The 112,443-nt window shown below is 39.8% G+C and overlaps 5 protein-coding genes and 1 long non-coding RNA gene across 11 annotated transcripts; 3 read left to right on the forward strand and 3 right to left on the reverse strand.

Moving 5' to 3' along the window:
* Positions 1-722: 722 nt before the first annotated feature.
* On the forward strand, positions 723-6,203 carry erlec1 (endoplasmic reticulum lectin 1). 2 transcript variants are annotated; one of them, XM_058651705.1, is made up of 14 exons: positions 723-1,065; positions 1,188-1,292; positions 2,157-2,237; positions 2,373-2,450; positions 2,556-2,619; positions 3,006-3,052; positions 3,146-3,369; positions 3,559-3,700; positions 4,005-4,166; positions 4,250-4,309; positions 4,538-4,662; positions 4,758-4,835; positions 4,948-5,023; positions 5,369-6,203. In XM_058651705.1, the coding sequence occupies exons 1-14, from the start codon at positions 925-927 to the stop codon at positions 5,438-5,440; spliced, it is 1,455 nt and encodes a 484-aa protein (XP_058507688.1). In that variant the 5' UTR covers positions 723-924; the 3' UTR covers positions 5,441-6,203. The 2 variants fall into 2 exon arrangements, with proteins under 2 accessions (XP_058507688.1, XP_058507689.1); XM_058651706.1 differs by having other exon boundaries at positions 2,559-2,619.
* A 649-nt stretch (positions 6,204-6,852) lies between these two features.
* On the reverse strand, positions 6,853-9,753 carry gpr75 (G protein-coupled receptor 75). 2 transcript variants are annotated; one of them, XM_058651804.1, is made up of 2 exons: positions 9,656-9,753; positions 6,853-9,194 (listed from the first exon to the last, which is right to left on the reverse strand). In XM_058651804.1, the coding sequence occupies exon 2, from the start codon at positions 9,078-9,080 to the stop codon at positions 7,437-7,439; it is 1,644 nt and encodes a 547-aa protein (XP_058507787.1). In that variant the 5' UTR covers positions 9,081-9,194; positions 9,656-9,753; the 3' UTR covers positions 6,853-7,436. The 2 variants fall into 2 exon arrangements, with proteins under 2 accessions (XP_058507787.1, XP_058507786.1); XM_058651803.1 differs by having other exon boundaries at positions 9,474-9,753.
* A 1,254-nt stretch (positions 9,754-11,007) lies between these two features.
* On the reverse strand, positions 11,008-34,846 carry psme4a (proteasome activator subunit 4a). Of its 2 annotated transcripts, XM_058651158.1 has the most exons (47): positions 34,240-34,846; positions 32,770-32,910; positions 32,502-32,618; positions 31,521-31,577; positions 29,556-29,600; positions 28,078-28,227; positions 27,309-27,372; positions 27,145-27,219; positions 26,633-26,755; positions 26,452-26,544; positions 24,295-24,560; positions 23,960-24,146; positions 23,764-23,853; positions 23,607-23,671; positions 22,947-23,097; positions 22,738-22,836; positions 22,576-22,645; positions 22,360-22,427; positions 22,052-22,267; positions 21,093-21,250; positions 20,839-20,934; positions 20,506-20,561; positions 20,333-20,389; positions 20,192-20,247; positions 19,533-19,631; positions 19,373-19,435; positions 19,198-19,293; positions 18,939-19,070; positions 18,614-18,823; positions 17,896-18,032; positions 17,603-17,656; positions 17,387-17,516; positions 17,197-17,278; positions 16,925-17,078; positions 16,765-16,834; positions 16,531-16,656; positions 16,296-16,448; positions 16,057-16,161; positions 15,887-15,978; positions 15,674-15,805; positions 15,386-15,594; positions 15,119-15,204; positions 14,868-14,996; positions 13,763-13,918; positions 12,655-12,817; positions 12,026-12,159; positions 11,008-11,904 (listed from the first exon to the last, which is right to left on the reverse strand). In XM_058651158.1, the coding sequence occupies exons 1-47, from the start codon at positions 34,434-34,436 to the stop codon at positions 11,770-11,772; spliced, it is 5,544 nt and encodes a 1,847-aa protein (XP_058507141.1). In that variant the 5' UTR covers positions 34,437-34,846; the 3' UTR covers positions 11,008-11,769. The 2 variants fall into 2 exon arrangements, with proteins under 2 accessions (XP_058507141.1, XP_058507142.1); XM_058651159.1 differs by lacking the exon at positions 31,521-31,577.
* A 136-nt stretch (positions 34,847-34,982) lies between these two features.
* wdr27 (WD repeat domain 27) lies at positions 34,983-68,229 on the forward strand. Of its 2 annotated transcripts, none has more exons than XM_058651161.1 (24): positions 34,983-35,212; positions 38,030-38,171; positions 38,495-38,619; positions 38,753-38,866; positions 38,947-38,998; positions 39,121-39,191; positions 39,337-39,451; positions 39,569-39,671; positions 41,448-41,539; positions 41,967-42,031; positions 42,949-43,061; positions 43,942-44,015; positions 48,049-48,118; positions 48,986-49,054; positions 49,135-49,238; positions 49,914-50,003; positions 50,368-50,489; positions 52,376-52,509; positions 52,621-52,718; positions 53,280-53,401; positions 55,207-55,304; positions 59,199-59,301; positions 61,236-61,334; positions 67,070-68,229. In XM_058651161.1, exons 2-24 carry the CDS (start codon positions 38,069-38,071, stop codon positions 67,121-67,123), a joined length of 2,190 nt encoding a protein of 729 aa, XP_058507144.1. In that variant the 5' UTR covers positions 34,983-35,212; positions 38,030-38,068; the 3' UTR covers positions 67,124-68,229. The 2 variants fall into 2 exon arrangements, with proteins under 2 accessions (XP_058507144.1, XP_058507143.1); XM_058651160.1 differs by lacking the exon at positions 34,983-35,212 and adding an exon at positions 36,733-36,918.
* Positions 68,230-83,419: 15,190 nt separating this feature from the next.
* On the forward strand, positions 83,420-101,240 carry thbs2a (thrombospondin 2a). 2 transcript variants are annotated; one of them, XM_058651829.1, is made up of 23 exons: positions 83,420-83,796; positions 84,048-84,116; positions 84,698-85,251; positions 85,593-85,677; positions 88,102-88,301; positions 90,085-90,225; positions 90,314-90,407; positions 90,724-90,894; positions 91,812-91,988; positions 92,328-92,501; positions 93,130-93,257; positions 93,362-93,514; positions 94,651-94,869; positions 94,956-95,063; positions 95,153-95,312; positions 95,405-95,523; positions 95,613-95,847; positions 96,829-97,056; positions 97,155-97,426; positions 97,801-97,898; positions 98,104-98,243; positions 99,341-99,371; positions 99,676-101,240. In XM_058651829.1, the coding sequence occupies exons 1-23, from the start codon at positions 83,763-83,765 to the stop codon at positions 99,677-99,679; spliced, it is 3,594 nt and encodes a 1,197-aa protein (XP_058507812.1). In that variant the 5' UTR covers positions 83,420-83,762; the 3' UTR covers positions 99,680-101,240. The 2 variants fall into 2 exon arrangements, with proteins under 2 accessions (XP_058507812.1, XP_058507813.1); XM_058651830.1 differs by lacking the exon at positions 99,341-99,371 and having other exon boundaries at positions 83,421-83,796.
* A 443-nt stretch (positions 101,241-101,683) lies between these two features.
* LOC131474093 (uncharacterized) lies at positions 101,684-108,211 on the reverse strand. Its single transcript, XR_009242264.1, has 4 exons — positions 108,167-108,211; positions 107,663-107,751; positions 104,288-104,371; positions 101,684-102,184 (listed from the first exon to the last, which is right to left on the reverse strand). It is a non-coding gene; the product is annotated as an uncharacterized LOC131474093 (long non-coding RNA).
* Between the last annotated feature and the right edge of the window lie 4,232 nt (positions 108,212-112,443).

A 112,443-nucleotide genomic window follows, 5' to 3' on the forward strand; every position in this document is an offset into this window, starting at 1 on the left:
TGAGTCCACTTGACTATATTTCTGAAATTGCATGTCTTTCAACACATGCATGTGGTTGTTACAGCTGGGCTCCATGTCATGTTTGAAATGTTTAGCTTCATAACAAAGTTCTCACTCTCAAATTACGCAATTCTCCATCCACATAAATAACAATTTAAGAATTACAATGTACAAACTAAAACCGAGTGCAAATACTGAAATGTAAATTAAATGAAAGCCCTGAATGTTGATTGGCTGACACTGGATACTTATACACATAATGTCACAATATTGATATATGCTATACTAGGTCAGAAAAGAAAGAAAAAGTAAAACACCATGGGTTTGTTTTATTTCTTATCAGTATTTCCTAAACTCTATCGTACATATTTTACAGCAATTTAAAACGTAATTACAAAACTGAAAATCAAAAACATATTTATACTAAAACATAATACTATACCACAGCTAGAAACAAAAAACATTGTTCGGGGGCTGAAAGGAGTAGGAAAGAGGTGTTGACCTATTAAACCTTACACCGTCTGTGGTAGAGAATGGATGAATGAATGAATTGTATACTTTTAAATACTGAATAGTAATAATCTATACAACTTTCAGAATTTAACTTGAACTTTTCCGCCATTTGTTGCCATAAAACGTTCAGTACTTCATATCGACGTAGGGGGGCGCTGTTGATGTTTCAGCCCAATGCGAAAGCGGATGTGCGGAACATGACGTGGCAAGTAAACAGATCACTTCCTGTGCTGTATGCGGTGTTGTTGACATCCGCCTTGCACTGTCTTTCATTAGATCTGTCAAACACGACCTCCTCGGATTTTGCTGCGACTTTACATTCATCGCTCAGGCCGGTGCTGGTGTGAGTTGAGGGGGGCTGTTACATGAGGAACTGGCTGTGCTAAGGAGCTCCGCAGCCGCACAGGAGACATGACGGCTGGGTTGCTCTTGGTGATTGTGTGCGGGCTGCTGGAGGTCTGCGGCGGCGTCTCCGCTAACAGAGGGGGCTATCCCTCTTTTACAGACGAGGTCCCGTTCAAAATCACCTGGCCTGACGCTGAGTTTACGCTGGTATGTCTCCTTGTCGTTTTTTATTTTCATGGAACAATAATGAGCGTAAGGGACATGCAGTTCTCGTGTACTCAGAGTCCTCTCTTATATTAAAACAAGTTTGGTTTGTCTGTGTGTTTCAGCCACATGCAGGTGCACTTTACAGCGACGATGACTTTGTTATCATGACAACAACGGAGAAGGAGAAGTACAAATGTCTGCTGCCCTCCCTGACAGCTGGAGATGAGGTAAGCAGGTTTTTACCCTTTATCAAACTGTTTTATCCAATGGATTAATGCCACATGGCACACTCGATTTCCCTTAGGTGCACGCATTTGCCTCTTTGTTCTTTACCTGGAATAATGTCATAATGTGGTTCAAAGACATATTGAGGCCACACATGGCAAAATTCCTTTTACTGTATTTGAGAAAACATCATTAAAGATACAATTAGTTACAGGTGCCAAGTTGACACAATAACAGAAAAAGGGCCTCTGGAGCCATCCATGTACGACCATTGGCTTTTTAGTGGCTTATTTTATGGTATTTAAAGGATGCTTGCTTCCATGGCTGATGTGGCTGTACTGTATGGTGAATTGATTGTTAATTCATTAACAAAATGTATCAATAACTATTTTAATAATAGATTCATTAGTTTGAGTAGAGCTTTATATGATATAGTTAAAAACTTACTTTAGAGTTTGGCCTCTTAAATGTCTATATTAATTTCCCTATAACTGTAAACTGGATAAATGTGGTTACTGAAAGAACCACAATATTTGTGGACATCTTCATTTTGAGGGTTTTACAACAACTTAATCGACATTTCTATTGCCAAAACAACATAAAGAGTAAATAATAACATCATTTACACTGTCTTGACAGTAACCCAGTATGCACCCTGAAACGGAGGAAGCTAAATGGTACTGCGATAATAACATATAGAAGCCAAAGCAAATACAGCAAATGTTTTTTTTGGGGTGTTTTCCCAGTCATTTCAACAGGTTTAACACATTAATGGTTTGATTGTGTCATCCTAGCCAAACAAGTGAAACAGAATTCATAAAAACAATTGTCACTTAAGCCTCTGCTTGGTGTGTGTTTTGTCTTAGGACGGTGATAAGGCATATGGTGGGCTCAGTCCGGGTGAACTGCTGGAGCCACTGTTCAAACGCAGCAGCTGCTCGTATCGGGTAAGACCACACACGTCTCTGGTCTTCTTTCATCTAATTTCCCTATTTCTCTCAGCAGAGAGACTGAAACTATTTTTCGATGCAGTGCTATGCTATGTTAGTAGAGCATAACAAATAAGCTTGTCAACTTTGCAGATAGAGTCTTACTGGACATACGAAGTGTGCCATGGGAAGCATGTACGACAGTATCACGAAGAGAAGGAGACTGGGCAGGTCAGTGTTTTCTCTCTGTAGAATAACTTTAAAATGTAACAAATTAGAAGCCGTGAACTTACTTAGTGGAACATGTGCAAAGGTTGACTGTGTGTGCTTCCACAGAAGATAAGTGTTCAAGAATACTTTCTGGGGAATATGGCACAGAAGAGCCAGTCTTCAGAGACAGGTGAGTCTCTTTGTAAATGTCAACGTTTAGAATATATTTAGTTTGAATTATTTTTAATAATTTAGTTTAGTTGACAGGGAACATGTACAGAACCTAAATAGCTAATTTGCATCTGTGGTCCCTGGGCAGGGAATACAAAATTAAGTTTGTATTGTGATTTATTGCTTGGCTGTTTCTTGTATCCATTTTTATGTATTTTAATTTATTTTATTTTATGTATTATAATGTATTTTATTGTGTGAGCTTTTATGCTTTATATTTATTCTGTCTTATTTATTATTCTGTACAGTACTTTGGTCCACTGTGGTTGTTTTAAAGTGCTTCACAAATAAAGTTGGATTGGTTTTGAATACTTTATCTTACTAACTGCAAATTATTTTTTTCAGATAAAGTTGAAGAGGCAGAAAATGTCAAATCGACAGCTGAAACAGAAGTACGTATAAAACCAAAACAAACATTCAGACATGCTGATACTTCACACATTTATCACGTCTTTCCTTTCTTCTTTCACTCCGCTGGTGTCCAGGTGCCCACTAAGAACATAGAAGGTCAACTCACTCCCTACTTCTCATTGGAAATGGGAAATGGGACTCCTTGTGTGCTGAAACAGGACGAGCCTCGCGCCACATCTGTACTGTACGTGTGTCACCCAGAGGCCAAGCATGAGATCCTGTCTGTCGCTGAAGTCACAACGTGTGAATATGAAGTGGTGGTGTTAACTCCGCTACTTTGTGCTCACCCAAAATACAGGTACAGCACACAAAAGGACTCCTTTTAAATATTCTAGGACTGTGACTTGCCATCAGATACATGTTGAATTTTCTAGTGTGGAAATCCTGAAATGCAGGTTTTTGAGATTAGTCATCCCTACTGATGTCTGTCAGGTTCGATCCCTCCGTGTATCTTGCTGTTTTCAAACTCAACATGTCTTCCCGCCAGGTTTAAGTCATCACCAGTGAACACCATCTTTTGCCAAGCTCTGGCAGGCTCCCCGCTGCGACCTCAACGGCTCACCCAGTTGGACAAGGAACAAGAGCAGCAGCTCAAACCGCCTTTCAGTGCTACATCTGAGACCAGAGAGGTGGGACATTAAAGCTAGTTAGTCTCTGAAGCAGTCATTTTCTGCCATTGCTACAGCATCTGAAAAGACCTGTATACAGAGCAGGTGTAGTGGAACAGCAAATGGGAGCAATCTGTCCTGTCACACTGCAGATTATTTGAAAGGCTGTAAACAAGATGGGAGGTGCAGAAGTGTGGTTCTCTCTCAGATCACTTGATTCCCAATTTGTGAAAGATTACTACAGTTCATTTAACTGAAAGATCACAAGATGACAAACATGGACAGTGCATGCAGTGACAACTCTTGTATCTTTGACATGTTGCAGGAGGAGGTGCCACCGGTGAGAGAGGAAGCCTTCACCTCCACTCACAAACCGATCACAGTTGGAGGGCAGGCCCAGGTCACTGTGGGCACCACCCACATCTCCCGTTTGACAGATGACCAGCTCATCAAGGAGTTCCTCAGTGGCTCATACTGTCTGCATGGGGTGAGACAGGTTCATCGATAACACCCAAGTGATTTTTGATTCAACTATTCAGTGACATGTAATAGTCTGAATGTGTGTTCCAGGGAGTAGGCTGGTGGAAATATGAGTTCTGCTATGGAAGGCATGTTCATCAGTACCATGAGGTAAGGGTCTCTCCATGCTAAGCCGGGTTTCCACCTAGTGGAAAGGTTCGGTTCAGTACAGTACAGTATCAACTTGTCTAACTATCAAGTATTTACACAATCAATCTGCTTATAATTGTCTTGATTTAACATGTGGCTGCTTATTTTGTGACTTAAACATTTCCTCAATTTGTCAAAAGTAGCTGAAATTATTTTAATTTAAAGATAATTCATCAAAATGTTCTCCAGGACAAAGAGCAAGGAAAAAACATTGTGGTGGTGGGGAACTGGAACAATGAGGAGCACATTGATTGGGCCAAGAAGAACGTAGCCAGATCCTACCAGCTCAAAGATGACGGAGTGCAGAAAGTCAAGTATGTTACTCACACAACTGGACCGGAACCTTGGATGCGGATAGATATTGTTGATTTTTTCTCACCCTCCATTATTGTTCTCTTATGTGCAACAGGTTGGTTTCCCACTTTTATGGCCACGGGGATGTTTGTGATTTGACAGGGAAGCCCAGACAGGTCATTGTCAAGCTCAAGTGAGTAGAGTCATTGGACGAAGGAAGAGAGGGCGTGTGTGTGTGTGCGCGCGCGATTAAAGCAGCAGTACAGTGGCCCTACAACCTAATGATTCATTCTTCTCTATGTCAGATGCAAGGAGTCTGAGTCTCCCCATGCGGTCACTGTCTATATGCTGGAGCCTCAGACTTGTCAGTACATCCTTGGGGTAAGTTCACTATCAACAAGTGAGTCGCTCACTAACTCTCTCTCTCTCTGTCTCTCTCTCTCACACACACAGGTTTGTGCAGCTATTCATTTTAGAACACTGCATTGACTTCCATTCATTTGGACGGTTTAAACATAGCGTTATCGTGAATCTTGACCATAACCAGTTAATGCTTAACCTTAACCAATTCACATCTTAGCCCGAAACTTGCTTAAACTTAAGCAATTGCTATGGGTATAGCAATAATTTAAATAAATTGTTTTGTGAAAGAAGGAAGAGCAGAAATTATATTTTCTAGCTGTAGGTCACATTCAACCTGACTGACATATCTTTCTTTCCCTCTAGGTCGAGTCTCCAGTCATATGCAGGATTCTTGACACTGCTGATGAACATGGACTTCTGTCACTTAACAGCTAAACTCGTCAAGGTCATGTGGCGGCAACCGTGCATGAAGGACAAAGAGAGGTCACACGTACGAGCAGAGGGGGATTTACTTGAAGAGACTTATTGACACTATGACAACACAGAAGCCTACGTTGCAGAGGAAGAGAGATAGATACTGCCCATGATACTGCACTAAAAAGCCAACATTCATTTCAACAGAGGTTAAACGTGATCCTGAAGCTGGACTTCCTGTAGCACAGCGCCACCACATGGCCTGACCTGTGCACTGCCACATCACAAACTACTCCAGCAGGTGAGCACAGACTCTGTGAGAACACAAGGAAACGGGCTGATGCCGCACTCCACTCGGCCATGAATTTATTGCCTGTCCTCGGTGTCTATGCTTCTCTCTGTGTTGATTTATTGCAAGTAAATAAGGGGTGAATTTGGGGATTGATGATCATCAGGGGAATCAAACAATATTCATGGTGGTTTTATTGTCTTTAAAGTGTGTGTGTGTGTGTGTGAGATATAAGTGATAATATGAGTGAGATGAGAGTTTGACTGTGGATTTTTTTTGTATGTGTAGATATGAGTAGCAGCAGTAGTATGAATATATGCTGTTTTCATTTCCAGGTGGAGTGGTTGAGTAAAATCTCATATGTGAAATGTGTGTGCGTGTGTGTGTGTATGAGCAAATGTAAAAATGCAATCTGGGATCCTGATCACTGCTGTATCACAGAGATAAAAAAAAGTGCGTTCTGAGAAGAGAATAAAGCTAAAATATAAAACCTTATTGACGTTGTTCTGTTATTGTCTCACAGATAAAAATGAGGTTTAAAAAAACTGGGTTTACTTAATATTATTATTGGGGGGAGAATGTCACTTGAATGGGCTTTAACAATAGAATTTCATTAGTTTTTCATCCTTGAAGGACAAACATTGTACTGTTTAAATTGCCAAGGTAAATGAAAGCCACCAGAGGGCGCTGACACCAAGTGTGTAGTGTAATCATTACTGTATATGAACCCCCCCCCCCCCATTTGTTGTAAGAAAACAAAAGGAGTTGATACAGGAATAATAATATTAATTGCAGTTTTGCAGTAATTGTAACAATGAGCCACTGCAGCAAGAAGCATTTGCAGTCTCAGCAATTTTTAGTTTGGAAAACTCCTCTGCAATGGTTCATCTGCAGCTGGGTCAACACAATTAAAATGATATTCTCTACAGATTGATGCATCAAAAGTTGTCACATGAAAATTCAAATAACATCATAGCATTAGTTGTGAGTGACAAAATATCGGAACTATTTAAATGTCATGTTATCATTTCAAATCTAAAGCCAGAGAAAAAACGGTGACAATGAAAATAAGAAGTATTCAATAATATTATTGAATAGTTTCCAACTGATCTTCTTTTTAAGGACATAACAGTGAAAGCACAGATCCATTACACTTGCCAAACATTTATTCTTTTCAAAAAGTGTATATGGGGTCAACGTATACATTTTTTTTCAGAAGCAACAAAAAGTCCTTCAAAGTGCAACCAACATACCATCAACATCCATGTGCGGCTCAACACCACAGCAGCTGATGTCAGTAATCACTCAGCAGCGTCAGCCCCTCAGAGTTGGCGGCGGTGAAAGCAGCAACTGCAGTCGCTTTGCTGCAATGAAAATCTACAGTCTCAGGTTATAATGGCACATGCGTGTGCAACAGAGAGGCAGATTCATGTGAAAGTTCAGTATTTTGTAAAAAGAAAGAAATCGGTAACAGAGAAGAACTTTTTCAAACAGACACTTCAATTACAAACCTCTTGCATGTTTTTAGTTTCCATGGAAAAGCTTATGACTGGTTCTGTAAATTGTTTCGTTCAAGAAAACTTGACTTGTATTGTATTATGTCCACTGTGAAAGAGAACAAGAGAGTGATACGGATTCCAACTACATAACACACACACAATGTCCTTGTTCCTGTTTCAATTCCCATTTTGGAATTGTTCAAAGCTTTGTGTTTTGGCAGCTCTTTGATTAGACCGAGGGAATGGGAATCTGGTGTACTGACGTGCTCTCAAAGTCTTGTAGTGTGTCTTGGTGAGTGTGGTAGTGCATGGCTACATATGACTTGGCAAAGGCAAATGTCTGAGAGCTGACAGGCTGCAGGCTGGTGGGGGAGCTGGGCCCCGCCGAGGGACTGCTGTTGTAGATGCTGTAGTAGGGCTCAATGCGTGTGTTGATAGGTGTGGAGGTACTCGGCGGTCGAGGTTTGCGCACACCTGTTGCTCTTGGACTACCGACACAATCCCTGGAGTGACTAGGCCCACAGGCCTGGTCCACCAGCCTCCTCTGGGGTTTGGGTGACAGTACATAGGCCGAATTGGTCTCATGATGGGAGGATTTATTGCGATTGACTTCCAGGCTGCCCTTGCCCATCGCATGCAGACGAGTCTTTTGCTTGCAACAGAGAAAGCCCACCGCCGCCCACTGGAAGCAGCACAGCACACGGCGGCGGAGGCCTGCGCTGTTGCGCGAGTACACAAACGGGTTGATGCCCGACTTGAGGAAAATGAGCACAAAGCCGCACAGTTCAAACTGATAATGTGTGAAGGTACTTTCTGGTGTCAAAACGTCCTGTGCCAGTGAGACTCCCATTGGCAAGCAGCAGAGCAGCACAGAGAACACGATAACAACACAGGTGAAAACCGCCTTAGAGTCTTTGGCTGTGGCCAAGTTGACTGTAGACACCAACTGGCAGCAGGTGGCTCCTTGGGCAGCACCTGGAACCAAAGGGAGACCGGTCCTGTTGGCGTACGGGTGTGTCTGAACATTCTGCAGTTTGTTGTATGTTTGGTTACGGTACAGAGGGGGGCCTTGCACAGAACACTGCATGCTTTCAAAGCCTGCTGCAATGAGAGGTGGTGGGGGTGGAGGGCATGTGGCATCTACTGTGATGATGGGACACTTCCTCACCTGTGCATTCTTTCTCAGTGTTTGAGCAATCATCAGATAGGACACAGACACCACAGCTACACAGAAGGCAAAGTCCGCCAAGTAGACATATAATACAACCCTGGCCTGTCCACCTCCCAGGCCAAAATGGGGCAAGCAAGGCCCATCTCGACGTGGATATGCTCGCATGGTGAGCAGGGCAGCCATGGTGAAGCTCGACGTCCACAACAGCGCAGTGAGGACCAGCGTGCGTGGGAAGGAAGCGGTGCGGTTGGGCTGCTGCCCCAAAACCATTCGCAGTCTGTGCAACGCAATGACAGCTACCGTCTCCAGAGACATGATGATGAACCCTGAGCTGGTCAGGTGGAAGGCAAAGCAGAAACTCTTGGACACGCCGTCCCCTCCGCCTGCATCCAGGAAGAGCACAAGCGCGAACATGGGAGCAGTCACGCAGCAAATGAACAGGTCACAGAAGGACAGGTTGAGGATCATGAAGTCAAAGTTGGTGCGAAACTTGCGGAACGCCGGGTCAAAGAAGGACAGGAACACCACAAGATTTCCGTAAGAGCCCAGGCAGAAGATGAAGATGAGGAGCAGAGAGCAAAAGGTCAGTGTAGCGGTGTGGATCGCGGCCCAACCGGATGAGGTCTGGGTGCCCAGGGTGCCATTGAAGGTCTGATGTCTTGGCACGTCCACCAGGTCTGAGGGCATAACAGTGGTGTTCATTGTATTCCTATACGATTTATAAGAATCCCACGGTCGTCCAGTTCAACGGTATTCCTCTGTGTGGCAGGAGGACACGATGATCCCAGTGTCTGCTGCTTCCGTCATTACTGCCACCTTGGTAGAGGATAAAAAAAATCATTTCAGTCGCTGTATTAGCTGTTCACTGACACATTCACTGTTGATAATAGCAGGTACATGTTTAGTATGAAGCGTCAGTAGATGATATGCACCACTGCATTTGGCCAATTATACCTTGCATCTCCCCCCCCCCCCCCAACCCCCACCCCTCACACAGTGTTTGCTGAAATCTACAGGAAATATTCCCATGTACAGTTCACACATCAACATTTGTCGAATAATCTGCACTCAGAATGATAAAAAAATAGAACCCACCTCCTGAAATCAATCGTGTGTCCATCATCATATTCAAGCTTTATCATCGCAAGGGAAAGCGCAGCTGCAGCAGCAGCAGCTCCTCCACAGCAGAGCAGCTCATTAACAAACGCGGGTATGAAACAATAATAATAATGATGTTATTAATAATAATAATGATAATAAAGAAAAAGGTTCCTTACACGTCCGTGTTTTTGAAGCGCAAAGCCAGATGACAGTGTTTTCTTGGCGCCTCATGATCCATTCTCGTTGAGGAGCGACGGCCACAGCGGATCCTGCACTGAGGATATGTATGATGAAGTCACTGCCTACGTATGAGAGCACGAGCACGACCACTGCATTAAAGTAGTCCTTCTGAGAGAAAGCTGCCCAGTAAAACACCGTCACTTACCGCAGACAACGATTTCTTGTTCACCATGTACAACGTATTTAAAATAATAATAATAAAAAAAAAAAATTACGAACAATATATTTATTCTGGACTAGCCTAAATCATATGCGACGTTACTGTGGTGATATTTAAAGCAACCGTCTCAGACGAATTCCAATACAAACGCATTGTTTGCCTCATTAAGCTTAAAAATAAAGCTGGAAAACCAGCATATTCTGGTCTATGCTGGTTTGTGCTGGTGGTGGACCAGCATAGACCAGCATAAGGATGGTGGTGGACCAGTATGGACCAGCTTTTGTTATGCTTTTGGTGCTGGTCACTACTTTATGTGCACTGCATTGTCCTGAAACTTCTTCTAATACATAAAATACGATAAAAAAAAATAAAAAATATTATAGCTACTAAATGGGTAGAATAAAACATAAAATCCACTGACAAAAAAAATTATACTCTCGGTCGAATCGAAAGAAACGGGCGAGGCCCAGTATTTTGTATTAACTAGTTTAATTAACTAGGACTGTGGAGAACCTTCTTTACCATCTGTCCTATGCAATAAAATATTTATTACATTCCCCCTTAAAAACCCCCACAGAAAAATACAGATATGGAGTTGCTCTTTTTACTTTGGGGTTGCAACTATTGAAGGACAACTCAATCAATTGTCTAACTAATTGGATATCAGTTAATAGGTTTGAGGTTTGTTTTTCTGCTATGAATATTTCCTAATTTATTTGCTCTTCTATAACTCAGACACCAGAAGAATGCATTTTAAAGTTCCAGGATCCACATTTTTCACTACTTTATGACATTTTTGGACCAAACAATGATTGATTGATAGGATATTCTCAAGGTGACATTTTTTTAAGTGTTGGGGTATTTTAAATAAAAAAAATTTTCCAGCACTACATTGCCTCGAAGACCAGACAATTAGACAAAACTCAGTCAAATCTTCAATACATACATAAATAAAGTCATTAAACGCAGTTTTTGTTAAAAACAATTTATTTTCATCTCAATCAATAAGCAAACAGTACATCTAAAAAAACCAAAATCACTGCAGTTTTGGCACTACACTATACATAGGTGAGGTACTAAATGCTTCAACACTTTGACTGGTCTCAAGCCATCAGCACTTCAAAAAAAATAAATCAAATTAATAAATAAATAAATATGTTTGTGTACATTTGCTATAGTTTGACATATGCACACGTGGTGCATACAATCACATATAGATCAAACAGCCACACAAACACTGCGTGTCGCAGGTTCAAGTCTAACCAAAGGAGACCATTCTTCTTTGTGGCTTGTAGCAAACACTTCACTACTGGAAGATAGTAAATAGAATGTCCTACACTGGACATGGTGTTGGCTCAGAGCTGATTCTTGCAATATAATCCTGAGAAATGTGTAGGACACCAGTCCATGTCTTCAAGCATCCCATGAATGCGCGCCACACTCATACATTTGTGCACATGCACACAAACCAAAAGAACCAAAACAAGAATGAAAACCAAAAACACTGTACAGTCACTGTACAGTAATGATACAAACAGCAGGTCAGTCATCCCTGCTATGATTGATCCTTAAATATTAAGTATAGTAGAAATGTAAATGAGCTAAATACATAAATACACAACTTTTCAATCATTCTGTGCCATTCTTAAAAGCTTGGTGATACCGTCTTTATCAGTCAAATGTCTGTACAGTGCGGCAGTGTCCCAAAGTAAAACAAGTGACACACGAGCAAACGTACGTGTAAAAAAAGTAGCTCGAGGAATTCTCTCCCTTCACAGAGATCCCTTCTGCAGCTTCATTAACACCTCTGGGTGGTTCCTGTGAACACATTCAGTTAAATGTTCATGTTTGAAGAGCAGTGTCGAGTTACGTGATATGATTTACCAGCTTTTAGGCATAATAACACGGGGAGACCAGTAAGTCAGTCAGGACGAGTAGCTGGTCGTCTGTGAACTGCTGCTTATGTTGCTGCCAGTTGTCGTGGTGGGTTCGTCGGAAGTTCGACAGAGTTTTCTTCACAGTCATCTGTTAGACCACAAGCACAAATGATGATTATCACATTGCAAAGTGCTAAGCAACTGGACAAAAAACAGGCTCGTCAGGACTCACTGCAAAAAAATATATATAATAAGGAGTTTACACATACTTCAATTGGTTGTGTGTCATTGAGGTGATTACTGAGGTCCATCAAGAGCTGTGGCATCCAGGTGGGAACATCATACGGACTGGAGAGAATGCAAGCGCTTAACCCGAGAACACCAGCGTGACGACGCACCAGGTCTATAAAAATATACGAAGGCATTCCATTAAAATAAGAAAAAAACTAAATTTTTGCCTTATCACATTACATCATACATTACATTACATACGATATGCGATACATGGTCCATGATGCCATTGATATCATGATACGATCCTGTGATAAACAATACATTGCAACAGTCATACAGCAATACATTACGATATCTGTCTAACTGAAGAAAACAAAACGTCCGCGAAAAGTTAAAAGTGCAGGATTTCTCTATTAATTCACAACATAGAGAACAAAGTGTGTAGAGTCTATGTATTAAACATGGACGGAGCATCTCTTAATGTAGCTTTCTCCACCATTGTCACGCTGTAAACATCTTCTTTGTCCGCCAGGTAACTTCTGCCCGAGTTTACTTTAGAGCGCCGGTGTATCAATTATCGCATTGCACGAGAAAGGACAATGATATATCACCAACCCGACCCAAAACATTTGCACAATACTGTACTTGTTACTTTCAAAATTACCAGCAGAGGGTATGGTGTCCACTATAACTCCAAGTTCTCTTTTTCTCTTTTTAGGTAAAGAAGTCTTGCAGAGGGCCTCAAAATATGCCTGCATTGGGGTGTCCATGGAGAGGAAGTTGCACTGAAGGAAGCCACTGAGTGTCGTAGCGGCCATTTCTCTCACCTTCAAAACAAAGGCAGAAAGACTGAATTGGGGAAGCTGAAAAATCAGAGTGCTGCAATAAAGTATCAATGACATATCTGGCACAGATTGAAAAGCTGATTATGTGGCATGGCTTGATGTAACGAGCGGAGCATCTCTTGTCTAGTCTGTGTTGTGAACTTATGAACACAAAAGCAGCAAAAACTTACTGACAATCTGAAGCAACAGTGACACATACAGAAAAACTGTAGAACAGTAAGAGGAGCTTTTCTATTACTTGAGCTACAATCGTTATTATTATTATCATTAAATGGTTTATTTAAAGTAAAATAAAAACATATTTTTTTCTTTATAATGCAGATATTTGAGCAGCATTCTCTGGAGGGAAGACTTTTTTACATCAAATAGAGGCTACGGCAAACATTACTACTTTCCCTATGGTGCAAATTACAATTTCTTTACATTTGGTGGATTTCAGAATAAAGGTGATTCTGGAGAAAATGTGCCAAACAGCTAATGTCTTCAAATCAGGCTTAAGTTCCTTTAAAAGGCTAAAAACAAATGGCTACTTCCATCCATCCCCCACTCCTCCTTTGTCTCCACTCCATCCCCTCTCCCTCTCATCCTCTTTCAATCTGAACGTTATCTCCATGGCAACAGATTACTGCAGCCTGTGGTAGGCATAGCAACAGCTAGAAAACCAGAGGGGTGGGATATATGTGTGTGTGTGCGTTGGGGGGTATAGAGCCAGGAGGAGAGTGCTGAATCACTACAGTGAAGCTGAAAGACAGTGAAAATGCCTGCTAGCATAAACAAGTATGCACTGGCCAATTGATTATTATATAATCAGACCACCATCTGTTCATTTTCCAGCTCCCTCCACTTACTGTTTGTAGCACACTGCTGACATTTTTCAGGTTTTTAGTGTTAACACGTGAACTACTGTGAATGAGTGCTTGATTCTACCTCCAGCTGCTCGTCCTCCAGCAGCCGTACGACCAGTGCCCGCACGTCATCCACAGCTTTCTGGTCACTCATGAAGGTGAACAGGTTGTAAAAAACCATAATCTGGAGGTATGTGAGCACCGTGTAGCGAGCGTGCCAGGAGCTGCTGCCGGCAATCTGCAACACACGACGACAGAGACGTTGCACATCAATTACATGCTCAGAGAATGTGTTTCATAAAAGGAATAGAACATGTCCAGGATTTAACTGAGCTCTGTTCTAATGGGTGTTCCCATTGTCAAACTGGTTATAACAGTTTGATCAGAATTTGTAAACACAAAGGTCAGTTACTCCTGCTTGTACATGTTACATCAATCAATCAGGATCACATTTAAGTCATCATCTGTTCCTAACAAGTTGGTTCCTCTGCCTTCTTCACCTGCTCCAGATTAGCAGTCAGGTCGCTTCAGCAGGTTTTTTTCTACCTTTATTTTTTACACTGGATGTCCTTCCTGATTCAACCCTTTTAATTTATTCTGGCTTGAGAGAGGCGTGTGGCTTAATATATTAAGAAATTTGGGGTTAGATGACTTGCCCAGGCAGGGACACATTGGCATGTAGAGTAGAGTAGCAGGGGATCAAACATCCAACTTTGTTGGAGGACAACCCATTTTACCATCGGCTTACAGCAGAGGTCGCAAACTTATTTTCTATTTATTTTTTTCTGTTTAAAGCTTCATTTTGCATTCCAAATATGAACTATTAATCACTCAACACTTTCTTGAAAATCCCGTTAAATATTATCACATATCGTTATTGCAGTATCGCGATTGAATACATCTAATTAACAGGCGCTTTTTCCTAAAATGTTGGGAATTTTTTCTTGATTTCTAAGTTAAAGTTGTTATTATTATTTTTTTTACTATTTTGTTATCCTTAAGAAAGCTCTTTTTTTCCACATTACAATCACATTGTATGATACAAGATACGGTGCAAGTAGAGCCATTTAAGAATGACCGGTCAGTCAAATTGAACCAGTCATCCTTCTTCCCATTAATCTTATTGTTTATACGCTGTCTCTAAAATGCCCAGTCTGACGCAGTTAAGAAATGACCAGAAGACTCACCTCCTGCAGAGAAATGAGTACCATAGGAATCTGCTCTGTGTAGAGGAGTCCCTGAGACATCAGAGACAGGCAGGTCTTAGCATCCCTCTTCAGCTCATCGTAGCTGTCGTCATTTTCAACTGGAGCAATCTGGAACATAGAAAGAATCTATCTTTGTAGGTAGACTGCTGCTGTTTTATCTTTACTAATGGTGTAAACAAAGGGAGGACGCTTGATAATGACAAAATTAGTTGAATGAGAGGGTGTTTTACCTTGAAAAGCAGGGGAAGCAACTTTAGCTGTTCCGGTACAGCAGTGGTGAAGGAGCGACCTGCACTTGAAATCAGCCACTTGAGCACTGCAGAAGGTTGAACACAGAACACTATTTATGTCTAAAGAATAAAACGGTGCTTTAGTTAAATATTACATTCTCTGACTGATTAAAATGAATTCCCAATTTCTGCAAGAATTCCTACAATAATATGGATTCACTGCAACAGCTGAGCGCAGCATTAGCAGCTAGCAGACCCCCCTCCTACCTGTCTTGAGTAGCTTGATAGCTTGTGTCCTCTCATCCTGCACCCCCACCTCATTCTCCTCAATCACATGGTTCTGGATCTCCTCATCGCCCTCGGTTAAAGGCTTTAGCTGCAACAAAATCCTCTCAGTGAAGTCTGAGATGCGTGGAGAGGTGGTTGGCTGGGTGTATGGCAGGTTCACATCAATCATGAAGATGTAAGTGAGCACACTGGAAGGAAACAAAACCAGAGAGGAGTTAAGCAAACAACAAAATTATATTCACATTTGTGTACAGGAAAATCACTCACCTGCCGATTCGCTCCCGCACATTCTTATAGACCTGTGTGAGTTTAGGTTCTAGGTATTGTAGCAACCTATTGAGGAGCTCTGGCACGCGCCACTCCTGCTGAGCTAGGCCGCCCTGCAGCACGTACAGACGGCTGGAAAGGAGAAAAAATAGGCAAAATTATAAAAGTCATGTCACCTCAAAATCTCCATCAGTCAGCATGCCTTCAACTCACCAAGCATCCACAAAGGAGCCTCCCTCTCCATTGACTGGAGACTCCATTAGCATTTCAAACAGCCAGTAGAGTTTGCGTGGGTCTCTGCTCTCCTGTAAAAGCCACAAAAGTCATATGAACAACAGAAGAAGACAAAGACATGATGAATATGGGAGAGGACAGGGGCTTACACAGGCAGTGGCAATGCAGGTGCCCCAGTCTGCATACGTTTCGACCGTGATGTTTGACAGGGCTGTGCGGAGCAGTGGACACAATACCTCCCAAAGACCCTCGATCTGTAAGCAGGACAAAGATTTTACGAATGAAGGGCTGGACCGACCCATGCAAATATCAAAAACCTCATTCAGGAGCAAGAATGATAAAAGTTGTAATTAGCCAGACTTAATACAGTAAAGATTCAAATCCATACCTTGGAGTAACTCCAGTGCTTGCAGCCCCTGATCAACCCTGACATAATCTCCGCAACACAACGCTGCTTGCTCTCGTGGGAGTCTGCCACTAGGCGCTTCATGTGTGGTTGCAGCACAGGAAGAAACACATCGCCGAAATTGCGGAACAATCCCTAGAAGAGCAAGATATATTTGTTTTAACTGGCTGACTTAACTTGACTGGTGAGATGTTATAGTGTTATCAGGAACACTAACCTTGAACAAACAGAATCTGCGAGGGCTAAACTTGTCTTTGCCCTTTCGGTCCTCAAGTGACAGAAACTCAATGAACTGGTTGATGAATACTGGGTCTGAGAAATGGTCAAAGATGATCTGCTCCCACTGTGAGAAAATACATGAAAATGAATTTGACTAGATAGAATTTGCATTACTTTCCAATACTGCACACAATTTCGCTTGCAGGTGTTTGCAAAATGAGTGTGCACATACCTCTGTCATTTCATCTCTGACTAGGTTCAGTTTGGGTTGCTCCTCCAGCGGTGCATACATCATCAGCTCTCTAGAGAACGATAATGAAATGAAGGCATTAAAGAAGAGTTAAGTAAACAAAATGAGAGCCACGGAATGCAGGCATTATTAAAATGAGAACCTTGGCCAGCAATAGTATCCCCAGTGAGTCTTTTCCACAAACACACAGTGATCCCAGTCCTGCTGTGTGCGTGGGAGCCTGCTGCTGTTGTACTGGAGCCACTCATTATCTGGACGGTCCCCTGATACTTTTCCACTCAAATCCTTCACGCCACCTAACCAATGTAGAAGATTTTTGAGATGAGATTCAGGAAGTACAATTAAAATGGAAATTGGAGATAAAAAAAAAAAAGTCATGCTGATACACACAAAAAACAAACAAATGATGCTTACAAAGCTCAGAGGGGCTGATGGGGACTTTCTTGTGTGGTCTCTTTATTTGTTTCAGGATCCCTGCTACAGCTGATATTGCCACCTAATGGGGAAAATGAGACATTTCAAGAAAAATGTCCACAGGAATGTCTGAAATGCAGTAGCTCATAGCTCTATTACTACTACATGACTCATAAATCAAAAACCACACCTTTCGGACATAGAGAGAGTCATGGTTGAGGCTTTTGACAAAGAACGTAACAGCAGGAGGTGGAAGTTGGTGGTCGTCTCTCAGCAGCAATGACAAGAAGCCAATTGCTATGTGTTCAAACTTCCATGGCCTGAAAAATAACCAGCCAGCGTTATACGTTATAATAAATGCAAACATAAACGTGATTTTAATAGCATGAATAATGAATTAACTTACATGTTCCTGTTGTTGATGCAACGCAGCAGATCACCAATGAGTTGTTTGTACTTTCTAAAACAAATGACATAATTATTTAAAACTTATACTAACCAAAATTTAATTAAATCATGCTTTATGGACACAAAAGTATCAAAGGAACTCAGTATGTTTGTTCAACGCCAATGTGATGATGTGTGCTATGCTGTGTTATTTCAGGTTAAACCAAAATAGTTGAGGAGGAAATCAACACAAATCATCAAGTGTTGATTTGGTCTTTAGTGTGGTGATGACTGCTGTTGATGTAAACTTACTCAACAGACTCGGAGTTCTTGAGCTCTTGCTTCTTTAGACCATTTGCCATTTCTTCCGCTGAAGGGACAGGGTCTTTAGGAATCGGATTTCCAGCAATCATAAGTCGATTAGCCAACATGCAGCACTCACTGGGGATCTAAAAAGATGAAATGCATTATATTAGAAGTAAGTGCAGGAGTCACTTTGCAAATTCATTCTGTTTTCAAGTAACAAAGGAGAAGGCAACCGTTATGTTACATGCTTCATGAACAGATACTGACACTTCATTGCACAACAATGTTGGAGTGAAGGCTCAGGCTAAAAGCCAAAAGGGATTTTTTTTTTAAGTATTTGGTGGATATCATAGTTCAAAAGAAATATTTGTAGTGTCAGTGTCACTCATAATGTTCCCACAGTACTTATACAAATATCCTGGTGGTTCTTTTACAGCAGCGGGAGGGAGGGAGGGAGGGGGAGACACACACAGAGAGTGTCAAGTTATGTTGATTGTTCAATGAAAACCCCTGTGATTAATTTCTGCCAATAATCTGATAACAAAATAATAACTTTGTGGGGGTTGGATTTTTCCTTAAAAACCCTGGTGCAAATAAAGTCCTGATGTCAAGCTAACACCTAATGTCAATATGTGGTGTTGGTGTTATTCTGCTCAGCAGCTAGATATCATTGTGGCTTTTGACCTCATGATCTATTTGTGTAGGTGTATATTGTTTTTCTTACAGAGAAGTCCAAGCCAATGGTCTCATATTGCCGATGGATTTTGTCTGCAAGGTCATCAAACAGCCGCACAATGGAGGGCTTCTCCAGAGACATGGCTGAGCTGAGGCCAGAGCGTACAACGGCAGGCCAAGTTAGAGCTATGCACTCCCAGTCATGCAGATTGGCCAAGCACACTCCACTGTGATTCCCCAGAAGACAGTACAAGGCACCCTGGGAACATACGAAGGGGAGCACATGAGAAAATCAGAAATATAAAAAGACGAATATGAAAATTTAAATAACTGTTTGAGGGGTTTTATGTTTCAGAGCAAGGAGACTGTCATACTTTGAACTGTTGCTGTGTTACTTTGCTATTGTTCGGGTTGAGGAACTCTAGGACATGGGGGATTAGATCTCTGCAGCAGAAATTGTAGGTTCCCAGTGCAGTGAACAACACACTTTGAGCTCTGCTGCGGACCTGGAAGGCAAAAAATCTCAGTTTAGGTGTTGTTGTTTTTTACAAATGTGATTGGAACCCTTCAGACCTTCAAGGTTAAAAAAGAAAAAAAGAAGCATAAAATAATGCATCATAGTAAGATACTCACTTGACTATAGGTGCTCGTAGAAAGTCTCAAGAGATCTCTCATCAGCTCCTGGTGAATGCTCCTGTACTGACACCCTTCCACTGTCAGCTTCCGTAGCTGATGAAACACATACACTCAGTTAAAAGAGTAATACACAATAATAATGAAAAACAGAAATTCTCTATAAATGTCTTACTTCATGCTGGAGCATGACTCTGTCTATTAGAAGAGCTCTGATGTGCTGCTTTCTGCCGTGAAGCTGCAAACACAGTGACACAGGGGGTAGCATCAGTCTTGTATACAATTTGAGCCAGAACAGAGGTAACAAAAGTAAACTCAAATGACAGATGTCTCACTCTGTTCTCCATTGATTTCTTCACAAGGTTGAAGCTCTTCCAGCGGGAGTCAAACTCGTGTTTGTGGCAACCTTTGAAGTGCAACAGGTCACTGATAATCTAAAAAGATACCAAAAACAAAAAATATTGAATAACGTAAGGTGACTTTTGGCAATAGTCTGTGTTAAGGACTTTGAATTGATTAAAGGAAGTGAATTTCCAAAGGATATAATTTAATCAGAGGCGATTGCTCTATGACAGCAAGGGAAGCTCTGCTTCCTCTAATGGAATGTACTGTTGCATTTACATTTCATGAGTAAAAGCTCGCTATAACTCGATCAACTATATGACTAGTTCGTACAGAATCAGCTGTTTATCACAGATGGTCTGATGTGATGTTCTTTACATAATCAGCTCGCATTAAAACCTGTAGAAGCTCAGCTTCTAGTTTTTTTCACTGTGGTGCGCGAGACGGCCACTGCATTTAAGTGTATGTTTATTATTATTAATCATTGTACCCAGTGACTTTTCTAGACACCAGACAAATACATGAGTAGAAAGTACTGGTGAGAACAGGGACATTTTGCTGGACCCTGATATTACATCGCACTTTATTCAACACAAAAATATCAAAAGAGCTTTAAGTACACATGCTACTAGATTACTGCCTAGGTGCCCACCTTGATGATGGAGAAAAGAGACTTGGTGTCATCTTCAGAGTGCTCCAGTATGTAATCTGATAAAGGACAGAAGGTCAGACAGAAGGTCACAGATCATTGTAAGATTGAACTAAATCAGTGTACGACTGAATGAACACTTACGCAGCAGCTGTCTCATAACATTGCAGATAGCATCTCTGTAGTTCTCTCTGGACTCGTCTGCCAGCACAAACCACATTACAGTGAAAGATTATACACCAACAAACCCTATCATTTACATCTTTTGTGAGCAAAACATTTATCATCCCACATCTATTGAAAAGTGACTCACATACCATAGCACATTCCTGTGTAGAGGATGGTCTCATCTAGATTCACCATGCTGTGGACCCTGGAAGAAAAAAGCAAATTTCAAAACTTAACAGCTACATTTTTAAATTGATGTCCAAATTCAAAGTTAGTGGAAATACAATATGTCCAAAAATCCACAGGGAATTTGTTCCACATAGATTTGTCTACTGAATTTCATTTTGTTAAGTGAAATTCAAAAAATTCTTTCAAATACTTGTTTTGCTTTTAATATGGAGCTAAAACATAGGCCAGGAAGAAAACCATTTTTGTGGGTATCAATAAAGTCTTAGTCAGATCATTTAAATGCAGCAGCTCACAGTTCAGCAATGGGCTCTCCTTTCAGTGGAGGCATCAGACTCCCAGCACCAAGAAGGCAGTGCTGAATAATGGTCAGGCTTTGTAACACATCATCTCTGCAAATACACAAAAGAAACACCTGTCATGTACACAGCATAAATCCACAGAGAACTTAAGTGAGCTAAACACAGTCTGCAGTGTGTGACATTGGCAGACACACAAATCTGATTTTTAAATAAGCAAAGACGGGCACGCAAGACTTGTTCCTCTTTACCTGCTCATGTCCTGTTCTCCCTGAGCAAATCTCTGAAGGCGCTGAAGCTCTGGCTGGAGGATCAGGTCCAATAAATAAAAAGCGAAAGATGTTTCCTCAACACTGGGCACATGCCACTGAATATCTAAATTCCACAGGTCTCCAGGCCGACCCCAGTCCTGCATGGGATGAAACCAGTTAACAATAGCTATTTGCACTTAATTTGTTTACTCTTTAATAAAAAGTAAAAAACATGAAAATGATACAAATTAACCAATGTTTTTGTGGCACAAATCTACTGTGTAATTACAAAGGAAATATAGGCTCATTATTTTCCCATCTAGTGTAGCTCATTTTTGTATGTGGAAGCACTTGCGATGACTATTTGCCAACACTGACTTGATAGTTGGAGAGTCAAGCTCCTTAAGAAAGCCTGTGGGTATTACCAGCACTTAAGACAAAACAAATCTATATCTTTTAGCTTAGTTGACTCAAAACAGAATGTCTTATGACACGCAACTAAGTGTTAAGTGGCTTAAAGGAAAGTCTAACAAGGTTAGGGATGCACGATGTGACTGCATTGAAGAGATAGATACATATTATGGTAAAACGTTCACCCTGGCCTGCACTACTGCTTGTACCAGTGGAAATCACATTAAAGAACCTGTGTGTGTGGGGGAGAGACAGTTATCCTGCCAAGTGATCTCCTGCACATCTCTACCAAGAAGGAGACTATGTGTGATCAAAGAAAGATTGTCTTAACTGACAACCTACCTAAATTTAAATCAGATCATAGTAAGTGCCATTTATATTTACTTAACTCATTGGGTATAAGGACAAATATCTATAATTACAAACGACCCAAAACACAATCTCGCCAGGGGTAAACATTTGGTCAACAAGTTTGTAAGCACAAATGTGCCTGAAAGTAAGGGCAACATCATAACTAGAAAACATGTAGAGTTTGTTGTTACTGGTACCTTAATGGGGAGGTAGTCACTGACTGGTTGGTGGAAGCCCCCTGGCACACTACAGTACTCTGTCGGGTAGAGGAGGACAGAAGAACGGAGAATGTGGTGAAGCAGGTTGCATGCTAGTGTGTAGCCCTGCTTGCCCTTGAGGTGGAGCGTCAACTCCAAAATCTGGACCAGGTCAGTGCGATAGAGCAGGATCTTGTCACCGTCCACCCGAGTAACCTAGAGCGCACATGGCGAGAAAATATTTCAGTACAGAACTATAGACTGGAGGTGTTGATTAACAGAGACTTGTCGCGAGTCATCAAAATCACCTCGGACAGTAACTGGAGATTCCACAACAACTCCTTGTCAAGCTCTTCCTCATTCAACACTTCCTCATCTGTGATAAAAAAAAAATACATATATATCAAGGAAATAAAAAGCCACATGGAGGAAAACACAAAACACATGATGAATGTGAAAAATATTCTAATCTATTAAAACTATTAAACTAACTATTAAAATCTTCTTGTGTGGTGAGCACTTACTGACAGCAATGTGGTTAATGGCATTGCAGCAGTGTGGCACAAACATTTTGAGAGACTCTGCAGGGTGACACTGCAGATACAAAACAGGGATGAAGATAGTTAACAAATAATCTACAAGGCATTAATGGGCCTACATGAAGACTATGAGTGGATAAAACCGACCTTTGAAGCAGCTCTGCACATGTCAGCCACCATCCTCCCTGCTACACGTGTCTCAAAGATGTTGGTGGTTGCAAAGTTGAAGACTTTTACCAGAGCCACCTGTTGATGATGATGTATGATGTATTGAATGCATTTTCATTTGTACAAAGACACGTGGATAAAGAAGTAAAAAAAAATATGAAACGGGTGTGCGAATGCTATGTCTTGACCTTGAAGATGTCCAAGGAACACTGTGTGAGGATGGTGCTAAACGTGGAGGACAAGCCGAGCTCTACCAGACTCTCCAAGTGAGTCATTTTCTCTGTCTCTGTTTCCTCTCGAGTTTGTTCCAGAGTGCTGCTGTCTATCAGGGCAAAACATCTGCGCAGATACATACAAAATTAAAGTTAAAAGGTTATTTAAATACTGAACGGACAAAATACAGCAGGGCACAGGGCTGGATAAACACAATGCTGAAACATCAAGGTGTAAAAAGCTAATACGGATGTAAAATTATTCTTAGCTCGCCTAAACACACCATCAATTACACTGAAAGTACAGTCTAAATGCTACCAATTTCTGTGAAAGGTGTAAAACTCTAGCAAACATGGTAAGAAAGAAGTCAGATCCAACATGTTCAAATGAATCAAGCTTCACAGGGCAATAGTTTGTCATTTCTAGTCATAATATTGTCAATCATCCACTCTTCCCATTAACTAATAGTAACAATATATTATTTGGTTGTCACATAGTAGATATCTGGGGTGATTTGTCACCTTGGACAGCAGATAAAAGTTAGAAATAGTAGGAACCATCTGGATTGGTCATTGGTATTCAAATTGAAACTGAAAGCAACTTGTGCTGTTGTGCAATATTTTGACTCCACATACCTGTCCATGAACTGCAGCACAAAGTCTTCAAACTCAGCTGAGGCTGAGCACATCTCTCTTTCCACCTGAAAGTCATGAGAAAGATTTGAAAAACCTATATGCAAGAATGAAAGACATTTATTTTGTGTTAATTATGAAAAGGGCAACAGCTATTCACCTCTGACAAGTCAGTTCTTTCATGTAGGACAGATGAACAGTCCACCAAAGGCACAAGAGTCACAAATGTAGCAATAAACTGGAACGTGATCTGTAAGGACAGGAGTTGTGTTTGTTTTCAAAAGGATGCACATAGTCTTAACTAAATAAAGCCTCCAAAAAAACAAAAACAGCAAGATTGTAGAACTGGAACACACCATGCACTTGCTGAAATCATTTGGGTCGACGCCTGGCAGAGCTCTCATAAGCAGGGGCAGCATGTGAGTGGGCCCCTCAGGAAAGCGCTGCCCACCTGACACTAGACTCCGTGCCACACCAATCATGCAGCTCAGAGTAGCCGTCAGCTGATGGGGCTCTGTTAGTGTCTCCAGAGCAGGGAAGGTTCTTTAGCAGAGAGGGAGAACAATCAGTCTTTTGTGGTCATTTCAAAATATGGCCTTATCCCTTTTAAAAACAGAAAGCTTTCAACAGAGCTCCATATTCTTAAGAAGCAGAATGGTGCTTGAGATTCTACTGTTTAGTGCAAACTTACCTCTCCAGCACAGGGGGAATGACCAGCTCAGGCCTCATTAGAGCCAGGTTTTGCAGGGCCTGGGCTGCATCGAGACTGCCGGTCTTGCTGAACATGGCCAGCAGAACCGGCTGCATCATGCTCTCCACGAAGTTTGTGATATCCTCCTCTGTGAGTTTGTGGCTGTCTGGGATCGGTGTTAACCACGTGGGCTTTCTGTAGCGCTCTCTGTGCAGCCGCCGCACCACACTGGCCGGGAGACGTTGGAGAAGCTTCATTAGCTTCATCTGGACATGAGGACAGAGAGACAGATACATGACAAAGGGGTGACAAAGAGATGGATAGTGTGTTACCATGTAGTCTGGACAAAACAAAAGGTAGAGGGTGTTGTATGGAGCATATGGTGACAAAAGATGACGTGACGGACATAAAAACACAAACCAATTCCCTGTGAATAGGGCTTTGTCTTCTCGTTTTGCGAGTACATGTACGTGCAAACTGGGATCACTTACGTAGTCCAATCAGATTTTTCATTTATTAATTTTGGGACATTGATTATGTATTACATGTATTATTTAAACGTTTCTCTTTGCAAGCAGCTAAGCTGAGACTTTGAAAAGACACAAGCCTTCGTTATTATTCATGACATATTATGACCCGTCTTGTGGCGAGGCAGGTAACCGCACAAACGTGCGAATAATTCAGGGATACATTTTAGCATATATATTATATATATTAACTATATATTTGCTCGTAGGGTGGCAGCAGTAAGCCAACACATTTCAGAAAGGACCAGGAAAAAAATCGCATCATGGGAAGAGTCATGGTGATGAGCTAATGCTAAGTTATTTAACAGAAAAAAAGACAAAAACAAAAAACTGCTTAAGGGCAAACTGAAGGATGACATTGCACATTTGCTAATTTAAATATTCAATTTCAAGCATTCTAATTGGCTAAATGGGTACCACTTGAAACAAAACCTTTGTTGCCGCTGCGAAACCTCACACTGACTTGATACAGGTTTAGCATGCAAATAAACTGTACGAAAAAAGGGTGTGAAGGCCTTTAGTCAGTTGCAAAATAGTGTTTACATGTAATAAATCTACAGCCAAGAGGAAGAACATCTCACGTGTTTTAAGCAACACACAAACTCATCCCCTGCCAAAAATAAAGGTTTGGGTATGAGGACAGGTTGTTGTCTGTGGTGCTACGCTATCTAGTACAGGAGGTCCTCAAAACAGAAAGGCATGTGGCCCAGCTCCCAGTGACCTTTAACAGCACTGCAGCCCCCTCAATCACATGCCGCTTCTGAACTAGACACCCAACTGTCAGGAAGATTCAGGAAGCTTCCTGGAAAAATGGTGACGAGTGACTATGTCCTTTGTCATTGTTGACGTTCGTCATCTGCCCAGTAAAGCCATGTTAACATGATGCTGGAATTATAGTCAGGACAAGCTGGATGAATGATGTACCTAAAATTATTGGAAGTCGTCAAACCATGAAAAAGGAGGTTTACTTATAACTGTAATGCATAACTTTTAAACATAAATATGCCTGTTATATTCAAATAATTGTCAAATAAGCTCACACAACGATTAAGTCTATCAGCTCCACACAACTCTCTCTGTGTTTGTTAATAGTGCTTAGATCTTGTGTCACCCAGCGACAGCTCCTGCACCGCAAATAGGAAGTTATTTGTTTTACGTGGAAACAGATGGAGCAACACTGTGCAAGTAAAGCAAGACGGGTGCAGACAGGTTAGAGTATGACTGAAAACACAAAGAAGTGCCCATGAAAAGTTTTCAGTGAAAAAAAACCCAATTGTTCAGCAGCTTGATGGAATAAATGCCTCTTGCCCCCACCCACCCACCCACCCCTGCACTGCTGCTGCTGCATACTCATACTCATACAAATTCTCCCTCAGTCAGGTCTGATAGTATTGACCAAACAATGGCAGAATATAAACCATAAGTTTTATATTACAGTTTGTAGTCAATTCTCATGCTGCTCAGACATACACTCAAGTTTAAATTTCACAGCAAGTCATTACTTTAAAATGTAAAAACTATTTATTTAGTAAAGAAAATGCAATGTCCAGCCTACTGATTCTCCCGAGGTAAATTCATAAACAGACAGCTTGATGAAATAGTCTACACTGTTTATCAAGTTTTGACTCACCAACCAGCGTCCATGGTTTGATGGGTGAAAGAAGGACGTAATACTGTTGAAAAGGCCACCGAGTTGAGCTTGAGTTTGCTTGCTGGGTCCTCCCTGAAAAAGACATAACAGACTTTACTGAAACAACATTAATGTATAATAAGTTTTCCTGTAATGTAAATGTAACTAACAACAAACTAACCAGGAGGGATGAGACCCAAAGCACCACATGACCAATGTCATAGGCATTGGTGAGATGTCGTGCCACCATCATCTGACCCGTCCCCACAGGGAGATTCAAACTCCTCAAAATTCTTGTAAAAATCTGAAATGAGAAAAACAATTATAGTTCATGTATTAAAAGACTATAATTTTTTTTTTAATGCAGAGTTGTTTGTCAGTTAGGTTTCACAGGTCAGAGGAGCATGTTTGTTTATTTGTAACATATACCGGTGTTGCCACAAAGCAAGGACCTAAATAGTCACTCTTTTGAAGCACAAACATGATGCAATTCACTTCCCTATGTGACTGAGAGCAAGATCAACAGGGAAACTTGATAGCTTGTTCCTCTGACAAGCTGCAATGGCTTTGAAATGACCACCATAGCCAAAATCACTAAGGTTAAGCCAAGCATCACAGCATGTGCCAAAAACCTACAAAACAGTTGGTGTAGTGTTTTGTTTTTTGTTTTTTTTACAAAAGATGGTAACAAACCTTAGGGATATAGGGGTCCCAATCAATGTAGCCAATGTTATCATTAGCCAAGCGAGCGAAGAGGCTGACCAGGTGCTGCACAGATGTAGGACAACATGTTACACAGTAAAAACATAAATACTCCCGACAGTGCAAATATTTTTTTAACTAATTAATCTACTCACCACTTCCCAGCTTGGGAGATTTTGCACAGACATCCATAAACCGATCATTTCATCAAACCACAACCTGTCAACATATTCTATGGTTAGAAAAGGCTTTATAAAGTCATCGTATTCTACTGAAAGTAACATCATGGATAGTGGAAGAGAGGGACTTGTGACTTCAGTTACTACAAGGTCACTTTTGTCACCAACACTCTTACCCAACTACTTTAATCGATATACTTGCATAAGTATAATAATAATAATAATAATAATAAAGCACAAGTAAGATTGTGCTTTTTTTTCCAGGCACATCAAACCAATAATTTTGCAATAAAATAAAGAGATGTGTAATTTGGTGTTAATTATAAGGGAAAATATGGATATAATGCAGTGTCAATAGAGTATAGAATAACATTTGATTGGTAGAGATACAGATAATTAATATCAATTGATTGCACATTGGTGCTATTTTTCTAAATCAATAAACTATGTCAGACAAAAATTATATAATATGCAAGTTCAACATTTATACATTTTATAAATAATGACGATATTTTTAGATAGGAAATGAAGCAGTTCAAGTAATTCAAGAGAAAATGACTGTATGAACATATGAAAAATAGTCAATTCTCTTTGTGACAGACCTTTTAATCCTCAGTACAAATCTTATTTCACTTTTTTTCTATCTACAAATCTCAGGCCTAACTAGCTAAGCTATCTCCAGATTGAAGAACTACTGCAGCTTTGATCCTGACAAGATAATTATGAGGATGAGAGGTTTCCTTACTTGAACCCTTTGTGATGCAGCTCAGGAGGCAAAGTTGTGGGGAGAAAGAGCTCAAAGTAGCTGATTCCCCTTTGCATGGTGACATCAAACGGGCAGAAGAGTGGTCTCCACTCATCCAGCATCTCCTGAGTCGAAGACTCTGAAAAGTATCTACATAAAATAGGGGGGGGGGGGGGGGGGTTGCACCCATTAGATTTCGTTTTCGTAAAATCAAGCCAATTGTAGGTGATGAAGATGGTTATTACTATTATAAATGGTTTGCATTTATATAGCACTTTTCTAGTCTGCTGCTTTACACATTTTGCCATTCACACCCATTCACTCACACTTTCATACAGATCATCTATGTGCAGCCCATTTTCTATCACTCATCTTTCATACCCATTCACACACTGCGTCTTTCCCTAGGACACATTGGCATGTAGACTAGCGGAGGCTGGATTGTGATGTTCATCAGTTTCTAAATGGACATAAACGGTCTTGAGGCATCTCAACTAGCAGAGCAGCTTACACAAAAATAAAAAGATGGACAAGCCTCTTAGGATCCTTACAAATGACTTCACACCTCTGAAATTACTTAGATGATAAGAGTCTAACAACAAAAGTTGCTGTGAGACTTAAACAACACATGTGATAGCTTGAGAGCAACAGCATATATCTGTGAAGCATCTAGTATTAATGTTTCCATTCAACAAGACCATCTGGATGTATGTGTTATGTTCACATTACAGACTAAAGACTGAGATACATATAAACCAGCTACTGAAGATTCAATGATAGGAGCTCAATATTTCATAAACAGGACATTATAAGTAATACACCAGGCACATTTTAAGCTGTTTGGGTAAATCCTGTGGTTCCAGTGGGCTTGTGGTCCCACAGGGGGGTTTTAATGCGTCACTATGTGTGTGGGTATACTATGCAGGTTACTTCAGGTCACCTCGCCTCCTCACCAAATCCACATCCAAGGGATGCCTTGATAAAATTCTTACTTCCTACAGAGGCAACTTCTTCGACCTCAATGCTGAGCCACAGTGTCTCAGCAACTGACACAAATCACTCTCCTCTCGTGCCGTAACAGGAAACTCTCACACAAGACAAAATTAGATGAGATAATAGGATTATCTTCCTTAGTGCAAACTGCGGGACAAGTCAGAGTGCAAGCCCAAGATATTTGCATGCACCTCCAGTGTGAACACAATCAGGGAATTGCCATGACAGCAAAGCTTAGGGAGGACAAAGTGTTGTTGTGGGGTCCAACACTGGGCATCTATAACAACCATGACATATAACATTTTAACAGAGGGTTTTTATGTCATACTAGTTCAGTTTTACACAACTGTAATTTTAGATGCACACGCCCTGTTATTAAATATTCTCCCAAATTAGCAAAGGGAATATTTATTTATTAAATAAATGAAAGACTACTAGCGCCTAAATACAAAAACATATGAACAGCGGAATTAAGATGTACTTACGGTCTGCAGCTTTTCACAAGTGTTTTCAACACACTTTCCACAGAGCTGCAATAAGAAAATAAACAAAGTCACACATATGTACAAACAGTGAAAAAGGGATGTTAGAATAACAGTAAAACCCCACACCAATGCAACTTGACTTGCATGCAGACAATAAGTTCTTTAAGCAACTGACTGGTAGAGACAGTGAGAGAGAAAACCCGAGGGGTTGACAAGTAGTGAGGAGATTGCAATGAATCCGTGTTGAAACATAAAATATGGCTCAGAAAAAATAAATATACTTGTCAATGGTAGCTGCTCCTTTTAACTGCAATACAGGTTTACAAAATATTTTTACTTACTGATCATGTATAATTGTGTCATTTATACATGATTTTTCTGATTTGTCCTTTTTACTGCGCTCACTTAGCTCCTGTTCCCTCTGCTCCATTACTCTCCCCCTCCCCCCACTAGTTCTCTGACAATATCAATATGGCAGCGTGCGCGGAAAACAGCGAGAGTGCCGTCACAGGATGAGACATCCGACACAAGGATCAAGCCGAACAGTGCCGAACTGTAAATCAGTTAAAAAGACTTTGGGACAGCACCGCTGATCGCCACTGCTGATCACCAGCGGCGAGCAGCGAGCTGCATAAACTGCCGCTGTATGTGACTGTATCAGACTGAGTCAGTGCTCCGGAGAACACAAGGATGTGCTCCGGAGACACAAGAATCAAGCTGAACACTGCTGAACTGTAAATCAGTAATCAATAAGACTTAACAATCCTAAAAACGTGGGTTAAATATAATAATTATTTTGTATTTAGTAGTTATAATAAAAATCGATTAACATCGAAAATCGGATCTGGTATAAAAAAATCGGGGATTTTATTTTTTGGCCATATCGCCCAGCCCTAATCTCATGTGATTTAGAGGTGGTTTGCTATTTACTTACAGTACAAAATCTTACACTTCACAAACTCCTGACATGATTATTTTCACATATAGACTACAAACACAAGGCTATGGTCACTTAAAGCCTGGGACCAATATAACCACCGCTTTTGAGCTCCTGGCCCACTATCACACCTTTCTGCTCACATGCAAGCTCAAGCCATGCCTTGTTGGAAATGCCCTACCAATCCCACTCAACAACTGGTTATTTATCTCCATCATTCAAGCAGCTGACACGATCCAAATTTAATACTCAATACCTAAATCATGGGTGACACAATGCAAGTCCAATTGCACATATCTAAATGCATTGGTTTAGTCCACTGTTTAACACTGTAAGCCCACAACACACAGGCCACAAACCAGGGTCAAACCCATGCACTGCAAATCTCTAAACAATGACAATGACTAGTCAGACTGAGTGTCTCATTACAAACTGCTCAGGCACTCAGGGAAAAAGAACCCCAGACACTTTATGACCTTTGTATCTGAGTTGAACTGAACCCTCACACACACCTCAACGCATTCCAGAAGAGGAGGAAAACGTGACAAGATTCTGCGCTCCTCCATGACTTCTGAAAATGCTGTTAAGTGGTGCAGGGATGTTTAATAAAAATGGAGCTAAGGGGAGGGATGTGTAACAGGAAACACTCCTCTGAAGGAGAGCCAAATATAGACAACAGTTCAGAGAGCATAAATTGAAATACTACTGTCACATAATCCACTATGGCTGAAAGATGGGAGAAATACAAAATATCTGAAACCCCTAAAAACCATTAAATTATCAATTATTACACCATTATTGAATACTGAAAGTATGGGGGGATAGGAGAAGATTACAAACGGTTAGCTGCAGTGCGACAGTCTCCGATATGAGTGAAATGTTAACATTGCTTATGTCGTGATTTTCCTTTTTTCATAAGCTGCATATAGTCTGACCATTTTTGGTTTTTCCATGCAGTGTAAATAAAAAAAGTAAGTGCCTCAGTCAATGACTCCAAAGTAAAAAACACAAAGAAGTATTGTCCTTACCACCTCTGAACCAATTTTAGCATTATGTGTTTAGAGGATGAACGAGGCCGTGGAGAACTGAATGTGAAAGGAGACAAAGGCATAAAGAACACATTCAGCATGTGACAAAATGCCAATCACTCAAATGAACATATTGTGCACGAATACATATATTATGTTATCAGAGCATCAGCTTTTGTGTGTATTAGTATAGTTTTATCAGGAATTAGGCAGCAATCAGCCAAAGCAGCTTACTTTCATCAGCTTCAAATGTGCTAGCAATGCATGTATGTGATGATAAACATACAATGTTTACATAGCACCATAAAAGAGCACCTCGCACTGCTTGCCAAGACCCTCAATAAGTTTAATGGTCAAAGTGGATATGGTTCCTTTTAAACAACACAGTTCTCAAGAGTATGTGGCATAAATAAGGTTCAACTTGCTCTCCCAACAATTATGCCAAGGCAATCAGAAGCTATTCAGTCATAAGAAACACATCTAAGAGTAGCATACAATCATCTTGTTTTACCATAACGGACAAATATGATTAAAATATTATCATTGCAAATCATTCATCATCAAGGAAAGTTGAGTATATTATATTAATATTTAAGTGAACGGCTTTGTAATGTGAATTAAAAGGCAGTGAAAAAATACATGCTGAGAAATGTTTTGATCAATAGTGTAAGCTCAAAAGAAAAATAAAATCAAAAAATTAACCCCAGTTTAAGCCCAGAAGTGAATGACTGTCCATGCTGTGACAACTCATTTTGATTTTAACCTTTTCTTTAACCATCTATAGTATTTCCCTCTATTGTTAATTTAACTATCATGGAAGTCAAAGAAATAGAATTTGCAGTAGAAATACGATATAATAAGTCAAAATATGCTTGTCCAAGCTTTGTGACTACTGAAAGGTGTCAAACAAAAAGAGTGAATATAGGAACTTTAAAAAACGTATGTATCGTCATTCAGCAACAAAATCAAACAAAGGCATACTTGGGAAACCAGTTGAGTCCCAGATGCTCTGTTTTTGAGAACAGAATCCTGTCATGCAGCTCGTACAGTGGTCTCCATGGCAGCTCAAGGTCCTCCCTTGATAGCAGTTCCCTTTTCCTATTTGTGGAATCAGACACAAATAGACAAGTATTGACATAAGGAGCTTAGAGTATATAGCTTAACACTAGAAATATCCAGACAATATCACAATCATGTTTACAATGGATATTTGGAAACATGTTTTTAAGTGAAACAGGTCAATTCTTACTTGAGAAGGTTGATCAGCAGCCGAGCAAGTCCCTGCATCATGCTGATCTCCAGCCTGTGGATTGTCACTAGCTCGTAAAGCAACTTGATGAAGAGCACATGGTCTTCTTTGCTGAATTTTCGACCATACAGTCTCATGTACCTGTGTAAAAGGGACAGATTTAGGGGTCATTGGTCGAGTTTAAACATTGATAACAAAGTGATCAGGGCCCCTTGACCACTACCAGTGAAATGGTAAAAGGTATTTGTGTTCCCTCGTGCATAGAGGAATGATTTTAACAAATGTAGGCATCCAGAAATTTAAAGAAAGGGATCATCGACTATATAAGGCCTGACAGCTTTGATATTGACCATTAGAAAATGCCTGTATTGCTATTAAAATGCCAAATAACAAGTGCACAGAATCTAGGTCAACCCCACAGTAAACTTTCCATCTCTCTGAGCCGGCAGTGACTCACTATTGGACAGGCACAATGCAATGGCATTGGAGACTGAAACGGATTACAGCAGAGCCCAGCAACCAAGTACAACAAAATTAAACAGCACAGTGTAATCTACTCTCATAATACTGACAATAGTTTCACTCATGTAATGTGACATATTACAAAATTACTGAACTAGTAAAGTAAATGGAGTGAAACAAATCAACTCAGGTTTTAAACAGGAGCTTCAACAGCTAACAGTTACTCAGTTTACTATGTGAAACTCTGCATATCAAAAGCTGGAGGTAGATGTTTATTGGTGTAAAACATGAATGAGAGATATAAGAGTATATACGATTTTGGAGATGTAGAGTGGGTTAGAGCAGGTGTGTGTTATATATTATATATATACACACACACAGACATATACACACATATATATATATATATACACTCATTTGCATCCTGCACTGACTGTTCCATTTTAATATTTGAATTAAAAAGAAATGTATTAACTGATTGGCTACCATTGACTGCTATAGACGTCAAATCAGCCATTTAACAAATATGCTTTAATATCTAGAAAGCGCAGAAATTGCCACCTGAGGCAACACCACAAAATAAGGTGAGCAATAATGCCAATGACCTTCAGCTGTGCTGCAATGCTTGTGTAAAGATGTTTACGACACGCCATTGCCCCCGATTATGAAACTAAACAGCCCCTTATCAAATTTACTGAGGAGTTTGAAGTTTTTAGAGCATAAACTGTTTCCTTAAGTTTAAATAAACCATATGAAAACAATACATCATTAGAGACTATGAAAAAACACATCAGACTGGGTTTCTGAGCCATCCAGTGAGCAAAGTATGTTTATTTACAACAAGAACGAGCTGTCATCATTACACCACCTTCAGTATTGCCTAACATGAAATGAAAAGTAAACAAATAGATATTTAGGACCGCTTTGTGTTCATAACGTTACAGTAAAATGAAAGTGTAAACGGAAGTTTTGTAAGTGGTCGGTATATCAAAGATTAATATTACTTACGTGGAAAGTTTCCTTGTCCAGAAAAGCACCCCGGGCCATATCTCTCTGAGCTGAACAGCTCGACTCAAGTTTCCTTTAATTCTACTCAAAATATCATTGGATTCGTCATCGAGCCTGTCCGCGTACGGCAGAAGTTTGTTGTATACTATGTCTTTCTGAGGAACAAAACCGAGTGTGTCTGACTGTGACTTTTTCATGTTACAAAAGCCAACAGACTAGCTCCACTGTGCTAGCAAAATATCCTACCGGGTTTGACTTCGCCCGGCTTCCTAGTGCACGCTGTTATGCTACTGCTACGGCCTTCAGGCTAACTGACTTCTCCGTTAGCTACAGTCTCTGGTGATTACTCAGGCTGTTGTGGCCCACGCACACGAGCCAAGTTGAGAGATTTATAAGTTGTAACACGCTAGCTAGCAACCTAGCCTGAGTTGTGTCAGCTTGCTTTACCGGACAATGCTAACATCACCGGTGTCGGCATATACAAATGTTAAGGCTGGCAAGAAACTATAGAGAAAGCGTTGGCACCACCCGCTCCTTCGGCTAACGGTATCCTAATTTCCGTACAATCCGCTAACGGGCTAGCTAAAGTTAGCTCCCTACTACGAAAGCACTGGCATATCCCAAGGACTGTCGACGTCGACTGATCTGACCAACGACAGCAAAGCAGGCTGAAGACGACACCCAGCTACCAGCGCCACAACAAGCGCGTCACATCCGCTAGAAAACAACATGTCCCAGCATTCTTCTCTCCATTCATGCTTTTTTAGATGTTTATCCTTTGGCCACTCAACTGGGAAGACTTGGAATCTATCCATCATCTTTTAACCTTGTTTTGAAAAGTGCTATGTAAATAGTTATGATTAATATTGCGTCCATTGAATCAGTAACACCTGGACGTGTAGATGTCTTGAAGATTTTTCATCTCTCATCCAAGAGGCTTCATCAGTTCTGAGGAAATCTTCAGAGTCATTAAGTCAGTGACAAATAATTCAATTATGTCCTGTAAGAATGAATCTTAGAAAGTCTGTGATATCTGTTGCTGTAACACGGATGATGGAAGTTGAAGTTCAAATGCAGTTGAGATATTGGATTAAAGTCAGGGTCTATAACTCTCACACTATCACATCATCAAAGCTGAACCCCCAAAGCACTGAAAATTGTTTTCTGTAATGGAACTAAAAATGTTGGCTGCACTTTCTCCATCACTGTCTCCCCTTCATCCTCTCTGGCTTGTTGTGAAGACTCAGGGTGCCTGCAGGTTGGTTACTGGCTGACTGGTAGCCAGCAAATCATTCAGTGTCGTCCAAATAAGAAGATCTTTATTACAATATTGCATGGGGTACAGACATCTGTATTTACTAACCCTTTCAGATGGCTGTATTTACTGATAGCTATAGGATAGGATTTTCAACAAATGAGATAAAAGAAGGCAATCCAAGCACTTTAGACATGTAAGGAACAAATTCAGGCCTTTATTATGAAAAAAATCCCACTCCCTAGGTCAGAGGTCTGCAACCTTGAGAATCAGAACAGCCATTTTTGACCCCTCTCCACCCAAATATAATTAAACTGGAGCCGCAAAATCTATTTAACTCATAAAATGAAGATGACATCATGTAATTAGTTTTATATATAGCTATATAGAGAGATAAGAAAGAACTGGAGTTTGTTGCATTCATGAAATTTAAGAACTACAAAAAGAAACCTGCTGGTTTACACTGGCATGTTTAGGCCTACTTTTGAAATAAACCACAGAGCGTTGTAGATCTATTTGAGACCTTCCATTATTTGTGACGTAGGCATAGGATGTGACACATATTTTTGTAGCTCAAATAGTAAAACCCTTTTTTCTCACCTTGATCTCTAAATAAGAGGGTTTTTTTAAAGTTATTTTCAGACAGGATAGAAAATAACTGAGGACTCAGGGTTAGTAACTAATACAAATGATGGTAAGCGACATGTCACTGTCTTCCAAGTCAACAACAGGGACCATTCGCCATCTTGTGGTTAAACACGCAATGACAAGAAGAGAGAACGAGAACGAGGTCTCACTCGTACCGTATTTCCAAGCACCACTGCGACCAAATCAAATGCACCGTAGTCCTCTGCAAATAAGGCTCAGCGTACCGCGTGCTTCAGAGAGATATTGACATATCTTCAAAATAACACAATTGAGTTAGTGTATGAAAGTCAGTGTTTGGCAGGCAGCGTATATATGTATCTGAGCACGGCTTTGTTTTGCTTGAGCGTGAGACACGTTCCTGTCATAGACGATCTAGGAAATTGACTTGGTGTCCTAGCAACCAGTAGCATTAGTTCTACCGGACGTTTTTCGTACCACCTGCTCCGCATCCCACAGGTTTTCTACTATTTCTACGTTTTAAAAAAATGTTACTTTCCGAACATTGTCTCCTCACAGGATATGAATATAGATCGCAGATCAAAGACAGTTAAAGTAGACCGCGGACGGATCAAAGGCGGCAAATGCACACATCCTATAGTTTAATTTAAAAAAAGCAACTGAGCAGCAGCGAGGAGCTAATGATGATAGAGAAGCTAAGTTTGACGTGTGGCAGCAGACTGCGGTCACTCTGTCTGCTCGCTTGTTGTCCCGCTTATTGTGGAATACCACTGCATGGAAAGGAAATACTGGTTTACAACAATCTAGACACAGAGCAGGTTTGTCTCTTATAATTCTCTTCTTGTTTACTTATTACTTCTTTTAATTTGTTTGGGTGAAATGTTGCACTATTAGTTGAGAGGGATCTGAGGATTTGTTTCTGTGGGTGTTTCTTGAGCAGGAGGCGTGCCGTGAGTGGGCTACAGACTGCAGCTGGATAGATAAATAGATGGATTAGTTTACTTATTGACTCTCTTCTGTAAAACTATTTGTTTTGTTTTGCATTTTAATAGGCGTACAATTATGTATATGTCATAATACAACATATATTAGATAGATAGGGAGGTGTAGGTAGGTGGAAAGGTTTATAAACTAAAAAAGTATAGGAAATGAAATACACAACCTATGAATTTTCATAACAAAACATACAGTAGAAAAATAAATTTTTCTTTCCTTCTTTACTCCAAAATGAGGGATAAAATATTAGAATGCATCACAAAATTATAAAACAGAAAATAAGAAGCATACACCACAGTTATATACAAAACTAAGGAGGGTGCATGAGCAGTGGTGTGCACAGGGGAAGGGCAGGGGCAAAAAAAAGATATTGCTCTTAAAGGAGTGCCTTTCTAATGGAGAAAAGTGATGCAGTGCTATAAGATGCCCTTGCAACTTTGTTTCCTATGGGTGTCCTTACAGTCAAAAAAGATGAAGTTCCCTACTGTCTCTACATGACAACAGTGTCCCAAAGAGTGTCCTTAGAGGAAATGACATGCAGTGCTGTGTAGAAAATATCCAACTGTGATAGAAAGTGATGCTGTGCTGTAAAGGATGTCCCTGTAAAGATATTTGTGTGAGAAAGTGGGAAATGCCCCTGCCCTTCCAAATGTCTCTGCATGCCACTGTGCATAAGTACAGGAATGTGTGTGTTAGGTGGAGAGGGTAGTCTGTTATGTATGATATGTAACACTTTACTTTCATCCAACAATGTAAGATAATTTATACTGAGTGTTTAAGGTGGGGAGAGATTGCAGTGCTGCATGTGTTTAACCAAACCCTTTTTGTTATCCACCTCTGTTAGTCAATAATAGCGGAGTCCAAGAGCCACAGGCAGCATTCATTAATTATAATATATGGCATATTTAATGGAGTCCAAATGTTTATCCACAGCCCCTGCCGCTAACTGGGCACCATGGCGAGATAGGCGCCATGACTTTTGGAAAAGGAGGCCGACCTGTTCTCCTGTGCTCTGCTTCTGCCGATTATATCATTGTTTGGGATATTGAACGCTGCCAGAAGAGAGTGAAGGATGGTGAGGAAAATGTTTGTGTCTCAAGGAGTTGCTCTTCTTTTATCTGTCAGCAGAATTATCAGTGGTATTTACATTCTTAATGCTAAACCGTTCAGGATTCCCTGGCTGTTGTATAATTAAAAGGCCTAAATCAACATTCTGCCATAATCCTTATTATAATCCCCTACTGGTTTAGATATTGAGCAATGAGTATGATTATTTTCCTGTGTGAAAATATGGACAAGTCTGCCCTCTAGTGAAATATTCACAGACATGTCTTATGTGTATACTTTTTTGCCGTAAAGTGCTTCTGCTTTGAATGTTTAAAATGCACTTGTTTGCAGGTAAAGTTGCAGCTGGAGTAGTTATCGGGACTTCACTGGGGGAAGTCGTTCATCTTTCATTCTGTTTCTCTGATGAACGAGTGGCCGCGTGTTCAGGAGCTTCTGTATACATTCTGAGTTCAAAGGTATAAGATGGTGCACACTTGTACAGTTTCTCTGGGTTAATGCAATACTGTATTTTAACGCTTGCAAGAATGACACTTACTTTTTTTTGTCAATGGCCTTTACATGTTACACTCTATTCTGTGTTTACATCAGAGACAGGAAGTTATTTCTACCTTAACTGGACATGTGGGACCTGTAGCATCTGCAGAGTTTTGTCCCTGGAATGAAAATATTCTCATCACCACATCGGAGGACCGCACTTTTAAGGTACAGATTATACACAACAAAGACCAAATATTAAATACACTGTAATTGAGTTTAATTAAAAATACTTTGCCTTTGTTTAGGTGTGGGATTTAACAACTGGAGCAGTTTGCTACCAATCTTTTGTGCTTTCAGGTATGCTATTGCACTTTTTTATGACGTATTTGAGATTAGAATTACAAGGTTTAATGGTTTAATATTTTGAAATTTGGATATGTACCCGAATAAGAGTGTGAAGGCATATCTTTGTTGTTTAGCCTCTCCACTACTCAACGCATTCTTCTTGGAGGAGACCAGGCACCTGATCACTGGTTCAGCTGATGGACAGGTTAGTGACAGTGCCTTGAGATAATGTATGTTGTGATTTGGTGATATACATATAATTCTTCTTAGGACACTGCATTGACTTCCCTTAATGTGGACATCTTAAACAAAGTTACAGTGAGTAACAAACGTGTATCTGTTGGATTTAGGTGTGGTGCTTTTCCCTTCAAGATGACCACAAGTGTCAACTGGTGACCAAAATGGACCTTGAAAAGATGGAGAAAAGACATCAAATGCACCAAGAGTCTGTGAGCCACCAAGCAGGTGATGTTACAAACTACAAACAATGACAGAGTGTAGTAAAGGTCATTTATAAAGAAAACTTCCTCTTTTCAGCTACTGAGAAATGTTGACACTCCTTTATGGATATTTGTTTTGTAGGGAGTGTGGAACAATCGACTGTGGGTGAAGTGGAGACTGCTAAACCAGTCCTCAGAATGGCTTTATGTAGCTCATTTACTGGCACAAATAATGAGCAGGAAAAGTAAGTTAACACTGAATATGAAATCTTACATACCTGATTTAAAACATTTTCTTACTGTGGAATCTTGATCTGTGCATGAAAAAGATTTTGTGAACTCAGTTACCGCAGGAGATTCCTACCTACAGCAAACATTCACCTTAAATTCTATGAAGCCATATAGCTAAGCCAACTTCTTATCCAGGTCCACACCAAAGTTGAATGGGTTGGTAATTCCTAGTACTCACTCCCCCCCACTAAAGGTTTGTGAAAATCTATTCAAATCCTGTTAACAAACAAAACAAAGCAACAAACAAACTTTGGATTTTATGGGCTAAGGAATATTAATGTTAATACAAGACATGACAGTGTCAGTGTCAGTGCAGTGATCACTCTAATGGCCTTACGATCGGTTCTTTATTTCCACAAGGCAAAGATTGTATGCGATTCAGGAAAATATGACAAAAGCGTATCAAACACAGATGTCATGAAAAAAAAACTCCAACAAAAGCTGCACATTTCTTCCATTAATGCCACAAACGCTCACAAAAAGGCTAGAAAAAAAAAAAACAGGAATTAAACGCTTCATTGTTATGGCTAATTGCTCCATGTGTCAGAGGAATTCACACATCACAGGAAACTTTGCAAGCTTGTGCATAAATAGTTTCAGGCTGTTAAAACACTCTCTGTTATGACAGCACCGATATAACTATGTGTATCTTGTGAACCGTTCCTTCCGTTTTGCTGTGAGCGCAGCAGTGTCTGTCACCATCCTACCCAGGGATGGGCAGTATTTCTGATACATGTATTTAAAATATGCAATTAAAATAGGGTGTATTGCTATGCCACTACATGGTGTCACTACATGGTGTCATTTTGTTTCATGCATTTGTACCTTAATGTCATTCACCACTGTGTGCTGCAACAGCAACACCACATACTCCACAATTCAGAGCAGTCCTGGCACATATTATTGCTACTATACTGGCTACTGTATTTCACAGTTTATGTTTATTTATGAGTTAGGTATTTAGTATTTTATTTCAAAATGCATTTTAATGTATTTTTGCCCATGCGCGACCCTACTTGTGTTTAAACTTGACTTTTGTTTAAAATCTAAATTCCTCAACTGAATGATCTCTGGTTGCAGCCACTGCTTAGGTGCATTATGGAATTAACATGAAGCAAAGATGATGCTTTTTGGCTTCTTAAACCATGCACAGATGTAGCCCTTTTTACTGTACACATTTATATTTAATTATTTGCAGATGCTTTTATACAAAGCGACTGGCAACTACACACCAAGTTTACAAATGTTCCGGTGTGTCATAATCATCAACAACGGGACACATTTTATCTAAACTCAGATTTTTGTGGCCCCCAATGGAAGAGTAAATAAAGATACCTTGGGAAGGAACAGTGTTAATGTTTCTACAAACAAACATTAATGTACATGAGGTCATGTTCGGCATGGAAATAATTGCAACACTATAATGTAAAACATGTATTTGAACATATTCATTATATTCTCCATGACCTCCGCATGTACAGTAGCTCACTGTAGAAACTGGATAAAAAACATCCACCGCACTCTGTGGTCGTAGTTTCCATCTTGCCTGGTGTACATAGTTTAGACTACATGAAGTCAAAGGAAACTTGAATAAAACCCCATTCTCCTTTGTTGCATATGCTTTGCAAATTGGTGACATTGTATTTCTCCATATGAAGGTGGAAAAAAAAGTCTTTAGGGGAAATCCTGTAACAGTGCTTTTCCATATGTTTCTGTGTGGGCCCCTGCAGGGACAGCAGCTGGTTATGTATTGGAAGCTCTGATGGTCTGTATGTGGTGGATCTGGCTTCTTCAGAGCTCGTAACAGCACTGCTTTTCAAAGGTAGGCTACAGGTCATGTGATCTCTCTGGTTACTACTGCACTGTTGTAAAACAATTTTGTATTTATTCAATATTGGCCGTCATCTACTCATAATTGGCTGAATGATTTCAGTTTGTTAAATGATAATCATGATATAAATCTTCCAGTTGCAAATGAACTATTTTTAAATAAAATAGTTTTACCATGTTGCTCCTCTGTTGACCAATAAAGTTATGTATCGCAAGAAAAACATTTATTTGGTTCGCAAATGAATCAACAGATGGCAGCATAAACAAAAGCTTCTCAATGATAGCATACACAGTGTACTGTACATTTATATATTGTAATTATAATGAATGACAGCACAAGTTCAATGTCAGTTCGTTGTTAAGTGCAGATATGAAGTGGAAATTGAATACAGCCAAATCAATGATGGATGTTTTTCCAGATTTCCCCAACCTGAGCGTCACAGTGGCTGGATCATGGTCAATCTCTCCAGGACTGGATAACTCTGTGAGTAATACTGATGACTACGTAGTATAAAACAGTCCAAACATAGTCAAAGTATTCACAGACTGCTGTCTTCTTTTAACAAAGAGCATTCCATGCGTCATTTACTACCATGGTTGCCTTGGTAACCCACAGGTGAGGGAAGTGTCTGTCTCCATTCATTTCTATGTGTGAGACACGGCCGGAGCATGCCGTTTTTATCCAAGCAATGTCAACGTAGGCACGGCTCACACTGGTGCCCTTTGTAAGTCACCTGCCAAGTTTGAAGCCTGTCAAGTGAACCGTTGGACAGTACAATGCTATTAAGAGACGGACATGCAGGCAGACGTTTCCTTGAATAAACAGTGAGATATCTTGATAAATAAAAGGAAGATTCTGTACTGATTTGGATTATTTCATTCATTTTCTACTGCTCCATCCTCCATTTTCACTCTCACACCTGTATTGCAATACTTGATGAAGATCGTGCATGTTTATCATTCTTATAGTGAATCTTGTCAGCTTATGATAAAAGTAAATCCAAAATAACCACTGAAATTATGCTTTATTTACTAACTGGATCTGTGGAGGTTTTCATTGTGTTTCCTGTATTAATTTTGACTGTCTTAAGGAGCTCCTGTGCTTATTAATCTTTGGTACTTTTATAATGCTACAGTTAATGTTTTATATTCCTCACAATCCACTTAAAGACATTTTTACAAGTTTTGACTGTGGATTGCATCCTGAAGAGAAATTATTTCTTTTCCCCCCCTTTCTTGCACAGTGGAGTAATAACGTGTTATAGTGCATTGTAAAAGCATAACACTGACTTATTGTCGTCCTTATTCTTACATTTATGTTTAAAACTAATGTGAATACTAACTGATACAATTGTTTTAATGTTTTTACATGAATCAACTGTTGAATTCCTTGCCTCACAGATGGTGTTTGTAGTCTCCTCTTTGTTTGATCAAACTGTGGCGCTGCTGGAGTTGGATCTTTGTGACCTCGGGAGGAGTTGGGCTTGTGGAGAAGGCTTTTCAGTGTTCCCCAGGTAAACCTGAAGAAACCCGATGAATATCTAGTGATGGTAAAGTGATAACGTAACAGCTGAGCTCCATTAGTAAAACGTCAGCGTATCCTTGGGCTTCGTCTTGTTTGTAAAGTAGGATAAATATGAAAACCAGGTTTTTCTGTTTAATGGCTCCCTCCTAAATAATAATTTGTTGTTCCTTTATTTGCTTGTTTGGTGGCAGTTGTCCACATATAATGAGCCCGTCTACAAAACACACAAGTCAGAGAAAACAACTGTTTCTATTCAGTTCACATAATCATTTGTTTCCTGTCTGGAACTGCTGTGTTCACTGAATGACTTCACTCCAAGAACATTTTTTAACATGTCAAAGCTTTTAAATCCAGATGACTTTTAATAAAGTTGTCTGCACTGAATGTTCTCCTAAGACCAACAATTAATACGTACTCTCACAATAACATTGTTATATAAATGCCAAAAGATTGTATTACCTTTTTTTTTTCTGCAAAAATCCAGCAGCATCAATAAGTTGTTATAATTTAATCAATGTGTGTTTCTACTGAAACATGTTTGTATGAGCCGTATTATTATCCCGTTAGCTGGTTTTTCCTTCTCTTTTTGCAAAAACAGTGCAGACTTTAGTTACCTTCACACAGAAAGTGGTCACCTAAACTCAACAGCAATAGGACATAGGACAGGAGATGATAGGCGATTTGGCCCGTGTTGGAGTCGGTCTCTGTGACCTTTCCATATTAACGAGGCCTCTTGCCATCTGAATTTTCATGAGTCATCATTATCACGGTACCGAGAATTAGAGAGGCTAATAATCCATAACTGTGGAAAATGCTGTGCTCCTTCATTTCCAGTAACTCTCTCTTTTTCACCCCTCCCTTGTTTTCAGTTCCCCTCCACTGCTTGAATCTCCCCTGAATGCTCAGTTAAAGAAAAAGGAACCCAATCTACTGAAAAAGAAAGGTCAGCAACCCTGTTGTAGTCTCAGCGTTCACTGCACATTAAAATAAAAAGGGGAGCAACTGCCGTTTGATGACTCAGGGTTTTTCAAAATAATGACCCACTTTGTAGTTCACTCTATGAATGGCTCATTGTCTGTTTTTCTGAGCCACAGATGATTATTTTAATTCATACTTCTTGTAGGTTTATTTAAACTGTCTTCAGACTTTTAAATCCTCAATGTTGAAAAGGGCATTGCTTTGGTTTTTATTTTCCACATACAGTATACTGTACATGTAGGCAGGTACTTGACAATATAAGAGAACAATACATTTAGACTGATAAAATTCCAGTCGCACAGCTGCTTCATGCAGCGGTGGATTGCTACGTAATGTGAGCCTGTTTATGGTCTTTGGAGTGTTATTAGGATTTGGCAGCTTAAACCTCTTCTGCCGGAGACAGAAATTATACAGAGGTTTGTTCTTACAGAGAGTGAGTTCTGAGAAAGGCAGTATTAGCTGGTCTCCCCACAGCCGGAGTGAAGGGAGCTGTCAGTGACTCAATATGTAGGAGTTCTTCACGGGAGTCTAGAAGTGCTGCATGACTGAAATGTCGGAATACCGCAAACATTTACAGACTACTGCAGCCCACTATGCTGCCATCACATATCTTTGTATTCTCAGAGGTATCTGCAGAAGTGAATTCAAATCACGCCATAAACCTCGGAGACTCCTGGAAAGGAAAATGTTCTTCCATTGCGAGTCTGGCACCAGTCTGAAGGAGTTTTGTGAAAAGAATTGTGATAGCTGATTAGAAAGGCTATGTGTTGTCATGTCACACAGTGTTACACATAGTCATGAGGTGGACTGTGACTGCTGGCTTTTCAGAATGGTGATAATCAGGTGCCATTACTTTTCCCAGGTGTCACCACTCTGAAGACAAATGTCTTGTAGCCTGGATTTAGTTTGGGATATTAGGGATCACCAAAACAGGAATCAGCTGTGAAAGGCCTTGATTTTTATTTTTATTTTGATTCATTTTCCATTGGCAGGCTAATCAAATCATTAACGGCACTAAACATAAAAATAAAGATGAAAAATGTATGTGTTTGTCTCTGTCAGGGGGATTATGCAACTAAGATTGGCATAATTTGATCTTAAAGGTCACCAATGGCTAAAAGAATGGACTGATTTCTAAAGGAAAAACACATGAATTTAGATATGTACATATGTGTTATCTACACTATCGTCTGAATGACTTCTGCATATCGTCAGCCTACTTTTATATGAATCTATGCTTTTTTTATATGTGACACTGAGTGACACTGGAAAAACAGTAAGACTCAGGCAAGTGTTGACAGGTTGACTAGTCCAATGTAAAGTCTGCATATGAAGCCGTAATGAATATGTGAGAATATCTGAGTTCATCATGCCATCACAGTGCCAAAAAAAAAACACCCAGCTAAAAATAAAGAGCCCAAGTTTGGTGGGTGGTGATTGCCAATGTTGCCAGTTTATGTTTTCCATGACATGCATGGGCTAAATCATAATAACTAAACTCACTGGGTTTGTACTGCAGATGATGGTGTTAGATATTGTTGGAACAGTGGGGTGGAGGCTAGGGAGAGCCCCATTCAACAGATTATCTGCAAATAACAGTTGTGTCTGTGTAAGTTTGTTAAAAACTGTGGTGCCGATAGTTGTTTCTTATCATGGCTCCTCACAGAGTCTTTCCATCTCTTCTTTATTTCATTATTGTTACAGCATTTTAACAAAGTTGTTGCATTAGAAGGACAGAGGAGGAAGGAGGTAGTCAAGTCATTGTGTTCTACTTTTCCGTTTTGACACCATTGTGACATTGGGCCAAGATTTCGTGCTACACAAAATATACATGTAGGAAGTTGCACCAAATTTCATCAAACTTAGTGGAAACATGTCACACAGCCAAAAACAAACAAGTCTGTTAGGACCATGACCTCAACTCAACAGGAAGTCAATCACTTGAATTTAGCCACCATTTTGCCACAAAACAGGAAGTGGCCTGTAACTTTGCTGTATATTGACAAAGCTGCTCGAAACTTCACACGTGAGATAAGAGACCCGGCCAGAAAATCATCAACACGTGGAAACTAAGTCAAGGGCATAGAGCCACCTGCTGGCAGCACGTCAGGGCCCACACAATTTAATATAATTTTATTTTCTTTACATAATTTTGGACAAATGATTCACATGACCAGAAATTTCATCTTACTTTTTTTAGATAACTTTGAACTTCTTCTCTTACTCCTTTTTCCTCCAGTGTTCCCTGCTTTTCCCAGTTCAGTAAGTCGCTCTGGTTACAGTCAAAACAGTCATATACAGTAAATATACCTGCTGTGGCTTATACATTTTTAGAAGCCAGGATTATGAGGTATTTTTCTTGATCCACGTTCTAACACACACAGTTTTGCTTTCCCCACCTCTCTGATTTAGAGCAAGGTGGTTTATTCTAGCATAAACCTCTGAGACTTTTTTTTATCTAATGCAGACTATTAAAACTGTAATTTAAGAATCATGGTCATCTCTTAAAAACACATCATTTTAAAAAAGGGTCGGATATTTTATGGGATGGCATCTCACACAGCCAAATAATAGTCCTACAGGCACAGACCAAAACACAGCAGGATGGTATGTTGCTGCTCTTCACTCAGTGACTGCAGCCATTTGTTCCGTGTTTAGCTGTTCAGAAGCTTAGTGCCCTCATTTATTTTACTTAATTAAATGGGCCATAATGGCGACGACAGCTTTAGGTGTTTAAAGGAGAGATGACTCAACTCGACTCGTCTGAAACACTCACTTTGATTCAAACAGCATCACATGTAAAGTCAGCACAGATTACAGGTTTTTACTACTCCATAAAACTAAATGCTCATTATATACCAGCAGGATAGCCAATAGGGCTATTAAGTGATTCTATTGTCAGGTAATTCGTTTTTTTTGGCCTAAAATGCTTACTGTAGTCGTGTGCATATAATCCGTTCTCCATCAAACGTTGCTTTCACCACCCAACACGCAAAGCAATGGAAGAACACACAAGCAACCAGTTGCACGGGCTGTTTCAGTCTCATGTGATGAGATACAGTCCAATTGATGCCGTGCAGTACTGCTTTGACCACAGCTAAATCTCAATTCAACAAAATCCAAACATTTGCTATACGAACAATGATACAATGGAGGCTTATAATAATGAAGAAAACAAGAATACTGCATTGACAGACTCAACACAGCATGAACAGTATAAACACTACGTTCACTTGAACAGATAAAGAAACAAAATGTAACTGGAGAAGCTCAACTTTTATTCAAAATCCAAGGGAAACGGAGAAACCTAACTTTTCAGAGGTTGTCAAGCCTAAGGAAGGAAAATGAAATTCAAGCCAACGCTGGAGAACATTGGTTATTGGCGTTGCTCATCAAAGATGAAAAGCACTCCCAGATAAGAGTGGATTGAAAAGAGATCCAGCTGTGTTTCGTATTGGTGTTGACGGCTTGGATTCCTTTGCATTATATGTCATTATTGAGTTGGCGCCATGCCGGCCGTGAGTTAGTATTTGGTCCATTTAGAGTCAGATGAACCTGGTTAGCTGTTTTCATATGTTGTTTTTGTTTTGTAGTGCTATCAACCAAAGCCTTGCTTGTGGTAACTATTATCACGTTTATACATGATACCTGCCATTCTGACATTTACACAGTTATCTAAGAATCTATGGGATAATGAATAGCAAATGTACTGATAGTGAATAGATAGGAGAACGTCACTCAGTTTGTGGCTGATGCACTGAATCCTTACAGCACAGATCGGACACTCAGTGCTATTTTAAGGAAGCCCACCACAGTATCATGAGTTGAGGTTTTTTCCCCCCTCCTAATTATTAAAAGTTGTGCACAGAGTTTATCCTTAGAAAATGTGACTCATATTGCATAACTGCTCCACAGATTTGTAACCATGATTCATTGTACTATATTTTATCTTTGTTTGTCATTATTCTTGTGTAACTTGCGGTTGTCTGTCTACAAAGGAGGAATGAAGGAGCAGCCTCTGGTTTTCCACTCAAAAGTGAAGTCATCTGGATACACCAGTGCCCCACGGTACGTTAGAGAAACTTGTTGCTTCATAGACAATCAAATTACCATTTATTGCAATGGTTAAAGTTGAAAGGAAGAAATGAACTCACTTTTTCCTTATTTATTAATCTTGAATTGGTGGAGCGTTGCCCTTTATCATCTGTCACCCTGTAGTTACTGTGAAACACATGAAACATATCTACAAACTGATCTTAATCAGTGTGAGGGCACTTGGCACTCATTCGGAAACTTTGATTATGTCCCTTTTGGGATTTTCTTTTCAGTCCAAGAGAATTTCCAGTACTGTGACTCTGGCTGTAATGCAGCCATCTCTGTCAACATCATAAACAACTCCCATCAGCCCTTTACGGCTATTTCAGCAACAACTGAGCAGCAGGTTTTAAACAGGGTCTATTAAACTTTAACTTCAACAGCCAATTCAGATTTTTAAAGAATTCTAGGGACACCCCTTGTGACACTAGTCTATTAACTATTCAGATTTATTCAGAGATCTTTGTTCTCCTCCCTGGAGGAAACTTGGTTTGTTGTGGATGATAGGAATAACCACAATCACAACATACAAGAAAAAAAGACATAGGGACACATCACACAGTTGAAAGACAGCCAAATAAAGGACGTTTAGTTTCTTCACATGTTAAAAACGTATTGGAATGGAAACATTAAAGTGTCTAATTCTAATGGAGTCTTGAAAACCTTGCATGGACCCCTGTGAAGTCTGTAGAAACCTAAATCACCAAAAACTGACCAGTTTGCAGCTTGGCTAGATTCATCGCACAACAATCCAAAAAACACAGCACAAAATAAGGCTGGATTCATCAAATAAACTGACATGCACACAAAGTTTAACCAGATTTTTGTCTCTCCTTTCAGGAAGATTTTGTTCTCACCTAAAACAAACAACCAGAGGAAACCGTCCTCTAAAAAGGCTGAGACAAATATGTAAGCTGCCTCAATGTTTTTTGTTTTTTTTCAGAAGTCTTATTTGTTTTCTCTAAATGCCTAATGTTTTTGTCACTCAGGGGTTCTCTTCTCAGAGAGTATCCAGCAGACAGTGCTGCACCCACTGCTCCACACACTCATCTCAGCATTTCAGACAAACCAGTGTACTGCCTTCAGTATTCAGGTGAGACAACGCAGATGCTGCAACATTTATCACCATATGCACATCATAATATAATGATATATCCATTTACTGTATGTAAGCTCATTATTGTGCTCAGAGTACAATACAAATCAGAGGTGAGTGCAAATAACAATGACTCAATATTCACACTAATAACTCTCAGTTAAAGTGGTAATAAAAAGACGTGTGAGTGCACAGGACAGACAAGAGTTTATTTAAGGAGTTTGAGGATCTAAGTCGGTTTTAAAGTGCAAATGGAGATGGAGTTTATTTTCTCAAGTGTGACGCAGGTGGCCTGATGGACATTTTTACTGGATTTACTGTAAATGTCATTGCAACTGCCACTATTCTGTTAGGCCTTTGTTACACCAGAACCATTAGAGATAAACAGTATGTGAACCATCAGGTAACAGGGGATTATAAGATCATCTTCTGCGATTGCACAATATGGAGGCATATACGTGAATTGCAAAACAATATATATAGTGCTTAAAGTAGTATTTTATCAGCAGTGGCCATCTTCTAATAGAAGTGTGACAAAAGGCAAACTCTTCAAATATCATTTTCAATTAATGAATAATGTTCTTGTATGATTTTTACCCCTCAAATACATCAGCTTTTGACAGAAATGTTTCAATATTAACCAATAAATTTCCGTTTCTATGTTTCCCCCAGGTGATGGAAAACAAATCCTGTGTGGTCTTGGTGACAGCACCGTGGTTTTGTACAAGTCCTCCCTCACTGGCAATCCAGCTGTCTACACAGGTGCATGAAGTGAACACGAGTGTCCATCCATACCTTAACAACGCCTGGGTATATGTATATAGTATATGCTCAGAGACACCTTAGTGATTTTAAATGTTTAGTAGCAAACACTGCGGGTCAAACATCTGTCAGACACTTGGTGAACTGAGTGCTGTGGATATATAGTCTCCACTAGGGGGTAGCAGAGCTAAGAAGACAGCTGTTGAACTGACCGCTGGGTCACAACGAGCCTCTCCTCCTCCTCCTCTTCCTCCTCCTCCTCCTCCTCACATCGTCTGACTCACTGAGCAGCACCATAAAAGTAAATGTTGTGGTCACACACTGTATCTCCAGCTTAATTTGTAACCTCTGTTTGTTCATGCAGGCCATGACAAGTCAGTGAGCAGCGTCAGCTGGAGCCTCAACAGACAGTGGTGGTTAAGTGCGTCAGAAGACCAGTCCCTACGAATATGGGCCAATGGCAGCTCAGACCCTGCCATTATCATGGTAAACACATTCTCTCACTCAAACGTGTGAAGGTATATTGTGTTTTTTTTTATTGTCCTTTTTTTTATGGCTTGTGTTTAGTCTCTGTCAGCCTGGTCTTAGACAACATGTGTCAAACTCAAGGCCTGCGGGCCATATACGACTCGCCATACAATTATATTTGGCCCACGAGATAATATGTTAAGTCTTTGTTTCCATTGACAAACTTATTAGTGCCACGGATCAAGTTACCCAGCCTGTGAAAGAAATAGACAAATTAAATGTGGACTTTGAAAACACAAAACTGGAACCAGAGATGGGCTATAAGTGGACTCAGCCCCTTGTTTGTATTTTGCTCCATCTCTTTTGGCTTTATAATTCTAGTAGAAATCAGCAAATTGTTGGCTAAGATACATTTGACTACAGGCCTGTATGTGCTGTTCTACTGAAATACAGCAGGCGGAAATCAGGAAATTGCATTACAACACTGCTGATTTCAATGAAAAATCATTCGTAAATGATTAACCGCACAATATTACATTTGTCGTTTGCAAATATTTTTTTTTTAGTTTAAATTTCCATTCTTATTGATCTGGTATTGCATCGTATTTGATCTTTGATGTTATTTGACCTCATCTGGTTCTCACCTTGGACACAATTTTTACAAGTCCTGGAGGACAGTCTCAGTGTTTGTCCCCATCTGTAATTGAGTTTGACACCCCTGTCGTAGACTTACCACGTCCTCATCCTAACCACAAAAAGCAGTGAAATGAGGACCAGCCAGAGTGACCTCATGTCTCAAAAATGTCCTCCCTCTGAATATCTATTCATATTGTGTCAGAAGTAAAACAAAATAACTACAGACACATGCCTCTTGCGCTTGTCTTCAAAGACAGATGGGACTGCTGGAAGCTTTTTTTTTTTTTTCTGTAATTGCAGTTTTGTAAAGGAGACAACAATAACATACTTGAATGTCAGTAAAATAGCACTTGCTACTGTAGCTACAGTGTTTTGTTCCATTTTCTCATTTGTAAGAAGTATAAAAATGCTCAGCTTTGTCTGCGGCACAGGTAAATACTGCAGGTAAGCGATATAAACTTTGAACGGTGCACGGCTGTAGAAGTATGTCTGTGCAATGTTCGAAATGTATCTTTGACAGTTTGATATAAAACTTGCTCAATTCTCTTTTTCCTTTCGGAGTAGAAAAGCTTTTTTTGGAATTAAAAACAGGAAAGCCAAATTGATAGAGGTGATAAATGATGTGTTTCTTGGCTCAGGGACTTTGTCATTCAAAGCATCTGTGGACTCATCGTATCCAGAACTCTGATCGTATGCAGACCCCTGCTATTTCACCGGGTATCACATTTAATAGGACAGTCGGAAATGTATCTACTTTCCACAGGCCCTATGTCGAGTGAAAACAAAGGTATCGACTCAAAGTCTGACACTAACCATCCTCTACTCCTCTCACTCTGATTGTTTTGAACTTGGCTGGGTCTGCAGCATTTGACTGATTGGTCTTCTTGTGAAACAGCCTGGCAAACAGTCTTTTCAGGGACAAGTTTCTTGCTGGGTTGAGCCAGAGTTATTTGTAATTTTTGGCTCCAGAAAGAAATAATTGAACCACATAATATTCTCTAATATTATTTGTCAGTGGAATTCTTTAACATATCAGATAGTTTCTAGGTTTCTGCAACAGGAAAGAGACAATATTGAGGAGTTTTGATCATTTTTATGAATTGGTGAGCTCATATTCAAGAGTTTTGTAGCTATTTTTAATTGTTTTCTGAAATCATTACAGAATACAGGGTACATTTTTAAGTTTTTTTTTTTTAAAGCTTCTGCACCTGCATGATATTATAATATTAGAAGATTAGCTTAATTATTATCTGTGTTCTCTCTTGTAGGGCGACGGCTTGTTCTCCAAACCCATAAGAGGTGCTCAATTTTACTACCTTGACAAATTTCTCCTTTTTGCCTCTGGACCTTCTCTGTACTTGTACCTGTATAATGTGGACACCACACAAGATGACATTAAGAGGTAATTACAAATGAGGTATATGTATACGTATGCATGGGAACCACTAGAAATGAAATCAGTCAGTAAAAAGGGTTATCATTGTGAACAATATGATTTCTTTTCCTTCTTTAGATATCAGCACCGGAGTTCCGTCAAACTGGCAAGCAGCTTTACGACAACGTTACCAAGAGACATCACAGCCTTGTCTGCAGTGAATGATTTCTTCTCTCGTATCCTTTTTTACTTGTATTTATTTATTCATGTAACATGAAATGCACTGAACCTACAGGCCTGTATCAGTTTTACTGTGGTCATGTGGTTGGCCTACCTCCATGCCAACCACAGTAGTCTGTCTGTGCTTCTTAAAGTCTTCACAAGTTGCCTTGGGGCCTCCACTGCTGAATGTACCTGTAAATGGTTTAGTTGTCTTTAATTTTTCAGGAATGTCTGCATTTGAGCCCCTTGTTAGGGTTTACAGTGTATTTATTTTCCAATAACTCTTATATTTGATGAGTGAGTTCCTGTTCTCTGTTCACAGGGCAAATACTGTTGTCTGGGTTTTTAATCTAACTCATTTCAGTGAGTAACCTTAAAAGTCCCTAATTTCGGACTCAATGAAAGAGGAGGCACTCACTTTACATTATGTACATTATTATTTACCATCATTTCCTTAAAAATTTCTTTTTTCCCCATGTAAAATATCACACAACATAGTTAGGAAAACTCTTTATAAATGTTAAATGTAATGGCTCACAAATTTTTCAGATAATGTCTCTTAACAGCCGTCTCAGACATTGTTCTGCTGTGTGGATCAGATCGATCCATTCAGGTATTTGATATGAACAAGAATACAGTTGCCTCACAGCTGCCTGATGCCCACAGTAGAGCTGTCCACCACATTACACAGAATAAGGTGAGGCTATTTCTATTTCTGGTTAATTTTTGGTTGAATGTGTGTAGATTACATTGTCACATGGCTTTATTTCACAGGCTGCAACTTCATTCCTATGATTTTAGAGTTGCCAAATAAGTTTACACTAATTGCGTTAACTGTGTTTCAAGGATTACTCTCTTAAAAAACATGTTTCCTGACTGGTTTCCCAATTTGATATTCCAAAAACCTTCTGACATCAGCAAGTGTTTGCAGCAGAGATGTCACACCACAGACATGCAGTCGTTGATCCACATGGTAAAGAATTTGCTTGACTCCGCATCAGTTCCATCTTACTCTTAAAATGCCTCTTAAAAATGTTACATGAGTGCATCTATGAGTGCTGTGTCAGTTACACAATATAAGTGTTAGTTTGCGGTGTGAACGGGGAGGTCATGGTTAAAATTAATGTCATGGTTGCTCAGATGTTTCCATGACCCGCGGGACGTGCCATCATCACTATCATTCATTTTACTGAGTGTTAAAATGTAAATCTTTGATACCTCAGGATTAAGACTGCCATAGCAGAGGGATATTCCATGCCAGATGATGGCCTTGGAGTATTTGTTCCATGATGCAGTTTGGGTTTATATGGCCTTGACTCACATGTCACTGTCTTGGCCCAACGTGGGCCCAATATGCTGGTGCTCTACAAGCTGACAGCTCAGGCCTGTATCCATAACCATTATAGTGCTATAAAAATGTAATACTGCGTCACTCAAAATTAAATTACAAGTAACAGATTAATGTTTTCACATCTGCAGCTTTGCATGTCATTTGTATTCTGCCATTATTGACACATAAAAATTCCTGGTTTCTCTCTATCTCGCTATACAAATTCTTGCCATCTTTGTAATTAGTAAAAGTGGGAATATGTGCGTGAAACAGAGGCTTGTACCCAGTGGTGTTTTGACTTAAATCACTTCTGTTTTGACCTGCACATACATAAGGTCAACATGCTGCTAATCCACTACCTGGATTAGCTGGACAAACTGCAGCTAGTGGTGTGGATTAAATGCATTAACTCATTCTCCTATGAGGCACAGCAGAGCGTACTCCTACTCAAAAGGTGCCTGATCTTTGTCACGCCAGCTATTGTGTTTCATACATAGTGGAAAGTCTGCGGTGTGTTGTTTCAGCTTGGCTGTTGCGTCAGTGTGGGTTCCTCTGGCTGTGTGCCTGAGGGCCTTTCTTTGGGTGCTGTAGGGTTAATACCAGCAGATCAGAGGGATTGCCCCTGCCTGGAGACTGCACTCATAACATCAGTCTTCTCTCCACTCTTGGTTTCTTGTCCTGAGATGGACCAAATGTGAGGAACTGCAGCATGTGAAGCAGCTTTTCCCACTTGAAATTTCCATCGCTTTTTCTGCAAACCTCACCTGGAACTCATCACAGCACAGAAGTTCTCGGAAAATGGAACTGGAAATGCCCTCTCAGACTCCCTTTCTCACACTCTTAATGGAAATCTAAACAAAAATCACCTCAACCTCAATGCCCCCCACATGCTCTCTCTCAGACACACTCACACAAACCTGGTGTGAAAGGTATTGTAGAATGAATGTATAGATTAATATGTTTACACCTGATACCTCTCTCAGTGTGGCAGCTTCCACTGACTTCTGTCAGCCTCTGCTATTTTTCTCTTTAAATAATAAAGTATTTGCCAAATCAAGACACACAGCAACAGAATATTCCACAACTGGACAATAAAATATTGAATTACAACTGACTTCCATAAAGTATGTGCTGACTAGGCTGTTTTTTTTTTATATATACACATTTCACAGGGCTCAATGTTCAGCACACAAGCACCGGATTCTTACAACCTCTTTCTCACGAGTGCAGTCACAGATGGTGTGAAGATTTGGGACCTTCGCACACTTAGGTATGTATTGATTCTGATGTACTGATTTTGTCGTATTCGTCACCAGTATACCTTTTAATGTCAAAAGCATGCAAGTGGGATGGATGTTTGGTAAAATACCTCATGTAGGTGTTTTTTCTTCAGATTCAGGCATTTGTAACACCAGAATGTAACCTTCTTAATATATATATATATACTGTATATGTATATATATCATTCTTCTTATCATCAAGGGAGAAACATTTTAGTTTTTTATTATTCTGCTTCTGCTAGGAGTATAAGATGACCTCATATTTAAATCACAACAATTACTTTTTTCCTTAGACAAACATTCCTTAGTTCTTGAGTAAATCTGCAATTGTTCAATTTCCAAGGTACATAGCTGAGAATGTTTTTGTTTTGGCCTTTAGTAGATGATATCCTTATAAGGCAGATAATTCAAGTAGACTCTCTTGGATGTTCTTTTTGGCCTAGTACAAGACATTATTGAATATTTTATCCTTGCGATTGCTTCCATGCTTATTCTCTGCGTCCCAGATCGCTGACCTTATTGCTATTTGATGAATGCTTGTGCCTGGTTTTTCAAGTTAAACTTCTGGTTCTTAGAATTGACATCAGCAGTTTTTCTGGGGGTGAAATATTCATTTTGTCAAGCCTGTTAATTTTTATTTCCCTCTTTGATAAACCTTATGTGGCGCGAGTACCAAACACAAAACGAGTTACAGCTCCCCAAAGTGTGTATATTTCCTTGTAAGAGGTGAAGCTAGTTTTCTTGGTTTTATGATCATCAGAATCCTCTCATGATATATTAAGGCCATATAAAAAAATTCTTGGAACAATGCGTAGCATGAGTAAAGTTTACGTATGTTGCACACGCGAGTGCCCTCTTAGCTTTTATATAGTTTTCGTTGAAGACTTGAGAGAAAGATCGTATAAAACTAATCAAAATGAAAACAAATCAAAGAGACAGATACTATTAAGTAGTTACAGCACAATCTCAGGGGTTAGTGGAGCAAGTTCTGGGAAAACCAGGTTTCTGCTTTCTTGAATATAATTTTTCAATGTATTAGATTTAAATGTCCTTCATGTGTTGACTTGGCGGCACAATCTTAGAAAATAGTGGGACATTTTAAAGAAAAAGGTGCTGCCATGTCATTAGACAAATGCTGACTTATAAATAGGCAGTTTTGTTAGTAATACAAGTAAGTTCATTTCCATTTTTTATCAAACAGACTAAGCATTACATTGTTATTGATGCGGAAGCTTACTTGCAAATAGCCATAAATTATAAACAGTGCTCATCATGTATTTGTACTCTTAAGTCACACACACACTGACAGAAGGTCCAAGTTCACACGAAATATTTACTGTACTCTGGGTAATTTTGTACCTAAATTTGTCAAACTTAATAACTTCCTGAAAACTCCCAGTGTACATTACGCTGCGTGGAAACTTGCAACTCAATCTTAATTTTGCTTTTGCTTCTTCACCAGAAAACCCTCAGCACCTTCCTGTTCAGACAGAAGAACAAACATACATGTTACCCATGTGTATCCATCAAAAATTGAATGAGGCTAATGGATTTTGAAAGCACACTTTAAGAGTTTTATTGACTGTGTAAACCATGGGATTGGTTACACTCTTATTTTTTTAAACCCCTCATCCATTAAAATTCCAAATGATATGTTGAAGTGCGCACAGGTCCAGCTTAAGAGTCTACACACCAGCATTTAGCACAAAATGCAGTTTCAGTCAGATGCAGACTCTTAAACCACAGCGAGCAGATGGTGATCTGTTTCTCTTTATTTGGGCTTTACTGCATTCAGATCTCCTGGAATTCCCATCAGCTGATACGTTTATGCTGAGCAATACATTCCTTTACCAGATAGATTATTACCACATTCATATCAAATCCTACAGTAAAAGCAAGCTTTCACCTGATTTGCACCGACACAGTTACGTTGGGTGAAAAAGTGAAAAAAAAATTGTTGGCAGCGAATACTCAGCTATGATTAACATGATGAGGGACGCAGAATACCAGGGTGGATTTATGAACCGTGTAGGCTCCCACTCAGGACGATCAGACCCTCCAGTGGAGGCTGTGTTAGTCATTAGGCAAATGCCAGATAGTCATCACTTTCACAACATGAAGAATCTCTCTCTTTCCCTCTTTCTCTGTGTGTGTGTGTGTGTGTGTGTGTGTGTGTGTGTGTGTGTGTGTGTGTGTGTGTGTGTGTGTGTGTGTGTGTGTGTGTGTGTGTGTGTGTGTATGACCCAGCCTGGCATCTCCTCTCCTTCAGTCAAACTTTAGACCCACAGTCTGGCCTAGAAAACGACAAGAGTGTTTACTCTATAACATTTTTAAACTCCTTATCAGCGTGATAGTGATAGGTTGTGTCAGGGATGCTGTAGAAATCTGTATCTAGGCTTTATTTAGGGGATTTAGATACAGATTAATGTCATTTGTCTTAATTTGCAACGAATGCTTAGAGGTCAGATAAGTATTTTTGAAGTGGGGTTGACATCAGAGCACACAGGAGTTGTTGAGTCAGTGTTTGAAATACTTTGTTCGGATTTACCTTAAGGACACAAACTCAAAATGTGGCTCCTGTGTCACCATGAGCTAAAAACACTGATTTTCTCTGGACTTCTCTATGATAACAAAAAAAAAAGTGAGATAAATTGGCTAATACATTGTTAAGACTTGACAAATTTTGGCTCATGCAACTCAGTCTAATTAGGTGTTCACCAGCAGCCAGAAAAAACGTGAAGAGCATTTTTAAATAATGCAGTTTTAATGACTCCATTCAATACAACACCAACTAAAAAAATCCCACTGACACAAAATCCACAAAGTTGGCATTTACGGCTAAGCAATTGAATGAATGTCCCCATGTGTGCACAACAAGAACTGGTGAACACCAGAGAATATGACCTACTTTTAGCCCAGTTTAATGACATTAGCATGTGAATGTCAATGACATGTTCTCACCAGGACTCGTCAAATCCTTACCCGGCCAATATGACAACCCCATACAGAAATCTGAGCTCAACTAGCTGTTAGCGGCACTGTAAAGACATTACATGCTGTTGCAAACCAAATGAAACAACGCAGAAGCTGCACAAGGGGGCCATCTGTCATCTAAAACCCTTTCCTTTGCTTTGCTTGAGTGAGGCTCACGCTCAAGTCTGCAGGGTGGCATTTTGCTCCTTGGTTGTTGCTGCAGTGTTCAGTTGCCTCTTTAATGATTGGTCCTCATAAAAAAAGGTGTGTAGGTTGTTGCATGTCCCATGCATATCGGTGTTAGTGATCACATTAATGACGGCATTGTTCAGTTCAGCTAAAGACTCTGACAATTCTGAAAAGACTTGGAGTTCACACTGACTGACTGGTTTCAGCATATTTTTTTATGATGACTGAAAGACTGGGGATCACGCATTTAACGACTGCGCCTGATGAGGGATCACAGACCACATGATTTGTCAAACCTACTGAATCCAAATGAGCGCTTCAAATTGGCGACAAAGTGACTGTTTAAAGGGTAGACAAACAATTGTTGTTTTGATTTTCCCACTACTTCTTCTGGTGCTATTTCCTGTGTTCCATCTTGGCTATTGGCAGCATATATTTGCAGTCTGGTTAGTAATCAGTACACACTACCAGATTGCGTCCAAGGGTAAGATGATAAGATGTTTGATTGACTGCGACTGAGGTCAAATTTGGCAAGAGATCTTGTAGCGTGTTTCCAGCTTTAGTCAGCTACAGTGAACCAGCATGTACCCTGAAACTGCTGAAGATAAATGGAACTCAACCATCATCCATTTTATTATAAACAATGTGATTCTCTTACTGTGACCTGTCACAGTTATATTAACCTCAGTGAATTCTCACCACCGTGTGCATCACCTCCTCAGATGTGTCAGACGTTACGAGAACCACCTCAACCGCTGCCATCCATGCTCCTCAGCCATCTCGCCATGTGGCCGGTACATTGCGTCAGGCTCTGAGGACAACTGTGTAAGTTGTGGTACTCTGGGTTTTTACATGTGATGTGATGGTTATCTCAGCCAATACGATGCTGTGTGCCATCACCATTAACAACCTGATGTTTCCTTTTAAAATTGTATTAATATTCACAGTTGTTCAAGTGATGGCTAGTGCATGTTGCATTTTTTTTGGGTCTTAAAAACTGAATGTGCATGACCGCATGTCACTGTGTATCAGTGTCTTGCCAGTTTATGTCTCCGATAAGAAAGCGACAACACAGATATCAAGCAAAGGATCATGGGTACACATGGTGCAATGGTAGCTCTCACTTGTTTTTATCTGCTCCACTGCAGTTAAAACAAAACTACAGGTTTTGCCTGGAATACCTATAATTTCAAATATCACACGGGACAGATTTATCAAATAATTAAATATTATCCTTTTAAGTATTGTTCTTGCATTTCTCCAGAGGCATAACCAGCACAAATGATTTCATCTACATGATTCATACATTCCTAATAATGTTTATATCTTATTTCAATTTGTACATGTGAAATACATGAGGCATCACCAGTATCTTTAACACTTTTACCTCTATTTAAGGTGAGGACTGTGTGTGGTTGACGCAGAGATTTTTTTTTACTTGGATTCAAGCCTTTTTCCATGAAAGTCAAACTCAACATTGATGTTGAAGCAGAACTGTTTAATTTATTTTCCAGACTGTGCTTTATACTTGCGTGTGAGATGTTTTCAGAAGACGACCTCCCTTTTCCTAATCCTTCTCTCATTTCTTCTAGTGTGTGTGTGTGCTTGTTGAAAGTAGTGGAATAATACATGCATGCCACTGGTTGTTATTAATTACAGGGACTCGGCGCAGCATCGACATTTGAGAGCATCTCTGATGAGATCCGACATTTCCAACTTTTTGTGGAAATAGGGAGAGCATTCTCTGTAGTGAGCTACACCGTATTTATCTGTTGCTGCCATGAGACTTCGATAAGCCAGATACATTTATACTTGTCTTAATATATCAAAAAACTTCAAACAGTCTTGGAAAAAACATTCCCTACATCTTATTACACATTTTCCAAAAAGGCATAAGGCCCAAACCACTAGTAGGAGAACATCATTTTTATGTGGAGTTTAACCTGTTTGCTTTAACTTCCTCTCTTTTTAGCTGATATAAAATCAATTACAGTAACGATCAATAACAGGAGTCTATTTAAAAAAGGGTTAATTTAGTTAATCAGCCTCAATTGCTAATTGATTTTAAAATACTTATTGTGTTTTATGTTTTAATGGGTGTGCAATAAGATTTTAAATCATTTGAATCTTTTTTTTTTGGTAAATAAGAGTAAAGAGTTCATTTTTATTTGGTACAAGCCTCTGATAAGACAGATATATAACACAACTTTACACAAATAAATGCACACAACTGACCTCTAGTCATTTGGCATGGGTTCTTTTTTTATGTCTGATTACTGATATCAACACAAGCCAAGTCTCACTGTCTCGCCAATTTCTGAACATAACAGTCTGGTGATGATCAAGAAGTCATCAGTATTGCAAAAAATTCATAGTAAACTGCCGATTACAGAGTCCAGTCAAAAGATGACTTCATTCACCCCCAATCAACCAATGACAGTATGGACATTAGCTACACACACCATGACTTTGCTGGAGCTCCAAGTCATATCAATTGCAAAACCGCAGCAAGATGTGCACAAGGTCTCTCTTGAATCTTTTCCCATCCCTACATCTGATTGTATCTTTCCACTGTATGCAGTTATACAAACTCATTAATAAGTGTCTCTTATTCAGTCTAACAAGTGCAGTGGAAATCGCAAGATTGTTTAATTTAACTAATAACATATGGGGTTACTGTGTCCTACACCAGTATGTCACTGCATAGTTCAGTTCAGCCCTCCTGCTGTTGTTCATGCGGTCAATCTCCTTCATTTCAGGCCTATGTGTATGACGTCCGTAGCAGCAGCTACCTCCACAAACTTCAAAAACACTCAGATACGGTTCTCAGTGTGACGTTTAACCCTGCCACACCACAGGTAAGAACATTATTTTACCTTCTGTTTTTGTGGTTGTGTAATTTTCCTTTTCAGTAAATGAACAATCATTCATAATTCTCAACAAGGCGCTGTTAGTGTGTTTACGCTCTGCTTTATCTCTGATTATGGATACACATCAATACTAGGCCTATGTCATGGAGCACAGTGTCCTTGAACAATATGGATAATTTTCTCTGCATCTTCAATGCACAATAGAGCCAGCAACAATCAGTGGATTCGGGTCAAATGCCGAACCCTGTGTTTTAGCTCAAGCATCTCAAAGGTATGAAGGAGGAGATGTTTAGAAGCAAAGAGGTCACAGTGAAAAGCAGTGTCAGTCAGAGGTCAACGTCATCCTCAGTCTATTGTTTCATTATTTTAAGACTTTTTTTGGACTTTTAAATTACTTGAATTTCATTTCATATTCATAATGAATAATTAATTAGTTGTTTGGTTATAAAATGTTATAAAATGTTAATCTATATTTACTGAACCTGGAAATAATGATTTTCATAAATGCCTTGTCTCCATTATCCAAAAATTATAGTTTTAATGATTTCTTTGTTCTAGAGCAGGAGTCTCAAACTCAAATGAACTGAGGGCCACTCAGTGTCTTGTCTGGAAATAATGGTTTTCATTACAATATTGCATAGAATGTCAAAATAAAAGTGCCTGTTTTATTTTGAAATGAATGTTCACAATAAAAATAAATGTGTGATGTAAAAAGAGTGTGTCAAGCTTTCACTAGCTGTGAGCAGAGCCTCAACTGCAGACAGAAAAACTTAAAAATCCCCAAAAATATTTAACCCTTTAACACAGAGCGTATTGCAGACGACACGTTTGCAACAGCGCACTTTGCATTACCGTAATTATACGACTATAGTTTCCTATAGTTTGTGCTATAGGAAAAGTTCCAGTTTCTGAAAGCTGAGAAGTTGCACGTAAAAGCCAACATGTGGTTATTACGGTAAATTCACTCACGCTGTTTCAGGAAGCCGGCGAATCAGAGTCTTAGTCACCAGAGAGGAGAGAGTTGGAAAAACGCCTGTACATAGTTTCCAGTTTTTGGCCTGTTTTTGGACATTGAGACAAAGAAAGACAAATGTTATTTTAAACATGTTTTAAACTGTTCAAATTTAACATGCAAAAGCTGGTGTTCATGTACAACTGCAGTGTTTTGTTTTTGTGACATTTTGAGGCTTAGATGTTAAAGGTAAACAACAAAATCAAAGGGAGCAGGCAGGGACAAAAAGTACAGGTGATCCTGGGAAAAAAATGAAAAGCAAAAGCATAAGTTACCATGGCTGAGAGGGCAAGCATGAAGGCTGAATATTTCTGGTAGGAAGACAACATAGTCTGGCTAATACTGGTGAGCTGGTCCAGGCTTTCAAACAGGAGTGAGTGAGTGGTGGCAATCAGAGTAATCTGCAGCAGGTGAGTTGGAGGGAAACCAGGTAAAGGGGTTTCTCTGGCCAGCCTGCAGGGGAAAAGACAAGCAGACACACCCACAAACACATCCACTCATGCAGATAACAGACAGACAGACATATAACAGGAGGGGAAATGGAAACAGGAGACCCTAATAGTATGTAAAGAAAAAACCCCAGAAATAAGTCATTATAGTTTGATATTAAGTGGAGGGCTGCATGAAATTGATTGGGGGGCCGCAAGTAGTTTTAGTTATTTAAAAAACACTGAAAACTGATTATTTGATGATCAAAATAGTTGATGATTACTTTAATAATGGATTAATAATTGAGTAATCAATTAATGGTAAGCGCCCTACTATGCTATCATGTCAATTTCACAAAAATTGCAGTCAAGCAGTAAAACTGGTCTCTACTTGCTCTTTGCAAAGGCAAAACACAGACAAAGACATGTCCAACTGACCTCAGAGGTTGCTTTCTACATTTTCCACAACCTCCCTCTAACGTTACACACCTGTAGAACTTTGTTGTGTTACAGACACCATCATATTTTGTTGTTCAATGTGATTGTTAGTCACCATCTCCATGCACATGACCAAAACATATTTATCCCTTTTGCTCTGTTTCAACCACATGATCACCTCCTTTTCTTGTGCTACTGTTGTCATCTCAGTAAAAATGAATTCAGAATCTCTTCTATCTCCGTTGTGTCAACACCTTCCTTAAATGGATCCATAATCAAAAGGAAGATAAGTAGCACAAATATGGATGTATCTGCAAATCCAAATAAACAAGCTGACAGTACCGTGGCTGAAAGAAAGCGTGCGGTTACACAAAGATGACTGGAAACTTTTGCCGGAGCATAAATTCAAAATGTCAGAGCGACGGAGTATAAATCAGGCTTAAGATATCCATAGAATTTCACCGTAGGCTGTAGGTCATCTCCCCAGACAAAACGTAATAAATCTTAGCACAGGATTTTTTGTATTGTTGTCACAGGAAATTAAACTTTTCACTGCTACTTCATTCAAGGGCATTTCAGTTCAACAATTCCCTTGGAGGTGTTGACTTTTCCACTTCTTGCTTCTTCTTTTTTTTAAAGAAAGAAAATATTATATCACAACCTCATGTCATTCTTGTTTTGATTTGAGGCACATATTTGAATACACTCTGAATGTCCATCAACCATGACCCATTTACAAAGATCTGCAGAGTTTTAAGACGCACTTCATCAGTGAGAGTACGCTCTCATCCCAGCCATAGCCCTGGACATTCTGCTTTGTTTGATAGGACACCTGGCTGTAGCATAAACCCCAACAAAATCCAGAATTCTTGGCACTTGTAGACTTAAATGCAATTTCGATTTTTATAACCATCTGTGTCATCCATTGCCATGGGAGCACCTTGAAAAATGTGGTCACAAATGTCATCACAAAATGTTCAAACATGTGCCTTTCCTCAGACGTGTGTCATCTTTCATGAGGTCGCCTTTATTGATTTGCGCCCTCAGATTTCTGTCAGTGGCAAATCTCATGCTACAGATACCTGCTAAGAGTGAAGTCATAAAATTCACAAAGGTGTGAAAGAAACAGAAAGGCTCCGCTGGGTCTGCAGCTAAATAAAGAGCCATGACGAATCTTCCCACATTGGAAAATTGCAATGTCCTTTTAGTTGCCCTCCTGTGTCCTGTGTTAGTACTCTTAGTATAAGTTTTAATGTTTACTGTGGCGGTTATTTGTAGCATTCATGTGTTCATGAGAGCACAGTGATTGGTGTTCATGAAAAGGATACCTTTTTGTTTGCTAACACAGAAGATTTTCACTATTTAGTGTTTCTCCAGACCGTGTTTAAGAGAGGAAAACATCAAACTGAGGTAACATTCACTTGAATTTAAGCCCATTAGTTTCCCCAAATTAATTTCAGAGTGGGACAGATTGGTAGAAAGAGAGCGTTCACTCAGTTTTCATGAAGTCAAACCTCTTGAGATGTGAGCTCAGTCAATGTTGTGTTTCCATGCATATCACTTTTGACGCCAAATGTATGTTATAAGTTAACCCTTTCCTCATCACCCTTCCCCTCTTTGTGAAAAGTAGAAACTACACTCTCAACTTGAGTTCCTCTTACTTTGCATTCTCCCCAATGTCTTCACATGTTACTCACCAACAGAGGCAGTCAGATTGGATTAATATATAATTGCGAAGAACTACAGTCAAATGTTGCTGATATCCGTATAAAAAATCAGCTAAACATGTTAGATCCTGACACGTGTCGGATGTAAAACATTGATGCTTCTAGAGCTCCTAACCTTTTTTTAATGCAGCACTGCAGCCTGGTTAAGTGGTTGGACATGGGACACAACAGTTCAGTCTGTGTCTGCGAAAGAAGAAAAAAAAAAATCTTTGTTCAGTATGTGGGAAAATGTGAGGTTTAATAATTTTTTCCAGATGTTGAGGATTTTAGCTATGGAGAATCCAGAAAGTTACACCTTTATATTAGCAATGTCCTCGTCATTTATGAGAGCAGTCTCCCTTATTATTATGCAGAATGTACAACTTTTAGATAGAGACACATATATAAAGAGTTACGTCAAGCACTCCTCCAGTGTTTCTTTTCATGTCTGTAGACAGTTGATCTTCTGCTGATATACTGAGGGCCTGGTTCTGCTTTGTGAGAATGTTTCTAGTTAATCTTGATTTGGCTGATCTTATGTCTGACTGGAATGGATGCAATCATATTTATCTCTATTTTTCTTTTGTTTGTGGCCAAGGGAGAGATGTGAAAATAAAAAATGAGCAGAACTTCAAGGAACCCTAGGAAATGGCCCTTTGGTCTTGCAGTTAAGTCCAAGGCTCTGTGACATCAGTAGTGGTAACATTGCTGTATTTCCTGAGCCTTTGCTCTCTTCTTACCAAGACATGAAAACGATTTTAAAAAAGTGTCCCCAACCTGTGCTCACCTTGCTTTTTTAGCCAGATTTGAAGGCCAGATGTTCTCCATATTTACTGCTGTGAGAATCCTCTGATGCGAGGCACAGACAGATAATGCTCTGCATATTTTCCACTCATTTTTCTCTCATGTTTTCCACCCTTATTCTTAAAAGGCCATCACGCAGGCATCTCAGGTTCTGGGGGTCCATTCCCTCACAAGGTTCATTCCGTGAACTAAGGCCAAGGCCCAGTACATTGCTGTATTTCTTGAGCCTGTGCTCTTTTCTTATCAAGACATGAAAACGGTTTTAAAAAGTGTCCGCACCCTGTGCTCACCTTGCTATTGTAGCCAGATGTTCCCCATATTTACTGCGGTGAGAATCTTCCCCCTGATGCGAGGCACAGACAGATAATGCTCAGCATATTTTCCACTGGTTTTTCTCTCATGTTTTCCACCCTCATTCGACCATCAAGTCGGCATCTCAAGGTTCCAGGGTCCATTCCCTCAGGATTATTATTGCACAGTCGGTTCATTTTTTGTTGTGTAATTTAAATGAACTGTGTGCTGGTTAAAATTACAATGCCTTAATAATAATAAAAAAAAAGCTCTGTCCTTAGGCAAGAACCTGAACCCCCTGATGCACTCTGATAGCTGGTCAAATTTGAAGTGCATGTGTGTGTTTGCTGGAAAAAAGAAATGAAATCAATCACGCTGTTTCCTCTTTGCTTGTCCGCAGAGAGCAAAAACGCTCTCTTCTTAGTGGCCAGACAGCAAATACAGAGGTGGACTCTGCCGTCTGGTCCAGAATGTCACATTAGAGTGAGACACAGACTGAACTGAGACAGCCTGAAACGTTGATAGATGGTTAGATACCGGCCTTGATCTTACACAATAAGTCTGCTGAAACATAATGTGAAGACAGAGTCGTTTGTGCACAACTGTCTTAAATTATAATTCCTCCATCATATTATATATTCCACTGGAGCAAGTGTTTATCGTATGTGTCATTCAGAAACCCCACATTTAGGGTTTCCTTCTGCTGTTGCTGCTGATTGATTGTTTAGTTAATGCTAGTCCACTTTCATCTGCTCTACTTCCTCACTGCTTTAACGTGAGTATAGTGATTAGGTGGTTTGTTAGAGAGTCCTTTCTTTTTATTGAGGTTTTAGCCTTATTAATCACCATGACTAGAACGGACATGAACCTGGAGCGTCACAATGGATTTAGCAGCAGATGTGCTCTTGCTTGGTCCCCCCTGAACAGAAGAAAGCCTTGAAAAAGAGAGTCGTGTGTGTGTGTGAGTGTGTGTGTGTGACACCGTTGTCTTATCAAGAGTTATACTTGAATGTGATGCCATGTTTGTGTCACTGTCTTTCCCAGCTGCTGACTGGGACCCTGGATGGGAAACTGAGACTGTTTGAGTCCACTCTCTGAGATCAACTGGCCTGCCTTCAGCACAGCTGGAACTGCAATGAGCAGGAAGTGAGGAACTAAAAAGTGCATCCAATTGCAAAATGACAGGAAGCATTTTAAGTATCACAGTTTTTTTTTTCTTACATGTAGTAGACAGTATTTTCTCTGGTGACCATGATGTCATTGTCCCAGTTCTTTGCCAGAGCAATGGAGGACAATGTTGAAAATAGGTTGACACGCAGCTGAAATGCACTGAGGATGTTTAGATATTCACATTTACATTTGGAATGAAGGCAAAATTATTAAAGGTCTTAAGTCTTGTGCACTTTTTTTTTAAGAGATTCAACATATATTGATTCCCACAAAAATCTGTGTAACACAGCAAAAAGAGAAAAAACATTCTTCAATTGTCTAAAAGCCTTTGAACGGTTTCCTGTTGTATGAGCTAAGATAAACCATCTGATTCCTTGGGTTATGTAACATGCACACATAAGAGATCTTGGCAAGAAAGTACAAGTGTATGAAACAAAATGTCAAATGTTGTCATTAATTCATTCTGTGTTGTTGTAAAAGCGCTGAACATTTTATTTAAAGCTGCAGTACGCAACCTTTTTGTTGATGTCGTTGCCTCTGTTTAGTCTTCATGAACAGAAATGATGTAACATTATTTGTATGTACTGTTACACCTGACTGAGGGTGTGTTTGTGTGAATACAGCAGCAGCACAGAGGTGGGCGGAGATACGATGCGTTTATCCCCTGAAACTGTTTTTTGTTTTTTTCCAGCAGCAGAATTCCCTTCTGAAACATTTCATTGGCACTTCTTTGTGTTTTCGGTCGTACGCCAACATGTTTGCGGCTGTCACACTGTTGCTTTTGCCTCCATTTGTCTTGACATAACAAATCACTTCACACAAGATGTTAACACCACTAAGCCGAGAAACAAAGACAGAGTTGTGTGGAGCTGATAGTCTCAGTCAGCTTTGTGTGAAGTGTTACATTCCCTCAACAGTTTTTAATTAAAAGTTTTATATTTATATTCTCTTTTATTCTGTATTTCTGACAATAGCCTTAAAATGGAGGAGATGTTGACGGGGCCATAGAGTAATAAATGAATCTTTACAAATCATGACGTGTTCTGTGAATGTGCCAGCCGTCATAGACATTCAGTGTTCTTTTCATTTTTGGATGTTCCCTGCACCTTTCTGAAAGACAAATCCACATGCAGCAGCAAACACATGGTGAGATTCTGTGTTTTTCTGTATCACATTCACTCAAATGGGCTTCAGAGATGAGTTCTGCATTTACACAGAACTGTCAGAAACTGGTCACCGACCAGATGGAAGAACTGGCAGAATATCTGAGCTTGACAGATAAAACCTTTGTGTTACTTTCAGCACGGGTTAAGTTTCTCTTTCTCTGTATAATATTGTAAGGCCTTGTCCTTGAAGTGCCTGAAGAAAATGTATGTGGAATGTTTACCTCACCAATCATAAATATGATAAGCACTGACTTGTGACTTGTTTACAGAAAGGTATAAGTGAATGCCCTGCCTTTTTCTATTTTTTACAGATTTGAGATAGTTTTACTATTACAACAAATGTCTTGGTAACTGCTTGATTAAAATGTTTTACTTCTAATTATAACATTATTTAGTTTGTAAGCTCAGAGCAGAGAAAACCATAGTTACAAGCTGGCCCTTTTTCCTCATCAATCAAGCAAATCAGCCTCCGCAACATGTACAGCACAGAACATCCTGATATGTTGGCGTTTTGTGAAGCTTATAATTCATACCAAGTTCTACCGAGACAGACACTCGCTGTCTGTCGACTTTCTGGAAAATGAAATCCACGTTGCATTCTTAATCATCATTTTGATTCCTGCTTTGAACTATTGATTTGTTGCTGCTCCTCTGCGGCACTGAGACAGCAACAATAACTTAGATTATGTAATACACATGACATACCAAGCTGCTCCTCAACCGGATTTACAATCCCCCTGAAAATGTTTCAATGAGACATTAATATGTTGAAAACACAGCAAAAACCCCATACAGTTATCAGTAAAACACCACAAAAGTTCCTTGAATTTAATGGGCAGTTCACCACTGACCTTTGTACCATTTTAGTGTATTTACTGGGAATTTTTATATACTGGAGTTTTGCTCAGTGGTTATAGGACTGCAGGACATCTGGCAGTAGAAATAAATCTTTACGTGAAGATTAGCCAAATAAAAATAGCATTTCCTGGAAGTTTTATGTTGAGGAAAGCATAATAACTCACATGTGATGGCCCAGCATGACCCATGCTGTACTTCTCACAGCAGGTTCTGACTTCTCACCCTGAAAGTGGCCTAAAACCTTGGATGCCTGCAGAGATGGAATGTGCTGGATTATATGACTTTTGATATGACATGAATGTTATCATCACAGTTCAAGACAAAGTTTTAGTTGAGACTGCTGTGAACATGGAGGACTGTGATGTCGGGGTGATTACACAGTCCAGTGGTTTTGGATGGCAGTCGATCAAGAGTGTTGTGGTTGCTAATGGAACAACTCCCTGAGCCTCTTTAAGTTTTAAATGGCTATTATCGCAGCCTGGGGGCAGGAGCCAGACAGCTTGGCTATTGTCCATTAAGGTCACTGAGCAGTAGGTCATGGTGAAAGAAGACTTGACAATGGAAGAGCTGTCAACATGTCCAGTCTCAGACATTTTTAAACACTAGTACAACAAATAACATACACAAGGCACACTTTTGACATTAATGTCTATTTTACTGCCATTTCTGTGACACCTAATATTATCTTGGATAGGTAAACCCGCAATTTCCAATCTGTTTGATAAATGAATCACACCTTGATTTTATGAATGCAATAACTCAACCAAAAATATCTCCTGTGACCTACCAGTGGGTCCTGATCCAGGCATTAGGAATGACTTGTTCAATGTATTTACGTGGCTGCCTTTTCATGTCTTTGGGCTCCACATGCACTCTTGGAAGACATTTATTTGTCTTTAGGAGAGAAACTGCAAGGATCACCCATCAGCAGAAGATTCGATCTGCTCCACTTTAGTCATTGTGATGAGTCACAGAGCTAAGCTCTTACAACTCCCTTTTTCCCATCTGTTTGCTGGTAAAAGATGATTCTCCTGCATCAAACAACTTCAGTCCATGGGAAAAAATGTTGGGACTATTGTTTGACCAAATGTGGTTTTTATCACTGCTTGACAAATCAATATTTTGCAGGTTTCCCATTGTTATTACACATTAAAAAAGGGACATTTTATCCACGTACAATATTCAGCATTGAGCCTGACAATATGTTGCGTTGTTATTGTTTTTCATCTTGAAGGATGTGATGACTTGTAGTGTGTTCGCTTTTATAAACTAATGTCCGGAACGTTCAAACATTGTCAAATGATTTCACACAACGCTTGATTAAGCCCACATGACTCTGTTGCTGTTTTTTTTTGTTTTGTCTGTGTCTGTGGTGACACAGAGCGATGTGTTTTACATCACGACTGACGGAGGGAAGGCAGACGCATAACAGCTACGCTAGTAAAGTGAGACGGCAGCGGATTTTAGGTTAAGGAATTAACCCCAGAGATTCCACGAAGAGAATATTTGGAACATGGAATCATCCTTTCAGAGAGCTTTGCAGGTTCACCTAAGGTGAGAAGTGAAGTCTGGGGGTGGTAGCAACACTAGCAAGTGACACACTGGAGCTTTAAAGTGGAATTAAATATAGTCCATTGTTTCAAAAAGTGTGAAATAGTGTCAGTGACTCGTCACATCTGCTTTAAAATAGCATGAAAAACGGAGTAATTTGTGAACAACTGTACTATTATATACTGTTTATTATATGCAGCTGTTTATTCAGGGGGAAATTTGCTGTAACTGATGATTGATAGTTAAGCATCAGCCTCATCTGCTTTACTGGGTGATGAAAGTCGAACTTTTAGCTGCTTTAGAATAAATATAGTGAACGGGATGTTGAGCATGTGTTTATTGGTGCGTGCTCTCCGTGTGTGTTGTGCACATGTGTACGATTTTGTGAGCTTATTGATGTGTGGGTGTTATTAATCTGTTGCTTCATGACTAACACTGGCAGGAACCTGGAGCATCACTTTTGGTCAAACAGTTATATAACAGTTCTCTGTGCAGGCAGTATCTTGTTTTTGTGATGGATGGTAGGTATGGAAAATCAAGAATTTCAGTGGGGGGAAAATGATTGAAGAAAATAAAATATGGCTTTCTCAACTTGATGGCGCTGATTTTCTTCAAGGCATGTGTGCAGTGCAAGGTTATAATAGTTTTGGATTTGTAATTAGTTTTAGACTTTTTGTTTTTAAAAAACAATAGTTTTTAGAGTGGGTTTGGTAGTTTTTATTTTTGTAAACACTTAGTTTTAGTGTAATATGGAGTATGCAAGATGCAAAAAGGTCACAATAAGCATTGTGCATCATAAAAACAACAACAAAAGATACAATTTTTAAAAATGTATGAGGACAGATGGAACAACCATCTCTGAATCAAATATAACAAGAAAATAACCTGCTAACCTGCATAGCCTTATGTTCCACATTGTAAACAAAAACAAATTGAAAATATGTTATTATGAATGAAAATACAACCTTTCAAAATCGGCTTATGTATGAAATAAATTTACAAAGAGGAAAACTAAGCACATTTTTGGTACAATTTAAATTCTAGTTTTTACTTTTATTTCAGTTCTATTTTCAGTTAGTTTTCATTAACTATAATAACCGTGGTGCAGTGATGCAACTTGGTCAGAGGACAGTGAGAGAGAAAAGAGAGAGATAGTGGTGTGTGACATAATTCCAGGCGTAATGTCATGTTTGTGTCTCTGTCGTTCCAGGCTGCTGACTGCGATCCTGGATGGGAAGCTGAGACTGTTTTAGTTCAACAGTTGGGGCCAGACACTAGCACTGCTGTCCTCAGTACACCCAACACGGCTGGGTAATCACTGCAAAGACCATGCAGGCAGGTTTTGTTAAAACAGTTCCAACCCTGTGGCTAGGATTTCACTGTGAAAGGAAAACACAAGACTTTTGTTTGTTGGTGTTCAATGACGATCAAACACAAAAGCACTCTTGCAATTTCTACTACAAAAGGAGTCACATATTTCAGCACACCCCAGTCTGCATCAGCAGACCACGTTTTTGACTAAGATCCAAAGGGACATCTGTGGTTTGATTGTGTGTCTTTCTGGGTTTATTAATGTAATGAAGCTTTTACTCAGTAGCAGATAATTACAAGCAAATATTGTGGAAAAACCATTTGTTCGGGGGTTCACGCGCATGCTAAAAGTTCAAGAAGCAGATTTAGTGGAATAGCTGTTCATCGACATCACTCTGTGTTCATGCTCCTTAGCAGATCAGAACACAAAGCAATGACATCAACTGGGTGCAACCTTGTTGGCTCCCAGACACACAGACACTACTACTGGTGATACGGACACACCCGTCCTCACTGTTTGCACACTCCGCAGCAACTCTTCTCTACACTAGAAGAGAAGGGAGTAAGAATACTGGATTTCAGTGGAATAAAAGATTTAATAAAAGATATATCGCTGGTATTGTGTGTGCAATAACTAAATAATAATGCTTATGTGCGTGTAATGTGTAGTTCACAGTTATTTCTGATGGACCTTTTTTTATTGTATTCAATTGCTTATCAATAAAGAAAATCATGTTTGGTATCTATTACCGTGACTGGGCCAAACTCTCACCGTTGCCTCCAAGAGTTTCTGATAATTAGATTTTTGGATGACCCGCTCAGCTTTTTTTTTTCTTCTTAAATTAATTGTTATGTCTCCGTCACTGTTGGAGCGCAACTCTATTTTTTTCCGTCAGTAATAATCTAATGAGGACATGCATCTCAAAGGGTTTATCATATCCTGACGGTTTCTCTTTTATTTTGACACTCAAAATGTTTTATGTGTGCTGGTGGTTCTTTATCAAGCATTAAAGTACAATTGTCAACATTTCCCTCGCGTATTTTCACTGACGCTTTCGTTTCTTTAAACAGAATCATAATTTTCACTTGTTTGTTGACCAGTAAAACTGTGTTTATCTTATAACTAAGCAGCGATTGAATTATCACAGCTGACATTTTATGACCTACATTCGAGTCTTCCGAGAGGCTAAAAGGAAAACTCTGCCTATGTGAATAAAATGTCTAATAAAAGTGTCTCTCAGTCCCTGTCCTCAAGGAAAGTAACTGACGCTCTCTTCGTTGACACAAAGTCTGACGCTGGCGATAGGGGATAGGCTCCCATGTCTGAACTCGCTCCGACGGAGGTGCATTTTCTGAGGACTGCTCATCTTCTACCTTCTCCCCTGTCCAATATCCAATTTTCTGTGTTTGATTTACTCATTTTGGACTGTGTGATACTAAGGCAAACTGCCCATGAACGTTGTTCTGCTCTGAGTAGCACCAGCTGCAGCTGGCTTGGATAAAATAGAGCAATGATGCGGCACATAACCTGATGTTTTACATTAAACAAAAAGCAGGGTCAAGGCTCGGGTACCTGCTCTTTTGTCCTCCACCTAATTATGTACATTATACCTATATATGCGTGTGCATGTGCCACAGAGATCAACTGGCATGGTAGAGCCTGCCCTGTCACAGGAAGCTTTAGTGTTCCTGAAGATCTTTTCTGCTGGAGCAAAACTATTTTGATTAAATTGATGTATCCATGTTTTTTTTCTTCTTCTTTTTTTCAACTCTAAGGCACTGGATTGTCAGTATCTTGAATGAATTATTCCAAAGATTGAAAAAGCTCACTTCCACAAAGCAAACTGTTGTGTTGGTGGACTCACTCGCTCACATCCCTTGGCTGTGTGAGGTAGTTTTGGGGGCACTCCCTGCATTGATCTCACCAGTAAAGAATGACGTGTTTATACTTAAAGGGATTTCAAGCATAGTCACACCCATACATCATCATAATGCACTCCGGTCCAAAGATTGATGTCTCCTAATACTTTATCATTTAATTTGTCAGAGAGAACAACTTGTCTCCAAAGAACTGGGACACTGGATCCGTGAGAGTACTGAACTAAGCAGAATGTCACTTCTTGGGAAGACACAGGTCAGAACTCCCATTCTAGACATTCATTTTTCTTTTCAGCATCATCAACAACTCAGAAAGATAGTGAGGGTAGTCAACTGGCTCCCTAGTCTCGAGCCTAAGCTCCGAGTGCAGGCCTTCACTTTCCCCTCGTGAGTACTTCATATTAAGAAAACGTAGATATAAATCAAGAGACACGTGCAGTTTAACGATCCCCCAAAGACCCCTGAGGATCTCCGCTTTTTTGTTTTCATAAACTCAGCGCAACTCAAAAGTCAAGGGAAGGATTTGTGCACATGATCTGAAACTGCTGTCATAAAGCACTGACTCCTGTGAGTCTTTAGCTTATCTGATTCCATGATTCCTCAGAGTGATGCTACTTGCTCGACGGGCAGAAACCCACCAGTAGTTGAGCTGCAGTGAGTGAAGGCTGCTGCGTCTTTGTGTGATGTGCACATAAGGTGCATGTCTGCTGTGTGCTTGCGGTGGATCTGCTGCTATTGTATGTTTTGCATATGGATTCAGGGAAAAGAGTGTGAGTGCAGTGCTTTTACTTTGAAACATGGGTACAAAAACTGACATGGTCATTAACCCTTAGTGCTCATGCGGCACATATCTGTGCCACGGGTGCAGCCTTGGTAAATTGCTGTGGGAATATTACACAAGTCCTGGAGGTGTGTGTATATAAGTCCTATCTTCAGACTTTACCAAATGTGTTCTTATGTGTTGTTGAGTCAAAGTTATGATACATTTTATAATGCATATTTGTTTTTAAAACAGGGAGTATAGCGATACTTGCACAGAAGTGACAAAATAGACCTTTATTTACTTTTTTTGCAAACTTTGAAATGTGACGCATTTCCAAATTTCACAAATTCAATCAGATATTAAAATATTTTTGCTCAGTTTGTTTATTATAGTTAATCATTTCATCAGATTGCCTATAGGTTATGCTGAAATAGAGGATGTAAGACACTATATTTTTATATACTTATAGCCTCTTTATATGTTTTAACCTAGTAATGGAAAAAGTGCAGCCTAAATGCTCTGTGTTCTAAGGGTCAATGACCATTTTCACAATCTAATTTGCCGTGAACTGTGCACAGCACATGAAAACAAATGATGTGAGAACTGACTCTCTGGAAGATTGATTGATGTGCACGTCTCATGAGGGCATGTGTGGCTGCTCTACTCTGTTAACATGGGTGCCAACATGATGCAGACATGCTGGTCTCACACACACACACACACACACACACACACACACACACACACACACACAGTGTGAAAGCAAAAGTATGTAAAAACATAGACAAGGAAGCAAAGGAGGAGAGTATTTGGACGTTGGCTCACGTCCTAAACAAATTACTAGAGAAACAGATAGCTGGAAAAATGGACTAGAAAAAGGACCACAGTTGAAGTTTAATGGGTGGTCAAAAAAGTAAAATAGTCATAAAATAGACACACGACTATTTTTTTAAAAATAGAGATAATAAAGATTATTTCTAAATAATTGGCATCACAGGATTATTAATATTATTCATTTATGTTTATGTAACTTCTCTAAAACCTTAGAGTTTACTTTATGGGTGAGTGTTGTTGCTCTGCTTTGAAATTCTCAATTGCATCTGTGGGGTTAGATTGACACGCCACCTCCTCAGGGGTCAAAACCCTGCAGCAGCCTTTTGAAGAGCAGTAACTGAAGTGTTGCCAACCATTTATTAAGAGCTACTTACTTTTTACATCAGCGGTGACCTTAACATGAGGCGCTATGAGCTTACCGCTCATTACTTAGCAGTTACGTTAAGTCTTTACACCACAAGGTAACTGCAAAGGATGCACATTAATGTTGTAGCTGTAGAATCACTAGTGAGTACCGGTGAAATATCCAGATGGAGCCGCACAGAAAGAGCCAGACAGGCAAATCAGTGTCTTTTCTGGGCTGCAGTGTGCAGACAACGACGGAAACACAGATTAGCAGGAGATGGTGTCATCCAGGGTGCAAGGCATAAACATGCAAGTTCTTAACACTTCGATAAATCAACACAAAGCCCTTGTGGAGTGAGCAGGACAAATGAGGAAAACAGAAGCGCTTCACACGAGGTGCCAGATCACTGAATTTGACTTGACATTTCTTTAAATAGTAACCCTTTCGATATCTATCTTCAGCTTTGTTTATCGCTGACTCTTGCGGGGGCGTTTTCTGGTGCCGAGTAAATTCAGGTTTTCATTTGTGGCCTTAAAAGAAGAAACACTTTTGTTAAGTTAAGACACTTAAGTCGGCACCATTAAGCCAAGGTGCAAGGGTGAGCTGAGATGATAGTTTGGCATCTAAGAATAAACCATCAAGTGTCTGGACATTTTTAACTCGCCCCACCAAACTAAACTGTGGCCTTTCACTGACACGCAGACTGCATGTCAGCATCAGCAAATTCCTTCGTTTTTATGACTGAATTTATTCCCTCAATGTTTTCTCTTTGTGATTGTTCAACCGAGCTGAAGAGATAACAGCACACACACAAGGATGAGTTCCTCTTTGGTAAAGGCCTGATTGATACACATGTATAAACTGCTGATTGGGAATATTACTCTCACATGAAACTTAATCTGTACATTTTGTCATGAAGCTTTGAAGAAAGCGATGTTATCAGAGTATCCTTGGATTTAATATGCTGGCAACAGTTGAATATCCATCAACATGAACATTATAAATGTGTTATTTGGTATTCTATACTTGAACCTAGTATTTGGGTCATGTGGTTGTCAAATAAGCATGACTATCACCTGTCTGAATATCTTAAATCTGAGGAATAAGCTCATAACATCACTGTTTCATGTTGTGCCAGACATTCATTCCCTCAGATATTATACTCCCAAGTCAGCAGCAAGGAAAATGTCCCACAATCTCCGAATACAGCGACTCGTGCGAGGACGGAGAAAAATGTTCCTCCTTTAACCACAACTACATGCTACGTGCTAATTTTCCCTGGATGCTTAAAACTGTCGGTGTGCAGACAGAAGCAGGATGCCAGCTATAAAACCTGGCCTCAATAATGAGCAGGAAATTCTCCTCTGGAACATTTGGTATTCTTTAACGTATGCGGACTGCACCTTTCTCCAATGTGTTTTCAATAACCATTTTTGTGTCAAGGTCCAACGAGCTCTCGTTTGTCTAGGGTGGTGCCGCAGCTTGGCAATGATTTGGTGCCAGTATGTCACAAAGAAGAGGTGTTTTGGAATATTAGTATGCATATTAAAATAAATTAAATATTAATTTGAAGACACGTGCCCGGTTTGTGTGCTTTGCTTTGAGGTCAGTGTGTCACATGACACATGGAAGGAACTGAAAAACATACTACTACTACAATCAAACATATAAGTGCTCAATAATACTACAACACGACGAGTGCCATTTAGATCGCTCCAGTAAATTTCCCTTGAGTAGTTGTACACAACTGTCCACCACTGTTGCCGTGAGCTCTCTGTGTCATAGACATATCTGTGACCTGACACATCAGCTTGTATCCAAAAGCCAAAACAATGCAGGATGACTTCATACAGTCACTGAAGCTTTAGCTATGCTGCAGCACCTTCTGTGCCCAGGGACCCAAGGCCAGAGCTCCTCCTCCTCCTCCTACTCCTCCTTGCTACACTGAAGAAATCTCCCACTCATTTCTTTCCTTTCTCTCTTACACAACAGTGTTCATATTGCTGTCTGTGTACATCAGTCATTTTATGGGTCCCCTGTTGTTGCTCTCTCTCTCCCTCTCGGATCTCTTAGTCGTACAAGCACATGTTGACTTTAAAAATGCGGCCAGAATTTTTCCAATTTCTTATGCTCTTATAAATTTGGACAATATATCTTTCTTGTGTGCCATAACTATACTCATCCCATCAGCATACAGAGGAAAATGGGAATCTGGAAGTCATTACCAAATGATTGCATCGCAGAGAAAAATTAAAGTTCCACCGTGAGAAAAGAGGGTGGAAGCAGAATTGTTCTCGTGGAGTCCCCCCTCTGTTACAACGTAGGTAAGTATAAGTCAATGTAAATGAAGGGTAACACGTCTCTTACTGCTATATACTTACTATCACGTGGATTTGAAACGTAGAATTCAGCCCAGACTTTGTATTTCAGACTTGACATTTGGGGAAATTTGTATTCAAATCCAATAAACATCTGGCAATCAGTCCTTGGTCGATGGACTGACTGGACCTCTGACAAACTACGTTCATGCCACATAAAACTGGCAATAAACACAAGAAAACCAGGAGACAATTATAGTGGTCTTACAGCCTGCCATCCTCCAACAGTCCTGCAGGCAACAGAGGAAGTAAACAAGATTCCCTCTGTTAATCCCTCCACTAAGAATATTGGCTAAGCACAAACAAAGATTTGGAAGGGTTACGTTTTGAGCGGTATGATCTGTTTTGTTTTTTTCCAATATCCATCTGGCATAATATCACCCAAGAAATATTCTTTTGTTTAATTTGCAAACGGTGAATCAACAGATCCCACTCACGTAAGTCACATGCAAACCTTTGAGAGAGGTCAAAGAGTGGTTATCTCATTTCGATGTTATGTGTGGTGGGAGCCAAAAATATGTGAGCCACTTTTATATAAAAATTGGAATTTGATGCTTTAAAAGCAAACATGTGGTATCCTGGAAACAAATTGCAAGGCTCTCTTCTCATGTTGGACTTTGTAAAAATGTATTTTCAGCTTATAGATGATTGGAATATCTTTGATGTTGTGATCGTAATATGACTACCATTTTGTTAAAAGTGCAGTATGACTGTTGGAGAGTGCCAGTATGTCGGTGGAGAGTGAAACTGCTGCATTTTTAGTGATTAATGATGTGTACGGATCAGCATGAATGTTTTCCACAGTTTCCTTGCTCCCCTGTTGGCTTCTCACAAAACCTACACGATCAATTCATGGAGCTGTGCTGTGTAAAAAGAGGCCTGGCGAGTGACTCGGATGTTTGTTGTAAATTAGTACCTGTACCAATCCGTTTCAGAGTGAGAAGAAACGCTCTTTACATCCTATTAGTAATAAGATCATCACATTTAAACAGGACGTTCTGGTTATCATGGAGTTATATATCGTGATTTTTAATAATGCAGAGACCAAAGTGATTGGAAATGGGCTGGAGTGCAAATAAATTGAGTGTTTTTGAATGAAAAAGCTGAAAATAATACACTATTTTCTAAGTGAAAAGCTGTTTCTGGTGAAGCTGTTTTCGTTTTCCATCGCCGTCATCACAGAGGCTTTGATGTGGCGTCATACATCAGTTGTACGCAGTGTCCTGTCTTATTGGTTTACATGAACTTACGAGGGGGGAAAAAAACAATCTTGTGTGTTTGCAGAAGTAAAATAAAATAAGGGAGAGAATTGCGTTAAAATCGTAGGAAGACACAATAACAAATGACGTCAGCAAGTGATGAAACTTCAGTGACCCATTTTGGCCGAGGAAAACTGTGAATAATGCTGAACTTTCCTGTCTCTTTCTTTCTTTGTCATGCAGAAACAATACTACTGCTGTCACGACATTTAAAACCAAAACCAGAGGTCTCAAACGTCACTTCCTAACAGAATATAATACAACACTAAATATGGTTGTTAGCTATTGTCATAAACAGTAAGCAATATTATATATGATCATTTTATGTTGTGTTTTGTGTTTCTATTACAGTGGTCCATATGTTATTTTACAGGGTTTTTTTTAATGTCAACTGTATCGTTCCATATCATAAACATTGAAATTCTGGAAAATATCATCATGAATATCATTGATTTTAAGCTAATTTCCCAACATAGTTGAACGTTTTATGATCACATGACCAGAGTAGATGCTCATTAGCCCCAGGTCATTTGAGTTTGAGAGCCCTGACCAAAACTGTTGACGTTAAGTCTCCACTATAGAAATAAACTCAGGCATTTATCTCTGAAACAAAATAGTGGATAAAAAACAAATGACACTGCCAATCCCAATACTAAATAGCAAAATGCTTAGTCTTGCCATTCAGAGAGCAAAATTAATTTGAAAGCAAAGCCTTCACATACGATCTGAATGGACAAATATGAACAAAAGACAACCCTTACTTAAAAGACAAATAAAGAGGTTTGAGTAATAGAAGAAGCTGTGTTTGGGTGAGTGTAAATAGCAGACTTGTAGAATGTTGAGTGACAATTTTCTTGTATCACAGTGTCTCTGTGAAAACATTTTATCTTCAAATATCAGGCCAAAGCATACAATACCCTACTCTCCCTGTTGCTCTCTTGGGGGTAAACCTGATCACAACAAGAGTGTGCAGAGACTCCCTCTTCCCAACTCCCAAGGAACCAGCAGCAACAAGTAAAACAAACCATTTTAACCATACAAGTGTTTCAAAGGAAGTCCACTGCAGCTGCAATGACCAGGCCTCTTATACTAGAACTTCCTGTGCAAGACCAATCAGCTCCCAGGATCCACCCACAGACACTCAACACACATGTCATTCAATCAAACTGCACACCTGCAACCCGTCTCACACTCACATGCAGACACATACAAGGAAAAAGAAACCACTGACCACCTCTGTTTCTTGTGCTCCCAAAATCCCTTCTGCCCCAACTTCATCAACTCCATCCACCACCAAAACAGAGGAAAAAGAAGCAGAGATGTGGCTACAAATAGACAAGCTGACAGTATATTATTAATGTTAACTGCCAACTGAAAGAGCCGCATGGAAGTGTGGGGTTAAACAAACATCGCTCGATTTGTTAGGTTAAGTTAAGTAGTGTGACAATTAGTGTTGAGTATTAATCAGGCACAATGATGAGTGTTAGAAGAATGATGTATGCTGGCACCACCAACATCCACCTCTGGTGTCATATAATCTAAATGGGAACAAACACATGTGGTTTGAAGCAATAACAATTCAAATTTTTGCGGCTGTCATAGAAACAAACTAACTAACACTAACGACTGCACTGAGGGAAGAGTTCAAGTGAATGAAGATGAGGATAATCTCTCCAGCTGTTTAAATACATGATGTGCATTATAGTGCAGTTGTTATTGGAAATGAGCCGTTATACCATTTTGTGGGATTATGCGAGGCCATTTTACAAGCCATTTTAGCCAGATTTGAGTCATTGGAATTACTCATCGTTTGGCATGATCTAATTATGGGGGTTATTTGAAGTAATCGTTTACCTTAAAAAAGACAACTTTTTTAAAATCATACTCACTGAGATTTGCATGTTATAAGTGCTACACTCTCCGGCTTTGCGTAGTTTAAACATCTCGGGTGCCAGATTTCCTTTTTGGATTGTGCTACTGAGTCGCACTTAAAAAACACATAAAGATCCACGGTGAAGTCACAGCTTGGAGGAGAGAGTTGGAAACTGCGACTGTTTATCAACATAACAGACGTTTATCCCCCCCACCCCCATGGCTCATCCAAATCTCAGGTGTCTTCTGCTCACCAGGTAAGCACGAGATGAAAAAAGTGAAAAAAAAAGAGAGAAAGTTTTCAACCAATACACTCCAAAAATTAGGGAAATATAACTTTGCATATTAAGTTTTGAGACAGATATTAGAGCACTACATTCCTGACATGTTGATGTCCCCTTATCTGATGTGGATGTGTTATATTTTATTCATCTTTTATCTGTAGCTGTTGTTGTCATAGGTAAAATGCAAATTTCAGAAATGAGTCACCTTGGTGATCGTAAGTGCTTTCTCACAACAATAACAGCAAGCGTTGAAAGCCTGTAGTGTACGTCCTTGTGTCTTTTTTCCTAATTTTCATATAAAGCGATGACGTTCAAATACAACTTTGTAAAAGAGCAGCCGCTTTCCTCCATATCTCACTTTTCACAATCAAGGATTGAAAAGGAACATTTCGTTAAAACCCCATTTTGAGAAACTACAACTGACAGCTGCATTACCACATTTAACGAGTCTGTGGACTATTCCCACTTTTTCCACTGCTGACAGTCTCGGTCTGACATTCACTGCAGAATGCATTTATCATCATTGTTTATTTCTCCTCTACGTCTGACTAACCGTCGACTACTGTTTCTAATTTCTATCAGGTTAGTAAATTCGTGTTGTTGAAAGGAAATGGCCCCCTTTGGTAAGAAAACTGTCCACTCTTCATCCCCTGTCTTTTCCTCTAAATGGAATGCACATTTCCAATTGACGCAAACCCGTCCCTCAGACGTATCCTATTGATACACAAAGGCCTCCCCACATCCAGCCTCAGGATCCCTCTGCATGGCTCCAATAATAAGACTTTTCTTTCCCTGACACTGCAATAAGGAAGCCTTGGCAAACACCTGACAATCTCCAGACGCAAGGCACTGCTTGCCAACAGAGTGGAAGCATCCAGAGTGTTGTTGTATTAAAGGTCAGTTTTATGTTTTTCTTTTTTTTCCCCCTCTCGCATTGCAGACATGATATGATTCTCGGAGTTCAGAGAGATTTGAGTGTTGAGTTATAACAACTCTGGTCATATACAGTCCACATCTTTACTTTATGGGGGTAAAAAAAAAAGAAGCTCTGTCTTGAAACTATTTGCGAGAGGATCTCAGCCAGGCAAACTCTACTAAAACTAAAAATACATTGAGTATATGACATGTTCTGTGTTGATTTATTATTTGTGTTGCATTTTATATTTCCATGTATTTGGATTTTACTAGTTCTTTTAACACTTGCAACTTCTTTGCTTTGAAACGTCTATTCACATTTCAATAGAACAATATATAAAATGTCCCTGAGCAGCACTGTTACACTATCAGATATCAACTAATCACTTGCATTAATCATCCAGTCTGTGTCGATGTAATCTGTGCAATAATCCTGTGCCACATCACGTTTAACATGTGTACTTTCTCTAGTGGTATGTAAATATTTTAAAGAAATGTTGTAGTTCTCTGGTTCGTAATTATATTGAACAGAATTATGAAGTGCAACTACAGTGGCAGCTGTTAAACTTGATTTTTTTTTTTATTTTTTTTTTTTTAATGCCACTTCTTTCCTCCAACATTTTTTCCCCTGAAAAAAGAAAAGAAAAAAAGTGAACCAGCTCCAAACATAACGAGGAAGATTGTGGGTCCGATACAGGGAGGGAACGATGGGCATCACAATGCGAGAGAGAGAGACAGACAGAGAGAAAGACAGAGAGAGAGAGAGAGGGAGAGAGAGAGGGAGAGAGAGGCAGGAGGGGTCACGAATCGTCCACTTTGAGTGTCAGCGCGGATCAGAAAATTACGCCATCGGAAGGCAATTATGTAATCTGTCTCTTAACGACCGACCACAAACGCTCCAAACCCCCAAAGACATTGATTGACAGGCGCTCCGCCAGCCTCTATATAAGAGCAGGGAGGCGGATTCCTATCCAGTCACTGTTGTGCCTCAAATGCTGCGGACTGTGGATGTACTGGACCAAAGTGGACTTTACGCGTTTTACGCACGGGGCTATTCTGTGTCCTCTGGCTTTGACACCACTTTTTATTCAGCCGATCATCTAATCAGACCAAGACAGGTTTGAATTTGATCGTTTTTTGCCGGATATCTGAATGAATAAAAACATAATAAGCACACGTTTGTCAGGTAAGTTACCACGCAGGACACACTATTGTCGTTACACTGCAGTTGTGGTGTGGGGAAAACAATACAGCTACTTGACTTCCATTATGAAACCTGACCCACATTTAATTCCTTCACAGTCAGAAATGGGTTTTGAGATGTTTTAAACTCGTTATTGTGACACATTTAAGTTATTTTTCTCAACCTGGATCCATATCAGATGTTGAAGATGTCTATAGAAAGATGAGTCATCTGTGTTCTTTGTGTTTCTCAAGGAGATATGATACTCAGAAGCCTCTGCTTGCTGCTCTTATCTTTGAATTCCCTCCATGCATTATCTGAAGGTAAGTGGACAACATTGAACATATGAATAAGGATGCATTCTTTGATTGATAGACAAATGTGTAAAGAAGTTGCCATAGCAGCTCCACGATTAATCAAATAAGTTCACCTGTTCTTGTCCATTTTTTTTCATTTAAGGATTAATGCACAAAAACCTGTTTCAGTCTGATTAGATGGTACTAGCTTATTTTCAGAATTTAAAACATTATTCGGATCTCAGAGTTTGTTGTTAGGATGATTCATAGTTAAGCAGATTGCTTTTTTATTTGCCTGGCTTTCAGAGTCATGGACAGACTCTTTAATTAATTGATAGCTGTAATTATGTGAGAAATTAAGGTACAAGTAGTTGTAACAATAATATTAATAGTTATTCAACTTCATATATATAGTTTATGTTCTTGTCTTAAGTTTTCTTTTAGGTTATCCTTGTCAAGATGGAACTGAAGTCCTAGCCCCTCCTCCCAAAATCTTTTCCATTTAGCTGACATTTACTACTGTTGCTTTGTCTGAAAAATAGTGATTATTTTGAGTTTTATTAATAAATTAATACCCATTTGCATTCCCCCCACTGTCTACTTTGTAGATGGCGAGCAGGAGGATGAGACGTCATTCGACTTGTTTGAAATCAGCCACATCACACGCAAAACGTTGGGGGCCAAACAGTTTCGGGGCCAGAACTCAGAAATCCCAGCATACCGCTTCATCCGCTTTGACCACCTTCCCCCAGTGAGCCCCCCCATACTCAAACAAATACTGCAACAGATGCAAAACAATGAGGGCTTTGTGTTTGTGGCCAGCATACGCCAGGACCGCGCCTCACGGGGCACACTGATTGGTTTGGAGAGCGCTGATGGCCAGAGGCAGTTTGAGATTGTGTCCAATGGACGGGCCAATACTCTTGACCTGGTGTACTGGGTGGATGGCTCACAAAATGTGGTTTCTTTCGAGGATGTGGACCTTTCCGACTCGCAGTGGAAGAACGTCACACTTCAAGTTCATGGGGAAAATGCAAACCTGTTTGTGGGCTGCAGCCTGATAGACAGCTTCATCCTGGATGAGCCTTTCTATGAGCATCTCCAGGCTAAGGGAAGCCGCATGTATGTTGCTAAGGGATCCATTCGGGAGAACCACTTCAGGGTAAGGCCAAAAAAATGACCACATTTGTTTGTGAACTGGCCCTACAATGGTTTTTCACCTCTCAGGTGTTTCAATAAATAAAACGGTGCCCCACAATAAGCAGTGTGGTTTTAACCAAAGTTTCCAGAGGTGGAGACCAACACACTCCAGCTTCAAAGAGTTTCCCTGGTTTACTTGTGGAGAAAGAACTCCATATTTCGACATTCCTTTTCCCTGTGTGTGTGAGTGTGTAAACGTGAGTGTGTGAATGTGTGTCATAAGGTCAAGAGCGAAGAATGATTAGGCTCAAGTGTTAATATGTTTGTTAGTCAAATTCCACGGTGTCTTTTCTTGTCAAACAGGGCCTTCTGCAGAATGTGCGTTTCATCTTTGACATCCCGGTGGAGGACGTCCTCCTGAGCAGAGACTGTGAGGTCACCAAGGAAGGTAAGCGTGCTTATCAGGAAGGTATTTAAACCAGTATTTACCCCGAGGTTCATACTGTTAGATCAGCTGGATCGTTTTATTATTTGTGGAATCTTCGTAATCCAAAAGATGAGTCAAAATAATTGTGTTTGAAAAGTCCCTCGATACCTTACAGATGTGATTAGGAAACTCATTCACGTGAAATCCTGCGAGGCACCATATCTGTATTTTGTAAAGTATCAGACACAGCAACTTTCCAAACCAAACAGTTTAACATACTTGATTCCCTTCATCATTTTTTTTTTTTTTTTTTTCTTAAGTGAGTCAAATCACTTGAAGATTTAATATGTGGAACAATCTCCCGCCATGACTTCATATTTACGGAAACAGCCGTGTCAATGCACTGATGCAGTGGCTTGAGGTCGAGTAATGTGCGTGGTGAACAAAAAGAGATACAGATGCTTACGTTTATTTCCTTTGGCAGTGGAATTAGAATAATTTCTTGGGAAAGAAATAGAAAAGAGAGCGCGAGTGGTTCGCTGCAGTGCAGGGAGCTTATGCTTCCAGCTACTCTCACTCTCTCACACACACAGTGAAGTCATGAATTGGCTGTTAGGGTTGCATCTCTCTCAGTACTTTGTGATCCTCAGTGGGACTCACGCAAAGAAGTACAGATATCTGAGCAATCATCTAACACCGGTCACAAGATCTGGAAACGATGTCTCTGGGTTGCTGTGACAAAGCAAATCCATGTGCAGAATGTGGGTTTTTGGATTTCTGTTGCCACAAGTAGTGTTGAATTCCAGCAGATTTGTTTTTTTTTCCCTTTAAAAAGCCGTGGAAATTTTCTGTGCACTGGCTGGTAACAGCCAAGCTTCTGCACTGGTAGCAATTTTAATGCCAATAGTCACTTATAAACCCATAAAAGCTGTCATGTTGCACATTAACGAGCAGCACTAAAGCCACTCAGGCTTTTTTGCTCCCTTCTTTAAATTCTTTCCTTTATCTGTGATGAGAAAATAGAGCGCGTCTATCAGGGAGAAAAGAATGTGTAAATGCTTTCGCAGATGAGCAAGCACGCGTTCACACATGCGGCGTGGAGCCTTCCTGAGATCTAAATGAATCCAGCAGACTGTAAAGGAAAGAAAACAGCACTGGCTGCAGTGGGACATCGCTGCACAGTTTGGGTGACTTCTTGATTTAGAACCCCCAACTCTGTTATTCATCTTCACTAATTCACACGGCACAATACAGCTGCACATGTCATATTCGGTGTGAACGAATGAACATTCATTCAGAGGCATTCATTCCATGGCGCTTTGACTTGTGTTTGTTTTCAGTGTCACACATTCATACAGGTCATACTTTTTTTCCAAGGTTCAGTTGTGTGAAAAAACAACTTTGGGGCATAATTTGAGAGCTAAATTAAATGCATGATTTCACATGGTTTATTGCAAACTCCCCAGCACAAGATCACAGATCCAAGTGGCTGGTGATATGGTCACAAAGGAGTAGTTACAGTGATAAATATTGATAAATAACAGATGATTAAAGATTGATTTTTGTGTTTTTTTTAAACTTAAAACATTAATTAAACAGAAAACCATTTCACGAATATGTGGTAAAATCATAGATTGAACAGTTTGATAAGTGAAGCCTAGGAAGTAGCAGTTAACCACTAGAGGGCGTAAAATAACTCCATTTGAGTGGGGAAATTCGTCTACTTTTCACTTGGTTTGTAATGTAATTACGCTCCCATTTAGAAAAGAATAGATGAGAAGCACTGCACACCCAATACCAGCGTGAATTGACAGCTGGTATTGTTTGATAGCTGCGTGGTTACAGGTGATGTCTGAGAACGTCTTTTTCTCAAAAAGTGACATGGCACCGACCGGACAGATCTTAAGTCTCACAGCTGCAGTCTATGGCTAAAACATTTAAAGCTCAAACAAGATTAAACCTACAGTATATGATATTGCTATGAATTGCTATTGCTGAATGATTGCCCTACTCTGTGGGGATGTCCTGCTCCAAATTAAACCATCTGTGTGGTCACTCCAGTCTGTTAAGTACATATCAGAAGTGTCCACTAATCTGAAAGTGCATGGAGATTTATGAGAATGGTATGTTTCTCTCATCAGAGTTTCGCTTTTTTGAGCCGTGCCGTGCCAACGCCGACAGTCCTCCCCCACTGTCATCTGTGCAGGAAAGATTTACAGTTCACCCATTTCTAACCCTGCTGACTCGACATCTGTTTTCAGGGGCAACAAGTACAACAGTGTAATCACTGCATTGTTGTGGCCTTTTGGCCAACTACAGGAAAACAGGAAATTGATCTGTTACTGCAACGAGTTTCAATCATCTTATCGCTCAAATATGTTTTCCATCACCACTCAGTGTTGATGTCTCTGTCTTTTTTGTTCTTTTTCCCCCCGCCTCCTCCAGATGATGCTAATCTCGTGAGTGAAAGCACAGAAATCGTGGATGTGAGCCCTTCCATCACGACGAACATCATAGGTCAGAAGACGGACGAGACGGGCATCGATATGTGCGAACGCTCCTGCGAGGAACTCAGCACCATGTTCCAGGAGCTCAAAGGCCTCCGTGTTGTCGTCAGTAACCTTATTGATGGCTTGCAAAAAGTGGTAAGTGGTGGACATGACAACCTGGCTGATTCTGCCTTGCACAGTGAAAATCAACATAATCCTGACTCGTGTTTGTTTTAGACGAGCTGCTGCCTGATTTATCACATTTCACAGGCCACTTTGTGATGAATTTGATATCACCACAGTCTGCCTTCAAGTGAGGGAAGAGAGTTGACATTTTTATAGAAAACTGACACGTTAGGAAAATAAATGACATACTCCTCAGTGCGGTAGCACGGAGGTAAGAGGTTTGAATTAGGTTACTAGGTAACCTAGATGACTTTTAAAGCAAACAGTAAGTAGCGGCAGGACTGTTTATAGAGTCGCCTGCGATGGCTGAACCCATTTGACTCCCGCTCTATCTGTGGCAGTGTGAGTCAGACAGATTTTATGACATGTTACATGTGGATATAGGAAGTGTTTCCCTGGCAGCGACAGGGTCCAGTCTAATGTCTGGTTGTGTTTAAACAGCCCATGTGTTTCCTCTGGGAGCCTCCTAGCAATAAGAGTCTGGGCATGAACCTTGGGAAAAAAAAGGCAGGGATGAGAAGGGTCCCTGAGGCTCTTCCAGACCGAGTGGTGTCTCAGATTCTGGTGCTGCTCACTGCTGCCTCCCTTTTCCAAGAGGAGGATACAACCACACACACTCATATATATATATATATATATATATATATATATATATATACACATACATATATATAAACACACACACACACACACACACACTTTGGCAGCAGTTTATCGACTGAAAGTTCCTTAGAATCCAGCCAGAAATCTCATAGTCTCCAACTGGGTTGGAGGTCACAGTGTGCGTAACTAAATAAAAGGCTACTTGTCTGTGGGATGACATCACAAGTACATTGAAGAGTGTTGTAACTAAGAACCACATTTTAAAGTTTTACAAGTATTCCTTTTCATACACAGAATGGACTTTTTTTTTTTTATTAATTCATAACTACTGTTTTTAAGTGATGTTACAGACTTCTTCACTAAAAAGAGACTAAGATTAAAGTAATAAGAGCCACTTTCTGTGAGGTTTCCTTGTCCCAGTCAGATATCAGATTATACCACATTGCTGGACCGGACTAGACCTAAAACAATAATCAAGTTTTACCAGCTGTGTCACATTCTTTATCGATTTATCTTCTCCGTTTGCTTGTTTCTGTTACTCACTCTGACGGCAGGTTCAGTTCCTATGCTCTTTATGTTTTGGTGGAACAAATACACACATACTTCCTTCACACCGTCAATCAAGCCTTCACTTGTCACTATCACTCTCTTCCCTTTGACGAGGCAATGTCAAAACAACACTGAACTGGAGAGGAACATGTGTCGGTGTGACAGCTTCACCAAAATAACATCTCACAGAGTGAGACGCACCATCAGTGATGATAGTTCACATTTGGCCTTTGATTACTAATAATGTTTTAATGGTGTTTGTTTGCATTTATTAATAGAGATTTAGGTGCAGTGTAATGTGTAATTTTTAACTTTTTGGAACTTGACTGATCACAACTTGCCTTTCAATAAGTAATCTTACTAATATATGAATAATATCTAAGTGATAAACACTACTTAAACTGGCAAAGGAAGGATAGAATGTTCCAAACCCCACATTTCATTTCAACCAGCTTCAGGTTTGTTCATGGTGCAAATATGTTTCCGACTATATGGTTTTGCCCGATTAGCAGGTGTCCATCTTCACAAGCTTAATAAAAATGCATCACACCTGTATCACTGCTTACTCTGACTGCACATCTCTCCGTTAATGTGTTTTCAGACAGAGGAGAACACAGTAATGAAGGAGGCTCTTGGGAGGATGAGGAACACTAAAGAGAAAAACATGTGCTGGCAGGATGGACGACTGTTTGATGATAAGGAGGACTGGGTTGTAGACAGCTGCACCAAATGCACTTGCCAGGTAGTGAAAAACCCGTACAGAATATAATGCACAGACTCCCCGTAGATTATCAGTGACCCTGATGCATCTCTAATCTCACTAATCACAGGAGTCCAAGATTGTGTGTCACCAAATAACGTGTCCCCCTGTGGCATGTGTCAGCCCCTCGTTCATTGACGGCGAGTGCTGCCCCGTGTGTATGAGTAAGTAGTCGTCCTGTCCGTCGTATTAAACATAATCATAAACACACTTGCAGTTTTATGCGTGCATCCCATTTTAAATTAATGTAGGATTAAGACAACATCCCACACATATTGAATTTTTAATACTCCAGTGTTATAGCAGCCAGGTTTTCTTTGTGAGTTAACCACATGTTTATTGGTGAAAATGTTAGACACTGAACAGGCTTATTTATTTACTTGTATGACTGTTGTATGTTTAACAATGAATAGATATGGGAGACTTTGAAATGCAAAAAAAAAAGTACAGTTTTAACCGTTTTGCTTTTACTTCTTCCAGCTAATTTTAGTGACGATGGCTGGTCCCCTTGGTCAGAGTGGACGGAGTGCACAGTCACGTGTGGGATCGGAACTCAGCAGAGAGGTCGGTCATGTGACGCAACCAGTAACCCCTGCACCGGACCTTCCATCCAGACCCGTAAATGCAGCCTGGGCAAATGTGACAGCCGTGGTGAGGACATTTCTTAAAACCTATAATGCCATCCACTCTGAACACACCAGTTTTGTTTTTTTTTTATCTTCTAATACACACAATTTAAAGATGATGAACTGTTGTGACCCAATATATATTATAAAGCAAACTACATTTGTATACTACTGTATATGCAGCAAACCCTCTATAAAACATCAGAGTGAAGGAGGAAATAATCTTTTGTTTTTACATTTTATTGTGTGTATTTATCACTAATGGATCGCGACTACTCATTGCAGTTTGCCTCACATTCTGCCACTAAAGCTCTAGCTGAACAACAATTTCCATGACTTCATGAAGTCATTGAACTGGGTCTTGTGTTTAATTTCTCGGTTGGGAGACTCGTGGTAGAAACAACATATTGTGTGCTTAAGTAATTAATTAGAATCCATTTGCCTGACTGAGGATGAATTCAAGCGAGGAGCTGGTTCATATGGTCAAAATTAATTCCAAATAAGTCACAGAGGGGATCTTCATGGTCCAGTGACTCACCACACAATATCAATGCGATCATAGATGTACCATACACATGGGCTGGAGTGTGTGCTAGATTGCGAAACACACAAAATGTGTCTTTGATGAATTGCGGTGTTAGCATGTGTTATTGTTTGCAGCTAAGATTACATTGCATCGGAGTGAGTGACTGAATCAGTTCAACCACTGGAGGATAGATTACCCTCAGTGACATAAAAACTGGCACCGGCATCTTGGAACATCTTTGAAAGCGAGCCATCACTGACAACATCACACAGTGTTTACTTGTACAAAACATGGACGTTTACTTTTCTAGATTATGAATGTCTGTCACTATTTGTCTGAATGGAAGTCAAGAGGACAATACATGAGGTGTTTTTCTGCACTCTCTCGCTGACATTTGTGATTTTGATGTTACCCAGTGCGCCAGGATGGAGGGTGGAGTCTGTGGTCGCCGTGGTCTTCCTGTTCTGTGACTTGTGGAGAAGGACAGATCACCCGAATAAGACACTGCAATGCTCCTGTGCCACAGCTGGGCGGCAAAGACTGTGAGGGAAGTGGAAGAGAGACTCAGCGCTGCACTGCCAATCCGTGTCCCAGTGAGTATTTCAGCTTATGAGGCAAAAAATTCAACAGCAGCGTCTCTATTACAGCAGCTAGAATCCACGTCAAATAACCAGACTTCCTCATGCCTCATGTCTCCCCCGAGGCAACACTCCTCGTGTCTTTTGGCCTCTTGTCTGTCTTTCAGGAAATGTTGACCCAAATCAGATCAGCATGTTTTCTCTTGCGCTGCTAAGTTCCAGGCGTCTGACTCCTGCTGCTTTTTTGACTTGCAGACGTGGAATCCTGACACTGTTTTATTAAGAAATACAGAGACTGAAATATCTGTGGAATTAAATGCTTGATGTCAACGTCATGCCTCTGTATCTCATCAGTTGATGGCGGCTGGGGTCCTTGGTCACCTTGGGCGACCTGCTCAGCAACATGTGGAGGTGGGATCAGAAGTCGGACACGGGAGTGCAACAGCCCTCAACCTCACTACGGTGGCAAGAATTGCATCGGGGAAACCAAAGACAGTGACAGCTGTAACACTAATCAATGTCCAATTGGTGAGCACCAATTTATTTCTCTATCACAGATAGAGAAATAAGAGATTCCAACGCCTGGATTTTAAGGATATGCTGTAAATTCTGTGTGTAGCCACATTAAGGGCCCAACTGACTAACCTAACTCACTGAAGTGTCGACATGTCGAGATAATGTGAGTTGGTGTATACGAGAACATAAATGTCCACAAAGGTCATCTGCCAGCTCCCTGGTCCAATCTCTGCATATTATCTGAGTGAACGTGTTTGAAAATGCAGCAGAAACTCCCCAAACTCTGGATAATTCACTGTGAGTGAATGGGCTTAAGTCCTGATGCCACCCACTGAGATCTTCCAGATCCTCCAGAGATTATATTCCTGATGTGAACATGTCTCCCATTGCGTTGGCCATAAATAAATGGTAAACTCCAAACAATGTCCGACCCAATTCTCTGGACATTATGCGGAGTTCCTGTTCATCTGGCTTATATCTCGGCTGGTGGGCTTTTTTCTTGAAGCATCGAGTTGAGATTAAACCCTCACAAACAGAACTTGAATCATTGAATGACATCTCTACAGATTTTCCCTGACAGATTTGTTTAAATCCATTTTCCTGGGTTTGTATCCACTCATGTCGTCCAAATCTCTTGCAGATGGATGTTTGTCTAACCCATGCTTCGGTGGAGTGGACTGCAGCAGCGCTCAAGATGGATCCTGGGAATGCGGCCCATGCCCTACTGGTTTCCGCGGAAATGGCACTCATTGTGAAGACATTAATGAGGTAAAAGTTGGTCTTTTTTTTTTTCCTTATGCACATGAAAACCCCCAAAAAGGTGTATTCATATACCTGTGTTTGCACTGCACCAATGCTTTCCTCTCCCACAGTGTGATATGGTGCCCGATGTTTGCTACAAAGTGAGTGGAGCACAGCGATGTGTTAACACTGACCCCGGTTTCCATTGCCTGCCCTGTCCACCACGCTACAAGGGCACCCAGCCTTTCGGTATGGGCGTAGAGGCTGCCAAGAAGAACAAACAGGTGAGCAGTTAACGCCCAGTCAATGTCAGACTGCTGACTGGATGGCCTTCAAACACAGGTAATGTTTGAACATGCGTGAACTGAATATGTTAAAGTAAAGGATAAAATATGGGCCTTCAGCTCCAGGCAGACTTTTTTTTGAAACGCAGTTGTGCGGATTTTTGTTTGTCAGATTTAAATTTATGAATGACGGAAGCAGCAGCTCAGGTGATTTATAAGCCTCAGTCCTGCAGTGAGTGTTTTCACAGTCCTGGAGGGGAGGCCCTGGCCACATATTGTATGAATGTGATGCAGTATCGGCAAGCAGAGGGAGACTCGGGCAACCCTTAACAATAAACACATGTTGGACATCTTAGATACTTTCACTCTAAGATCAGAAATGGACTGAAACAGCTGTATTTTCACTCTTCTGTATGTGAATGTTTTTTTTTTCTTCATTTGTGCTCAACTCACTCGATCTGTAGAACAACTTAGTATTTTCACTTCAAACTCTGTCCAAAATGTATCCGTATCACTGGTTATATGTCATTTCATACACAGTATGTCACATCACTGAAGTGGAATACGCTTCTTCTTTTCCTCCCATGTGATCACTGAATTCACATAATCGCTGGAAAACTGAAATACTTGCAGTGCCACCCCCATAACATCCTTCTTGGAGGACTCTGTCACTCTTTGGCTTCTAGAGCTGCTTAACTTTAATGTGATATCCCAGGTTCACTAATTGATTTTAGTGAGGGAAAAAGGAATTGGCTCATCGCTGGCGTTGACCATCACAGTTTTGATCAAAAGCCTGCTCATGCTGCTGCTTTATGAGCTCATGGAGTGGCATCCAACTGGAGTTATCCATCATCCTGTGGTAATGATTGGCAGCTGTGGATACCTTGTGCTGCAGTAAAGGGCAACAGTGGGTCGTAGTGGGATACATATGGGATTTCATAAAGTCGCTGCTGCCTAGAAGAAGGCAGAAGCCATTTTTTGCCATTTTCAGTGGCAATAATACAATGGAAACCAAGACTAATCACAAGAACATGGTCAGGCGTATATTTTCCTTTTCATACTGATTTTTATCCACTGCCCTGTGATCAAGTCACATAAATACAAAATCCACCCTCCCCTTTTTTTCCCCCCTTTAGGTGTGTGAGCCAGAGAACCCATGCAAGGAGAAGACCCACAACTGTCACAAATACGCTGAATGCATCTACATCAGCCACTTCAACGACCCCATGTACAAGTGCGAATGTCGGACTGGTTACGCTGGAGATGGCTTCATTTGTGGAGAAGACTCAGACTTGGATGGCTGGCCCAATCACAACCTTGTGTGTGGAGCCAATGCCACTTATCACTGCAAGAAGGTATTTCATTTAAACCTCATTCCGTCATATGGTTTGCTGGTTTGTACTGTATCTGAAATCTTCTTAATACAACGCTGCTGTTTCAGGACAACTGCCCAAACCTTCCCAACTCTGGACAAGAAGACTTTGACAGGGATGGTCAAGGAGATGCCTGTGACAAGGATGATGACAACGATGGAATTCTAGATGAGAGGGTACGAGAGTCTGTTACATATGGCGTTACATTCATTTAAATTCATTTTAATCAAAGTATTCTCTAATAACTGCTTGCTTTCCACTACAGGATAACTGCGCCCTTCTTTACAACCCCAGGCAGTTTGACTTTGACAAGGACGAAGTTGGTGACAGATGTGACAACTGTCCCTATGAACACAACCCTGCTCAAATAGACACTGACCACAATGGAGAAGGGGATGAATGTGCAGTGGACATTGACGGAGATGGTAAAACAGATACAGGCCTAAAGAGATACAATCCTGTGTGTGGGCCTATGGCAGTTTTCATATCTTTACATCTTTAAATGTTTCCCCCCCAGAAATTTTGAACGAGAATGACAACTGCCCCTATGTGTACAACACCGAACAGAAGGACACTGATATGGATGGGGTTGGTGACCAGTGTGACAACTGTCCAATGTTGCACAACCCTGACCAGGTACTGTGCCACGCACACATGACAGCCTCCACTTCAAGAGCAAGTACAGGAGTCACTAACTCATTCAACATCTACATTTATCCTAAAAGGTGGACGTGGACAATGACCTGGTTGGAGATCAGTGCGATAACAACCAGGACATTGATGAAGACGGTCATCAGAACAACTTGGACAACTGTCCCTACGTTGCCAATGCCAATCAGGCCGACCATGACAAGGACGGGAAAGGAGATGCTTGTGACTATGATGATGATAACGATGGTATACCTGACGACAAGGACAACTGCAGACTGACACCCAACGCAGACCAGCTCGACACTGATGGTGAGAAGGAAATGTTCTGTGTCTTTACAACATTTTGCTTTAGAATCACATCTGAATTCTGCTGTTGATGTTGGTTTTGAAAATGATTTGTGTTCACATTTGCATTGAAATGTTGACATTTGAATCAAATATTAAAAGTATACACTAGTGTTACTGAAAAATGTGTAATAACATATTAGAAGTTCTGGAAAGATTTAGAGAACATGACACCGTCTTCTCAGTGGGCATGGGAGCTTTTTTGAATGCATCATGGGCGTTACCTGTATGGTTTCTTTAAATGGCCAGGTTTTTTCTTCAAGATTATAATCATTTTGTTCGGAATTAGCTTCAATGCAGCAGGATTTAAATATGGCAATTGTGGAAAGAGCCAGCAACTGCATTGGCATGGGTGATGTCATGATGTATGACTTAACGGAAAGCGTCCAGGAGGTCACACACCAAGCCGTGAAGTTTTTGTTTCCTTTAGGCTTTCACTTGTGATTAATCTACAGTGTCATATTGAAGCAGGATTACCTGTTGAGTTTGTACAGCTGTATGTGAGTGAAAACTCTTACCACAGCTCGTCAGACAGTCTTAATTTGTTAAAATGTTTTGCTCTTTTATGCAATAAGATAGAAAACAGCAAGCCACCTCTGCACAGTGGCATCCTTTCCCCTGTGCACCCCAGAAGCCTGAAGTCTGGCTCTAATAAACTTCAGGCTTCAGAGAGTAACAAGTATCAGTGGAAGTTGTCACAGCAGGAAAGATGCCTTAGGAGACAAAGATATTAAATCCAGTTTTCTGGGAGGAACTGGTATTTTTTTCCATTCTTTTGTAATATTATATTAGTGGAGTTCCTCTGCACGCACTGCATTGGGAGTACTTTGACACCATGTGAGCCGCAAAGAGAGTTTTCCAGCCTGTGGAAACAATCTAGTTCATATCATGCATGTCTAATTTAAATCAGGTCAGACCTTTGATGTTTTTTTTGTTTTTTTACAGGCGATGGAAGAGGGGATGCCTGCAAAGATGATTTTGACAATGACAATGTCCCAGATATTTTTGACGTGTGTCCAGAGAACAATGCTATTACGGCAACAGATTTCAGAAAGTTCCAGATGGTCCATTTGGATCCTAAAGGAACCACTCAAATTGATCCCAACTGGGTGGTCAGACATCAAGGCAAAGAGCTGGTCCAGACTGCTAACTCTGACCCAGGCATTGCAGTCGGTGAGCAGTACACGCCTCTTCACCAGCAACATATTCCTCATTTATTTGCTACTCTTGAAATGACTTCACATTTTGGTGTTGTTTTCATGTGATGGCAGGTTTTGATGAGTTCAGCTCAGTGGACTTCAGTGGGACGATGTACGTGAACACAGATAGAGATGACGACTATGCAGGCTTTGTGTTTGGCTACCAGTCGAGTGGGCGCTTTTATGTGGTCATGTGGAAGCAGATCACACAGACGTACTGGGAGGACAAGCCTTCCAAGGCCTTTGGCATCTCTGGAGTTTCACTCAAAGTTGTCAACTCAGTCACTGGCACTGGAGAAAACCTCAGGAATGCTTTGTGGCACACGGGAGACACACAAGGACAGGTGCGCTACAGTCTGAGGCTCAATCCCATTTCAACACTTAGTGAATAAGTGTTGGGACAAGTATCGTGAAACAGAGTGTCCCCATTTTTATTGAGATAGAGGGGTAGGGTTAAGTGTAAGACCAACTAGCCTTTCAATAGAGATTATTTTTTCGGATTGCAGTACCTTGCAGTTATTCTACTTAAATATAAACTCATTAAGTGATGATGCATTACATTATTGCAGGGGTGTCCAAATTTATGAGGGTATATTATAACAACTTCCACTTGCAGTGGTGAAGGGTTAGGGGTAAAGTTTGGGCCGAACTACTATTTCATCTGATTTAAGGTTATAGCAGTGTTTATGTTAAGTATTTTTTTTATTTCTTTACATAGGTTCGCACTCTGTGGCATGACCCTAAAAACATGGGCTGGAAGGATTACACAGCGTACAGATGGCATCTCATCCACAGACCAAAGACTGGTTTTATAAGGTGAGAACATCATGCGTGTGTCCTGTACGATGTTCTTCTGCCTCATGACTCTTCAGTGACTCATAGAAAATATTGTGAAGTCACCATGCTAGCTGTCAACCAGTGACATAGCAACATTATATTGATGAACATGTTATGTGACCATGGTTTCACCACATGAAGGAGTCGACCATAAATGAGTTCAAGTTGGTCCTGTATTTTGCAGGGTTGTGGTCTATGAGGGAAAACAGATCATGGCTGACTCAGGACCAGTTTATGACAAGACATTTGCCGGAGGAAGGTTAGGCTTGTTTGTCTTCTCGCAAGAGCTGGTGTTCTTCTCCGACCTCAAGTATGAGTGCAGAGGTTAGTACAGATAACGTCCCTCTCTTTGAAGTTGTAACCGCAAATGTTTCTGACGTCTATGAATGTGTGATTTCAACTATGATATTAAGTTCCATCGCAGTGTTTGTTGACAGGATCACGTGTCACATGCACTTGGACGAAGTTCATTGATTTAGCCAAGGCCTAAATGGATTTTACCACATCCTCAGACAACAGACAATAGCAGTCATCGCTGTGTTTAGAATGTGTGACAACAAGCGTGTAGTTCGTTTTGATTTGTTTGACAGTGGTTTTTGAGTTTATGTTAAGAATTTGCAACTGTAGAAATTTGCAAAAACAATTGCAAAAAAAATTGCAAAAAATGTGGGTACTAATATAACGGGGAGAATGGTGCCTCTTTCATTTATAATCTGCATATGTCCTTGCTGAGTTTGTTGGGAAGTGGGTAGTTACTGTGAGAAGTGTGTAACTTAATAAAGGTCATAGTCATACACCCGTAGTGCCACAGTCAGGCCCAACAAGTTCAAGAGTATTGTGAACGCAGGTCAGAAGAAAAAGAATTGTTAGGTCCAATCACTCTGTTACAGAGGCAGGCGTTTTTTCATTTTTGCATTTTTCTAACAAATGTATATATAACATCAAATTATATGAAATCTAATATCAGAGTAGAAATATCATCTTTGTCATCATGCATCCACAACTTCAATTAATAAATGCAAGCAAGGAACTTAATATTTGTTGCTGTTTAACGATTCATCAGGTGAGCACTTGAACTATATGGTGCCTCACAGGTGAAAATTAATGCAAAGAACAGATACTAGGGATGGGAATCAGTATTGGTCCATACTGCTCAAAATCACTGGTCAATTTGATGAATTATGTCTTTGAAATGACTGAGCACAAAGGTGTTAACAGCTTCATAGTTCATAAATGGTCTAAAATGACTGTATCAGACTAATATCAGTAGATACTTGAGTTTCTGTTATGGGTCTCGTCCCATCCCTAACAGAAACTAAGGGAGAAAGTGTTTGAGTGGTTTGTGTGTGTGTGTGTGTGTGTGTGTGTGTGTGTGTATGTGTGAAAAGACTTTACAAAGCCAAATCTTTTTCAAACCTCAGATAACCCGGAGTTTCCAACAGTTTTCACAAGGTAATGATGAGAGGTTATGTGTTGTGTGTCGGCTAAAGCAAGACGAAGAGTCACGCTTTGTTTCTGCATGTCAGCACAATGACGCAGATGCTCTGTGAAAAGCCTTTTCACATCCTCTGTTGAATGCTCAACAGTGAGAAATGAGCCTGCACCACGTCACCATACATGTAGACACATCACGCTTTTTGTTGTTCATGTTGTAACTCCATTCTGTCTCTTCTGACATTTGTGAAAGTCATTATTAAGTGTTGTAAGAGTTCATCATAAATGTGGCATTAAAAGAGCCTGTTCTGTCTTTCCACAGATAACTGAATGAATCAAGTCTGCAAGAAAACGATGAGAAAGGAGGTAAATTTCAGCATAAATGAGACTTTTTACACATTTCCTTCTTGTGACTTGCTCCATCCACTGGAAAGAAATCCATGGCCAATTTCAGTTTTCCTTGTGACATGCATATATTTCCCAAGCTGGGAAAAGACAAATGGGAGTGGACAAGTTTAGACAAAAGGCTGTGCAGAATATCTAATTATAACTAGTGTACCTACATATGTCTACATTTTTAAAGGTCTAATTGTACAACCACTTACATGCTGTGTGTGCTTTTTACTTTGTACAACTCATAAGTGACTCAGTTCTTCGATCTTAAATGTGTTTGCATCCCGAGGCTCGGTCGTGTCTTCTGTTTTGCAGAACAGCTGGATAATTCAGTGCCTGACAAACATAAACCATAACCAAAAACCCGAAAACCCATTTAACTGTTTGTGACTTTTTCCTCTCCATTCTTTTCATCTCGAATGTGTTCATGCAGAAAGTATGTGCTAACAATTGAAATAAGCCATTTTAGTAAGTGCCAAAGATGTTTATACTAAGTCTGTATAATTTTTTTTTTTTGTAAATTATTTATGCCCTGCTTTTGTGTTTGCTCGTTTCATTTTATGCTTGTAAATAATTATTTATTTGTTTACACTGACAAAACACATTGAATATCGCAATCATCAAGATAGCACATTTATAGTATTGCAAGTTTCTTTTTCTCTTTTTATTTTATGCTGTTGTCGTGCACTTCCTTTACTTTTAGAGTTTTAGACGTAACTGTAGCGTGAGGATAAACTTCAGCTGCTTTTTAAAATAATCACATACATAAACAGAGCATGTGTTTATGTATGTGATTATTATAATAGTGTAGCTGAAAAGAGAAAGTGAATTCTGGTAGGATGTGTACAGTATGTTTAGAAAAGCCACTGTGTTTATTTCTGATGCTGTGCATACGAGGCCTCGTTGTTGTCAAAGTGATATATCACGCTGGTACATGACGAAACATTTTCACTTCTTTCATTCTGTGAATCTACACAAGCGCATAAATGGTCCATCACTAAAAACATCTTATCTGAAATTAAAAAAAAATGAAGGTAGATCAGGGTACATTTGTAAGTGTAAAGTTGTGAACCAAGCACCAAGTGACATATCATTTTAACAACTGTTCCGTTCCTCAGTCAGTTATTATGTGTGATGACGAACAAACGCAGTGAAAGCATTTTATACTTTCTTTCATATAGTCATATTTGTCAATGCTGTGAAACGCTCAGTGTTTGGCAGGAAAGGAAAATCCAAATGAAAACAGTGCGACTGTGTGTCTGTATGGTGTGGATGGAGGACGCGTTAGTGAACATCATTTTGTGTCTGTGTAACGTTTATGTTCTTCAATGTTTGATTTCCATCTTGGATCTTTTTTTGTTGAGAGATTGCAGTGCACACAATGTAAATGTTTTTTCTTTTCCTTTTGTATACTTGTGTTGTTAGATATACATTTTCTACGAACATTAGTGTCAGATTGTTCTGTTTCTTAAATAAATCACTTGTACACATTTATATGGATTGTGTATATGAGGATTGACAGATTATCCCATTATAATTACTGTAAATATGCCGTAGTACATTTATATATACACACACACACACACACACACACACAGGCTAAAATACATTTTAAAAGGTTAATGGCTGGAGTTGTGTACTGTATATCAATGCTATTTCTAACAAATATCTCTTTATACTTTATGGCTTTCCTAGATTGTCAGTGGCATTCAGTCCCAAACTCAAACAAACGCTGTAGTGTTTAGTACATATCAAACTATTTTCTAGTGCCAGATTAATGTTCAACAAAAACAGATATGTTCACTGGTGTTCTCAAACATGCTATCACAACTGTAGTACATCATTACACAACAATAATAATAATAACAATGAATCGCCTATTAATGTCACTCATATTTTCTTTTTATGTTCGACCACATCCTTTTCTTTGAAAGGTTTATCAGACATGTGTTTGACACATGTGTGTAATGAACTCAATATTAATTTCTTGTAAAAACAAAAAGTTCCTCAAATACCCTTCATAGTACAATAAAAAAAAGCAGATGGAAATAGATCATTGTGACGATTTACAAGTGAGTTTGTGGAATCTTATGGTTTTCCGAGAGTATGTAAAGGTTTTGTGGTTTTGTACCAGACCATCTGTCTCACAGTGCAGAATCCAAGGAGTGAGGAGGTTTACTAAATGATGGTCAGGCCAGGAAAAAATGTGCCATTGGGGAAAACGGGGAAGTCAAAATCTCACTCCTGTAGCTCTGTGGTGGAGATTTTTTTGGGTTGAGGGTCCTGGAATAATCCACGTGGCACACACACACACCAAAGACGGGCCATGTGGGTCTGGCACTGGCGGCTGATTTCATGTCCAGAGCACGTTCCAGCGAGGTTCACACAGCTTTGCCAGAGGATGTCAATGTGTCACACAGCGAACCACCTTTTTTCTGCTGAGGTGAGTATTCAGAGACAAGTGAACCTTTAGAATGGGCGACCTCAAACAAACTGGCTGCAAGTAATGGAAGCATCAAGAAAAGGGAAACCTTGACCACTGTCACAAGGTGAGCCAAGGAGAGTGACCCCAAGGGAGATTGCTCAGTGAAATATGGACAAGTTCATATTAATTTTTCATGTATCTGGAGGCAGAGATGTGGACTTTGACACCAGATTGTCAGTTTTAACAGCACATGGACACACACACGGCTGAGGTCGGCCAGGTAAGCCTCAAATACAAGTCTAAAAGGAGAGCAGATCTGTGTGTGGTGTGGTTCTCCTTCACTCACACCGGTGTGAAATACCAGCCTGTCCCACGCTTGAATAATGCAACTGTTCTACAGACAATATTTTCCTACTTAAACTCCATTTCCGTGTCCACATTTCATATCAATATAAAAATGTACTCTTCTAGTGTGGCTGGACAAATGCAAATGAGAACAGAGGGAGAGGAAAAACTCAGAACATGAGATGATTTCAGAAAAAATGTCTGAATCAAATTATCAGCTTGTTAAAAATATGAAAGTTTAGTGGAAATATCTATCCAGAGATTAATTTAATCTGTTCCACAAATCTATTTTTCTCAGAACATGAAGAAATCAGCCAACAGGTGAGATAATTCCATCTGTTTCCAATGCAACTTAGCCTCATTTTTTTAAAAAAATACATCTGTGGTTTAAAACATGTTTATTTCTTTTTCTCCAGATATGTTTTCTATTAGTAATAATTATATATTTTTGGTAAGTACATTAACAGCTAGCCTGACTCGGTCCAATGGTATCAAAATCCACCTTTCAAATCAGAAACTTAAACCTAAATGTAAACTCAAATTCCAGCCAACTAGGCCAGTGCATCAATGGAAACATATAACTTTGAGTTCTAAGAAGAATCAAAGAGGAGAAGTCAGCATTTAGTGTTCTCACAGGCTCCTTTAACATGTCAACATATAGTTGTTGCTGCTGAACAAAAACGACCAAGTCAACGCAGCCAAGTGTGCTAGGACAGAAGTGGGCTTGTTGTTAAGAATAAAGTGAGTCATTTATTTCAGGGCATACGTTCCTCTAGTCATTGGGAAAAAATCCCTGGCCCTTGTTTCTGCCAGCCATGGGTGCACACACTCCCAGAAAATGGAGGTGCCAGAAGAGCATTGCTGATGTGTAAGCTGTGGTCCTGCAGCACAGAGGCTCCAAGATGTCTAAAACCCAACATTTTTTTTACTTCAGATGTTTCAGATGGCTGGTACAATGGTCAAGAAGCCATAACTGAAAGAAATAGAGAATGTTTTCAAGTGGAAGGAAAAGAAAGGAGTTTCCCCAAGCAGCAGTAATTATGGGTTCAAACATTTTGCTGAAAACCAGGCTAAAAAAAGCATAGGATGTATATTCACAAAACCTATTGGAACTCGTTTTTCTGCAGATCCTGAAAAGCACCCAGGGTGTCACAGTGAGGCTTGTTTCCACTCAGGTCTTGATGACACTGGTGTGAAACTGAGAACAGACGCATTGGGTCTCATTAAATCAGGTTGTGAAGTCTTGGCCGTGCAGTAACCTTGTACAAAACAAAGCCTGATATAATGCAAATAGCTTCAGGCCCTGATTTATCGGACTCACAAAAAAAAGAAAATCTGATCAAATACAGCCATTAAGGGAGAAACAATCAAGATATCCCCTACCTCCCCTCACTGAGATAAATCACATTTAATTCCTTTTTAAATGGTATTATCCAAGAACACAAATTTCCAAGGAGCCAGCTGTGTTGGCTGCACACTGTGACACATAAACACACATAAACTATCACTCTGTCATCAAGGAAGCTTTAACCTTGATAATAACTTATTAAAGTAACCTAATAAGATGTTCAAAACCCCAGTTGTTTTGAAGAAAAACAAAAATCCGAAATGGAGAGTTAGTGTAGAAGTCAACAGTGCCGGTCACATAAAGGAAAAGAAAAGACTAACTCATACTACAAATGAGAAATGATTTGATAATTACCAGTATATTACAAATACAAAGAACTAGCTCTATTCACAACTTTATATTTTACATTTAAATTACACTTACATGTAATGCAGTGTCCACAGGAGTCACGTGGGGAATTGTCAAAGCCTTTGGCATGTGCAAATACACATTGTATTCCACCTGCACCTGAAATAACAAAATGGGAAAAATCAATAATCAGTGAATTTAAGCAGTAACACTCAAATATTAATTTATAAATGGAATATCAATATTACATAAACAGTTTATAAGAAACAATGTTGTCACTTATACAGTAATAGTTGCAACTGGTGTACAAATGGCTTGTGGTAAGCACTGTATAACATATTTATCAATCTTCAGAGGAGACTTATGCACTGGGACATGGAATAAGTTAAAATGTTCACAGGACAAAATCCAGAAATTAAAATAAGAGATAAATACATGTATTTAATGTGTTACAAAGCATTTAATAGTTTATGAACTACTTGCAACATGTAAACAGGAGGGTGTTCAAACTCTCTCTTTATTAATTTTAATAATTCTTTGGAAAGATAAATCAGTCAGACAGGGTCTCCAGTGTATAAAGGTCTGTCCTGTGACAGCAGGAGAGGAAGGCAGCGCCGCATCTGCTCTTTATATGAGCTAGACTACAATGCTACACACTCCCCTCCCTTTTTCACCAGTGGAAACAAGTGATCATGACATCTCCTTTTACATCTCTGATGGCTTTTTCAGCCATGTTGTGCTCTGCTGTAATGGAAAAGCCATTCATGAAAAACACACATGGCAAGCCGGCAAGATAACAGCAATTAATGCCCTTTTTCATTTCCTCCTGCCTTTTTTTATTTGTCCCTTTGGAAAATGGTCCATTTACATATCATTTTCTTTACGTAAAAAAGATTCATCACTTTCAACTATTATCACAAACATTGAAAACACATTTGTTTACCTTGTGACGGGTTTAAATAGTATCTACATGTAATTTAATTTCAATGCAGAAGTTCATAAACTATACAGTTCTGAATCGATAGTCTGGTCATTTTACTACGACCTCTGACATCAGACATTATTCTAGCTTGATAGCTTGCAAGCTAACTAGCATGCTAACTAGCTAGATAGACCAACAGACTCAGCTCAGAACTTGAGAAAATGAAAAATGCTTTATTGCCAAATAATTAATCTTGTGGAATATGTGGTTTAGTCTTATTTGACTAAATGCCAGCATGCACTGCTTTCCCACACTGATATATAACTGAATAAACTGTATACAGTCTGTCTGCTTGTAAAACAACATACAGTCTGTTGTTTTTATAAATATTCCAGCAGTCTTTTAACTTCTGTGAGATCATCTGTGGACATGCGCACGTCTAACTAAGGTCTTACTCTGCGATGCTTTCACTACACAACTTCACAAGCAATTTGGGAAAAATGTGGGGGGGCTTTTTATGCTTGTCAGAGCAGTGAAAACAGGCTCGACCACTCCAGTCATTTGCAAGAATGCTGACACAGAGATATGGGGCTTATTCCCTGTGCTCCTGCAGACGTGAATGGTGCGTGTGAAGTAATTAGTTGGATTTATTTGTAGTAAAGTCCTCTTTAATTAAGCAATACACTATTGCTTTTATCATTTTATGCATAGAGTCCAATAACTGCTGCACTTTCAGCTCGGTTTTGGTCTCTACAAGCATAGCAGAGGTTCTCACTCACTGTATCTTTGTATTCTTGCAAAGAGGTTAGAGGGGAACAGTTTCTTGTTTGGTTCCACAGGAAACTGACAATGGAAAAACCTGGCACTTTCTTTACTCACCAGAGGCCTTATTTGCATAATCTTCACAGAACTGTGGCATAAACACAGATAACAGTGTTCTGCAGAAACCTTCTAGGTCCTCGAGGGTTTCTAGTTCTAAAAGTTCCTTGTGCTTTGAGTTGGAAACTGGCATTTGATGCTGGTTAGGTAGCATAGCATGCAGTGGGTTTATTGGACCGATTTTAAAACAGCTGTTCTTGATCTGGAAACAAGTGAACACCAAAACAGTAACGTTGTAACCATAAAACCAAAACTATGAGTTGAAAAGAGGCAGGCAGTAGAACTGAGAGGAACGGCAAAATCTCTTTTTGACATTATGAGGGGCCCCTTTCACCATTTAAAATACAAAATTAAAATGTTAGTAGCTCCTCAGATAATTCAAAAGGTTTTTAAATAAAGTAACTGTCAAATGTAATGGGCTAAAGAGACAATATTTGCATCCAAGTTCAAAGAAACATCATTTATTTTAAAGGCAAGATAAACGAAAATAATGCTTTGGAGCTTGCCAAACTAAAGCAAACTGGCTCAAAATAAAATTAATATCTAGACTGGAGGAGAAAGACACTAAAAATCACATTCATGGGTTATTATTGCTTTATTTGAATGCAGTTATCCTGGACAATAGTCTCTGTTTCTATTTATTGAGGAAAATCGTCCTGCTTCTTCATTAGTGCAACTCTCCTACTCTGCTGAGGATATATTATCACAACAGCAGCCCCTTTTTCTTTTAATATCACACATGTGCTGTGACCAGCAGCCAGAGATTTGTGACCACATGTTTAATCTTTTTCTCATTCCTAAGCATTCAAATCCCAATTCTGACATCTGTCAGAGGAGGTAGGAGTAAAAGTTGAAAAAGAGGACATGTAATTGCATAACCATGCAGTATTCGCCTTGGTGATGGCATTACATCAAATAACTTCACTCAGGCCAGTACTTCTCTGGCACTTGGTTCAGGCCTCATGCATGGACCCATGAGAGCAGCAGAGCAGGTGTCTCCAGAAAACCTCCCAGTGTTTCACCGACAGTCGGATGTGTCGGTGAGGCCACGGTTACTTATCGTCTGCCTGATGAACGATGCTACAGAGCTGGGACCAAAGAGGAAAAAGGCCCTGCCTACATCATGATCCCATTACTGGCTCACTGCACATATACACCGTGTCAACTAAAAAGTTTGGGCCCCAGGCAATGCTGTCACTTTTTCTGATTTGTACTTTTTTTTTTCCTATATGCATTATGATATTCCACCATGCAGTCACGCAAAATTACTTAATCAGATTTAGCACCTTGTTTACTAAAGCCTGGACAAAACCTGAATGAATACAGCCCTTTCAAGAAGAGAGTTATTCTTGATTCATCTACAAGATTATTTAAAACATTTGCACAAATGTCATCAGTCAGTTTCCCAGTCAGGATACAAACTATAATGCAGCTGATTCTATGCATGAGACCCTTTGTCACTTATTATCATCACCACCACCTGTATAGTCTGTTCCTGAACCACACTTCGTATTAGAAGATTACACATTTGCACACTTGCGTTACCTTAATTATACGACCGTTTGTGCTATAGGAACAATTTCAGTTTCTGAAAGCCGAGATGTTGCACTTCAAAGCCAACATGTGGTTATTACGGTAATTTCACTCACGCTGTTTCAGGAAGCTGGTGAATCAGAATCTTAGTCACCAGAGAGGAGAGAGTTGGAAAAACGCCCATACATAGTTTCCAGTTTTTGACCTGTTTTTGGACATTGAGACAAAGAAAGACAAATGTTATTTTAAACATGTTTTAAACTGTTCAAATTTAACATGCAGAAACCTGGTGTTCATGTACAACTAGAGTGTTTTGTTTTTAAATAAAACCTTTTGTTTTTCTTCATTCAGATATTGAAAGTTGGCTGGAAAATGGGCAAAGGCACTTAGTTACAAGACATTTTCTGGTCCTTTTAGGCTTAAAATAAGCAAAAAGGTCCAGACAGGCATATGAGGTTTAGATGTTAAAGGCTTCATTTCAAATAGGGAAATAAAGAAGTCAACCCCAAAACAGCAAAAAACAACAACAGCAGGGCTGGCTAAACAACAATATCAATGGGAGCAGGGGGGGACAAAAAGGGCAACTCAGCCTGGAAAAAATGAAAAGCAAAGTATGTTACCGTGGCTGAGAGGGCAAGCATGAAGGCTGAATATTTCCATTCTGGCAAATACTGGTGAGCTGGTCCAGACTTTCAAACAGGAGGGAGTGGTGGCAATCAGAGTAATCTGCTGCAGGTGAGTTGAAGGGAAACCTGGTAAAGGGGTTTCCCCGGCCAGCCTGCAGGGGAAAAGACAAGCAGACACACCCACAAACATACCCACTCATGCAGACAGGGGGAAACAGACTGACAGCCATATAACAGGAGGTGAAACGGGTAGAGGAAACAGGAAACAGGAGACTCAACAGTATGTAAAGAAAAACCCCAGAAATAAGTAATTATAGCTTGATATTAAGTGACCGCATGAAATTGATTGGGGGGCCACAAGTTTGAGACCTCTGTCCTATATCCTTAAGCAAAGTTTGTCACATTTACTGACACAGAATGACTCATAAATCACAATTATTCGGTGATTTCACTTAATCACCGGTGCACATTTTATCTGACTCACCTCTGTGTCGCTGAGTGAAAAGTGCAGTTCCTCCCGACTGTTGGGTAACTAATCATTTTATACTAAACAAATAGATCATAATCATCACCTGCAATTAAAAAAAATTGTGCATTCCTTACAGAGTGGTTCTCATGACTAAAGCAGGATGTCTCACACAGAAGCTTTTTTTTTTTAAAACATATTCATGGCCTCTCCGTTTGATTTAAGAGTGGACAACAAATTGGAGTTGAGGAATTTGGTAAAGTCATGCAACAAATGTCAAGACAGGCACTCAAAGTCACGACACTGCTCGGAAAAATGGTCTCCAGTTTTCTGCTCTACCAAGAAAAGTTCGACAAGGGCAAATTTAACGGTGACGAGTCGTTTAATGAAAGCTGACATTTCTGGGAAAGACCTAACTTATGGTGAGGTGTCCCTGCAGTGCTTTTCTGAATCCAGTAACCTCATATCCGCTGCACCTTCACAGTAATGCGTCAGTGAAACGTGAATGAGACAGTCTCACTCCTGGTTACCCATGTTTTCACTTTGACAGCCACTTTCAATGTGTATGTTTTCACTCTGAATTCCATTTTCTGTTTAATGTGTTTAATATGTACAGGCTTCTGCATAGCAGGGCTTTGAGTATGAACTGAAGCCTGGGCAGCTTTTAGGGTAGGCTACAACGGTACTGTTTTTGATCATTTTCACTTGTGTGCATCTAGTACCTTTTATTTATTTTTTGTTAAATCTGAGGATACAAACCTGTTTATGGCACAAGTAGTTAAAGTCCACCCTCCACCCCGTGTTTTCTGTTTGATTTCACTTTACTTATAGTTTGAAGCCTGCAGTGCGTGCACAGTTAGCTCACCTTAAATCTGAGTTAAACAAGTGCATGCATGGCACAAGCATGACTCATCATCACAATGTCTGGTCCAAGCACAATAATTCCGAATGGACTCTAAAATAAAGAACTAGATGTTGATGTTCTTGCATCCAGCAGTTGAACACTCCTCTGCAGAGGCCGCTCAGTTTCCCACAGTGTCAGTGCACTCCCTTATCTTTCAATTGCTTACATTTTAGTTTTTTTAAATCCTGATTTTGATCCATACCTGGATCACTTCCAACAAATAATAACTTTTTTTCCCTTGGCCGTAACCTACATCCTTCTGTGTTTCTAGTCAGACTGATTAAAATGCTTTCATTTCATGATAATGAAATCCCCTCTTGTGCTACTGCACAAAGCTTAATTGACACTTTTTTAATTAAGTACACAGTACACCTTAGTGTTCTTCTGCTGCTGTTGCCCATCTGGTTCAAGGTTTGACGTGTTGTCTGTTCAGAGCCGTTCTCCATACCTTGGTTGTTGGTTATTGAGTGGTTATTTGAATTACTGCTGTGTTTCTGTCATCTTGAAAAAGTCTGGTCATTCCACTCTGACCCCTGACATCAGTTAAAACAACTGCCACTCAATGGATATATGTTTTTGGACCATTCTCTATAAACCATAGAATGTCTGTATTTGATAATCTAAGTGAATCAGCAGTTTCTGAAATAGACCAGCCCACCTGTCACAACAATGCCACGCTACATAGATTAGATTGCTTTAATAGCAGATAAACATGTGTATAAATTGGTTGACGAGTGCAAATTCATAATGTAAATGAACCCAGAGGTCTTAACCTCGAGGCCAGTGGGCCACATGCAGCCCCCCCAATCAATTTCATGCGGCCCACCACTTCATAAGAAGTTACAATGAGTTGTTTCTAAATGTTTTTTTTACTATTAATAGATTCATTTTGCATCATAACTATGCTAAGATTGTAAACTATTCGTATCATTCCATATAAAAACACTTTTATTTTGAACTATAATCATACATATTATTATTCTGTTTTTTTTTCACTTGACCGGCCTCCGGCTAAACTAGACTAGTGCCCCCAGGTCATTTGAGTTTGAGACCCGTGACTTCACTTGGTTTTGTGTCTTTGTTTTTGTTATTTGAACATAAAGAGCTTCTTGGGCTATTTTATTGTGTGTTTCTTCCTCTTCACACAGGCACATCCTCTCTTTAAGATTGTTTGGCCATAAAGCACATGACAGCTGAGGCATTATTGGTCTAGTAAAAACAAAAAATGTTTAGAAACACTTCACAGCAACGCCTACAGTGGAGTCATGTGAGTCATGTGACCCCCATCAAACTCCTGTTAGGTGTCCCTGTGTTGCCATGAGACATAAATCTATACTGTTTGGTTTGGTATGGAGCTTCCACATAGAGCTTCCAACAATAACATATGCTGTAAATGTTTACTTACTGTACATGCAGCAGGAACATTTAGGTGGTTTGTTTTTTTTTCAAAATCTAAAGGGCACATGTGTTCAATGCAGCTTTGCCTCCCTCTAGTGTTAGAGTGTGAGCATGAGGAACTTGTCTGAGATGTTATTTTACACAGTGAAAGTGAATGATTTTGTTCCCACTTCCTCTTTGTTTTATAGTTGGTTGAGGAATGTGGATTATTTTAAACAAGAAAAGAAACTCAGTATAATTATGCATGAGCTATTTGACACTGATGTTACTACTAACAGTGGACACCTTAGTTTTACTTCTTGGGGAACCATTTATATATACATAATATATATATGGAATTTCTATCAGAGGATAATTCAGCCTGTTGCATTGTGTACAATCTTGCTTTTATAAAGCATGGCTTTGCATCCAGAAAGAAGTTTGAGAATAGGGTTTGTGGAGAGATAAAGCTTTGCTGGTTCTCACCAAGAAGAAGATTTTTGAGTCCTTATCCTATCGAGTCAATGATAGCATATAATTTAACAACATACCAAATAAGGAAGAGGATACATGAAGAGATACAAGTCATTCAGAGCACAGACTGTGTGCAACAACTATACAGTATTATGCTATGTGGATTATTGTGTATTTAAGCATATTTTTGGTATTTTCAGGGAGTGAAACTGAATTTCTTTGTAAAACACAATTACAGTCCTACTTCTTCATTGATTGCAGTCAAAGGTGCTTTAAAGTAAAGTGACATAAATCTTACAATGTCTGGCCAGACTGAGCGTGTAGTGCTAAAAACTGTTCCATAGCTTTTCGGCAAAGCTTGGACATGGGACATATAGTAGAACCCTTATTTGATGAAAACTGCAATCAAAAGTGATAAAAATGTGGCTTTCTGGATTACTTACTATGAGCGCTATTGATTCTATGAGAGTAAAATTTTAATTTTAATCCTGCTTTGTACAGAAGTTCAGTGACAATGTTTTCTTTCAGAGTTTGTACTGGCAGGGACCAGTTTTGCTTGTTGGGTAGATACTGAGGCCCAGCATATGTGACTTTACCTGTAGGTATTGATTTACATGTTTCCTGTTAAATGAACATGGCTACACATTAAGCACAGCGAAGAGTGAGTAAGAGTTGTTGCACTTTTCAAATGAAAGATGAGCAATAAAGTGTCACAGTGATCAGACAGCTGTACCACAGCTGGTAACATTACTGTCAATCACAGAAACCACTGCGCATGAGCCACAGTCACTCCACCTCTCTCAAAGACAACGCAAAGAGGGGGGAATACAGAGAGATGTCTCACTCTTTCCATGTTTAAAAGTAACTTATAGCAGCCAATCCCAAACTCCTAAAAACTTTACATCACAATCTTAATCAACACATAAGACAATAGATGAAGTATTTCCACACATAGTTTTTGTTTGTTTTTGTCAGCCAGGCCTCTGCATATCAAGTACAAAACGTGCTAAAAGTGCTAAAAAAAATGATCCATAAATTGTCCATAATAAA

This window comes from Solea solea, chromosome 15 (genome assembly GCF_958295425.1).
Source record: "Solea solea chromosome 15, fSolSol10.1, whole genome shotgun sequence".
NCBI classification, from domain to species: Eukaryota; Metazoa; Chordata; class Actinopteri; order Pleuronectiformes; family Soleidae; genus Solea; species Solea solea.

Coding starts and splice junctions, on each gene's coding strand:
- erlec1 (XM_058651705.1), top strand. CDS start 925: ATGACGGCTGGGTTGCTCTTGGTGATTGTGTGCGGGCTGCTGGAGGTC. Junction 2,620..3,005: donor GAGCCAGTCTTCAGAGACAG/GTGAGTCTCTTT, acceptor TATTTTTTTCAG/ATAAAGTTGAAGAGGCAGAA. Junction 3,701..4,004: donor CTACATCTGAGACCAGAGAG/GTGGGACATTAA, acceptor GACATGTTGCAG/GAGGAGGTGCCACCGGTGAG.
- gpr75 (XM_058651804.1), bottom strand. CDS start 9,080: ATGAACACCACTGTTATGCCCTCAGACCTGGTGGACGTGCCAAGACAT.
- psme4a (XM_058651158.1), bottom strand. CDS start 34,436: ATGAAAAAGTCACAGTCAGACACACTCGGTTTTGTTCCTCAGAAAGAC. Junction 21,251..22,051: donor GTGACTACCTCCCCATTAAG/GTACCAGTAACA, acceptor CATCCCATGCAG/GACTGGGGTCGGCCTGGAGA. Junction 19,294..19,372: donor GAGTCATGCTCCAGCATGAA/GTAAGACATTTA, acceptor GTGTTTCATCAG/CTACGGAAGCTGACAGTGGA.
- wdr27 (XM_058651160.1), top strand. CDS start 36,781: ATGATGATAGAGAAGCTAAGTTTGACGTGTGGCAGCAGACTGCGGTCA. Junction 38,999..39,120: donor CCAATCTTTTGTGCTTTCAG/GTATGCTATTGC, acceptor TTTGTTGTTTAG/CCTCTCCACTACTCAACGCA. Junction 55,305..59,198: donor TGGGACCTTCGCACACTTAG/GTATGTATTGAT, acceptor TCACCTCCTCAG/ATGTGTCAGACGTTACGAGA.
- thbs2a (XM_058651829.1), top strand. CDS start 83,763: ATGAATAAAAACATAATAAGCACACGTTTGTCAG. Junction 85,252..85,592: donor TTCGGGAGAACCACTTCAGG/GTAAGGCCAAAA, acceptor CTTGTCAAACAG/GGCCTTCTGCAGAATGTGCG. Junction 92,502..93,129: donor CACTAATCAATGTCCAATTG/GTGAGCACCAAT, acceptor AATCTCTTGCAG/ATGGATGTTTGTCTAACCCA.